Here is a 138,074-nt window from a genome sequence, read left to right on the forward strand (position 1 = left end):
CACAACCACCCTACCACGAGCAAGCTATTGTAATCACTACCCCCATTTTACAGATGAAGAAACTGAGGCATGTAAAGGTTAAGTAACCTGCATGAGGTCGCATTGTCAAGCTTTGACTCCAGGTGCCTCTTAGCCCCTTCCTGACCCTAAAGCAGAGCTCTCATATCTAAAATTTCCTCTGCTTGCCTGCTCAGCTCTTCCCTGCAGCAGGAAGAGAACCATTTCTCCTGATTCTGCCCAGCCTACCAAGTACAACTCAACCTTTATTCGTGTCCTAAGACTTAGAACCCATGGTGGCATCAATAAGATTTTGAAAATCTGATTTCCAGGGGAAGCAGATGGTCAGGAATTGACTATATCTAGATGCAGGATGGGGAGGGAATGAACCACTCACTCGGAGATGTCCCCTTCAGAATCAGGACCTCTGGGTGTGACTGCCTTAGCCAGGCAGGAAGTGCCTCCCTGGGCGTGGCAGGGGTGGCTCAGCACGTCTGACCCTCGGAGAGCTGTGGGGCCAGCTAACCACAGGCAAGTAGAGCTGGAGACCAAGTCCCCTCTGTCCTTTCTTGGAAGAACATGGAAGTCATGTATTAACCCATAGCTTCATCATGGCCTTAGTGGAGACCAGCCAGCTGTCAGGGGTCGTGACCATCAGCCCCCGCTGGGATAAATGGACCTCTGAGTCCTAAAAGGCTAATTAAGACCTCTGACTTCTGTGTTCTTGGTCCCCCGTCACCCATACCTGTGCTGTGATTATTAGAGTATGCCTTTTCTTCCCTCCAAACCCTGGATGAAGGGGTCCACACAGCCCTCCCTCACCCTCCTCGCCACAGACCCCAAGCACTTGTTCATTCTGAAAGTGTCAGTTGCATTTCATGGACTCCTAAGTGGGACCTTTGACTTTTGACCTCTAGAGGACAGAAGGCAGCTTCTACTAGCAACCAGACCCTAGCCTTGCGCGCAGGACTGACATTCTTTATCGATGGACCTCTCCATGCCTTTATTTCTATATCATCTGTAAAATGAGGATCGAGATACTAACACCTACATTGCAAGGATCACATTCGTTAATACAAGTGCTTAGAACAGTGCCTGGCACATGGTCAGCTCTAAATAAGCATTCTCTGCAATTACTCTCATTACCGTAAATATTATCCTAAGTAGCCCCTCCCATGTCACCATTGCAGCCCGGCCTGCATCTCCACCCCTGAGGCTCTGCCTCATTCTTGGGTCTGCTCTATGTCTTTTTGTCCCTCGTCCCTCCTCCTCCTTGCTCCTCTTCCCTCCCTGCCAGTCCCCCACTGCTCCTGCAGTCTTGTGCCGACTAATCATGCTGCTGTCAGTTCAGATTAGAGCCCATTACGTTCCTTCATCTCAGCTTAAAATTTTTGTGGTTTCCCAACTCTGCCTAAAGTTCTCCATGAGGGACAAGGGCTGCCCAGCTGGAGGGTGCTTCAGGAGGAAGAATTCGGGTCTGTGAGTCCCCTGGTGGGTTTTCCTCCTTCCTGCCAATTCGAGAAGAGGCTGGCTGGTGGGGAGTGGGCAAAGGGGAGCAGTTCCTCCTGGACTTCCATCAGGAGCTCAGGCCCCGAGACCAGGGAGTGGGAGGTCTTGGCATCCCAGCATCACTGCCTCCGGGTAGACTCATACTGGTGTCGTGTGACAGCACTGCTCTGGGACCACGTTTTGGTCACTCCATTTGAGAGTTCCCAGGGCTGTGAAATTTTGCAACTGAGAGACTCCTGGCAAAACCACTGTGCTCAGCCCTTGCCCTGGGGTCTATCTCCTTCAGCCGCAGGCATGGCCTCTCTTTGGGATGGCATTGTCCATAGTAACCCTTGGACCTTGTCACAAGCTTCCTTCCAAAGGCCCAAGCTCCAAGGATCTCACTGACCAGGGGGTCCCTCAGGAACCCTGGGCAAGGCTCTCAGGAAGAGACAAAAGCAGGAGCAAGAGGCACGGGCGGGGGTTGGATGCAAGGAAGGAAGGAAGCCAAGAACCACCCGTTTTAATGCTCATGTTCAGTGGGCCTGGCATTGAGCCAGGACTTTGCCCGCCTCATCCTATTTAATTTCCATGACAGCCCCCGAGGTAGGTGCACCTATCACCACTTGACAGTTGAGGAAACTGAGGCACAGAGAAATGAAGGGCCCTTACCTGAGGGCCTTGCCCAAGGCTGGAAAGGGGAAGAGTAGGATTTTGAATTCAGGTTGCAAAGCACCTGATGGGGAGAGACAGGAGGGGGACCCCTGGCAGCCTCAGGGCTCTCTGGCTAGTCCCAGCCTCTAGAAAATTTGGTCCGGACCCTGAAATTCTGTGTCTGGGTCTTCCCTGTCCTGTGACTTGGGTATTACGTGTTGATAATCCTATTTAACCTTTGTGTAGCGCATTCCTGTTTACAAAGCGTCTTCTGTGGCCATTCGTTTTGTGCCTCACCATAGCCCACAGGGCAGGCAGGCGTGCCTTATCATCCCCTTTTGCAGATGAGCAAACTGAGGCTCAGAGAGACGAAGCCTCTTGCCAAGGTCACAGATGGAAGATGTCTTAGCCAGAACCCAAAGCAAGGTCACCAGGGCCCAGCTGTGCAGTGAGGACACCGTACTCTGACCTCTGTGATGGATGGTAGGCGTTCCCCACACCATCTGCAGCGTCCTCAGTTGGGCCAAGAGCTGAGAGGCTTCCAGGGGGTACCCAGCCAGGGGCTCTCATGTGGGCCCCTCAAACCTTCCCCCTTCCAAGGCTATCAGTTCAGCTGGGAGGATGTCAGTTTGTCTGTACAGAACACCAGGGAGAAAATGATCACCGCCATGACATGCCTCCCGTTCCACCCGACCTGACAGCCTTCCAGCCAGAAACATCCCTGCATGTGACCCAGTCTCATCCTCCCACTAGGTCTGGTCCTTCTTTATCCTCTGACCAGAGGACTTCCCTCTGCAGGGGCTTCAGGAACCCTGGAACTTTCTTGGCTCCAGACTAAATGGTCCGTGTTTCTAGTGAATGTTAATGGCAGTCCTTAGATTTTCCAAGTTCCTCCCTTTACTCTTCTTTTCTTTTCTTTCTTTTCTTTTTTTTTTTTTTTAAATGGAGTCTTGCTCTGTCACCCAGCCTGGAGTGCAGTGGTGCGATCTCGGCTCAATGCAACCTCCACCTCCTGGGTTCATGTGATTCTCCTGCCTCAGCTCTGGAGTAGCTGGGATTACAGGCGCATGCCACCACGTCCAGCTAATTTTTGTATATTTAGTAGAGAGGGGGTTTCACCATGTTGGCCAGACTGGTCTCGAACTCCTGACCTCAAGTGATCCACCTGCCTCAGCCTCCCCAAGTGCTGAGATTACAGGCGTGAACCACTGTGCCGGCCTCCTCCCTTTACCCTTGGTGGCTGGAAATGTCACACCCCTGCCTAAAAACCCCAGGTAAGTCCCTCAGCTCTTCCCCACCATCCAGCCCACCTTCCCAGACCCACACCTCCAATGCCCCTCAAGGTACACCACAGCCCCATCCCCTGAGCCGAATCACCTGTCTCTGAATGCCGACTACATGTTCCCTGCTCTGTGCCTTTGTATGTGCCAGTCCTACTGACAATGACTTTCCTGCCTTTGTCCATCCAACTCACTCCTGCTCAGCCTTGAAGACTCAAGCCGTAGAAAATGTCCAAACTCTCCCCTGAATCACTTCCTCTTCTGAGCTTCCACCATCAGACTGTTTTTCCCTTTATGCCTGCACTAGCATTATAGGTGTCTGTCCATCTGTCCATCTCTTTCTCTCCCCACACTGGACTGTGAGCTTTCTATGAGCAAGAAGTGGCTCTCAGCCACCTCGATTCCTGAAAAAATTCTTGCCCTTCTTTCTTTCCTTCCTCCTCTCCTCTCTCCTTCAATAAATATTTAGACAGTCCTGCAAAGTGCCAGGCCAGGTACTGGGGGCTCAGGGATAGACAAAAAAAGACATGGTCCTAGTTTTCATGGATGTTCAATCTAGTGGCTGATGTACATCATCAAATATACATACAATTGATCAGAAGATTCATCACCACTATGTAAGTGTCTGTTGAAGAACTGTAGAGTGCTGGCTTATGCAGCCCAGGACTACCTGATCTTTCTTTTTCTTTCTTTCCCTTTTTTTTTTTTTTTTTTTTGTTGAGGTGGAGTCTCACTCTGTTGCCCAGGCTGAAGTGCAGTGGCGTGATCTTGGCTCAATGCAACCTCTGCCTCCCAGGTTCAAGAATTTTTGTGGCTCAGCCTCCTGAGTAGCTGGGATTATAGGAGCGCACCACCATGCCTGGCTAATTTTTGTATTGTTAGTAGAGTTGACTTTTCACCATGTTGGCCGGAATGTTCTCAAACTTCTGACATCAAGTGATCTACCTGCCTCGGCCTCCCAAAGTGCTAGGATTAGAGACATGAGCCCCCTTGCTTGGCTACCTGAACTTTCTTAAGAAATACCTGGTTCTGAGGAGTAGGTTCCTGTATTTAAATCTTTCACAGCAATCCAGCATCATGTTGGCTGGCCTCTCAGACACTGGCCACTGTAGTTTCAGCTTGAGGTCCTTTATGGACTTCTGATCCTTTTTATCTATCTTTGCTCAAACTCATTTATTCTCATGTGGCCAGTGTAGCTACAGCTTGGGGTCCTTTATGGACCTCAGACCCTTTTTATCTGTTTTTGTCCAGACTCTTTCATTCTCCCAGTCAGGAATTTATGGGGCTCTCTTAGAGCAGTCTAGCCCAGAGCATTTTGGGTGGAGGGTGTCTGCCTATGGGACAGTGTATATGAGCAGAGTAGGGGAGGCCAGGACCCCCTTGACTTGAGTATCTACATGTCACCTGTGGAATCTCCTCACCATGGGGAGATCTAAGAACAGCCATCGAGTTCCAAGTCGAGGTTGGAATCCTGAAAACAACAAACTGGAAGGCCCTGGCTTCTAGAGGCATCTAGAAAGATTTCAAGTGTCGGCAAGAGAAAGAAGCAAAGAGCCCAATTAATTCTCCTGAGCTAGGGCAGAGCCCGGGAAGAGCCAAGGTAGCCAGGGGCTGAGGGTCCCTGGTGGGGCCAGAGAGTGGATGCCATGCTTCAAGTGGGCGTGGAGGTGTCTTGGTGGACATCTTCATCAAGACACAAACAATGATGCTGAGCACGGTGGCGTTAGCACAGCTGGCTCACCCGTGGCTTGGTTTGTAACTCCAGACCAGGATACTCATCCTCTGTTTGCAGCCAGTGAATTCGCCCCCAAGATTTGGAGAATGCCTACTGTGACTGCTTAGGTGCCACCCTGATCACAGCCAACAAACACCCATGAAACACCTCGGACACCCAAAACACTGTTGGGTTGCGATGGTGTAACAAAGTCATCCTGGCCTGGTTCTGAGCTAGTTGCCCTGTTCTTTAATCTCAATACCTTAGGTATAAAGGCCAGTGCTGAAGATGCCGCCGAGTCCTTGATGGACTTGCAGCTTCACGGGACTAACTTCACAGCGGGCAATGTGATTGACTGAGTCCCCTTCCTTCTCTGGGCCTTGGGTTCTTGCTCTGTAATAACAAGGGGGATCAGCCTACCCGACCTTGGGTTTTGCCAGGCCTCGTAAGATTCCAATGTAGGTTTACACAGAAGGTCACTGCGTGATGTGCAGGGGTCATTAAGTCCCCCAAGACAGGTGCCAGGAAACCTACCAATTGGATAATTAGGCTTGCCCCGACCCTTCAGCCCTTGAGGGAGCAGAGGTGGACTCCAGCTGCCCTCCCTATGGGGCGGAAGTGCCGGCACTGCGGGGGTCCCCTGGTGGAATGTGGCTGTGGTGGGTGCTGGGACAGAGGGCTTGGCTGACAGATCTAAGGCTGCCGCCTGCCACCAGGTCTCCACGGGGCCGCCTGCTGGCCCCCCTCCTGTGGAATGACGAGCTCACTCCCCCCACCTGGTGTTTAATCTTTAATGCAGTCCCAGCTGCCCTCGGGCAGGACCCATCAACCCACCCGCTCTGATAAAAGCGATAATTAGCTCTTTTTCAACTTTTCACTTCTCCCCCCTCTACTCTGATGTGTGAGCATTGGGAGGATTCCAGCTAATGGGCCTGCCCACAGCCAATTCCCGGGGCCGTGCAGGCCGGAATGCACGGGGTCATTAGCGGGGCCTCCCGGGCAGGGGCCTGTGCTCCAGACGTGCTCGCCTGCCCGCTCTGGGGCATCCCAGCCACTGGAGAGCCAGCCGGGTCTCGGCAGAGCAGACCTGCCCAGACAGGTCGGATCCCACCTTCCTTGGTAGTGGCCCCTGCCCGCACCGCAGCGGAGACCACAGGAAGGTGGTCTTAGGCCCTTAGAGCGCCCAGCTGAGAGGACACAGGGCCATCCGTTCCCAGGCATCGCCCTGCTCCCAGAGCAGACAGCCCAGCCTGGGTTCAGCCACCGGTCAGTGCAGAGGCTGCTGGCTGGGATCCCCCGCCCCAGCCCCACAAGTGACTTATAATAACTAACTTGTACACGGAGCCTTACGAAGTGCTTCCAGTTCTGATATAGCTGCAGCCCAAGGCTTAACCAGGCAGGCTCAGGAGCTGGGCTGTAGGAGTCAAATCGTAACTTCCCCATTTGTGTTACGAGGATGGAACCTCCCTGTGCCACAGCTCTCTTACCTGTGAGGTGGGGACAGTGGCCGTGGTGCCTACCATAGAGGCTGAAGATTGAGATGATGCAGTGAAGTGCTTGACACGGTGCCTGGCCTGTCTGAGCATTCTGTCCCCACCATTGTCACTATTTGGTTCTCTCAACAGGCCTCTAGATAATTGCTGTTACCCTGTCTTGCAGAGGTTCAGAAAGATTGTGCCTGGGAATTTCCCAGGTTTTATTTTCTTAATGATAATTGACTTGACCAGTCCTCACAGCAATGTTGCATGGCAGGTCCTGTTACTCCCATTTTGCAGAGAAGCAGCTTCCCCATGGCTCCATGCTGGTATATGGTGGGTGCAGAAATATTTTCTGCTACTCCAAGAACCCTGCCTTGGATCCAGGAGATGAGGTGCCTGAGGATCCAGGAGATGAGTCGGGGCAGGGCCTGATCTGAGCTTGAAGGGCAGGAGCCTGGTGCTGGGCAAGGTCTTGAAGGGGAAGCTGGTGGGGGTAGAAGAGTTTCCATCTGGGGATTAAGAAAGACCAAGGCCAGGCCGGGCATGGTGGCTCACGCCTGTAATCCCAGCACTTTGGGAGGCCGAGGAGGACAGATCATGAGGTCAGGAGATCAAGACCATCCTGGCTAACATGGTGAAATCCCGTCTCTACTAAAAAAAAAAAAAAAACAAACCAAAAAAAATTAGCTGGGTCTGGTGGCAGATGCCTGTAATCCCAGCTACCCAGGAGGCTGAGGCAGCAGAATCGCTTGAACCCGGGAGGTGGAGGTTGCAACGAGCCAAGATTGTGCCATCGCACTCCAGCCTGGGTGACAGAGTGAGATTCTGTCTCAAAATTAAAAAAAAAAAAAAAAAGAAAGAAAGAAAGACCAAGGCCAGGCACTGTGTCAGCTCATGCCTGTAATCCCAGAACTTTGGGAGGCTGAGAAAGAATGATCGCTCGAGCCCAGGAGTTTGGGACCAGCCTAGGTGACAGAGTGAGACCCTGTCTCAAACAAACACATTTAAAAAAGACCAGGGTTAGCGCACAGGTCATGAACTGGTCAAGCTCCGTCATGGTCACTCTCAAGGCAAAGCGACAGCTTGGCCATGCCTATTTCCCTCCATTTGCAGCTATGTGCTGCTTTCTAATGACGTCCTTCCCACCACAAGGCAGTCCTTGCCACTCACTGTCCCCTATTCCTCCTGGATTCCAGTGCCCAAGCAAGAGGGGAATGTGTGGGGAGAAAGTCACACAGCATAGGCCTGGGCCCCTGAGGGCATCTAGGGCTGGACACCCCCTACCAGAGTCCAGGCCAAAAGAAGTCCCCAGGTCAACACTATTGGGTCTTACTAGGGCTTTGCAGCTTCAAGTCAAATGCTATAGATGGTGACTCTCCCATAGGTTCCTGAGGGGACTACAGAAGACCCACAAGCTAGTGGATGTGCCCCTGGAGGAGGTCGCTAGATAAACAGAAAGAGAAGAACTTCAGAAGAGAAAGAACCTGCTGCAACTGCTTGAGTACCAGGAATGCTCGCGCAGCTGCTCAGCAGCATGAGGCCGACTCTGGCTTGGCACCTCTTCCTTTCTTTCTGACCAGCTGTGGCCAATGCTTACAGGCTTGAGACCTAGTTTCAGAAGGCAGCCAGCACCTGGAACTGTGGAGCCTCCATCAGTAATGCCCAGGAACACCAGCACCCAGATTTCCCAGGGCTACTAAAGTCTAGGGCCGCTATCTCCAATAGTCATTAACAGGACCATCAACGCCTAGAACCCGAGGCTACTATTAGCCAAGATCACCTTCCCCTGGGGCTGTTGACATCTGGAACCGCTTGGACTGCAGGACATAGGACTTAGAACCCTGGAGAAGCCCACCCAGGGTTGCCATAAACTAGAACTCTAAGTCACCATGAGCCAGTGTTGGGGGCTGTAGAGTCACTGATGTGGAGTCCATCCTTGGACTCACACTGGATTGAGAAGCTTCCTGGGGGGGCAGTGATCATGCTAGATGAATGGCTTTTCTTGTGCAGGCTCTGGGTGCACCTTTTTCTATTTTATTTTTTGTTTTTTATTTTTTATTTTTGTAGAGATGGAGTCTCACCATCATGTTGCCTAGGCTGGTCTCGAATTCCTGGGCTCAAGCAATCCTCCTACCCCAGCTTCCCCAAGTGCTGGGATTGTAGGTATGAGCCACCGTGCTGGCCACCTTTCTTTATTGACTCTGCTCTGTAACAAAATATCATGGAGACTCCTGAACCCCTTGCTTCTTGCCTACCTGGGTCCTGGGTTCTGGCTGTGAACTTTCCAAAGAGGAAACAAGAGGTGTCCTGTGGGTGGGTCCTGCACACCCAGGACCCAGGTGAGGACTGCTCAGGGAGAGAGGGGGTACATGGACTCTAATGTGGTCTCCTCTTTTTCTGGAAAATACACTGGGAAGTAGGCCAAAGGATGTCCTGGAGGAGGCTGTATGAATGTTCTAGAGACAGAGCAGAGCATTACTGGTGGATCACGGGGCCTGGGCCATCCTAATTGCATCCCCTCCATCCCACTCACCTAAGGGCCAACCTTTCTCCACATTTTTCAGCATTGGGCACTACTGTGACCTTGCTGAGATATCCCAAGGAAAATGTGGGAAAGAACTTTTCTCTTTCCACCTCCCACCCTCCCCCAGCCAACAAATAGATGGCCTCAGAGCCTCAAAAACGTGCAGAAAAAGTTACAAACTGTTCACAACTGAAATCTTAGTAACATCAACAAATAAATGTTGTACATTTAAAATAATTCCCGTGGGATACCTTGGCCTGCTACCCCAAGGGTTTCCATTGCCAAGTTCAAGGTTGCCCCAGGAAGGGGGCTGCTCGGCTGTTCTCTGCCCGCCCTGGCTATGGCCTCTTCTTATGAGACCTGGCCTCGTCTCTGGCCTGCCACTATACGTGAGGAGGGCACAGGTAAGACCTGGAGAAGGAAATCAAACTTGGGGATGGAGAAGAGTTAGAGACTAGGGCCAGGAGGAAAGATAGGAAGCAGAGGACGAGGAACGACAGCTGAACAAAAATGAAAGTCACGCTGGTAATTCTTGCCTTGGGAATCCTCGAGTTTCAGGTGGGATCTTTGCCTAATGGAGCCAGATTCAACAGACAGTCAGACAATCGCATATTTCAACAGTAATAATAACCAGTCGTAATAACAGCACCTAGCCCCCCTCATACATTGTAACGCTGGTCCATTGCCGGTGGGAATGTAAATTGGTGTAATGTCTTTGAAAAACAGTTTGGCAGTTCCCTAAAATGTTAAACATAGAGTTACCATATGACCCAGCAATTGCATTCCTAGGTATTTACCCAAGGGAGTTGAAACAAATGTCCATGCAAGAACTTCCACATGAATGTTCACAGCAGCATTATTCATGATAAGGAAAAGGTGGAAACAACCCAAATGTCCATGCACTGGTGAATGGGTAAACAAATCGTGGTATATCCACACAATGGAATACTATTTGACTGTAAAAAGGAATGAAGTACTGACATACGGCTGGGTGCAGTGGCTCACACTTATAATCACAGCACTAAGTAGGCTGAGGGGGGCAAATCACTTGAGCTTAGGAGTTGGAGACCAGCCTGGCCAATGTGGTGAAACCCCCCCCCTACTAAAAATACAAAATAATAATAACAATAATAATAACAATAACAATAATAATTAATAATAATAGCCAGGCATGGTGTCATGTGCCTGTGGTCCCAGATACTTAGGAGGCTGAGGTGGGAGGGTAGCTTGAGCCTGGGGGACAGAGGTTGCAGTGAGCCAATATTATGCCACTGCACTCCAGCCTGGGTGACAGAGTGAGACCTTGTCTCAAAAAAAAAAAGTACTGACATTGACACACAGACAACATAAATGAGCCTTGAGAACATAATGCTAAGTGAAAAAAGCCAGACACAAAACACTACATATTGTGTGATTCCATTTATATGAAATGTCCAGAATAGAAAAATCCATAGACAGAGAAAACAGATTAGTGGTTGCCTAGGACTAAGGGGAGGAGGGAATGAGAGTGATTGCTAATAGGTATGGGTTTTGGGAGGAGGTAATGAAAAATGCTCTGGAATTAGTGGTGATGGCTGCACAACTCTGTGAATATACACTGAGTATGTACAACCCACTGAATTGTATATTTTAATAGGGTGAACTGTATATGAATTGTGTCCTCGTAGAACTGTTATTTAGAATATGCTAGGAAATTGTGTTAGGCAGGTTGATTGCTATTGCATTTCATTCTTACAGTGACCCCACATGGAATTAAGGAGATATATAGTGGCGGTAGTTAAGGGCACAGACTCTCCAGTCAAACTATAGGGGTACAACCTCAGCTCATTCCCTTCTAGTTCAGGGACCTTGGACAAGTCACTCAACCTCCATGAGTCTCAGAGTCCTCATCTGTAGAATGGGCACAAGGATCTGTATCTTATTCACACAGCACAGTGCCTGGGACACAGGGAGTGCACAGGCATCGGTACTGTTAGATGTAGTAGGAATTCAACAGTAGTACGATTTCACCACCTCCTCCCATCCTTTTCTATTTCTTTTTTTTTTTTTTTTTGAGATGGAGTCTTGCTCTGTCACCCAGGCTGGAACGCAGTCACGTGATCTTGGCTCACTGCAGCCTCTGCCTGCCGGGTTCAAGAGATTCTCCTGTCTCAGCCTCCTGAGTAGCTGAGACTACAGGCGTGTATCACCACACCCAGCTAATTTTGTATTTTTAGTAGAGATGAGGTTTCACCATGTTGGCCAGGCTGGTTTCCATCTCCTGACCTCAGGTGATCCACACGCCTTGGCCTCCCAAAGTGCTGGGACTGCCAGTGTGAGGCACGGCGCCTGGCCCTTTTCTATTTCTTGAGGCCCCTGGAAGTACAATCACCCTTAGAGGATGAGGATGGTGAAGAGTAAGGAGAAGGAGCAGCATTTAGGAAAGAGTCTATACCTGCTTCTCGCATTCAACTCACTCCACTGTGTTCGGCAGTACAGTACAAGGTAGGGTGGGGAGACTATAATAGTAGCTAATCTCTATTAGGCACTTTGGCAGCAGATGTACGTGTTTTTTTTTCTTTCCATGTCATCCCAGAAAGGCCTGGAGACACCATTAACTTATTCATTACTGAACACCATCTACAAGCTAAACTCTGTGCTCTGGGCCCTAAAACAAAGTGGGGATCAAGACAGCCAGGGTCTGGTGCTCAGAGGCTTACATTCTAGTGGGGGAGGGGAGGCGGGTAAGAAATAAATACACGAAAAACAATGTATTTCCCAATCAGCTGTAATGCCATGGAAATTAATCAAATAAAGGAGGAAGGACTGTCCTATATAGGCATTAAAGGAAGATTTCTCTGAAAAACTGGCTTCTGAGCTAAGATAGGAGGAAGATATTTGAGGTAGAGGGAACTGAAGTGAAAATAAGCCCAGCACATTTATTTATTTATTTATTTATTTATTTATTTATTTATTTATTTATATTTTAGATGGAGTCTCACTCTGTCGCCCAGGCTGAAATGCAGTGGTGCAATCTCAGCTCACTGCAACCTCTGCCTCCTAGGTTCAAGCGATTCTCCTGTCTCAGCCTCCCAGGTAGCTGGGATTACAGACTTGCACCACCACGCCCGGCTAATTTTTCTGTTTTTAGTAGAGATGGAGTTTCACCATGTTGGCCAGGCTGGTCTTTAACTCCCCACCTCAGGTGATCCGCCTGCCTCAGCCTCCCAAAGCGCTGGGATTACAGGTGTGAGCCACCATGCCCAGCCCAGCACATTTAAAGAACAGCAAGAGAGTCAATGCAGCTGGAGCTGGGGCAACCAGAGAGAGTGACACCAGGTAAGACCCATGAGGGAGCCAGAGCCCTGTTACACAGAGCAAGCAGGTGTGCGTGAGGGACTTGACTTTTGTATTCAGTGTAGTAGGTGGCATAGGAAAGTTCTCCAGGCTTCTAATGGGAAAGAAGCTGAAGAAAACATCAGAATCCCAAGCAATAGGTCTAGTCTGATGTCTCTTCATGCTTAAGGCAATTGAGTCCCTTGCAACAATTTCTTTGGTTTCCCCCACAATGTCAGCTGCTTTGGACTGTCTCTGGGCTAGATGGAGCAAGCCCTTTTTTTTTTTTTTTTGAGACAGAGTCTCATTCTGTTGCCCAGGCTAGAGTGCAATGGTGCAAACTCGGCTCACTGCAACCTCCAACTCCCAGGTTTCAGTGCTTCTCCTTTCCTCAGCCTCCTGAGTAGCTGGGATTACAGGCGCCCGCCACTATGCCCAGCTAATTTTTGTATTTTCAGTAGAGACACGGTTTTGCCATGTTGGCCAGGCTGGTCTTAAACTCCTGACCTCAGGTGATCTGCCCACCTTGGCCTCCCAAAGTGCTAGGATTACAGGTATGAGCCACAGCACCCAGCCGAAAGATCTTTACCATTGGGATTCCTTCTGGTGCCTGGTGTTGACCCAATGAGGTGAGCAGCCTCCTTCCCTCCATGGATGCTGCCCTCCTGAAGCATCTTCCTTCTGGGAAGGCTGGGAGGTGCACATGAGTTTAGGTGTTCTTTTTCCCTTGCTTTAGGTCAAGCCCAGTCTTCAGCTGTAAATTGATTGTGAAGAAATGGAGGCTCATAGATGCCTACTTATGCTAACCTTGTCAGAAATAGATGGGGAATGTCGGTGATGGGGAGGGTAAAATGTGCTGAAACTTACTTTCCCCATAAGATGAGATGTTCAGAGTGATTCAGTTGAAATCTAGATAAAAGAATTGTGTGTGTGTGTGTGTGTGTGCCCGCGTGTGTAAGACAGAGGTAGAGAGACAGAGAGAGAGAGAATGCTATGGCAGGAAGTTTTCACTTAGCCAAGTTTTAACAACAAACAACGAGCAGTTTGTGGCCAAGCAGTCAGTCCAGGGGGAAAAACAAACAGGCAGAGTAGGGGCTTGCCTCGGGGATTGCTGAGAAAGCCAGGAATGAGTTTACCATGCTGCTTCTGGGGTGAGGAAGAAACACAAAACATTTAGATTTTTCACCTGGTTGCTCACAGATACGGTGAGTAGCCAACCCAGTGGTCAGTTTCCCCTTCTTCCTGACAGAGAGAGCCCTGGTTTTGATCAGATACCCATTCTCCCTTGGGGAAGGGATCTCCATCTCCAGCTTCGGGGTAAATCATGACTCACCCAAGCCAGGTGTGGTTATTCCTTTTTCCTTTTCAGAGACTAATTTACACATGGACAATTGATGCAGTGCTAGCCAATGACAGTAGAAGGGAAGTTCTGTCTGGGACTGTAGAAAGTTCTCCTCTCTTAAAAAGGGATTCAAGAAGGGGTCAGGCATGGTGGCTTAAGCCTGTAACCCCAGCACTTTGGGAGGCCAAGGCAGGCGGATCACTTGGGGCCAGGAGTTCAAGACCAGCCTGACCACCATGGTGAAACCCCATCTCTACTAAAAATACAAAATTATCCAGGTATGGTGGTGCATGCCTGTAATCCCAGCTACTTGGGAGGCTAAGGCAGGGGAATTGCTTGAACCCAGGAGGTGGAGGTTGCAGTGAGCCAAGATTGCACTGTTGCACTACAGTCTAGGCAACAAGAGTGAGACTCTGTCTCAAAAAAAAAATGCAAGAAGAAACTCTTCCTTTTATACTTCAGTTATTACAGGATGGTCTGCAGTCACCAGATGTGTGGTAGCCCCTTGGCACCATGAGCTGAACTGGCAGGCACTTGGAGGGTGGGTCAAGCAGAAAAACAGAAAAAATCTGAATTCCCAATGATGCCTTTGAGCCCCTGAATTGACCAATCCAGAGCTTCCCTACCTCTGGCCTTCTTATGTGAAATAAAATTTCCTCCTTATTTCAGGTAGGGCTTCCAGGTACTTGTATCCTGATTGATGCTGTCACTCTCACTGGAAAACAATTGGAAGGTAAGAACCATGGCTCCCACCTCTCTGGATTCCAGTAACCTACACCAAATCTGGCTTATTATGGGTGCTCAACAGGTGGGTGGATGTATGGGTGGGTGGCTTAATGGATGTATGGGTGGGTTCGAGGGTAGATGGATGGATGAATGGGTGGGTGAGTGGATGGGTGGGGTGGTTGGATGGGTGGGTGGATGGATGGATGGGTGGGGTGGATAGATGGATGGGTGGGTAGATGAGTGGATGATGGATAGGTGGGTGGATGTATGGATGAGTGGGTGGGTAGATGGATGAATGGATGGCTGTATGAATGTATGAATGGGTGGTTGGGTAGATAGGTGGGTAGATGGATGAAAGGGTTGGGGGTGTGTGTGGGTGGATGGTGGCTGGCTGGCTAGATAGATGAATGACTGGATGAATGTATGGGTGGGTGGATGGGGGTTAGACAGATGAGTTGGTGGATGGATGGTGAGTGACTGGGTAGATGAATGTATGGGTGGCTAGATGACTGGATGGATGGCTATGTAGGTGGATGTGTAGGGTGGCTGGGTGGCTGGGCAGAAGAATTAGTGGGTAAATGGGTGGATGGGTGGCTGACTAGCTGGATGTATGGGTAGGTGGGAGGGTGGGTAGATGGAAGTATGGTGACTGGATGGGTAGGTGGGTGGATGGATGGGTGGGTGGGTAAATGGGTGGGTGGATGGATGGATAGATCGGTGGATGGATGTGGTGGGTGAATGGCTGGGTGGCTGACTGACTGGATGGATGGATGGATGGGTGGCTGGATGGATGGATGGATTAATGGGTAGCCAGCTGGCTGGATGGATGATGGATGGATGGATGGATGGATGGATGGATGGATGGATGGATGGATGGAATAATGGGTAGCTGGCTGGCTGGATGGATGGATAGGTGGGTGGGAGGATGTGCAGGTGAGTGGGTGGGTATATGGATGAATGAATGTGTGGATGGAGCTCACCATCTCTCATGGCAACCTTATCCCAGCATCTGCTCTTCTAGTTCTCATTGTATTCTCAATTCAGGTTAGAGTGGACTGAAGAGGCATAAAGTTTCAAACTCAGGAGACTTGCATGAAACCGTCGCATGAACACAGGCCTGTTCTTTACTTGGAGATAACAGGAAACTTGCCCAAGAGCCCAAGAAAGGCCTCAGAAACAGTATTCTTCCCTGGGGTTTCCTGCAGAACTCTGCTTCTCCCTTGAAGATGGGGCACTCCCATCTCTTTGGGGCCCCTCCTAGGTCTCCACCTCCCTACACACAAAGCAGGAGTTGTCCATCCCCACTGTAAAGAAACCAGCTGTGGGATCTTTGAGCAGGTCTCCACTTGTTCCAAAGCCTCAGTTTCTACATTGGGTAAAGGGGAATGGCAGTGGCCCTAGTGAGATGACCTTCTTTTTTTTTTTTTTGAGATGGAGTTTCGCTCTGTTGCCCAGGCTGGAGCGCGTGGCTCCGTCTCAGCTCACTGCAACCTCCGCCTCCCAGGTTCAAGCAATTCTCCCTGCCTCAGCCTCTCAAGTAGCTTGGATTAAGGGTGCCCGCCACCACACCTGGCTAATTTTTGTGTTTTTTAAAGTAGAGACAGGGTTTCATCATGTTGGCCAGACTGGTCTCGAACTCCTGACCTCAGGTAATGCACCCGCCTCGGCCTCCCAAAGTGCTGGAATTACAGATGTGAGCCACTGCACCCAGCTGAGATGACCTTCTTAGACGGCCCATGTCACAGAATTTATAGTCCCCTTTCAAGATGATGCTTGGAATAACCCACTTCCAGCAAAAGTGGGCAGCAGCAAGAAGATTTAGTTTCATCCTTCAACTGAGTCATAAGTTGTTCCCTTTTGTACATGTGACACATGAAGAAGAGAGCAAGCCCTGGTGCAGGATGGCACCTGTGGCTATGAAAGAGAAGAAAATCTATGACCCTACTAGGGATTGACCCATGACCTTGACCTTTTGGGCAATGAGCTCCGACAGCTAAGCCATCATCCCTAACAGCCCAGTGCGCATCAGATGGTATAGACTTGCAGCCTGGAACAGCCCCCTGGAAGACAAACAGCCAAGTCACTGATCAGTTGCTTTACCCCTGTACTCTGTGTGTGTGTGTGTGTGTGTGTGTGCGCGCACGTGTGTGTGCCTGTGAGTATGTGCCCGGCCCTGCAGACCAGGGTCCTCAAAGGGACCCGCCCCAGTGTGAAGGAAAGACCCCGCCCAGCAATGACGGAGTGGCCAGGACATCTTTCCACAGCATCTGGGAGGAACAGGCAGGGCCGGATATGGGCTGCCGACCTTCTCCCTTCCTCCTGAAGAGGAAGCTCCTCCTGCGCCACCTTTGTGCTGACCGCTGGGTGGTTACGAATGTGTTCCCTGCCTGTCGTTCTCTTCCTGAGCAGTGAGGAGCAGCTTACTCAGCCCAGCCCAGCCCCCGCTCCCGAGATCCAGTCCACGAAGGAGCTCTGTGTCCTGGCTTCTGACCAGGCTGATGGGTGGGGTGGGAGGCAAGGACCAGAGGCTGAGTCAAGGCCTTCACCCAGCCTCTTCTGGAGCATGGCTTCCTCACCTCTCCCATAAAAAATAGACACAAGGTCCGAAAGGACTTCCCTGAACTAACAGGACAGGGCCTGCAAAAGGCCTGAACCCTGGCCAGCAGACAGGTGATGAGCATGTCTAGGCCGGGAAGGTGGGGAATAAATTTTATTTTAAAAATTAAATTAAATTTTTGTAAGAGACATGATCTTGCTCTATCACCCAGGCTGGACTGCAGTGGTATGATCATAGCTCACTGCAGCCTTCAACTCCTGGAGTCAAGCCATCATCCTCCTGCCTCGGCCTCCCGAGTAGCAGAGACTACAGGTGCATGCCACCATGCCCGGCTAATTTAATTTTATTTAATGTAACACGCCAATACCATGTATCATGTGCCCTTTATAATCATGAACTGATATTATATAAGCCTCATACTAACCCTATGAGAAAGGTGCTCTGATTATGCCTACTTTATATAGGAAGCGGCTGAGGCACAGAGAGGTTAAGCAACTTGCCCAAGATCACCCATCTAGTAAGCAGCAGAGCCCAGATCTGAATTCAGGCTGCAGAGTTGAGGCTTTTACCTAATATGCAGTGCCACCTCCCAGAGGCACAAAAATAAAAGCATTGCTTGAACACCATGTGTGTGCCAGGCACTGTCACAGGGTCCTGCCTGGAGCTCACTAATCAGGTACTCTCAAATACATGACTTCATTTAGTCATCACAAAAAACTCATAAGGAAACTGAAGGTCAGAGTAGTATAAAGTTGTAAAGAATAAGTTGTACAAAGATGCACAGCCAGTCACTGGCCCAATCCAGGTCTCTCTGAAGGCGAGACGAGATGGCTTTCCACTCCACCGGGAGTACGTATCCTAGGAGCAGGTGCCAGTGAAGCAAAGAGGGGCTTAGATCATTCAAGTAGCCTGCCGAGGTCACCAGACAGCAGAGGGCTGAGCCAGGATTCAAACACAGGTCTTTCTGATGCCTCTATGAGCCACTGCCAAGGCTTGGGGCTCTTCTGGGCCCAGCTCTTCCCAGGACTGTAATTTCCCAGGTGGGGCTTCCCTTGGGGAAGAAGTGGAAATGTCATGCTCTGGACCCACCTGGTAAAGAGAGGTTGACTGTTGCAGTGAGTACTCGGGGCATCTGGGGCCAGCTGACCCTTGTGCTTCAGGCATAGGTGTTGGGCTTGGTGGGATGGACTGCTGGTCCTCTGCTCTTATCTGAGCAGCCCCTCTTTCTCTCCAGCCCCAGCTCTTAGCATAAACAAGACTTTGGAGACCCTCAGTGCAATTCAGCTCCCCTAACCTTTTTTTTTTTTTTTAAGAGCTCACACCTGTAGCTCCAGCACTTTGGGAGGCTCAGGCGGGAGGATTGGTTGAACTCAGGAGTTCGATACCAGCCTGGGCAACATAGTGAAACCTCCATCGCTACAAAAAAAAAAAAAAAATTTGGTAGGCATGGTGGAGTCCCAGCTACTCTGGAGGGTGAGGCAGGAGGATCGCTTGAGCCCAGGAGTTCGAGGTTGCAGTGAGCCATGATCGTGACACTGTACTCCAGCTTGGGAGACAGAGTAAGACCCTGTCTTAAAAAAAAAAAAAAAAAAAAGAAGAAGAAGAAGATTGCCTCTCAGAGTGTGTGCGCTATTTTCTGAAAAACAGGAGCAGACAAAAAGGCCCCATCAATTTCTATTTTGCCCTGGGCCCCTTAACCACAACTCCATTTGGGAACGGCGGGTGGAGGAACTCAGTCTCGGCACTGTGGGAGAGCAGGCTGGGGGCAGCTCAGCCTGGGTTACCGACCCCCTAATCCCCCAACAGTGGAATGTGCTTGATTCCAGGAGGCTAAGGTGTGGAGGGTGGGTGAGTTGCAGAGGCTGCTATGGCCCTGCTGTTTGACGCTTCGTGATAGATGAGCCTCCAGTCCTCCTGTCTCTGTGTCCCCCCTCCACCCCCCTCACTCTGTGAGGTCTGGTTTGTGCAAGGAAGCCTGTCAGTGTCGGGACACGTTGGCCCCATGGCCTGCAGCGGGAAGGGGGCCTCTGAGGGATGCCTGCTGTCTGGCCCTCTCCTCAAGAGGGCTCCTCTCACCCTATGCCTCGGGGTCCTGGGCGCTTCCCTTTCAAAGCTGCAAAATGATCGCCATTAATGCAGCTTGTCTCCTGGAGGCGCTGAAAATAGGTTAAGGGAGGAAGGGCCCCTGACTGCCTGGCTTCTGAGAGCCTGCATCGATCTAGCTTATTTGGGGCCGGGTGTGGGAGAGAGAAGGGCACAGGCCTGCTTGGTGGATGTTGAGTGCGGGTTTTGCCCGAGGGGGTGGGAGCTATTAGGACCACCCTGGGGACTGCAGTGAGTTCAGCTGTGGACTTCTGCAGAGATGTAGCTGCCGCCTGGCTGCCAAGGAAAGAACCACATTGAAGCCTGCCATGCTGGCAGCAGGGGAAGACAAGCCACATCCCCAGGGTTAGTACCTGCACCTTCTGGAGAGTCAGTGCCTCCTAGGGGCCTCTGTGCCCCACTCTGGCCCTAACCTGAAAGCCCCATTCACCTCCAACAGAAAGCTCTCCTGGACTGCCCTCATACGCCACTCTGAGATCCACTCTTTGAGTCTGAGGGACCTCAGAGGAGCCCAAATGGAGGAGCTATTCAGTCTGGAAAACTGGGGACCCACTTTGTACATCAGCATGTGCAGGCCCTGGGCTGTCAGGCTGGGAGAGGTGGGTCTGGTGGAAGAGGTACCATCCAAGGCAGCTCTGCCTTCCAGGAGCCTGCAGTCTCACCAGAGGCCAAAGGTTACCATCCAGACCAGATTCATCTGAGCCATAGAAATGTAGCATGAGTCTTACTCTGTCACCCAGGCTGGAGAGCAGCGGCACAAACATGGCTCACTGCAGCCTCCAACTCCTGGGCTCCCAAGTAGCTGGGACCACAGGTATGCACCACCACACCTGGCTAATTTTTAAAATTGTTTTTGTAGAGATGAGGTTTCGCTATGTTGCCCAGGCTGGTCTTAAACTCCTGGGCTCAAGCAATCCTCCTGCCTCAGCCTCTCAAAGTGCTGGGAAGATGCCTATATTTAACATGAGCCATGTATTTAATTTTAACTTTCTAGATGGCATATTTAATGGAAAAAGGAGCAGATGAAATTAATCTTAATATATTTTATTTAATCCAATACAGATGAAAAATACTGTTTCAACATAAAACATAAATATTAAGCATATTAATATTTTACCTTTTTACCTTTTTTCTGTACTGTCTTTGAAAGCCAGTGCATGCTTTACAGTGACATCACATCTCAATTTGCCCTAGCCATGTTTCAAGTACTCAGGAGGTGCATGTGGCTAACAGCTAGCATATTGGATGGTACAGCTCTAGACAATGTGGCTTGGGTCATGGCAACACCACCTTTATTTTTGTTTAACTTTTAAGTTCAGTGGTACATGTGCAGGTTTGTTATATACGTAAACTTGTGTCAGGTATTAAGCCTAGTATTTATTAGTTATTTTTCCTGATCCTCTTCCTCCTCCTCCCACCCAGCACCTTCCTTTCAACAGAAGAAAATTCCAGATGAAATGCACAAGGTACAGTGGGTCTGGAGGCATGGAGAAGCAGGTAGAACTTCCTCCTTGGAGGCTTTCAGTCTAGGCTGGGCTGCTCCTCCTCCTGGCAGGCTGAAGGCAATCTAGCTGAGAGGATGGCTCCTGAGCACTGGTCCCAGGCCTGGGTTTCTGGAATATCTCTGTCTGCAGGGCTCACTTGCTGCTGTGTGTGTCACCCAAGAGGCAGCATAGAGTAGGAAGCTGGGCGCTGGATGGCGGTCAGGACACGTAGGTTCCAGGTGGGCTTTGAATTCTGCACAATCGGGCAGATCACATACCTGCTCTGGGCCTCCATTTCCCTGTGGCAAATGAGCAGGAAGGCAATTACTCAATACCCCCATCTCCCACTCTCCCCTTGAAACCTCAAGGATTCATTGAGTGGAACAGGTCAGTTGGGATGATACACGGTCTCCTGCATGCACAGGGCAAGCCCTGTAGTGATGTAGAATAGAGGACTTCTGGTTTGGCACTCTTTGCCACCTGCCAAAAACAACCTCCGCTTCAGCACTGGCCTGCCACAGCTGGAGTCAATTCATCAACGTTTATTCGGCCCTCCAGTGCGCCAGACCCTCCAAGTGCCACTGCTCTAGTGGCTCTCACGGTGGGGTAAGGCATCTCAACCCCACGTGGAAATGGAGTAATTCCTGAAGACGTCCCCTTAGCCATCACCTGTCTAGCTTGGAGTAGTTGAGCAGATTCATGAAAAGACATACGCACCTCTTTGTCCTCAAGAAGCATATGATCCAACCTGGAGACTGATTACATGTGGAAAGTCAACACTCCAGCAAAGTGAATGCCGAGAACAATCAAGGCAAGGGGGAGGAAAGGCTGCTACAGGCTGAGTGGTCAGGAAGGCTGCTGGAGGAGGAGCTGGGATCTGAGCCAGCTTGGAAGTGAGGACAAATCACTTTAGGGAGCCAGCAAAGGCACAGAGGTGTGAAAACACACAGTGTACGAGAGCACCCAGCATAGAATCCATGACTTGAGCCCATGGTCAGCTCAGGCAGGGCAGGGAAGCAGAGGCTCGAAGTTTGGGAGGTAGAGGTGGGTTGGTCTGGGGAAGGCAGGATTCCAAACTAAGGAAGCAGGAGCAGGGAGCCACTGATGGTTCCTGAGCAGGAGCATGACATGCATATGGCGGTGCCGAGGCAGGTGAATGTGAAGGCAGGATGCTTGGAGCGGAAGGTGGGTGTGGAGGAAACAGTCAGGAGCTCCTGTGATAATCACTGTGACACTAACACTCAAAATGGAAAGCCCTTTCATGCCTCTTCTCATTTAATTCTCTTTCAACTCAGTGAAGTACATAGAATGGGTCGTATTGCTTCCTTCTTAAAGATAAAGAAAATGAGTTTCAGAGGAATTAATTGATTTGTCCAAAGGGACCACCTTGGAGAATCAGACTCAGGCTCTGTGTCTAAAAGTATTGAACTCTTTCTACTATCCCACGTCCTAATGGTCCACGAAAATGGGGTCCCAAAAGGAGATAGAGATAACCAAAGAAGGCTCTCCAGAGGGGTGAAGTACATTCAGAGGAGAGTAGAACTCAGGTGATCCGAGCATCCCTCAGAAGTCTTCACACTTCAATACTGACCTGGTGCATCTGATCCAACTGGTGCTTACGCACCCAAGTTGGAGTCAATGAGGCCTAAATTTAGGTTTCAGCTGGCCACCTGCCTGCTGCGTAGCTTTGGATGCTTTATGTAACCCCGCTAAGTCTCAGTGTTCTCATCTGTAAATTAAGACAGCCGGGCACTGTGGCTCACGCCTGTGGGAGGCCGAGATGGGTGAATCACCTGAGGTCAGGGGTTCAAGACCAGTCTGGCCAACATGGTGAAACCCCGTCTCAACTTAAAAATATAATAATTAGCCGGGCATGGTGGCACACGTCTGTAGTCCCAGCTACTCAGGAGGCTGAGGCAGGAGAATCACTTGAACTGGGAGGAGGAGGTTGCAGTGAGCTGAGATTGCACCACTGGAACTCCAGCCTGGGTGACAGAACGAGACTCCGTCTCAAAGTAAATAAAATAAATAGATATAAATTAAGATACCTTGATGCGAGGAGCGCGTAAGGAATGAATGAGGTCATTATTAGTGCGAGCCCAGAGAGACTGGTCTCTAAGCCAGCCCCTCAAGTCTAAATTAGGCCAACCCCCATCGCTCCATGTGACACACAAGCCTGCTCCACCCCCACGATTGACCAGGAGACCACCACCATCCCCCTGCAGCTTCCCCCAGCCTCACGCCACCCCTGCCTTCCTCAGACCTCCTCTCCCGCCATCCCAAGGATGTGCACACCTACTCCCTGCTCTGCATGGCCCCAAAGAGCAGCAGGTGTAGAACGCATTTCTCTAGTCTGGGCGGGCTTCCTAGAAACGCTGCTGAGCCCTGCCAATGCCTAATGACCATGGGAATCGCTTAGTAAGAGAAAAAGCCAGACCTTTGCCCTGGCCCTGCTCACAGGTGATGGGGTTAATCGGGAATTCTTTCCCTCCTCAGGGCTGCTGGTAGGGGTCCAGCTCCTCGATGACCTGGGGACACATTAGTCAGTGATAAGTGGGGCTTTCCAGCCCCTTTTATCCTGTTTACAATACACTGGTTTTCCTTAGACAAAACCCTCCTCCCCTGCCTTGCTCCTGGCTGTTATGGCTACATGAGACAATTTGCTGATGGACTCTCTAGGGAGGACAACTTCCTTGGAGTCCCCGTCCCACCTCCTGCGGCACCTGGGGCAATATCCCCTCTACCTGGTGGGTCCTGGAGGGGGCCATAGAAGCTTGTTTTTCTCAGCTCATTGCAGCCTCTGAATTCAGAAGTGCCACCCTGTCTGCTCAGCTTTAACCCAAGGGGGTGAAGAAAAATCCAGAGATGACAAGATGATGTTTCCCTGGCTTTGGGGTGGGGGTGACTGGGGTCACTGTTGCTGTCCAGAGTGGAAGCCATCAGAGGTGTCCTATTTATCTGTGTGACTCAGCCCTCTTTGGGTCACAAAGGCCAGATGATCCAGCAGCTACCTGGAGGGTGGTTTATGAAAGCAGCCTGGTCCTAGTCAGCTCTGCCACCAATAAGCTTGGCCAGCTTGGGCAGGTGAGTTAATTTCTCTGAAGTTCAGTGTCCTTGTCTAGAAAACTGGCATAGTGACGCCTGTCCTGCCTCCCATGAGGCAGATGGGAGCACAGAACCAGCCACGGCTGTGCCAGTGCCTAAATGGGAGGCACTGTATTTGGCACTCTGCACTGATTCCAGGTGACAGCTCTTCCACCAAGAATGGGTCCACCGCTGCGGGTGGTTTTTAATTGCCCAAAAGTCGACTTCCAAATAATTCTAGGTTTCTGAAATGCCAAGCAGGTAGGATACTTAGGAGAATGAGTTAATGAAATGGAGTCCATTTCCAGGCACCAGAAGTTTCATAAGCACCTACCTCACACCAGACACTGAGCTGGATGCCGGGGAAATGCGGGGATGCAAGACACATCTTCTGCTCTCGGGCTGGTGAATGGAGAACTGGGACCCCTGTAACGAGTGCTGAGAGGGAGCACCAGTGCTAAGGAAGCATGGGGGAGAAGTTCTAGCCCAGCCTAGGGGTTGGGGCCGTGACCCAAGGAAGGTGAATTCAGAGTGGGACTTGAAGAATGAACAGGAATAGCTTAGGCCTGAGACAGAGGGAAGAGTGTTTGAAGCACAGGGAGCAGTGCATGCAAAGGCCAGAAGACACAAAGGCCTTGTGACGAGAGCCGCAATTATTCTAGTTAGGATGGGGGAAATGACCAGGATGAGGCCAGTATGGAGGGTTCTGTCTGCCAAGATGAGGATATTACTGTGTTCTCTAGACACCAAGGTGCCATCAAAAGGCTTAGCATGGCAAGGCACCAACTGTGTGTTTCATTTTTTACCCTTTTATTTTCATTTATTTTGACAGAGTCTTGCTCTGTCACCCAGACTGGAGTGCAGTGGTACAATCTTGGCTCACTACAGCCTCTGCCTCCCGGGTTCAAGTGATTCTCCTTCCTTAGCCTCCCGAGTAGCTGGGATTACAGGTGCACGCCACCACATCCGGCTAATTTTTGTATTTTTAGTAGAGACAGGGTTTCACCATGTTGGCCAGGCTGGTCACAAACTCCTGACTTTGGGTGATCTGCTTGTCTCAGCCTCCCAAAGTGCTGGGATTACAGGTGTGAGCCACCGCACCCAGCCTACTTTGTGTTTTAGAAAGATCTTTTGGGGAACTTTAAGAGGATGATTGAAAGTGGAGAAGGTGGCTGAAGAATGATGAGGGCATCTCGAGGTGCTCTCATAACTTAGTAGGGGAAGTGGGACATATTCACAGCTGGCACCAACTGTGCAAGGTGGCATGTGAGCATTGGCACAGGTGGGACACACAATAGCGTGGGGGCCAGGAGGAAAAAGAATCCAAAGGTGCGCTGGGAAGGGGAGGGACCAGGCCAGGAGAGTAGAGGGGCCACTAATAAACGTTTGAGAGAAGGGATAATAGAATTATTCTATTTCGGCTGGGCGCGGTGACTCACTCCTGTAATCCCAGCACTTTGGGAGACCAAGGTGAGTGGATCACCTGAGGTCAGGAGTTCGAGACCAGCCTGGCCAACACAGTGAAACCCTGTCTCTACTAAAAATACAAAAATTAGCCAGGTGTGGTGGTGGGCGCCTGTAATCCCAGCTACTCTAGAGGCTAAGGCAGGAGAGAATCGCTTGAACCTGGGAGGTGGAGGTTGCAGTGAGCCGAGATCATGCCACTGCACTCCAGCCTGGGCAACAAGAGTGAAACTCCGTCTCATAAAACAACAACAACAACAAAAATTATTCTATTTCATCTGGTTTAGTTGGCCAGAGAGACACAACAAATTAATACCGTTCCAGAAATAAGAATTAAGTTTCATCAAGTGAGACCAAAAGTTCTCTTCAGAGAGATGTGTTTCAAGTTTGTCTCACCACAAAGGGAACAAACACACTAACTATGACTTGGGTTGCTGAATTCTGGAGCTCTACAACTGTGGGGGCACTTCCTGAAGTTCAGGTAAAGGTGCAAACATGTCATCGCATTGATTTTCCTGAAACACAACTTCATCCCATTACCCGAGGCCAAAAGCCTGTCAGATATTACCCATGGTCACAGGGTGGAGGCAAAACATTCTTCCTGTCTGTGACATGACTGACTCACAATTCTAATTCAATCTTCCTCCACTGCAGAATCTCTCTGTCCTGGTCGGGCATAGTGGCTCAAGCCTGTAATCCCAGCACTTTGGGAGGCCAAGGCAGGTAGATCATTTGAGGTCAGGAGTTTTGAGACCAGCCTGACCAACATGGTGCAACCCTGTCTCTACTAAAAATACAAAAAATTAGCCAGGCATAGTGGTGCATGCCTATAGTCCCACCTACTCAGGAGGCTGAGGCAGGAAAATCTCTTGAACCCAGGAGGCAGAGGTTGCAATGAGCTTAGATCATGCCAGTGCCCTCCAGCCTAGGTGACAGAGTGAGACTCCATCTCAAAAAAAAAAAAAAAAAAAAAAAAAAAAAAGGAAAGAAAAGAAACTCTCTGTCCTAGCCAAGAGGAACCACACAGATTGCCTCCTGGGCCTACCTATACCCTTTCCAACTTTACCTCTCTGCTGCCAGAAATGCCCTGTGCCTGCCTTTCCATACATCCTTGTATTTCAAGGTACAGCTGAAATCACATCTACTCTATAAAGTCTTCCTTTGTCATAATAATTCAAAGGGATCTCTTTCTTTCCTGCATTCTGCAACCCCAAGCTACAGGGCTTCTTATAACCTGGCCTTGAAAATCCCAGAATTTCACTTCTTTCACATTCTATTGGTCCAGGAAGTCATTAAGGCCAGCTCAGGTTTAGAGGGAGTAAAACTAGACTCCACCTCTCAACGGTAGCAGTAGCAAAGAATATGAGATCATCTCTATTTTATTACACAATTTGCCCTAAGACCTAGGCAAGAAGGGTCCCTAGCTCAGGCCCCAGGCCAGATCCTCAGGGGACCCCACACTTTTGAAATATTCTAAGTCCTCTTCAGTGGCTAGGATCATCCCAGTTGGTTTCTCTTCAGAGTACTCTAAGACCCACCTCTTGATCTGTGTGGTTGGCCAAATGCCCTGAGGAGCTTCAGGGCTCATGCCTATGGGGTTGTCCAGGGCAACCTGACAAGTAGATTGCTTCTGCTGACCAGCACAGTATTTATTTTATGGCATTGAATAATACTGGGCCACTAGAATAGTACCGATTTGCTAATTTGGGGTGATTCACATTGGATATATGAGTTCAGAACTCTGGGCTACTAACAGTTCACCACCAATCCTTGAGGTTGAGCCACCTGTGTGGGTCAATGCCCTGGCTCTCACCACATTTATGACCACAGTGCCACCTCTGGTATGACACAATAATGAGAGTGGATGCATCCTTTAACCTGACTACTGGGGTCCCCCACCTCCAGCTGGTACAGGGTGTTCACCCCTCTCCAAGGCTTTGCACCACATGTCAGGCAATCCTCCAGAAGTGGCCATGCCTATCTTCTCCATTCAAGACCATTATGCTGTAATGCCAACCAACTTTTACAGTCAATGTCCTCTCTTGCCTCTGATCAATATAGTGACCTCATGAGATACTGGGTTGGTCTTAAGCTGTTCCAGGTGAGGGCCAGATGTTCCTTACATGAATGGAACTTCTCTTCTTGCTCCACCCATGGGCCCTGAGCCTATCCACCCCTTCCCCTGACAACTGGTTTCAGTGTGTGGAAGGCAGGGGTGCAGTCAACACTGAAAGAGATCACCTTCTAGGAATTCAGGCCTAGAATTAAGCCTAGGATTAAGGCCTAAAGAATTCAGGAGAAGATGTGGTTGGATGATATGTTGTTGTAAACACACATCTAAAACTGACTGGTGAAATTTTATTCACATTTTTCTGCATTCTGTAAGCAAAAATCGCCATTGGTGTCATCACTAAAGAAGCACAGGAACAAACTTTGAGTTATGAAGCCAGTATTTGTAGGTAGAGTGAACAATGGTGCAGCATCATGAGTAACGATGTAACCAGCATTAAATAAATGGCATTATCAATACAACCAGCTGTCTTAGTCTATTTTCTGCTGCCATAATAGAATACCACACACTGGGTAATGTTTAAAGAAAAGAAGTTTATTTGCTCCCAGTTCTGGAGGCTGGTAAGTCCAAGAGCATGGCACCGTCATCTGGTGAAGTTCATCCCATGATGGAAAAGTGAAAGGCAGAAGTTAGTATATGAAACTGACAGACAATGGCAGCCAAACCTGTCCTTTTATCAGGAGTCCACTCCTGTAATAACATCGATCCATTCATGAAGGCTGTGTCCTTGTGACCCAATTGCCTCCCAAAGGCCTTTCAGTACTGCCACAATGGCAGCCAAGTTTCCAATATATGAATTTTTGGGGGACACATTCAAAGCATAAAATTCTCCCCCTGCCCCCACAATTTATGTCCTTCTCACTTGCAAAATGTATTCATTCCATCCCAATAGTACCAAAAGTCTTAATTCAATCCAGCATCAACTCAAAAGCCCGAAGTCTAAAGTCTCATCTAAACCAGATATAGGTGAGACTCAAAGCACGATTCATCCCAAGGCAAATTCCTCCAGCTGTGACCCTGTGAAATCAAAACAAGTTATCTTTTTCCAAAATACAATGGTGGTACAGGCATAGGATAGACATTCCCATTCCAAAAGAGATAACTAGGCAAGAAAAGAAGGGTAACTATTCCCAAGTAAGTCCAAAATCCAATAGGGAAAACAACATTAAGTCTTAAAGCTAGAAAATAATCTCCTCTGATTCATGTCCCACTCCTGGACATGCTGGGAGGCTGGGCCCCCAAAGCTTTGGGCAGTCCCACCTCTACAGCCTTTCTAGGCTCAGTCCATGCAGCAGCTCTGATGGATTGGAGTCTCCTGCCTATAGTTCCCAGGCTGGAGTTGGCTCCAATCCCACATTTCCGTTCAGCATTGCCCTAGTGGGGACTCTCTGCAGTACCAGCTTTAAATAAGTGGCATTAGGAACTGGAGGGGCAGAGAAAGCTACATAGGACAATACAAACAGGTTCTGAAAAGTCATGGCATTGTGAGTAACAATGTTGTTCCCCTTTTCTCATGGTAGCCAGAAACTAGCGAGAAACAGCACATTTGACAATAGCATAAAGAGATAGTTCCTGGATCCAGACAGAAAGTGATGGTGCCTGAACAATGTAAAGAATATTCACATGCACATATTAGACAATAAATAAACACCTGAGTACTTTTCTCTACTAATTTTTCTAATCTTTGTTGTTAAATCACAATTCCTCACGAGTCCATGAATTTTATAACACAGTTTTGTTTGTTTGTTTGTTTGTTTATAAGGTGGTGTCTTACTCATCTTTGTACATCAGCCCTTGCATTGTGTTTGACACACAGTTATCAGCTCAATGAATATATAATGTAGGATGATTTATGGAAGGAGACCAATGGACTAAGTCAAGTGGACTCTGGTGAGCCTGGAAAACAGTTCTAGTAAAATGAAGGAGAGGCTAGAGGGTAAGTCATGCCAAGAGAATGTCAGCAGTATATATCAATTATCCAAGTGGTTTAACCACACACGAAAAAGAAAAAATGGGATATAAGTTAAAAATGCAGTAAGATGGAGAGTGGAGTTTTCTTCCATTTAGAGGAAGGCCTAAATACATGTAAAGGCTTAAGTCTTTAAGAGACTGAGAGGCAGAAGGGAGATCTTCTGAACTTCAATTTCCTTATCTGCCTTATCCACCTCCCAGGGATGCCATGAGACCCAAAGGAAAACAAGACATAGGCATGAAAATTATTTGAGAAATTTTTTAATTTCTATCCTCTGATAGATTTTTCTGATAGCTTCCAACTACCCACAGAATAAAAATCTATAAATAAAAACCCAACACTGACGTTTAAGATTTCCTGGCCAGGCGCAGTGGCTCACGCCTGTAACCGCAGCACTTCGGGAGGCCAAAGTGGGTGAATCATCTGAGGTCAGGAGTTCGAGACCAGCCTGACCAACATGGTGAAACCCTGTCTCTACTAAAAATACAAAAATTAGCTGGGTGTGGTGGTGGGTGCCTGTAATCCTAGCTACTTGGGAGGCTGAGGCAGGAGAATCGCTTGAACCCAGGAGGCGGAGGTTGGAGTGAACCAAGATTGTACCATTGCATTCCAGCCTGGGCAACAGAGCAAGACTCTATCTCAAAAAAAAAAAAAAAGAAAAGAAAAAGAAAAGAAAAAGAGAAAAAAAAATTCCTATGATCTGGTTCTAACCTTTCTTCGAATACTATTATTGCCCCAAACACCCTGAATCCAGCCAGAGGAGATTCATATTCTTTCCTTCTGTTTGCCTTTGCTCAAGCTATCCCCTCAGCCTCAAATGTACTCCTCTTCATCTCTACCAGGCAGATACAATAAACATTTTCACAGCGGTTAGTATATACAAGACACTGTTAAAATTCTCTTGATTCTTGAAGGTCCTATTCATATGCTATTTTGTCCATGAACCCTTCTTGCCCTCCCCAGGGAAATGGTACTTTGGATCAATTGTAGCATGTATTCTACTTGATAATGTAGCTTGAGAGTATGATTAGTCCTCCCAACAGACCATGAGAGATATGGGAGATTTTAGGGCTGTGTCTTGCTTGTGTTCCTATCTCTAGTATCTGTGCATGGTACATTGTAGATGCTCAACGACAGAATAAATGAAAAAAATAATTTCAGGGAAAGAATGTACATGGGTGGATAGTCTCTTGGGACACAAAACTGGGTGGGATCCAGGATCCAGGAAAACAGAAGTATCAACTTGTAAAAAAAAAAAAAAAAAAAAAAAAAAAAAAAAAAAAAAAAAACTCTCCTGCCTTGGGAAAAAGAGCAGATAGGCTTGGAGGATGGAAATGGGATAGCCTATGTGCAGACACAGAAGTGTCCAAATCCCAGTCCCTGCTTAAATACCACCCCTTCATTAAGTCTTTCCTAAATATCCTCCGGGAGACGACCCCCAGTTCAGCTCAATCTCTTTGGAATGTTTGTCTTGATAAATAAATGTTTGTCTTGATAAATAAAATTCATAGAAAGCCATTGGTTTGGACTGAGCTCTGCACTAGGCCCAACAGGCCAAACCAAAATAGTCACTCATGCTAACGTTCCAAGCCACAAAGCCGAAATTAAGCTGTTCATCTGACCTTCAGAGAAATCAGAAGAGAGGGGAAATAGCCATATCCCCATGATAAAGGAAGTCCCTTTGCCTTAACCAATACAAGTAAAATAACTTTGAAACTTGTTGTTTCTGCTTTTTTTCAGTTGTTTCTGCTTTTTTTCAGCCCTTTTCTGTCTATAAAGACAATCTCCTCTGCTCAGCTCATCAGAATACTCATTCCATTTTATAGAATAAGGTGTTGCCCGGTGCTAGAATCGCAAATAGCCAGTTAAGATCTATAACTACATTTCTTGTAATTTTATCTTTTGACAGTATACATATCTTATTTCCTTTCCCAGACCAGAACCTCTCTGAGGGCAGCAGGAACCTGGTTTTCCCTGCTTCATACATGACACATAATAACCACTCATTCATTCAATGTAGGTTTACTGGATGGATAAATAGGAATGGGGGGTAGATAGGCGGGAGAGTGAGTAGACAAATGCGAAACAGGAAAAGCTTGCGCCAGGAAAAACAATGAAGAGCGAAATCTCCAGACCCCCGATTACACGGTTGAAAGCGACGCCAAGTAAGAACCTCCCGTCCTTTCTGCGGCAGGGAAGAGCAGATGTCCGTTGCTCGCCTTCAACTTTGCTCTGAGGACCTCTCGTGAGAATCCCGCGATTGTCCTTCTTAATGCCTGACTCAATCCTGAGGCTAGCCTTTAGCAAACGTCTACACCTCCTTGCCCTTCACGTAAAGCCGAGCCTGTGATTACACTTATCCTTCTGTCGCCGGCCTCATTTCTCCTTCCCCTTCTCTCATCTCGCAACTACCGCTAGTAAGGCGCGCGTGCGGGCAGCCCTGGCCGGTAGGGGAGGGAGGACCCTGCGACCGGAAACCGGAAACCGGAAGGGGGGCTGTGAGGACGTGTTCAGAGGAAGCCAGAGCCGGAGCAGTGGCCGGCCCGGCCGGCGACATGGAGCCGCTGTACCAGCAAACGCACAAGTGAGGGCCGGTTGGGGAGCGGGCAGGGGCTAGACGAGGATAGGCCAGATGAGGCCGGCTTCCGGGGCTGGGGCCTCGGACGTCCGCCAGGGTAGAGGCCGAGTTTTTCCGCCAGGGCACTGCTGGGAATGCCTCCGAAGTGCTTAATCCTTGGCGGGACGCCTAGGTCAGACACAGACAGTGGGTTCAGCCTGGGGCCTGGAGACGTGGGGCCGATGACTCCTGGGGTCTGCAAGTCCGTGACTACCTGCTGGGTAGACTGGGTAAAGGGAAAGTGGCACCCGCAGGTTATAAAACTTTGTCCAGCACTTGTCAACTCGGTGCTCCTGGTTGGTAGAGCTCTAGAGGAGACACGGAGTAGGAGACACGGCCCCTGGCCGTAGGAGTGTACTGTTTAATTGGAGAGTCAAGGCACGTACGGGAAAATATTTTTATTCTTATTCGATTTATACTAAAGACCACGTTTTTATGGTACAAAGAAATTGCTGTCCACGTAGCATTCGCTATTATTACTTGTTAATAGTATTTGGTTACAGGTTATCGCAGAGAAAGTCGAATTTTAATTTAGCTTCTCATGACTTCAGTTCCTTGATAGTGTCCTTTATTCGCATCGTCCTGCACTTTTGGAACTTGCTGAGATACGTAGTTGAATATGGTAATGGGGCCATACTTACCCTATTTTTTGGGGGAGGGGGCAGAATTGTATGATTTTTTACCCTGTTTTGGAGGGACGAAATTTTATGATTTTTATTTTTTATTGTAAAATATACACAACATAAGATTTACTGTTTTAACACTTTTTAATTGTACAATTCAGTGACATTGGGTAGGTACACAACTTACATCACTAAGATCCATTTCCAGAACTTTTTCATCATCCCAGTGTGCCTGTTAATCAGTAGCACCTCGTTTCTTCCTTCCAGAGCACCTAGTAACCTCTGTTTTACTTCTATGAATTTACCTATTCTAGATACTTATAAGTGGAGTCATACAGAATTTGTCCTTTTGTATCAGGCTTATTTCACTTAATGTTTTCAGGGTTCATCTATATTGTAACCTGTTACCAGACTTTCATTCCGTTTTATGGCTGAATAATGTTCCGTTGTATGTATCTACCACATTTTGTTACCCACTCATCTGTTGATGGACACTTGGATGTTTCCACCATTGGGCTGTTGAGAATAATACTGCTATGAACTCTGGTGTAGAAGTGTCTGTTTTAGATCCTCTTGTCAATTTATTGAGGTATATACCTGTCCTATTGAGAACTGTCAAACTTATGCTGTAGTTTTATTGATTAAAACACTTAAACTCACACTCCCAAGGCCTGGAAATGAAATGCCCTGAAGCATTAGGAGTAAGAGGGTGAAGATCCTCTTTCTCTTTCATTTTCTAAGTTTACGGGTTTCTTTTATTTTGATGATGAAGTGTTTCATTTGTGTGGGCGAAAATACAGAACCTACTTTGTAATGACAGAATTTTCTTTTACACGGGGGAGCCCTATTCTCAGATAAACATTATAGGAAGGGACTTAAACTAGTCTGTGAGTAATTTAGAGAAAGAATGAAACGCAATTATGTTCATGTTACTAAGAAAGGGCAGATCTTTCACAATCCCGGGGCACAATGGGCATGGTAGTGCCTTGAAGTTAATCTGTTATGTATAGTCTTATCTAGTTAATTTAGTTAGAAGATGTTGCCAAGAAGGCCATGACCCATTTTATATTCAAGAATAATTTTGTTTAGAGAGTCTTAGACTACCTGTTTTCAGTGCAGCTAATCTCAGAGAAAACTGCATGGCTCAGAAGAGGAATTCTAAGTGGTACCCCAAACAAGGTGTGTGGAGTGTAGATGAACTCTGTAGGCCTCCAACAATGCACCCCTGAACTCTAGCGGCTTGCCAGTTTTTTCTGTTAAGGGCCAGATAGTAAATATTATAGGCTCTGTGGGCTATGCAGTCTCTATAGTGACTACTCTGCTGTTATATTGGGAAAACAACCATAGACAATATATAAACTGATTGATGTACCTGTGTTCCAGTACAGTTTTATTTATCAAAACAAGCAGTGGGCCAGCTTTGCCCCACAACTATTAGGCCCTCTGTTATGACACTCATTAATTCATTAAATATTTATTGAGCACCTACTATGTGCTATGCACCATTCTCAGTGCTGGCAGCACAGCTCTGCCCTTGAGGAGTTTACTTTCTTTTATGCTGCAGTATCTGTCTTTCCTTTCAAGTGGTGAACCAGGAGTGGGAGTTCTGGTTCTAGACCTCCTTGCTTTGTTTTTCCTCATCTGTAGAATAATATTATAGTTTGGGCTGGTTAAACTGTAAGGCTCCTTTCAGTTCCATGATACAGAACTGGTGACTGAATGACTTTCACAGGAAACACGTGGAGTCCAGTGAGCACCAGCAATGAACTTTCGCAACTGCAGAAATTAGCGATTATAGCTGAGTTGACACAACAGTAGCTAAACGTATTAATTTTACTGGAACTTTGAACCCAGTTTGTGGTTATCTCTTACCATGTCCCTGAATACATTGAATACATTGGAATTGGATTGACATTTTAAAGTTACTTGAAAACTCCTGAATCTACCTGAACAGCGAATGAGTGAAAATAAAAGATGAAAAACAGAATAAACATGTTACACTTAAATGTTTACTTTAGGTAAACTTTATAGAGGAGCTAATAGCCAAGCTTCTGTTTTTGAGATCCCAGTGGTTGTAAAGGCGACCACATTTGTCCCGTATGTAGTCCAAGATCAGTCTCCTGTCCTGGATGTTATCATATGTCCAGGAAACAAGAAGCACTACATTTAACAAGCTCCCCAGGTGGTTTTGATGAACAGGTGGGCTTAAGAACTGTTACCTTATCTCAAGACCATTTTTTTTTTTCCTGAGCAGCTGGGCTTAAGAACTATTACCTTATCTCAAGACCATGTTTTTCCTTGATAGATTTTGCCCTTTAATGAGCAAAATGTAAAGGCAAAGTGAGTGAAATGAAAATGACCAGATTGTTGCCATTACTTTTAAGTAAAGTTAACACCAAACTTACATGATGCTGTATAGATTACATAGCGTTTTCACATTCACAGTGGTCAGAGGCAGCCTGGATGTAAAGTGGATGTTATGGGGTGGTGGGGGGTAGTGAGTAGTTTCATGAACTTTTAAAAAGCACTTCTATTAAAAAATTATTCGTAGATCTTCTGTAAACCTTTTTAAAAGACAGCTACAGTGACCCTGGCTTATTTGCTACTATTTCTCTGCTTTGTTATATTATCGCCCAAGCCCACCATGGACCCCATGCTAGAGAGGGCATTCCTTATGGCCATGCTCCCAAGTCTTGCTTGTGTATCACCTGTTTCTTACTGACTTCCAGCGTGTTGTGTTGTCAGAATTCCCAGTTTAGTTTGAGACAGATTTTGCACTTGGCATATTAGTAGTTCCCACCTTGCCATTCATACTTGGCTTTGTTGTTTCACATTTATCTTTTCTTAGCATGAAATGTAGCGACTGGAATTGTGTTATTAGCTACATCTTCTCTAATCGGTTCAAAGCAAATAGAGATTTGATGGGAAAAGTCAGTGGATTATGGGCCTGTACAAAAGTGGTTTGATGAACATCCCTGCCATTTACATCTCCTCAAGGTATCCCAGAAGCTCTCTAGGACACATTCCTCGAAGTGCTGGGTCATAGGATGGACACATGCTGTATTCTACTAGTTATTGTCAGAAAGCATTTAAAGTGTTTTACCAATTTATAATCCTACCAGCTGGGTATGAGAGTTCTAGTTTCCCTATTTCCTTATTAATGCATATGTTCCCAAACTTTAAAATATTTGTCAGTTTGACGGGCTAAAGAAATGTGATCTCATTGCTTTTCATTTGTGTTTTCCTAATTGAGTGTCATTTTGTGTATTGATTGACCATTTGGGTTTTCTTTCCTGTCATTTGCCCTTCTTTTTTTTTTAAAAAAATGCCTTGTTGGACTTTTCCTATTGATTTGTAACAATTCCTTATATATTTTCTGCACATCAATCCTTTGTTATCTGCTGCAGATACCCTCCAGTCTGTGCTGTTCATTTATTTGTTTATTTTGTGGCTTTGGTGTACAGAAGTTTTTTATTTAATGTTGTCAGATGTATCTGTCTTTTTCTTTGTGGTTTGTGGGTTTTGTGGGGGCAGGTAGTTTTTGGATTTTGTCTTATTTAAGAAATCCTTCTGTAACCCAAGGTCATTTATGCATGCCTGTATTTTCTTCAGAAAGTTTGAAAGCTCTGCTTTTTCCAGATAGGTTTTAAGTGAGCTTGAGTTTATTTTTATGTGTTACCCGAGGTGTCCTTTTTCTGTACGGATAACAAACCGAAGCTGTTGGCATTTACTGTAGTCCCTTCTTTCAAAAGCTCCCAAATACATGGGGCTGTGTCTGCGCTCTGTCTTTCCTCTTGGGCCAGCTGTAGGGTTTGCCTTTCCTTGTCCATATGTGCCTGCACTGCCGCCATCTTGTTTCCATTGTTATAGTCATAATGGCTGGTTGGACAAGTCGCTCCTCCCCCTCCTTCTTCAGAGTGGTCTTGGCTATTCTTGGCCTCCCCACTTTTTATTATGTCACTGTTCGTGTTGATAATATTATGAACTTTCAGATTTTTCTATTAAATCAGCATTGAAAATTTACCTCACAGCCTGCGTCAGGACTTCCTTAGAGTCCTAATTCTCCTTTCCATCCCCGTTACCCTCCGGTCCCCTATACCCGTTCCCTTGTTTGCCCTGCTTCAGATGTCGGCTACCTCAGGCTGCATTCCTACATCCACCCCCATACCTCCACACCCCCACATCATCCCGGAATATCCCAGACTTACTTTCCGGAAGCAACGGTCTGGTCTTGGACTCTAGCAGTGATTTCTAGTTGCTTCTCAGGGCCACAGGTCTTGCCTAGGAGCACCCTGGGGAGTCATTTCACAGCTCGCCCAGCTTCTTTTGGTGCCCGAGGTCATGTCTGGAGGCCACAGGGAAGCCCTGGTAAAGACTGGGCACCAGCTGAAGCTGAAGTTGGGTGCTTGGCTGGCACTGGTAAATTTGGAGTCTTGGTTTGCAGTGCTTATGATGGAGACTGGTTGCTGACCTTTCCTCCAGCGTTGGGGATGATGTGAGAGTCCAGCAGGCTCCCTACGTGTGGGCCCTAACTTGGGGAACCTCCACTGTGAGCACCAGGAAGTGGACGGTGGAGCCAGCATAAGCAGTATCCCAAGGACTGATCATGGAGGACCACTAGGAAGGGGGTCCTGAGGATGACCTTGGCCAGGCCCTGGAAAGCCTCCAGAGAGTGTTACCCAGATCCAGGGTACAGTGTTGCATTTCCACATGAGATGGCAGTTCCTTCTTTCCTTGATATTGTCAGGGAAAGATGTTTACCAAACAGGAGGTCCCTATCTTTCAGGGTCTTCCTTTGACTGGTTTCCTCCAGTGAGTCACTTCACCATCCTCTTCCTCTGACCTGATTCTCTTTCAAGCAGCCCACCCTGCTTGTAACCCACATGTCTCGTATGAATTTTTGCATATCAATTTTCTCTATCTTCCTTCACCAAATGATGTCTCCCTTCTTCACAGTGATGCTCAGAACTCTCTCCGTCCACAAAACTTACCTGGTTTCTTTTTCTCAGCCCCGCCCCCTGTCTGCTTGCCTGTGACACCACTGTGCAGAGCTGCCCCTCTTTCTGTTTGTTTATACTTATGTGTATTGCTTTTCTTGTGAATCTTCCCAGGGCTTGTTCATGTCTGTCCAGCCTGTCATTCCTAATTATGTTGTTTCTCAAGGACAAGGATTATATCTCCCTTGCCCTTTGACTCTTCCTAGTACAGGCCAGTGCTTAGCACATTAGGTCATAGAACAGAAAGTAGGATTGGCTGGGTCCAGTTCGAGGTTTATCGCTTGCTGTGTGACCTTGAACAAGTTACATAAGCTTTCTGGGCTTCAGTTTTATTTATAAAATGAGGATGATAATAGTACTTTCCTCATAGGGTTATTGACTTGGCAGAGTCTTTTGGATATGGTAAGCACCCATAATCTGCCTATCAGTGTTATTATTAGTAGTTAAGATATTAGAAACCATGCCAAAACGTGGGACCTAAAGTGCCACATACAAATTTTACAGTTCAGTGATGCTGTCAATTTAAATCAGTTACATGTTGGCATCAGAAACATTGTCTTTTCTGACTGAAGCGCTGTTGATTACTCCTGTCTCACTCATTTCCTCCCTCTTCCTTTGATAGGCAGGTCCACGAGATCCAGTCTCGCATGGGACGCCTGGAGACGGCAGACAAGCAGTCTGTGCAGAGTGAGTAATTAACTGTGGAGACCAGAGTCCTTTCTCTGATGACAGGGTGCTAATGGGCTGGGTTTCCTGACTGCACTCTGCCTCGGGGGCTTAATGATTCAGCGTGGAATGAGTTTTGTTGTTAGGGTGGACAGAAAAACCCTATGGCAAAATCACTGATTTCCCTGAGTGTGCCCTTTGGAATCCCACAAGTCTTATCCCCCATTACCCCTCCACTCAACCTGACATGGCCCTATGGGAATGGAAGCGCTTGCCTCCATCTGTCTTAATCTAATTACCTAGTCCTTAGAGGAATGTACTCCATAAAAATTCAGAGATGTTTAACTGGAATTGGCCATTTCTTCTGAGCTGAGAACTGTGGCTTTTTAGGAGGATTATTCAGAAACGAACAGCAATATTAATTAGTTTAGTTCCCACAGCATGGTTTCTTTTGAGAAGCATGCTGGATATTTGTTTTTTTTCTTTTTTTTTTTTTTTTTTTTTCTCTCTATTCTAAGGAAAGATCTTTTTTCTGAGTCAGTCATACGGACACCACCTGCGGGGGCTGCCTACCCACCCCACTGCTGGGCTCCCTCCGGACCCATTCCTCCTGTTCTCTCTTGTCTCCTTTCACAGCTTCAGAAGCAGCTCTGTTCTTGGTTCTGTGCCCCACCTTGTTCTAATCTCAACTGTCTTTGTTTACTGTGGGCGCAAAGGCCTAGGAAGGGGCATTGTCACTGCTGTCACTTCTTTATGGGGCAAGAAGCAGTCTGGATGCTTTCTTTTGTGCACAGTTTAGCTTTTTTGTTCATTGGACTTTGTTTGCCTTCTCAGCAATCTTGTTACATGATTAGAAATGGAAAGAGGTCATTTTGACTGTCTTATCGAAAGGGATAAGGAAAATGACTGTATTTATCATATCTCTTTACCTCTGTGGATTCTTTCCTGGGCCTTTCCTATTGATATTTGGTCTATTCTGGGGACGTCAACATTGCTCAGCCCACTCATTATTACAGAAAGCCTTAAGGGAGCTCTCCTCTGTATGTTTCACATACTAATCTTCCCCTTCCTTTATGCTTTTTTTTTAATTAAAAAAAAAAAAAACTCATTACTATAGGGAATTCAACTGGCAGTCTTTTTACTAGGTATTTATAATCCACGTCTGAGAAATCCAAAGGAAAAGAGACCTATATCAGAAAATTTAGCTTAAAGTATTTATTTGTACAACCTTTGCATGTTTATTTTCTAAAGGTAGGAAATTTATTTCTACAGATTTACCTTCAGCTTTTTAAAAAAATTGGCATTGTTGTGTCATTAACAACTATATACACGTACTTTTTTCAAAACAACATTTACGGCATAATTTGAATTTTTTCTGTTATTCATTAGTGTATACATTTTTCTCCTTTTGAAATATGTAGTTCTAGTTTATTGGATATTGAAAAAAAAATCTGTAATTTATTCTAATTTAAGTTCACTATCTCTTTTCCGGCAATTATTCTTTTTTCTTTTTTGTACAGTAGTAGAAAACGAAATCCAAGCAAGCATAGACCAGATATTCAGCCGTCTAGAACGTCTGGAGATTTTGTCCAGCAAGGAGCCCCCTAACAAAAGGCAAAATGCCAAACTGTAAGTGCTGACCTCTGACATGGCACTGCTACTCCAGGCCTGGCAAGACAGGCTTTTCTCCTGGGGGGGAGGCGATAGAATATTCTGAAAACCCACGTACATGTTGAAAAACTACGACTATGCAAAGAAAAAGCCCCCCCAAGGGGCACAATTGTATCTGAGTGATGCTCCTCAAAATAAATAGCCTGTGAGGTTTGTGACTCAGAAACCTTGTGACCCCTTTGGTGTCATTTTGAAATTTTGTCTCCAGTTCTTTTTTTCTGACTAGACCCATAGCCACCTGAAGCCTAATGTTGCCATGGAGTTTTGTTCTGCTCTTTGGTTTCTGCTGGGTTCTTCTTGGGTTGAAATGAAAAATCACTTGAATCAGTCCACCCATAATGAAATGCTGATCTAATGTTTGATACTCCACCATGAAATTAAAATGAAACCACCCTCGCCACTCCACCCCCAGTGCCTGTTTCCAAAAGTTTTATGAAACTTTGTGGATGCTTTACCTCAAAGATGCCCTTGGGCTTCTTCCAGGAGAGCGATATAATCCATAGAAGGTCAAGAAGAGGTCAGCGAGCCTGCTTCCTGTCCCCTGTTCCCTGTCATGCATCCAGAATCAGAGAGCAACAGATTCTGAAGTAAAGCTGCCAGAAACTTGTGTGCTACCATCTCGCTTTAACCACACGTTACTTCTTTACTTTCAACATCATTGATCAAAATCAGATCTTGTGGTGGTGGGGTATAGCGTGGGGTGGTGTAGGGAGAAGTAAGGAAATGCCGTCTTTCCTGAATACAAAGCCTGGCCCCCCGAGACTCTGCTGCCCTGAGTTCCTGGAATTTAATCTCTCTCTCCATCAATTCCAGTCGGGTCGACCAGTTAAAGTATGATGTCCAGCACCTGCAGACTGCGCTCAGAAACTTCCAGCATCGGCGCCATGCAAGGGAGCAGCAGGAGAGACAGCGAGAAGAGCTTCTGTCTCGAACCTTCACCACTAATGTAAGCCAGGCCTGCGGTGAGGGTCGGCCTGCATTTGACAGATTGTGGGGGCTGGAGTTCAGATCTCTGAGCGCCATCTGTTTTGGGGGTATCTGAAGAAGACTGGTGATGAGGAAACCAACTGGAAATGACGGGAACTTTGTGCATTGCCACAGAGACTAGACCTGGACAGAGAATCCCTTTTTCTAAGACAAAAACCTGAAGAGGAAGCAGTTAAATTGAAGGGGAATAGGCAGAGGTGAAAATTACCTGGTTGGACTGGTCTGAGACAGAAAGGTGGAAGTTCACATAGTGGAAACGTTTTTCTGATCAGATAGAGACAGATGATTAGAACTTAGGCCATTTGTAGAGAAGGCAGTATTTCAAAGCTGCCTGCGGGCAGTTGCCGTTGTGCCGAGTATGTGTGTGGTTCCAGTGTCAGGTGCATTAAAATGTTTTTGCCCCTAGTCTGAGCAGCAATTTGGAGGAATTTGTTAACGGATGTGTAGGGTTAGACGGACTGCTTGCCTGAGTCTGTCTGAAAATGTGTTGGTGTGCACGTTTGATTTCTCAGAACCCATTGTCCCTGCCCTTTAGTCTTAACCAGATCATTTCCTGCACATGGCTGTAGAACATACTGGCCTTTTCTGTGTCCTGCATAATATATTCCACTAAGTGAAGTGTGCTTTGGCTTTTTGTATTTCGTTTTTTACAGAGGATTATTTTCTAAAGAGACGTTAGCTTTCTAAGCCTGTTGTTAAAATTCACATCATTTCCCGCTTTGTAGATGTTTAACCCTCAATGCTGCATCCTTGCTTTGCAATAAATTTCCCCAAGTGTTTCAGGCTCTGCCAATGTTGTTTTTGCTTCCCCAGACTAAGCAGTCAAGTCACAGTGTTTAACAGTTCAAAAATTTAATGAACTATAAGACACACTAAAAGTTGTTTGGATTTTAGATCGTTAATAGTGTAGTAGTCAGGCCTTTTTTAGACCAGGGATGATCGCTTAGGATTATTTTGTTTTTTGCTAGCCTGGTGTGATGCTGTGCATACAGTCAGTTCTTAATAAACATTGACTTGCCAGATGAAACTTCTTCCTGGTAATTCTACCATCTGGAGCTATAATACATTTTTCTGAGAGATAATGGCCCATCAGCCATACTGTTTTAGATGGGAGGGTAAGAAAGATTTGTATGTAAATGGCATTTCGTAAGTGTTTGTCAAATTACTGAAGAGAAGCCTCTAACTGAGTCTTTCGGGCATTAGCTGCATGCAGAACACTGATTAATTCAGGCACTAGGAGTAAAGCACATGATGAAATTAAAAGACCTGACACCTACCTGTGAGGAGCTCCCGTTAGCAGGGGCAGTTGAAAATGCACATGTACAAAATGATTCCAAATCTGAGCAGCAAAGAAACAGTGGCATAACCTTTTTTTTTTTTCTGACAGTTGAAACTGGGATTTAGGTGGTAAAAACAGCACTAGTAGGACGGGGCACAATGGCACACACCTGTGATCCCAGCACTTTGGGAGACCAAGGCAGCAGATTGTTCAGGAGTTCACCATCCTGGGTGACATGGTGAGACCTTGTCTCTACAGAAAGTATAAAAATTAGCCCGACATGGTGGCATGAGCCTGTGGTACCAGCTACTCGGGAGGCTGAAGTGAGGGGATCACTTAAGCCTGGTAGGTCAAGGCTGCGCTCTATCCTGGGTGACAGAGTGAGACCCTGTCTCAAAAAAAACGTGAAACAAACCCCAGCACTACTTGGCAGGAGAGTTTGTGATTGGCAGAAAAGAGAAGGGAACACTCTCACAACTGGTAAGGACTTGGCTCCTGTCTATAGTCCACTTTCAGTGCAAAAGTAGAGCCACCAGGATGGGTGTTGGTGTTTCTCTCTACAGTATGGGTAACAGGGCAGGCCGTGCGCTCAGTACCCAGATTCCTACCTCCACTGGACTTCTTACCAGCTCTGTGATCTTGGACAAGTTATTCTACCTTTCTGGGCATTTTTTCATCTATAAAATGGGGAGGCCTATGGACAGATTGCTTGAGCGCAGGAGTTCGAGACCAGCCTGAGCAACATGGTGAAACCCCGTCTCTACCAAAAATAAAAAAAAGAAAGAAAAAAACTGGGCATGGTAGCATGCACCTGTGGTCCCACTGCTCAGAAGGCTGAGGTGGGAGAATCACTGAGTCCAGGAGGCTAAGGTTGCAGTGAGCTGAGATCGTGCCACTGCACTCCACCCTGCGTGACAGAGGGAGACCCTGTCTCAAAAAAAAATTAAAAATAAAAAAATATATATATATATAGAAAATGCAGAAGCACAGCCTCCTCTATCCTTAGTTAACCCTCAGTCTACTTGGAGAGGTAAACTATAGATAAAATAGCTAAAGGACACGAACAAACATTTAACATTGCATTAAGGGGAAGCCAAGGAAAGGAACATTTGGAACAAGCTAGGTTAGTGAGTAGTCAGAGAAAGCCTTTAGGAGACACCCAATGAGGTCTTGAAGGAATGGCTTTTCCTAAGAGGAGACAGTGATACAGAGACAAGTATCATTGGAATTAATGTTATTTGTGGAGTGGAACTCATTTGGAGAGTGACAGATCTGAGGAAGTTCCTCTTCTGTGTGGACAGAGGCCACCCCAGGCCTTTGCTTGGCTTTTTCTTATCCGTTAGGGTCCGCTGATTCTTGCACCGCCCCTCTGGCTGTTCTGGCTTGGCCTTGACCAAAAGACAGAGCAGTCAGACCCCAGGAGCTGACAGACAAGCAAAGTTAATCAAGTGCCTGTGTTTCTTTCACAGGACTCTGACACCACCATACCAATGGACGAATCACTGCAGTTTAACTCCTCCCTCCAGAAAGTTCACCACGGCATGGATGACCTCATTTTAGATGGGCACAATATTTTAGATGGACTGAGGACCCAGAGACTGACCTTGAAGGTGGGGTCCCTGCTGGGGGACAGGGAGAAGGCCTCTTGTTTTAGCCTCATCCAATAGTTTAGTAACTGTGTTTATATTTTGATTACGTGTCCTCAAAATTGTGATATTTCGATGACAAGACAGAGCACTTGCGTTTGGGATCCTTTCTGTTGGAGTTGAGTTACTGTGAGCCTGAAAGTACCCAGTTCCTTTGCCAGTGCTTGAAACAAACCATGAAGTGGCCTCTCTTATTATCCAGGTCTTTTCCCATTTACTGAACTTATCATGAAAGTGAGTGCTACTACGAGGGGTCCAATCACAGGCTGAGAAATTGTGTTACAGAATCTACTCTTGGAAGAATGAAGACGTGGCTGTCCTTTGGTACCTCACTTTAAGGTGGCTTTCCCTTAGGACCCCTACTGTGGACTGCCTTATAACTAAAACCTTTTGTATTTCAGTAACTGAATCCCCACCGTGCAGTGTTAGGGCTGCCTGGTTGTTTGCAGTAGATTAGAGCTTTAGAAGCTTCTAGAGCTTCTAAAACCCATGCTGGTGATCCCAGCGACTCTTCACTCCCTAGCCTCAGGTATTCCTAGAAGCCCTGACCAGTTGGCACTGCTGAGACTCCAGCCCCTGGGAGTGGTTTACAGAAACATTACACAGACTCTGATGTCAGTCATGATGTTTCAGCCTCTGCCCTTTTCCTGTATCAACCCTGATGGATAATAGGGCGTGGGTTCTGTGTGTTATCAGGGTGTGGTCCCCTGTGAATGAAGCACTCCCAGCCACTGAGCTGTGAGAAACAGTCACTCGGAAGTGTGAGCTTTATCTTAGTTTTTGTTGGACCATGTTGAGCCTGTCAGCTCCACAGGACTTCAGTGCGTTTCTGAACAGTCCCTGCCATCTCTACGGGGGAGAGGGTCAGGCAAGCTGCAAGTGACACTCGCCTCCTGCTGACAGTTGCAGTGTCTCAGATGGCCTGGAAGGGTGGTCTCCAACAGCCTGCTGGGCGCTCCCCTTTCATGAGAGCCACCTGTGGTGAACTGAACTGATACATGTTGATTAGTCTGCCCTTTCTTTAGAAAACTGCTACTCTCCTTTTCATATCTCAGAAAAACAGTAGAGGCCTTTTAGGACCAAACTCCATGTCACATGATGAAGAGCCAGTGGGGGTTAGAGCTTCCTGTTAAGGCACATGCAGCTTCCCACTGAAGTCTGGCAGCACTGGGGCGTCTGCACACCTCCTGCCACCCACACTGATTCCAGAGGGGAAGCCTGTGAGGTGGCTGGGGGTTGAGACTTCAGGTTTCTAATCACTTTCCTCTGCACACCTGTGGCTACCTGGTGTTTGTCTCTTGATTCCCTTCATCCACTTCCCACCCTATCTCTGTCAGGGATTTTCCACCTACGCCATTCGAAAGGAACATAGGAGAGGGCATGAAGGGGCTAGGCCGAAGCACTCTGAAGACTGGGGCCAATTTCCCACCCTATCTCTGTCAGGGATTTTCCACCTACGCCATTCGAAAGGAACATAGGAGAGGGCATGAAGGGGCTAGGCCGAAGCACTCTGAAGACTGGGGCCAATTTGTGGCTGAAAATGAATACATGTTTTGAAATTTATGGTCCTTTTCAAGTGATTTAGAAGGTTGATCCTTAGTCTCATACGGTGATGAAATAATCTGTGTGTTCAGAGCTAAGCAGGACTTTAGCAAGAGTCTGATTGTATTCTCTCTTGGGAAAAAAATACATTTCTCTGATCTCTGAAGGCAGTGAAGTTTGACTTGTAATTTCTCTGGCTAAGGCTTGTTAATTGCTGTCTGGGCAGAATGTAGATTTTGGATTCCTGTCCATGATGCCTAATGTTGATCTCACTTTCCTTGCTTCTCTCAGTTGCTCATTAATGTGTATTTATTTAAAAAAAAAAAAAAAAGATATGGGGCATGAGGTTAGATGCCATTCATATAAGTTGCAGTGGGTGATGTGTGCTGAGTGACTTGGGGTCTGCCCCGGCATTCACTTATACTTGTTACTTACTAAGAAATTGAATGTGCTTTAAGCTGAAAATTAGAAAGCAGTAGGGAAGGACAGGCTGAATGGTTTGGGTTGTTGGTTTAGGAATAAAATGCCCTTTTGTTTTGGTGGTGGGTGATGCCATTTACAGAAGGGTTTTAGGTCATTGTGTTGGTGTCTTTCTGTCTTTCCCACTTCAGACCCTCTTGTAAATATGGACTTGACCCACCCATTGTACTCAGAAGAAACCTCAAAGATTCTACTCTACAAAGTAAATGGGTTGGTATCAAGGATTATTGGAACTAGAGAGCCGAGGACAAGTTTTTTGATGTTGCCTTCTTTTTTAGTATAAAATATTCTAATTTTAAGTATTTTTGTTGAGATATAATTTACAGACAGTAAGGTGTACAGATCACATTTTTACAGTTCAGTGAATTTGGGCAAATTACAACCTTTGTAACTCACACTCCCATCAAGGCCTGGACCATTTTCATTACCTCTGAAAGATCCCTCAGACCCCTTCCCAGTCAGTTGACCCCTCTGCCCCAGGCAACCACTGTTGTGATTTATTTCACCATAGATGAGGTTTGCTTGTTATTGAGCTTCATATAAAGGTATTCATACTACTATTTTCTGTGTGGCTTCTTCCTCCCAGTTATGTTTCAAGGTTTGTTCACATTGTTACCTATTTAATTCCATGTTGGTAGTCAGGTACTTTTTATTGCAAAGCAGGATTCCATTGGTGTAGGTATACCATAATTTGTTCATTCATCTTGTGATTAATGATACCATTGTTTTCAGTATGTATTTATTTATGTATTTTTTTGAGACAGGGCCTCGCTCTGCCACCCAGGCTGGAGTGCAGTGGTGTGATCTTGGCTTACTGCAGCCTCGAACTCCTGGGCTCAAGTGATTCTGTCACCTTAGCCTCCCAAGTAGCTAGAGCCACAGGTGCATACCACCTTACCTGGGTAACTTAGAAAGCATCTTCACTACATGCCCAGGCTGATCTTGAACTCCTGGCCTCAAGTAATCCTCCTGCCCACCCCTCCCAAAGTGCTGGGGTTACAGGGATGAGTCACTGTGCCTGGCCTGTTTGCAGTTTTTAGATATTCTCCTATGTTTTTTTCTAGAAGCTTTAATTGTGGCTTTAGCTTTTATGTTTAATTCTATGACCCATCTCAAATTAATTTTTATATATGATGTGAATTGAGGTTCAGTTTTTACACACATATCTATAAGAGAGATACATATCTATAAGAGAGATACATATATATAAAATACGTATCTATGATATTATATAGCCAGTCGTTCCAGCACCATTTGTGGAAAAGCCTTTTCTTTCCACTTTGCTTTGCTCTGGTACCTTGATCAGAAATCAGTCGACCACATGAGAGTGGCTCTATTTCTGGCGGATACTGCTTTCTGTGTGTTCTGGCCGTGACCAAGAGAATATCTCTTGGCAGAGCTCCATCTCCTGATGCCGTTCCCCCCCTTGGTAAAGTGACTTGATGTTTGTTTGTTTTTTCTCTTCTCTTCTGCCCCAGGGGACTCAGAAGAAGATCCTTGACATTGCCAACATGCTGGGCTTGTCCAACACAGTGATGCGGCTCATTGAGAAGCGGGCTTTCCAGGACAAGTACTTTATGATTGGCGGGATGCTGCTGACCTGTGTGGTCATGTTCCTCGTGGTGCAGTACCTGACATGAGCCAGCCATACTCAGTGGCTGAACAGCATTCCCACGGCCTGCAGGTGTGTGTGCGTGAAAGAGAGAGGGGGACCCAGAGGCCACCTTTTGAAATGTGTGCCTGTCTGAACTGTGAAGACACTTGGGAGTGATTGTGTTCTAATTTCCAACCTGCTCTGTTTTCTGTGACATCTTGGAGGGGGAGCTAGTGCCACCACCTTACGCAGTGCTTAGGAAATGAAAGAAGTCCCAGGTTTGTCTCTCTCACTCTCGCTGTCACTGGGGGAGGGAAATAATGGCTTTGGTGGCTTTGTTCACACAACTGATGCGTGCCCTGGGAAGGTGTCCACAGTGAGCCCTGCGTGCAGGACTGTCCACACGGTTCACACCTTGTCACCATCTGGCCTTTCTGGCTCCTGATAGGCTGGAGCAAAAGTGAAAAGGAGAGGAAAGAAGCCTCCTTTTCTTACAGCCATTATATTAAATAGTAGGTCTATTCACATGCTCCTGGCCACCTCCCCTGTACTCCAATGACATGTAGATGACTAACTGTCAATACTTGACACCCTTCCCTGGAAGCAGCTACCTAGGGGAAACAAGATGCTGTTGCCGATAACAAGATTTTCCACACTGCAGTTGAGTGTTTCTCCTTTCTGAAGTGAGGCCAGTGTTATTCCCTGGCAGTGTTCAGTCTTGACCCTAGTCACTGATTTTTTCTAGTTGTTAATAGAGTGGTTGGCTTTTAAGGTTCAGAGATTGGGGCTTGGCACCTGTTCCCAGGCCTTGTGGGCCTTTGCCCCTTAGAAAGTAGCTGTAGGCAAAGATTTGTGATTTTCCAGTTACAGTCTCAGCTCTAGTTTTAGTATCTCTAATTCTTTGGTTCCCTTCTCTTCCCTGAAATATATTAGCACCTGCCAGCCAGGCCCCCATTTTACTCAGCCAGTGTGGGCAGATGCCACCGTGGAGACATCTGTAGTGTTTATATCCTTGTAACACTCTTTTCAGGGAGTATGATCTTTTTCCTTCTCTGACCAGCCCTGGATTCAGGCTGTACTAATGCCAGCTGTCTTGTGGAATTTAGTATAAAGCCAGTCTGTCTTGAAGTCCATCTAATGTGATTAATCACTGAAAGTCCCAGAAAGACCTAGTTAGTGTATTTTCTCATTTACCACAGGCCTTGCCAACCCTACCAGCCCTGGGCACAGTAGCTTCATGGCAAGACATAAAATGACACTCAAAATCCTTCAGAACTGGAAACCTGCTCAGTATTAACTCCACCTTTGGTTGTCCTGCCCCACCTGCTATGTTAGTTTCTTGTTGCTTGAACTGTCTTCTGTCTTATTTCCCTTCTTTTCTGTGTTCCTCTTCACCTCCCTTGCTCCCCTTCCTCCCGCTCTGTAGTCATGTTGGTCTTTTCAGGCACGTCTGTGGCATAGCTCCCCTTTGGTAAGTTTTCTTAATTGTCACAGATTAACTGAGGTTCCTGGATGGTGATTTCACACTTTTGGTCGGATGAAATCTCCATTGTTCCTACCCTTCTGGGCCAGAGGGCCATAGGTTTCCAAGGAAGGAGGGATCTGTGACTCCTAAAATGGGTTGGGGCCCTGCCAGAGTTAAAGCAGTGACTGGAGGAGGGTGGACTGAGGTGTTGCGGCATCTTTAGACCTATATCTGTGTAACCCTGGGGATTCACATTGTCATTTCCATTACACCCAGCACCGCTGCGGTGCCAGGGACCTAGCACGGGCCTCTTGGTAATCCATAAAATGGATTCTGAGACTACGACAGCATGGCTGTCCTGTCCCCCAGGCACCCAAGGATCCTGCCAGACAGCACACTTTGGAGGAAGGTCTGCAGGGAGCAGCTGAGCCATTTGTTCTTGAACTCTGGGAGGCAGAAGTCCCCACATCCATCATGCGTGGACCGATAGGACATCTTTTCATGTTGTGCACCAGTGCTTTCCACATTTGACTAGTTGGCTTTGATGAACTCTCATGCTGCACCTTCAGAGCCAGTTCTCTAGTTTGGAATAAAAATTGCAGAGGTGGTTTTTGGGTCTTTACCACCTGGAGCTGGTGGACAGCAGCCAGTGTGTCTAGACATCCAGGAGCGCTGAGACTGCATGTTGTCACATAACCACTTTTCTTCACACATCTGCTTTTGGTGCCTGGTGAAAAATAGACCTTGGCCTAACAATATGACTGTCTCCGCCACCTCAGAATGTAGGGATGGGTCCAGGCTAGTGAAGGAGCACCCTCTAGTGGAGGCGGGGGTGAATTCTTATGTTGAGCTGATGCAAGAATCTCTAGTAGCCAGCCTCTGTGACCTTGTACACGAGTTTGGTGTGCCTATTGTGATTTAAAACAGGTGGGTTATCGAGAGGAACTTGGGATCTCTTTATTACGTGGACATTTACTTCAGGGGGGACCGTTGTAAGAAAAGCCAAACTCCAAGATCAAGTAAGTTAGGTGAGTCTTAAATTTTTTAGAAGATTTCACTGAGGAGTTCTGTCCACCCTTTGCCCTAATGAATTTGAATGGGTTTAATTTGCGAATTTGGATTTAGACCCATTGTTTTTGAAGCACATCAGCTGAATAAAGTTGAGGTTTATTTTACTTAGAAAATCACATTTTGTAACGGAATTTGATACTCATTTTTGTAACTAATGGCCCCCCTTTTTTATGTTTCTAGACCAGAGATTCTCAAACACTACTCCATGGCCAGGGGCTGGGCTGGCTGCTTCAGAAGCAGTGGGGAAACTTTTTAAAATTACATATTCCTGGGGCCTACCCCAGATCTGAATTAGAACCTTTTTTAAGTCTGTAAGGTGATTTTACTTATTATTATTATTTTTTGAGACCGAGTCTCGCTTGTTGCCCAGGCTGGAGTGCAGTGGTGCAATCTTGGCTCGGTGCAACCTCTGCCTCCCGGATTCAAGTGATCCTCGTGCCTCAGCCTCCTGAGTAGCTAGAACTGCAAGTGTGCGCCACCATGCCTGGCTAATTGGTGTGTGTGTGTGTGTATTTTTAGTAGAGACGGGGTTTTACTGTGTTTACCAGATTGGTCTTAAACTCCTGGCCTCGAGTGATCTGCCCGCTTCGACCTCCCAGAGTTCTGAGGTTACAGGTATTAGCCACTGTACCCGGCCTCTAAGGTGATTCTGATGTGTGTCTTTTGGAACCACTGTCTCCTAGACGGAAAGCTTCTGTCTTAAGATGATCACATTTGAAAAAACACGCTGAACTGGCTCAGCGTACACTGTGTAAAGAGCAAAACTTGTCAAGTCCAAAATAAATTCTTATTGTTTATATCCTACCTTAATCCAAAAAGATTTGAGGAGACTTTGAGGAAATAACTGGAACAATGAGATACAAAGAAGTGAGGCACAAGAACAAATCAAGTCGGTGTAGAATGTCAACACCAGGAAAAGGAACTCAGACATTCTAATGCCCTAAGAAATGTTCTGGGGAACCCCTAATTTGACTACTGTCTCAGCGTGGGGGCGGGGGTGACATTTGCTCAAGGGAAAGCCCAGGCGCTTCATAAACGGCTTACCTGTAGGCCTTACCGGAAGTCAGACGGGGTTTTTCCTGGCTCCATCCCTGCCAATCTGAAACCCTCTCACTCCAGATGTGCTCCATCATTTATCCTCATTGTGCAGACAAGGGCTGAACTGTGGTTACTCTCTGAAGGCCTCACAGGGAGTCCTGGAGGAGCTGGTCCCTCATCTAGCTTGGAACCGCAGGCCCACTTAACCTCCCACACTTCCTGTGGGGTGCTCTGCTGGGGTCTGAGAGCTGTGCAGGGGACCGAGACGGTGCAGCCTGCTGGCAGGAAGTATAGAGCTATAAGGTGTTTGGTGCAGACCTTTCAGATGGTATAGGGCAAGTTCCCTGTTGGGAAATAATTTCCTAACTGGAAGGGGAGGGAATCTGAAGTAAAGCTGTCCTCAGGCCTTGCCCCTAGGGGGCGGCATAGCCCTATCTGTGGCTGGTGGGCCTTGAACACACTGCCTTAGGCCTGCTGTACTTAGAAGCTGAGAAAGGAAAGTGTCACTCCTTCCCCATTTTCTGTGTCCTTTTCATTTCATATGGAAAGCACATGGGAGAGGAGTGTTCAGGGGTGCTGGGTCCCCAAGTGCCATTGCTAAATTGCCCACCATGGAGCCTCTGTGAACCATCCCTCCCTGCCTCATCCTCATGTCCCTCTAGCACAGGGTTCCCAACCTTGGGTCTGCATTGGAATTCCCTCGGGAGCTTTAAAAACCCACGTGTGGGTCTTCATTCACCCTCGTATTGGCCTGGAGTGCAGCTGGGTCATTGGGAGTTGCCCAAGGCGATTGTAATGCCCAGGGGTGGGGAACTGATGGCTCTAATACAAGAAAATCAACCCAAAGCTAGGCCATCCCCCATGCACTGTCCTCTGGTCACACCTCGAGAACCACCTTCAGAGACCAACTCAAAGCTAGGCCGTCCCCCACGCACTTCCCTCTGGCCACACCGCGGGAACCACTTTCAGAGACCAACTAGGGGTAGGGATGGAAGCCTCATTCTCCCTCTGAATCAGGAAGGCGCCAGATCCCTTGTGGCCATTGGGTGCCCCTCAATAACTGACACCTATCTGCTGAGTAAAGCACCTTGATGTGACAGGCCAGCCCTTTGCTGCCCGTGCAGTGCAGCCCCCAGCCCTCCCTACCACACCTGCCTGGTGCTCCGTCCTCCCTGGACTGCTTGGTCTTCTCAGAACATGCCACACTTTTAGTACAGCTGCACCTTTGCATAAGATGTTTCCTCTGAGATGTGCCACAGACACCCCCACAATCCCATGTCACCTCCAAGAAGCCTGCCCCTCCCCTCCAAACAACCTCTCATACTGCACACTTCCTGGGGAATGGGAGTTGCTCCTCGCCGCAGGGGCCTTTGTGCATCCCGGGCACATAGTAGGCGCAGGCTCCATCAGAGCACTTGAGCCCAGCCTGTGCAGGGCCAGCAAAGCTGTTGCAACGAGGCCAAGAGGAAGTTAGAAGGTTCAAGGTCACTGATGCCACGAGCCATGTGCTCACATGCCCTCAACAACAGCAATGACTATAGTGAAAGAGGAGAGGCATGGGGCCCCGTGAGGGAAACTGTGTCATTCAGGACTGGGGAGAGAAGCAGAGTAACCAACTTGTCTGGGTTTTAAAGCTGAAAGTCCTGAATCCTGGTGATCCCCTCAGTCTGATGGTCACCCTAGATAAGCTAGAGGCTAGGACAGGCGTGACTAATGCAGGGCACCCAGGAAGGGGGCCTCTCGGAGGCTGACTCCTGGCTTAGCAATTCCATTAGTGTGGTTCCACCAGCCCCTCCTTCCTGGCATCTGTGACATGGTGGCTCCTGGAGAGCTGGCAGAGGCTGGGCCAGGCCCAGGAGGGAAGTCTTCTAACCTCCTCAGCAGACAGTGACTGACAGTACAAGAGGGGACATTCATCTTTATTCCGTCTTCCAGAGCCCTGGCATGTGCCCAGTCCCAACATTAGCTGTTTCAGGGCGGAGGGAAGGAGTTGGAGACAAGCAGTCCTCCGCAGTGGTTACAGCAGCCAGAGGCTGCGATAAGAGTGTTGAGCCCAGGATGCAGAGCCTGGCTTCGAGTCCCAGCCCTGCTGGCAGCAACCATGGGCCACGCACCTCTCAGCCTCAGCTTTCTAGTCTTAGAACAGGGGTAACACCTGTCCCATGTCCCTTCATAGGGTGGACACGAGGCCCTAATCACCTAGTGCTTTTGGCAGATTCCAGAGGTCTGAAGCAGCGACCCTCAGCCTGGGCTGCTTCCTGGAGTCCCCTAGAGAGTTTAGAAGTCCTGATTCTGGGCCTTGCTCCCCAGAGATGCCGAGCTACCTGGTCTACACTGGGGCCTGGGCTTCAGAATTTTTAATTTTTAACTTTCTTTTTTTTCCTTCCCTCCTCCCTCCCTCCCTCCCTCCCTCCCTCCTTCCTTCCTTCCTTCCTTCCTTCCTTTCCCTCCCTCCCTCCTTCCTTCCTTCTTTCTCTCCCTCCCTCCTTCCTTCCTTCTTTCTCTCCCTCCCTCCTTCCTTCCTTCTTTCCCTCCCTCCCTCCTTCTTTCCTCCTTCCTTCCTCCCTTCCTTCCTTCCTTCCTTCCTCCCTCCCTCCCTCCCTGCCTCCCCCCCTTTTTATTTTTTTTGGAGACAGAATCTTGTTCTGTTGCCCAGGCTGGAGTGCAATGGTGCACTCGGCTCACTGCAACCTCCTGGGTTCAAGCAATTCTCCTGTTTCAGCCTCCGGAGTAGTTGAGATGACAGGTGACTGCCACCATGCCCGGCTAATTTTTGTGTTAGTAGAAACGGGGTTTCTCCATGTTGGGCAGGCTGGTCTCGAACTCCTGACTTCAGGTGATCCACCCACCTTGGCCTCCCAAAGTGCTGGGATTACTGGCATGAGCCATCGTGGCCGGCCATAATTTTTGACTTTCTAAGGAGTCTCCTGTGAGGTTGAGGTTGAGAACTACGGCTGTCAGTGTGTAAATGGGGTCTTATTCCTGTTCAGCTGGAAAGACAAGATCTACTCGTGAAACAGCTGAGGTTGAGGGTGATAGTTTAGGGCGGCCATTGCGGTGGGGGCAGTAACCGGGAAGAGCTTTCTGTGAGAGGGCGAGGTGATGGGTGTGCGAAGGAGAGGAGACGTTGTGGGAGCTGTCGAGGGACAGGAGCAGCCTGGGGGAGGGAGGAAGTTCTAACCAGCCCTGGCTGCTGTGGGCGCTGAGGCCTGATGTGCTGTCTTCTGCGAGGCATCCTCCGTGCACCGTGCTCCGTGCTGCAGCTGGGAAACTCTTGCTGCTCAGAGGCCTGAGTTCATGCTGCTGAGATGCTACTGAGAGCTGGAGAAGCTGTCAGGCTGCTGTGGGGGTGGACAAGCCCTACTGTCCTAGGAAGACCTGCCCATGATCTTTTGAGGTGCAACGTAGTGTGATGGGGTTGGTGGGATAGTGTTTGAGATGGGGATAGCGGACATGGCTTAGAATCTGACTTTCCTGTTTATTAGCAACCTAACCTTGGGCTTAATCACCCCAGCCTCAGTTTCCTGTCTGTATTCAGCTCGAAACAGAGTTGAATCTTTGCTGGCTGGTAACTCATCAGAGAGGAACAGGCATGGGCTGTGCAGAAGGGAAGCAGTTCTCCTCCCTTCTTTCCAGCCCGAACAACAGGATCCACATTCTTTCAGCCAAGACCACTTGGCGCTGCTCACCTCCTGGCAACTTCTGGCCTCCTCTGAAAGTTTCTTGTGCCCCAGGCCTGTGGACTGAGGTAAGAGCTCAGGGAGTGGGGACCTCTGTAGGAGGGGAGAATAATCATAGCTGCCCCCAAGGACCTCACCAGGTCGTTGTGAATGTCACGAGGTAAAACCCTGGAGATAAACCCCTGATTGCTGCCGGGGTGCTGTCCAAATTATTGTTGCTATATGCATAGAGTGGGTATAAATTCAGTGTCCATGGTGATTTATTCTAGGAAACCATTTCTTTTTTTCCCCCTGTGGCAAAGGGCAGCCTCTCTTACCTCAATCCAGGGGCCCTGGGAGACCCTTGGAAGGCGGGGTCTCCGGGGCTGAATTGCAGAACAGCAGCTGTGGCCACCTCCTTAGGCCACCTGGGAATCGATTCTCTGTCGTCACTCACTTGGAGGGAACCACATTTAAATTAAAAATGTAGGAGGCCTGGGATAGTCCCTTTGTGGAAAAAAAAAAAAAAATAGCTCAAGCTCAGTATTGCACCCCTCAAAAAGAAAAAGGCAATTTAATAATTATGAGAGGCCGGGCATGGTGGCTCCCACCTTTAACCCCAGCACTTTGGGAGACCAAAGTGAGTGGATTGTTTAGGCCAGGAGTTCGAGACCAGCCTGGCCAACATGGCGAAAGCCCGTCTCGACTACATATACAAAAACTAGCCAGGCGTGGTGGTGCGCGCCTGTAGTCCCGGCTGCTTGGGAGACTGAGACACAAGAATTGCTTGAACCCAGGGGGCAGAGGTTGCAGTGAGTGGAGATCGTGCCACTGTACTCCAGCCTGGGTGACAAAATGAGACTTCGTTTCAATTTAAAAAAAAAACATTATGAGATGTCACCAGGCAGCAGTCAAGTGCGAAGCAAGTGAGGTAGATGTCAGAGGGTGGAGAGCCCCCCCAGCAGTGAGAGGAGGCTGCCTGGAGGGTGCAACTGACCACTGCCCCTGGGGAAGGTGGGACAGGGGCCAGGTTCACAGGGGAGCAGTGTGAGCTTAGTTCTCAGCAGGCGGGGTTTGGAGTGGATTGTGGAAAGAGTAGGAACATATTAGGGTGAAGCTGGAGGTGGGTGTGGAGGAAGGCCAGGGGACCCTGACATGAATGCAGATGCAGGAACCCTCAGCTGTCTCTGAAACCAGGAGGGCTGGGGAAGGACCTTGTGCATGTCCTAGATCCTGTGACCTCAGGAGTTACTGCTCAGGAAGCAGGACAGCCTCCTTTTTGGGGTATGCGTGCAGGACAGGGGTTGTGGTGGGCTGTGGGTTGTTAGTCTGTCTCCCAGGAGCACCTGGCAACCTGAACGCCCCCTGCTCCCTCCCTACCCTGCCCCAGATCTGGTGAAACCACCAACCAGCGGGGCAGGGCAGAGGCTGTCACTGCCACACGCCTTCAGAGCTCCCCACAACTTATGTTCATGCTGCTGAGATACAGATGAGAGCTGGAGAAGCTGTCAGGCTGCTATGGGTGTGGTCAAGCCCCACTGTCCTGGGAAGACCTGGACATGATCTTTTGAGGTGCAGTGTAATGTGATGGGGGTGGTGGGATGGTGTTTGAGATGGGGATGGCAGACATGACTTAGAATCCTGACTTTGCCATTTATTAGCAGCCTGACCTTGGGCTAATCAACCAAACCTCAGCGTCCTGTCTGTATAGGGAGAATAATAACAACTACCTCAAGTGGTAGCAGAAGTGCCTGTATTTGAGAGCTTGTCCGTCACTAGAAGTTGTTTTGTTTTGTTTTGTTTTGTTTTGTTTTGTTTTGTTTTGTTTTTGAGATGGAGTTTCACTCTGGTTGCCCAGGCTGGAGTGCAATGGCGCGATCTCGGCTCACTGTAACCTCCGCCTCCCAAGTTCAAGCACTTCTCCTGCCTCAGCCTGCTGTGTAGCTGGGATTACAGGATTGTGCCACCACGCCTGGCTAATTTTTTGCATTTTTAATAGAGACAGGGTTTCACCATGTTGGCCAGGCTGGTCTCAAACTCCTGACCTCAGGTGATCCACCCGCCTCAGCCTCCCAAAGTGCTGGGATTACAGGCGTGAGCCACTGCGCCCGACCTAGAAGTGATTTTTGTCAGGAGACAGAAGACCTTTAGTGACTGAAGTCAAGCAGGTGGAGTGTGAAGATCAGCTCTGCCCCTTAGCTGTGGGACCCCAAGCAAGCCACCTCACCCCTCCACACCTCTGTTCTGTCACCTTTTACAGGTCAATAATGCCCATCTCACAGGGCAGCTGTGACCAGTGCATACTGCACAGACATAGAAAGGTGGTAACTGAGGTTTTGTTGTGGTTGTTCATTAGCATTGCTTAGGACCCAGGTCTGATCCCTTCATTCAGCTGGTGTGATTGTGAGTCAAGGATCTGATATCCCCAAAGAAAGGACTGCAAGTATTTGCCAGTTAGAGTTTATTTGTTACAAGATACGATATCGCACATGTATTCCTGTGTTTGGCATCAGAAGACCTGAACTCAAATCTCCAGTTCATTACCTATTAGGACTTGCTCACTCCCTGTTTCTCTCCCAGCCTCGGTGTCCTCGTAGGGGAAATGGGAATGCTAATAATGGCCTACTTCACAGAACTGTGGTGAAGACAAAACCAATCAAGCACGTGGATCAGTGAGGAAGCGCAGGGCTGCAAGTGCCAGAAATCCCAGAATCTTGCTGCTAGGATTGGATACTGATCTAAGGAGCTTAATCAGTAAGAACTTGTGGATGCAGGGCAGCCTGCAGAGCTGGTTGATTTAGGGCTTGGTGACATCATCAAGGCTGGGCTTGGGACTGCCTGGGTTCCCTGAGAGGAGTGGAACCATGGTGGGAGGATGTAGCAAAGATGAGGATGATGATTGACAGGTCAGTCTGGAATTGTTGCCTGCTAAAGTTCATTCATCCGTTCTTTCGATAGCTAGAAACTGGGCACCCACCAGGTACCAGTCACAGGGCTGGGCTTTGGAGAACAGACATGACCCACCTGCATTGTGATCCACTGCTGTTTGATAAATCACCACAAAACATGGGGGCTGACGGCAGTAGCTCTCAGTTGCTATGCCTCACAGCTTCTGAGCATAAGAACTGGGGACCAGGCATGACTGGGATAGCTGTCTCTGCTCAGTGATGTCTGGGGCCTCAGATGGAAGATTCGAAGGCTGGGAGGAGAATCATCTGAAAGTTCACTGATGTGGCTGGCACACATTGTCGCTGAGCCCTGGGCTGGGACTATCCTCTGGAACACCTGCACACGGCTTCTCCATGGGGCCAGGGCTTCCTCAGGTCATGGTGGCTGAGTTCCAAGGGTGAGTATCCCAAGGGAGAGAGCAGGTGGAATCTGTGCGCTTTCTGTGATCAAGCCTCGGAAATCACAGGGCCTCTGTTTTGCCATACTTCTTTGTTGTGATCACAAGCCACATGGTCACAAGTCCCCAGCTGCCTCTCAGTGGGAAGAATGTCGGTCACATTCTAAGAAGAGCAGGTGGGATGGAATCGACACAGGGGGTGGCCATCTTTGGAAAGTGCAGTCTGCCACACTCCCCTTGAATGATGCTCATGTCTAGCTGGGAAGGCATACATGAGCATTCAGCAATACAGTGCACAAACCGTCACATAGGTACAGGGTGCTTAGGGCCATGGCAGAAGTAGTATCTACTTACCCTGGGACCCTGGAGGAGGCTTTTGATCTGAATCTCAGATGAGTCAGACTGGAGCCGGTGGAGCCTGGGAGGAAGGTCTCAGCAGAGGGAGTCATCTAGCAAAGGGGTGTGCTCTTGGAAGGGCAGGAGGATTCTGTGGCTGGAGCTCAGGCTTCAGGTTCAGTGTGGAGGAGGGAAGAAAGGGTGCAGGGGTAAGCTGGGGCTAGACGCGGGGTGCCTAAGAGCAGACTCATTACTCCCTGCTCTCCTCCAGTCCCTGGCCCTCTGCACACAGTAGGCACTTCATATTGATTGAAATTGGAGTGAGCAGTGTGTGTTGAAGAGGAAACCAAATCCCAAACAGAGACCGTGGTACCTCCTGGAGGCAGCATGGGATAAAGACAGGGAGAACCTACTTTCTTATCATAGGAACTTGAGATTCTCTTTATCAGTTATTGCCTTTCCAGTATTTTTCAATGTCTCTGCAAGAGTTCACCGGGGCTAAGAGCAGCCCCTGAGTCACTTCTTGTTCCTATCCCTCACCCCTAGCTGGATTCTTGGGTCTTCTTCCCTCCATACTGGTTCCCAGAGAGTGTGGACTCTCTGCCTCTTGTAGGTAAGGAGGCAGCTGGCTGAGGAGGTGGCAGGGGCACGTGAAAGGGCCAGGAGGGTGAGGATGGAGAGGAGGGGAGGGAAAAGAAGGAGATGGAGGGGGAGAAGATGAAATTGCTAAGTGCCGGAGCCAAAAACCCATAGTGCAAATTGCTTTTTCCTTCACACTTGTCCCAGGGAAAGGCTCAATTAAAATAGCACCTATTGGAAGTGGAAGGGCAATTGAACCAGGCAGCTTATTAGGCCCGTCTCCAAGAGCATTCAGGGGCAGCCATGAGCTTCGGGAACTTCCACCATGTTAACTTAGCGGGGAAGATGACCCCGAGCAGCAAGGGCCGACGGGATGGGGCTGCCCCACCGTCTTGCCTGCCCGGGGCCCTGCTCAGTGGCCTGAGAGGGCGGGACTGGTCTGTGTGGGGCACTCTTCTGTGGTGGGGTAGTTCGGTGGGCTGAGACGTGGGGCTGATGAGATGCAAAACCGTCCAGTTCCAAGTCCCAGAACAGAGAAAAAGCGGGACCAGAAGTGGTCTTGGGGACCATCAAGCGAGACTTTCTGGGGGAGAATGACTTGCCAAGGGTGACCCAGTCAGTTGGTGATGAGAGATCTGGAGTCAGAGGGGGAAGTCACCGACTCCCAATCCAGTGCTGCTGCCCAGGGACAGTCTCACCATGCCACAGTGTCCTAAACTAGCCTGTGGCCCTCGCCCCAAATACATGCCCATGGCCTGTCACTGTACCAGGTTCATGCCAGGCACAGCTATTTCAGGGTGGCAGGAGCCATGCCAAAGGCTTTTCTGGCTTGAGGGCATCTCTCCACACCCCTCAGTTATTGACACAAACTGGCACACACACTGCCAGACTATGCTGTCCCTAGGAGGAGGCAGACAGAGGTGGACACAGCCCACAGGCTTGGCTGGAACGGCGGGTTCCAGAGCTACCCGCTGGCCGCCCACAGTGAAGTCTGGTAGGGGTGGCACTCTCCCCACGGGTTACCCATTGGACCAGAGCTCATTCACCCAGAGCCTGTTTCCATGACAACAGCAAGCTCCTTACCCATCAATTTCATCCTTAAAGATTCCCACCCCAGCTGTCTGAGCCTGGGCTCATCGCCCAGCTGCCGCACCAGCCCACGTCTCCAGATCACAGGTTTAGCAGTGACTTGTCAAACTGCCAGAGAGAGCCTCCTGGGAGGTGCCTGGTAACTGGCATAGCCCTTGAAAACCACCATATAATCACCTGCTAATTGGATTAGGAACTTGTTCCCAGGGACTTTCTTTTGCCCCCATGTTGAGGCCACCCTACTCCATTCTTCTAGAACTTAGCATTGGAGAGCTTCCCCGTTCCCCTCTGCGCAACCTCCCAGGCCAGGGTAATGCTGACTTCCCCGAAGTCAGATACTGACACAAGGGGAAAAGGAAACCTCCAGTTTTCTGGGGCCCAGGAACACTCAGAGAGGAAAAACTCCCCAGGGTGGGAGAACACAAAGGGCCCCCTCTTCCCCACCTCTGCCCGCCAGCCCTGCTCTCAGCCTTGCAAGAAAATCTGGCTTTTCCCTTGGGGCTTTTGCCTCCCTGCTTCTCCCCACTAGAGATCACCTCCCTCACAGCCCAGCTCCATGTTCACCCCCACCAGGAAGTCTTCCTTTCTAAACCGTTTTTCTCTGCATCCTGTCAGAGTGGCTATATTTGGTTCCTGCAATATAACTTCGTATATATTGCATCAGGGAGAGGGGGAGATTCCTGAAGCTGGTTTTTTAAAAATTTTTTCTGAAGCTATTTTTTTGGTGCATTTTCTTTCTATTCCAGAAAATTCTTATAGTGGGTGGATGTCATTTATCTACTCAGCATCTCATCTTTGGACTACAAATCCTTATCCCCTTCTGCTGGTACCATTGTCTCTCCTTCCTGTGGAAAACCTGTGCCACGGGACTCAGTGGGGGCTGCCTTCTACAGCAGGGTCAGCACCTGAAGCAGGCCTGGTCCATGCAGGACTGGGTCAGCAGCCCACAGTGGTCAGTTCAGGGTGACCACATGACTGTGCGGAGAACCAATCAGAATCTTCCCTGGAATTCCCATAGACACTGCTGGTTTCCTAACCAACATCCATTCCTCCCCTGTTCTCACTAGCTACACGCCACTTTTGTTGATCTAGCAAGAAGTCCAGTTGAAGATATTTGTGCCTCTAGACTTTCTTACAGGTAGGGGTCATGTCACCCAGTTCTTTTCAATAAGATATGGGCAGAAGTTGCTGGGAGAGACTTCTGGGAAAGGGTTTCAAAAGGAACATGGCTCCTTTAGTCCAATCTTAACTGATGGCTGAGATGGAGACAACCTTTTATTCCAGCCATGTGAGAGAGACCACCTGAGAATAAAGTGATCCAAGAAGAAAGCAAAACACACACACACACACACACACACACACACACACAGAGAGAGAGAGAGAGAGAGAGAGAGATGGCAATATCAGTTAATTGGATTGAGCCATGCCTGAAGCCTCAGAACTTCCCAATTTGGAAAGCCAATCAATAAATCCTTTTCCTACTTAAGCTGGTTTGCACTGCGTCTCCATCTCTTTCAGTGGAAGACCCCTCCGTGCAAACCTCCACAAGACCAAACCCATGTTTTTCCCTGCCTCTGTTCTCCCCTCCCAAGCTACCCCACATAAGATGCTAGATGCAAAGCTCGCATCTTATATTCATTCAAACGACTCTGAGCCCCCCCACCCCAGTTCTTATCTCAACGAGTCAAATAAAGGCTTGAAAAGACTTGACATCTGAACTAGACTCATTAAGGAAAAACTCATTAATTCCCTGTGGAGATCTGAGGCCAAGCACACCTCATCTGAGGCCAAGATCTGAAGCAGTGCATGGCTTGGAATCCCGTCTCCTCTTCACCAAGCCTTTCCTTCTGCACTCACCTCCTCCAGGAAGCCTTCCAAACCAGATCTTAACTCCAACATCCTAACTACCTTGTGAACACTCACTTTTGTTAACAGTTTGATTCAGCAGTACTTGGACTCCACGAGTATTTGAGCATAGTTGTGTGTGTCTCATCTCTCTCACCCCACCCCACCCTACCAGCTGACTCTCCCGAACTCTCTAGAGCAAGAGCTGTGTCTCCATCAGACTAGCAACTTCCTGAGGGCGAGGACTCTAATCTCTTATCCCATTGGGATCCAGATGCTTTCCCCTCACATCAGACTGGGAACGGAAAATCTTTCCATGCCCCATGGAGCTTCCTTGGCAAGACAGGAAGATACGGAGTCTGAACCCCGTAGAGATGGAGAGTGGGAGGAAGAAGGTAGCTGGAAACAGTTAGCAGGAGGGTCCATCTTAACCTTCAGGGAAAAACTGATTCACAGCACATAAGGCTAGTTCTGGATCAGAATCTGTTATTCAACAGCACTTGTAAGGGTTTAACTCAGATCCTGTCCCCTCTGGTGTAGAAATCCCTCCCTGCCTAAGGCCAGGATTCTGCCTTGCCAGCATTTTTTTTTTTTTTTTTTTTTAGACGGAGTTTCACTCTTGTTGCCCAGGCTGGAGTGCAATACTGCCATCTTAGCTCACTGCAACCTCCGCCTCCCGGGTTCAAGCGATTCTCCTGCCTCAGGCTCCTGAGTAGCTGGGATTACAGGTGTATACTACCATGCCTGGCTAATTTTTTTTGTGTGTGTTATTTTTTTAGTAAAGACAGAGTTTCTGTGTCACCTCAGGTGATCCACCTGCCTCGGCTTCCCAAAGTGCTGGGATTACAGGCGTAAGCCACTGCACCAAGCCCGTGCCAGTGTTTTTTGTTTCTCTTGTCCCTTGACTGTTGTGTAATGATGAATCCCTTTCTTGGGAAGCTTGTCAAATGCAAGTAGACGCTGAGGGGGTGGCCATGTGTCTACTGTCTCATAGCTCCTGTTGGATGGGAGTAGCCGGTGTGGCTGCCAGTGCTGGCGGGAGAGGATACCACCATCTGCTCTCTTCAGCATGCTGCCCTGCCTTTGAGTCCCCTCACTCCCGCCCCAAGACTAAATCCTTGAAAGAGCAGCTCCACAGTGAGCATGTGGCAAGGAAGGATGCTAATGGAGGGAAGAAAGTGATGAATCCCCAAAAGAGTCAGGGAAAGCCACGCAGGAAGGAAAAATAGATGCATAAAGGTGGCAGGGACGAGCTGGGCGAGGCTGCCCGCTGACAGCTGAATCAAAACTCCAGAGAGCTGGGCACGGTGGCTCACACTTGTAGTCCCAGCACTTTGGGAGGCCCAGGCGGGTGGATCGCGTGAACCCAGGAGTTCAAGACCATCCTGGGTGACATGGTGAAGTCCCGTCTCTACAAAAGATACAAAAATTAGTCGGGCACAGTGGCATGTGCCTGTAATCTCAGCTACTTTGGAGGCTGAGGTGGGAGGACTGCTTGAGCCCAGGAGGTGGAGGTTGCAGTGAGCTGAGTTTACATCACTGCACACCAGCCTGGGCAACAGAGTGAGACCCTACCTCAAAAAGAAAACAAAAAAAGAAACCCAGGCTGGGCACGGTGGCTCACGCCGACAATCCAGCATTTTAGGAAGCTGAGACAGGTGGATCACTTGAGGTCAGGAGTTTGAGACCAGCCTGGCCAACATGGTGAAACCCCATCTTTACTAAAAATACAAAAACTAGCCAGGTGTGGTGGTGGGTGCCTGTAGTCCCAGCTAGACAGTAGGCTGAGGCAGGAGAATGGCTTGAACCTGGGAGGCAGAGGTTGCAGTGTGCTGAGATTGTGCCACTGCACTCCAGCCTGGGCAACAGAGCGAGACTCCATCTCAAACAAACAAAACCCAGATAGCAGAAAGCCCAGGTGAGGAGAAGGGGAGAGGCAGAGAGGACATAGAGGAAAATTTGTTTGGTAGAGAGAAGGGAATTGATGGAAGCCCTTGGATGCAGTTTGAACCTGTATTTTGTAGAAGAAGCCATGGGGAAATGGGCCAGATCTCGGACAGGAGAGAGACATGATGCAATCAGTGCTAACGATCCAGACATCTCCATGGAGGAGGATAAGCACCCAGGGAAATGGAGGCAAGGTGCTCACCCAGGATGCTGCAGCAGGGATCAGTGTGCCTAGCACGGCGATGGAAGTGGAAGGGAGTCGGAGATCTGACTGAGCAACTCCTAACTTTTGAGAGTTGGTGGCTCATTCCCACCAAAGAGCTCATGTCTGCTGCTTTGGGTCCTTGCTGCCAAATGTCACTGGCCTGGGGTCACCTCACCCATCACCCATGGAGAGTGGCTCTCCTCTCCCTGTTTGTGCAGGACTTTCTTTCCATTGGCAGCGACTGGCCAGGGGGCCTCAGAGTAGCTGGGAATGGGGAGCAGACTGCCAAGAAGGTTTGGTCGGGCGAACCAACTTGGAGGGCAGGGGAAAGAAGTGGAGCCGTCAACCTTCGCATTTTACAGGCATCCAAATCACACACCAAATAAGGAGAAAGATGGGACACATTTGCACAATAATTCAAGACAGGATCTCCATGGCAACAATTACCCAAAAACTCACTCCTGACAGTTGCAACAGCGGGAGCTAGCAAAGAAGACTGGGGGTGGGAAACGTGTGTGGGGGCTCAGAGAATGGTTTCCTTTTATTCTCAAACTGAAGGAAGTGCTGATGGCAGGAAACAAGGTGTCTCACAGCCTGACTAAGCCAAGAGCCATTGGAAGCAGGATCTGGAAGAAGCCTGAGAGATGTCTGTGTGAGCTCCTTTTGAGCTGCGTAGAGGTCTGGGTGTGGGACACCACAGTAAGATGTGCCAGTGGGATGTGCCAGCTCAGGGGAGCTGACACATGACATAGGTTAGGAGAACGGAGCTCTAGCCTACTCTGCTCCCCTCCCAGACTTGCTGTGTGGCCCCTCAGTTTCCTCTACAGTGAAATGTACAACCTACCTCCAAGAACTATTACAAGGCTGAGTGAATGCATGAGATGAGAAATGCTTTTACCAAAGTCACTGCCAATGCAAAGATAAGAGGTTTCAGGGCAGCCATGAAGAGTGGCCTGAGAAAAGTAGCTGCATGCAAGGCTGTTCTTACCAGGCAGAGGAGTCTCCTGGGGGTGAGAGTCAGTACAAAGACTGTGGTGGGAACCTAGAGTGTGGCAGCAATACTGATGAGATGGTGGGAAGGTGGGAGGTGGGGTTTAGTGGCAGAAGCGTCACCTGTGTCCTACCACCAGACAGATGAACAGACTGTCAGCTCAGAGCAGGTAGTAGAGTGTGTAACTTCCAATTTACAAAGATTTTTAAAGACGTTTGGCTCAAAAAGGAAAAGCATTCTGCTTTCTTTTTGGAGTAACATAAATCCAACCCCCTTCCCACCCACATCCTTTTCAGTGTGTTTCTTTTTGTCTGGTAGTCCTCAAAAGCCATTGGCTATTTTTCAGATCCTAGAGCTTGGATTGCCTTAAACCTCTCGAGAAAGGAGAGCTTTTTCATCTTTCTTTTGGGAACTAAGACTATCTCTAGAGCAAAGAAAAAGGTTCTTCTTGGTTTCAGTTGCATTTGGAAGCCCAGGTTTTTGGGGAAAAAACCATTCTCAAGAGCATATTACTATTATAAATGTTTAGCCATGTGATTTTTCCTCAAGAAGGCAACCAAAACTTTTCATACCAACTCCCATGGATAGCAGTCCCCTTAAGCTGAATTATGGTGGGAAAGGATTAAGGTAGGACATTTCTTGAGCACCTTTTTCCTATTCTGGGATCTCTCTTTTGCCATCCCACTCTCCACTACAAAACTTTTCCCTTCCCTTTCGTCTCACTAACCATGGAAAATCCTCCCATCCTTAGGGGTCCTCAGAAGCCATTCTTCCCACCGCTGGAGCTGACTTTCTTCCCTTTCCTTCTGGACTGAGCAGGAAAACTGATTCAGGAGAGAGCCCATCTAAAGGAATTCAGACTGGGCCCTGAGACAGGACATCATGGGGCAGACTTTGGAGTGGCCACAATAGTCCAGGTCTCGTCCTCAGCAGTAGAGTCCAGAAACTCGGTTGGGCCAGGACATCCAAAAGTTGTCAGCTTCTCAGGACTGATTCAGGCTAACCAAATTCACTGATGGGAAACCAGAATGCCGTTTCCTGAATAATATGTCTACCAAAAGACTGGTATCCAAAATATATAAACAGCTCCCAAAGCTCAATAATAAAAAAACAAACAGCCCACCTTTAAAAAAGCAAAAGATACTTTACTAAAGAAGATATACAGATGGCACTTAAGAACATGAAAAGATGCTCAACATCATCATTCAATAGGAAAAGACAAATTAGACACACAATGAGGTGCGACTACACATTTGCTAGGAAGGCACACATACATACAAACAAACCAAACACAAAATCTGACAATATCAAGTGCTGATGAGGACATAGAGCACCTAGAATGCTCACACATTGCTGGTGGAAATGCAAAATGAAAAACAGTTTGGCAGTGTCTTATAGAGTTAAGCATGTGCTTTCTATATGGCCCAGCAATCTCACTTCTAGGTATTTACCCAAGTGAAATGAAAACTTTTGTTCACACACACATAAAAAAAAACTCTGCAAATACTTGTTGATTACATAAAAACTGTGCAAATCCAAAAACATGATATTTCTAAAATGGAGATAAGGGAGTGGGGCATAGTTGGAATTCCAAAAATAAAATATAGGCCAGGTGTGGTGGCTCACACCTCTAATCCCAGCATTTTGGGAGGCCGAGGTGGGCAGATCATGAAGTCAGGAGTTCAAGACCAGCTTGGCCAACATGGTGAAACGCCGTCTCTACTAAAAATACACAAAAAAATTATCCGGGCATGATGACATGAGCCTATAATCCCAGCTATGTGGGAGGCTGAGCCTGGAGAATCATTTGAACCCAGGAGGCAGAGGTTGCAGTGAGCCGAGATCATGCCACTGCACTCCAACCTGGGCGACAGAGCAAGACTCCATCTCAAAAAAAAAAAAAGAAAAAAAGAAAAAGTATTGATCAGTGTAGTAGTTGATTTTCAAAGATACCCCCAATGAACCATGCCTCCCAGTATTCATGCCCTTGTGTAGTCTCCTCACACATCAAATCTGGACTGGCCCTGTGATTCATTTTAATAAACAGGATGTGGAAGAGGAGAAAGTATGCTGATTCTGGGCCAATTATTGAGGTCTGGAAACTGATTTTGCACTTTTGGGAAGAAACCTGCCATACATCAAGTATGGCTGTGCTGCTGTCTAGACTGTGTGGAGAAGCCACATGGAGGAAATGCCGTGAGATGATAAGGAGAAGAAAGAGGTCCAACCATCTCAGCAGAGCCCAGCATTCCAGCTGTCCCTGCCAAGGTGCCAGATACTCTAGCCAGCCAGGTCCTTGAAGACTGCAGTTCCTGCCAGTATCACATGCAGCAGGACTGTGCAGTGGAGCCCAGTCAACCTGCAGGATCATGAGAGATAATGAAGTGGCTTCCATAAAACCAGAAATTTCTGGGAGTAGTTATGCAGTTATAGATAACTGAAAGAATCTCTTTCAATGTGTGCTAGACCCTCTGCTTACTCATCATTTTCATCAATGATGTGATTTAATCCTTTCAAACATACTTAGAGGTATGTGTAACTAACTTGCGTTTTACAAATGAAGAAACAGGCTTGGAAAGAATGCCACATGGCTAATAAAGAATAGAAGCAGGGCTTGAATCAAGGGCTTCTTGATTAGGGACTTAACACTCTCAACCACTGCATTATGTGACCAAGTGGGAGAGCTGAGGGATGAAAAACACAAGACATTTCACAATAAATCATGATGTCTGTATGAGCTCCCTTTAAGATTTCTCTTCCTTGTCTGTCTTCATCCTGTGCTACTGAGCAGGAAAGTGGATTCTATAAAGATGATCAGTTAAGTAGGCAGATGATGGCCAGGCACGGTGGCTCATGCCTATAATCGCACTTTGGGAGGCTGAGGTGGGTGGATCACTTGAGGTCAAGAGTTCAAGACCAGCCTGGCCAAAAGGTAAAATCCTGTCTCTACTAAGAATATAAAAATTAGCTGGGTGTGGTGGCGGGTGTCTGTGATCCCAGCTACTTGGGAGGCTGAGGCCCAAGAATTGCTTGAACCTGGAAGGTAGAGGTTGCAGTGAGCCAAGATCACACCATGCACTCCAGCCTGGGTGACAGAGTGAGACTCGGTCTCAAAAAAAAAAAAAAATTAGGCAGATGATATAGTTGGAGACTTTATTATAGTTTGGACACACTTCATAACAAGCACTAATCATCCTCAGTGTTCAGTTGTCACTTAAGAAAATGTAAATGCTACATCTGCTCACTCCCTGTCTTTTCTTCCAGACAAAGGACACATATTCTTGACAAGGGAGTATGCCTTGTTCCCTACCCACAGTCACCACTGGAGAAGCTTGAGTTTTGGAGAGGTGGGGACTGGCTGAATCTCTTTTTTTTCTTTTTCTTTTTCTCCTTTTTTTTTTTTTTTTTTTTTTTTTTTTTAAGAGAATAGCATCTTGGTCTGTTGCCCAGGCTGGAGTGCAATGGCACAGTAACAGCTCACTACAGCCTCGAACTCCTGGGCTCGAGCAATCCTCCTGCCTCAGCCTCCCAAGTAGCTGAGACTACAGGTGCGTGCCATCACACCTGTCTAATTGACTTATTTTTTGTCGAGGGTCTCACTTTGTTGCTCAGGCTGATCTCAAACTCCTGACCTGAAGCAATTCTCCCACTTCAGCTTCCCAAAGTGCTGGGATTACAAGTGTGGCTGAGTCGGTATGGACTCTCCTTTCCCCATATCTGAGGCAAGCTCCCAGGACTCTTCTGGGACAATCAGGTGTTAAGGACCATCTTAGTCCCTACTTCAGTTTCACAGATGAGAAAACTGAAGTCCACAGAGGAGGTGTGGCTTCATCAAAAACCCACTGAGAACAAGTGTCAGAATCAGGCTAGGACACATTGGATTCTTCCTCCAGGGCTCTCTGACCTCCAAGGCCCTTTGAAATCTCCTCTCCAGCTGCAAACAGATTTCTAGACTTCTTCTTCGTCTTTTTTTTTTTTTTGAGACGGAGTCTCGCTCTGTCGCCCAAGCTGCAGTGCAGTGGTGCAATTTGCTCACTGCAAGCTCCGCCTCCTGGGTTCACGCCATTCTCCTGCCTCAGCCTCCTGAGTAGCTGGGACTACAGGCACCCACCACAGCACCTGGCTAATTTTTTGTATTTTTAATAGAGACGGGGTTTCACCATGGTCTCGATCTCCTGACCTTGTGATCTGCCCGCCTCGGCCTCCCAAAATTCTGGGATTACAGGCATGAGCCACCATGCCTGGCCGATTTCTAGACTTCTTACGGAGGTGATCTGAGATGAGCAGCCTCTAAGAGCAACCGGGACCTGTGGAGAACAGAACAAGGCCTAGGAGCGCAACAGCCAAGTGTTCAGCACCACGGACAGCTTTGCTGGCCTATGGCTGGGGAGGCGAGAGGTGGGGAGGCTGCTTGTCCAGCAAGACAGAGTGTCATGGGAGAGAGAAAAAAAACATGAGAAAGATCTCAGAGACCATCTAGTCCAGCCTCCTCGATTTGCATGGGAAGAGACCCAGGACAAGAGAGAAGTGACTTGTCCAAGGTCACACAGCAAGTCAGTAGAGAGCCAGAGATGGGAGCTGACAGCCTACTTCCTCACACCTCTTCCAGGCCCTCAGATACCTGGTATCCATGACTTATTAGTGGCACAGCCAGACCTTGATTAAGGGCTCCAGAATTAAAATCACCTGTCCTTGGAAATGACAAGAAAAGAAAAAAGGAGAAATCATAGAAACGGAAAGAGCACCCGGCCCTGATGGGAAGGTCTGTGATTTAGCCTCTAACTGCAAGGCTTTGACAGGAGTTTCCTACTTTCCAAGGTGATGTGGCCTTTCAGAAACAATTTAGTTACCATGGCAACCTCATTCCAGGTTTCATCTCCATGGCAATTCACTGGAGTTTTTCACCCTCCAGTAAGTACATGTGTGATGGCCCATAAGTGTATCCCAGAAACATTAATATAAAGTCACATTTTTAGAAATGGAGTATCTCATTATCCAAGTCTGTAGTCAGGGGACTAACAAAGCATGTTCTAGGGTGGGCAGGGACCAGGGCATAGTGGAGGGATGTCTCTGGGGGCAGCTCTGCTTTCTCATTGCAACTGCAAACCTGTCCCAATCTTTACAGCTAGTGCATCTCAACCTCCCATGGGCACAAATGATTTCTCCTTTTATGCGTCCTCCCTGGTGCCCTGCTCATGACAAAGCTTGAGTGTTGCCTGTGCTGACAAGAAGTGCTAGGACAAGGAGAGAGAAGGCTGGTCCTTCTGACTATGACTTCTGTGGTACCCCGGGGGTGCCCCTCCTGCTTCCCTGTCCACTGTGCCCCAGAGTGGGGCACCCTGGAGAAGTTCCCAGCTTTTGTGTTGGACCTTGCTTGTCTGATGTGTGCACTGTGGGCATCCCCCTCAACGTGATCTAATCTGCCATCCAGTTTCCAGGAAATCCTCATGGTTTCTGGCCCACCCAGGGCACCCCTTCTGTTTTCCAGCAATGCTATGCCTTCTCTTTGTTCTTTGTTCTTTTTTTTCTGAGACACAGTCTCACTTTGTCACCCAGCCTGGAGTGCAGTGGTGTGATCATGGCGCACTGCAGCCTCGACCTCCTGGGCTCAATTGATCCTCCCACCTTAGCCTCCTGAGTACCTGGAACTACAGGCACACAACACCATGCCCAGCTAATGTTTGCAATTTTTTGTAGAGGCGGGATCTCACTATGTTGCCCAGGCTGGTCTTGAACTCCTGGGCTCAAGTGATCCTCCCACCTTGGCCTCCCAAAGTGCTGGGATCACAGATGTGATCCACTGCCTCTGGCTGCTATGGCTTTTCTTTAATATGTCTTGCTGTTTATAATGATGCAGAGCTGGAGTATTTAGCCCACCATCTTGATCTAATCCTCTCTTTCTTTCTCTACTTTTAGTGTCTATAAATAACCATCTACTAATCTACTTATGTCTAACAATGGATCATTTCTCTCCTCCTCATCTGCTTCATCATCATCACCAGTAGCAGTAGTACTATTTCATGATTGAAGGATCACCACAGAGTAAGAAGTGCTCACAAAAATGTTCCATCAGCTTCTCAAATAATGAGACAGAAAAATCAAGGCATGACTTCATTTTAAAAATGTAGTTGAAAGTATGAAACGTACTAGCTATGTACCTTCCCCCCCAAAAAAAACCCATGGTTTTTGAGACAGGGTCTTGCTGTGTTGCCCAGGCTTCAGTGCAGTGGCACGATCATGGCCCATTGTGTGACCTCTTCACACCTCTTAAAGGCCCTCAGATACTTGGTCCTTATGACTTACTTAGCGGCACAGGCTTGACCTGCTGGGCTTAAGCAATCCTCCCATCTCAGCCTCCAGGGTAGCTGGAACTACAGGTGCCCCCACCACACCCGACTCATTTTTTTGCAGAGACGAGGTCTCACCATGTTGCCCAGAATGGACCTGAACTCCTGAGCTCAAGAGATCCTCTTGCATCAGCCTCCCAAAATGCTGAGATTATAGGTATGAACCACCACGCCTGACCTCCAAATACCTTTTGAACTCAGGCTTGGATTTGAACTCTGGTTCTGTCAATTATTAGCTGTGGTTTCAGATCAGTGACCTAAGCAATTTGAGCCTTGTTTCATTAAGTGGAGATGACAATAGCATCTGCCTTGCAGGAATTATTTGATGTGGCCGATGAGAAAAATCAGAATTATGAAAAGTGCTTCACACCATTCCTGGCATGTGAAGAGCCCTCTCTAAATGGCCATTATGCTTATTAGCACCTTGAAGGGAAATTGTTTTCATGACATTTTGTTTGAATCTGGCTAGAGAAAGCGCTCACCCTCCTTCTTGTGTTTTGCTTATTTGATTAAATGTCTTTGATTTCTGTGATATGTGAAGTCTCTTGAAAGCAGGGCTGTTTGTTCAACAAAGGTTTGTGGCCTTCCCACAGTGAATAGTGCTGGGTGCTGTGGGAAATACAAACACAGGGAAGAGAGTTCTGGTCCTCAGGGGAAGTGTAGTGGGGAAGACGGACATGAGAACCTAACCATAACAGGATGCAGAGCTACATGCACCATGCACTGCGGTCATGTTATCTGCTGGTTTGGAGTGTGAGCTCATAGACACCAGTCTGCCTGGGTTTGGATCCCAGCTCTGCCACTATTGGCTGCACAACCTCAAACAAGTCTCTTAACCTTGCTGGGCTTCTGTTTCCTCAAATGTAAAGTAAAAATGGTAACAGGAGAGTTACATGAACAGAGTCTAACACATAGAAGGGCTCCATCAACATTAGCTGTCATTACAAACATGTATGAAGATTGTGTGGAGGGGATACATGAGAAGCGATTATAATTCTGTTTCATGGGTGAGGTTGTACTTGAGCTTGATCTTGGAGGATAAGTAGTTCTCAAAGGGCAGAAGAGAAGAAGAGAGGCATTTGGGGGAAGCAGAGCATCAGGAACAGAGGCATGGAGTATGAACTCTGCAGTGTTCTCTGGGTACATCATGGGGGCTGGATCACAGACGCATGGAAATACTGGAAATGGGCTGGTGCAGAGGTTTTAGGACAGCCCCTAGGAGGTCTTGAAAACTGGCTCAAGCAGTCAGACAGTTCTGTAGACAACAAGCTACTGGAGAGAAGCAAGATGGTGCCACCTGTGTTCTGGGCAAATCACCTTGGTGGCAGTGAAGGAGGGCTAAGGAAAGGGGAGGCTAGGGGGCCCAGAGACCATTTGGGGGCTATAGCACAACCCAGGCAAAAACGTCAAGAGCTTAAGCAGGGAGATGGCCACGAGGGAGAGCCACCGTGAACATGCCAGGCTTGGTGAAGGAGTGGACAGTCAGACAGGGTTTCCTGCTAGGTGGCTGTGAAGATGACAGTGGCGATGCTCTTACAGAATCAGGGCCCTGGGAAGAGGACCAGCCTGGGATGGGGGCCTTCTTCAGGTTGGGGCATACGGCATGGCCCAGTGCAGACTTTTGTATGTGCCTCACTGCTGTTCCTTCTCTTCAGCTCCAACAAGCCCCATAGAGCACCCTGCACCAGTCAGGTGCTCAGTGAATACTCTGAGTAAGGAACCATGGGGAAGAAGGTGTCCAGAGACCTCCCTGCTCCAACTTCCTCCATTCCAGACCCAGCCTCTTCCTCTCCCTCCCCACTGTGGACACCCCTGAACATGTCCTCCTGTTTCTGAATCATTAGGGAAAAAGTGTCCCCAACTCTATCTCTCAGCACTGCCTCCTTTCTCTGCCCCAACTCAATGAATGTGTGACTCATTCCCACACTTGCATCCTAAAGCCCTGCCTGGGGTGTCCGTCCATGCGGGGACCGCTGGAGCAGAGACTGTCACCGTCATAACACCCGTCACCAGTCGCCCAGCACCTACCACGGGAAAAGCATTGTGCCAAGCTCATCAACCACCGTCAGATCCTCTCGACAAACCCAGAGGGTGGGCTTTCCGATTCCCGTTTTACATATGGGAAGAGTGTGACTCAGAGAACTTAGTCAGCTTGCTCTTGCACACACAGCTGGTTCTGTGTAATCATACAGTTCAAACAGGTCCCCTGCCCTCTGCCTGCCCGCCCCCCCCCCCCCCACCAGCACCTCCACAGTGGCCACGCGGATCTTCAGGACACAAGCAGAAAGCAGGGGCTACCTGAGACTGGAACATCAGGGCATCACTTGGGATTAGTACCACCTACAGTCATTGAATGCAGAAAGGCCTTCTAATCCCAGGACCTGTTCAGAACCCCAAGGATTCTGATGTAATTGGTCTGGGGTGCAACCCCAACAGCAGGACTTTTGAAAGCTCCTCCAGGTAATTCTCATGAGGTTGAAAAATGATTGTTCTAATGGGTCCCGCCCTGAAAGTATCCCTGCCGACACCTGCCCCTCGCCACAGTCACTGCGGACCTGCTCTGCTGCTTCAGTACTGAGCTTCTCATGCTGGATGCAGCCGGGCCATGGCACAGGTCCTCACAGCCACCGGCCTCCCAGGGGAAGTGGAAGCCGTCTCGCTCTGGCTGTCCTCCTCTCTGGCTCCCTTTTCTGACTCCAGATACTTCTCTCCATCCACCTTCCCAGGTTTCCAGAGTCGTCTTATGGTCCAAAGCTCCCCCTACCCCACAAGGGGATACTCTAGCTGCCCTTCTGGAGAGGACTGAAGACCCCAAGTTGACTCCCTGATCCTTGTGCCCCCTGGGAGGCCACTGAGAGCTGGGCAGGAGGTGTCAGCAGGAGGGAGGGTGGTGGGCCAGGTGGCAGAGTTGCTAGAAAGGAGGAAGCCTTCAAATGCTGGTTCCCTCACCTCCTCCCACTGGGCTGTTTCCCCTGTTTCACAGTGAAAGAGCTGCACAGGAGCCCAGCCCCACCCTGCAGAGGCGCCAGAGCTGCTTTCCTGTGCCCGGAGACCCTAAACATCCATGGAACGATCAGGCTTCCCTGCTCTGGGCTGGGACCAGCCTCTGTCCTGATGGCCAGAAGCTCCGATGAGCAGGTGTAGACAGCAGACAGTTTCCTTATTCAGCAATAAGGACAATGTGCTTGGTGGATAAATGCCTTAAACACGGAAGAGTTCACGAGAAAAAAATAATGAAAGAGGCTTGGCAAATAACTTCAAACCAGTGAGATGGGTCCCCCTCTGTGGGGACTCACAGGCCTGGCCTGAAGATTTGAGTGTATAGAAGGCATGAGGTCCCCCGACTCTCCCATTGCAAGGGAGGTGCTTGTTACCTTTCATGATCCCCTTGCTCTCTCTCTGGTGCCCACTTTCTCACTCTGCATCCCTCAACACCCACCTCTGCCCCAGCCGCCCTGGTGATGGGTTGGGGAACAAAAAGCACAGGTCGTGCAGGCAGACACCGGGGAGCAAATCTCCTGGCTCTAGCTGGCTACAACTAACCTCTCTGCACTTCCGTTTTCTCATCTGTAAAATGATGATCATCCCCAGCATAGAGCGGTGCTGGAGGATTAAGTAATGAGATAATATCTGTAAAGCACTGTGCTTGGTGATGGAGATCAGTAAATGTGGTTCCATCCCACGGCTGTCCTGCCTTATCTACCCCATCACCTCAGAACAGGTACAGCTTCCATCCTAAAGCGTTAAGATGCTTCCTGCAAAAAGATCTCAAGAAAGGCTGGGCGCGGTGGCTCACACCTGTAATCCCAGCACTTTGGGAGGCCGAGGTGGGCGGATCACCTGAGGTCAGGAGTTCAAGACCAGCCTGGCCACAATGGTGAAACCCTGTCTCTACTAAAAGTGTAAAAATTAGTGGGGCATGGTGGCGGACACCTGTTATCCCAGCTACTTGTGAGGCTGAAGTAGGAGAACTGCTTGAACCTGGGAGGCACAGGTTGCAGCAAGCCGAGATTGTGCCACTGCACTCCAGCCCAGGTGACACAGTGAGACCCCGTCTCAAAAAAAAAAAAAAAAAAAAAAATCTCAAGACAGCAGAGGAGAGAAGCTGCGACATGAGGACTCCAGCCACAATCAATCATCAGCTGTGCTTTTGCATCAAAGCCTGTCTGCGAGGCAGGGGTGCGCACTGGAGCCGCTCCACTCACCTGGACAGGGGCTCAGAGACCTGGAAACAGCATTATGCCCCATAATAGGGGATCAGAGAAATAAAGTGTGATGTTGGCATAAAAGAGAACAGGGTACAAGCCTGTGAAGGATGGCGCATGTGGATATTAGGTACTGACATGAACCTTTGTCATCATACACTGATAAGTGAAAAAACAGCATCACAGTATATGTTCAAAACAGCGTATATGCTAGAATAACATTTTCTGGAGAAAATCTCAAACCTAATTCTATCGATCCCCCAAAATATGAAAGGCTACATGCCAAAGGATTAATAGTGATTCCTTCTAGGTTGCAGGAATGTGGCTACTTTTTGCCACCATTTTTCTTTTTTTTGTTGTTGCTATAAATGTTAATTACTTGTATCATCACTTTAAAAAACAGGCCGGGCATGGTGGCTCATGCCTGTAATCCCAGCACTTACAGTGGATCATCTGAGGTCAGGAGTTTGAGAGCAGCCTGGCCAACATGGTGAAAACCCATCTCTACTAACATATAAAAATTAGCCAGGCGTGGTGGGCACCTGTAATCTCAGCTACTTGGGAGGCTGAGGCAGGAGAATCACTTGAACCTGGGAGGCAGAGGATGCGGTGAGCCGAGATTGCACCATCGCACTCCAGCCTGGGCAACAAGAGTAAATCTCCATCTCAACAACAACAAAAAAAAGAGCCAGGCATAGTGACTCACGTCTGTAGTCCCAGCTACTAGGGAGGCTGAGGTGAGCTGAGATTGCGCTACTGCACTCCAGCCTGGGCAACAGAGCGAGACTCCTTCTTAAAATAAATAAATAAATAAATTCAAAAGGAAAAATATAATAAGGACACCCTCCATGGCTTCTGCAGTCTCTTCTGAGCTGACAGTCAAGGTCCTGGCATGGCCTGGCTCTCCTCCAGTGCTGGGTTGGGGGCTCTGTGGCTCAGCACCCCACCCACGCCTGGCCTAACCACATCCTTTGCTGACCTTGAACCCCACACAGATCCTAGAAAAGCTGCATGGCTCCATGAATCCATGGATGTACATGTTGGAGCTTTCATGCCCTTTCTCACCTAAACTTTCCAACCACCTAGAGAGCTCAGCTAGAGTACCTCACTTTACAGACGAAGAAACAGGCCTTGGGAGGTGAAGCGACTTTCTCTGATGACTGGGAAGTGTGGAGGAAGTCCTGCATCCAGGCCTGCCTGAACCAAAGACTTGTCTCTTACGCCCCAAACTCTGCGACTCTGTGCACACCTCACCAGGCCCCCACTCACCCATCTAACCTGTTTTTGTTCTGTGCATGTTGTTGTTCTGTGTGCTGGGTCACACCTGTTGGGCGCCTTTCCCTCCCTGGTGAGGGTGAAGCTTTAGGAAGTAGAGAGAAAGGCAGGGCACAGGGCCTGGCTGTGAGGAAGGGTCACACTTACAGCCAGACCTGGGGCTGGTGGGGTAAGCAGAGGGCACAGGGCACATGGGGGAGAGGAGAGAACTTCCCAAGACAGGGAAGTGTCTCAACCATAATCACCCTCAGTGTTGCTGCTTCCCTGCTTTATGTTCCTATAGAGACACCCGGAGGGGACAGCCTGCTGTGGTGGGCCCGGGTTGTATGCTGATAGAACCCTGGGGCTGGGATGGGGCAGGAGGCGAGACCCTGGCTTCCTGCTTTCTTCTCCCGCCACCCGCTTCTTCCTCCTCTCTTCCCTTCTCCCCCCATCCCATCTTCTGCCTGCTCTCCTTTCATATTCTTCCTCTTTCCTCCTCTTCTCCTGTTCCTCTCCCTTCTTCCTTCCCTTCCAGTCCAGCCATAATGGGAAGAAGTCCCTGCAAGGAGCTCTGGCTCTTGGCCAAGATGGAAGGAGAACCTGGGACAGGAAAGGATCCCAGCAAAGGGTTGTACACTGGCCCCGCCTAGCGCTTGCTGAACCTTAGCTTTGGAGCACAAGGTGGAATCCAGGTCTGTCAGCCTCCCACAGTCTGGCCCAGCTCAGCAGGGAAGCAGCAGTCTGCACAATGTGACTGCTGGTGACGGATGTTGGCCTCTGCCCATCTGGCTGCATCGCTGTCAACATGCAGGTTCCATGTCCTGGGCTTCTGCCTAGGCACTGCCCTGCAAAGTGAGCCCCAGGAGAAACCCGGGTTTACAGATGGTCTATAACCCCAAACCCCGTACCCCACTGGCTGACGCTGGCTACCCAAACAGAAATAATTGAGGCACAGAGGATGGCAGAACTAAATCTCTCGTGTGGACGGTTGTCTCTGCAGCCATGTTATTAGCATCTTGAGGGCAGAGCCTGAGTTGCTTTCACCTCTGCAACCTCCTTAGCACCCAGCACTAGGAAAGTGACATAGGACACACTTAAAAAATACCAGCACTGACATGCAAACCTAGGTCTTGCACGTCAAGTTTATTAGGTGTGTAAAACTTCTTGTAGTGTTCGCTCTAACTTAGCCAGGTGGGAAAGTGTCAAATAAAAAGGACTTCGGTGGGATTTCCAAGTAGCATCCCTTGAATCTGCACTCAAGGGATGCTACTCGGAAATCCCACCGAAGTCCTTTTTATTAAATATGTGCGCATGCGTGCAACACACATGTGTACGTGTATACCTTTCCCCCAAAACTGGAATGTCAGACGAGGGCCATTTCTGCTGTACCCACTGCCTCTGCCACTCATTAGTTGATTGTGATCTGGAGCCCATTACCTAACCACACAACCAGATGACCACCTTATATGAGAGCTGGCTTGCTCAGTCTGCCACCGCTTTTTTCTTTTTGTGTATGTGTGTGTGTGTACAGATGGGGTCCCATTGTGTTGCCAAGGCTTCAAGTGATCCTCCCGCCTTAGCCTCCCAAATTATTGGGAATGCAGATATGAGTCACCACACCCAGCCTCTGTTGCTTCGTTGTTGAAAATTGTTGAGATCTTGGCCGGGCGGGGTGGCTCACGCCTGTAATCCCAGCACTTTGGGAGGCCGAGACGGGCGGATCGCGAGGTCAGGAGATTGAGACCATGCTGGCTAACATGGTGAAACCCCATCTCTACTAAAAAATACAAAAAAAAAAAAAAAAATTGTTGAGATCTAGCGTTCCCCATGGGTTAAACTCTCCTTATCCACGGACTGGAGTGCACCTGTCATGGGATCTCAAGTCTAAGTAATAAAGCTACGACTGCAAGGGTGAGTAGGCGCTGCCTCAGAGCATCCCCCAATGCTGCCATCTCAGAGGCTAGGACACATGCCCTGTCTGCGGAGCCAGGGTTTGCTGTCCTGGACACCCCGTGTATCTGCTGTGACCTTTACTGACAGGAAAGAATCTTGCTTTCTTGACACGAATCTGCACTCAAGACATGCTACTCAGAAATCCCACTTAAGTCCTTTTTATTAAACGTGTGCGCATGCGTGCAACATATGTGTATGCGTATACATTTCCCCCAAAACTGGAATGCTGGATGAGGGCCATTTCTGCTGTACCCACCACCTTGTACGCTCAGTTCTTTCCCTCTGAAGCCACCCCCAATGCTCAAGGCTTCTTTCCATCTACTACTGAGTTGGGGTCTGGGGAGGGTGACCTCCAGCAGCCACAGCTGTGCACCCCTCTGTGTGAACTTGGCTTAGACAAGCAAGTGGGAAAGTAAGTGGATGTGGTGACATAAGCCCTCCCTACTTCCCCCGTTCTAAGGGACATCTTGCTAGTGAAGGCACAGCTGACCCCAGAAGTACTGTCCCCGACTCAGAGGACAGAATGTGGAGGGTTTGACCTAGACCCTGAGACACATGGAACCAGCTACCTGGGGAGCAAAGTAAGTGCCAGGGGTTCTGGGACTGCAGGCCAGGGCCAGACTCTAGGTCTGCCACCCCTTGCTCCCCCAGTGCCTGGCACAGTGCGTAGCCCACAGGAGATTCACAATAGACACTGGTGGAATGAATGAGCTTGGACAAGATCAGTAAACAGAACCTTAATTTCCTCTCCTCTAAACAGGAAATTAGAGGAGCATCTGCTCCTCTTACCAATGTGTTGTGGGGAGCAAAGGAGGTCAGCTCAAGTGAAACTGATTTGAATCCCAGCTCTGCCCCTTTCTAGTTGCACTACCTCAGGCAACTGCAACCTCTTGCAGCCTCAGTTTCCTCATCTGTACAATGGGACCAGTTGCAAAACCTTCATGGGGGTGGAAGCTCAGTGTTTGGCATATTAGGCATTCGCTACTATTTTCATCATGCTTATGAAAGTACTTTGAAAATTGCAAATGCTTTTCAAATATGAATTGCCATTTTCTTTTTTCTTTTTTTTTTTTTTTGTCCAGGGAATCCATTTCAGAGAACCAAATGTACTTTAGGGAAAGTTTATATGATCAACAAAACTAACAATAATCCTCATTGTCCTTATTGAGCGTCTATTGAATGCCAGGCATTATGCTGGCTTCTTAAAACACATCACGTCGTGGAAGCTATGGGTCCCCTATTGCTCCTATTTTGTAGGTGAGGAAAATGAGGCACAGAGAGGTTGAGCTACTTCCCCAAAGTTACAGAGCTAGGAAGCAGGGCAGCCAGGATTTTGAAGACCAGGATCCCAGGCCTTCTCTCTTGTGAACCCAAGGGCCTCTGAGATTTACCGGTGCATCCTGGGAAAAGCTCTCAATGGACAGCAGTTGTGGGTGAGTGGGGCTTTCTAGAACCAGGCCCCTTCTTTATCCTCCACTCGGATGGCTCAGGATTCTGCTCTGTCTGGCTCTGCCCCGAGCACTGTTCCTCATTCACTCTTACCTTATGTAAGAGTTCCCGCCCCCCACCCCAAGGATTATATAAGGCAGCCCAGTAAACACCCTGCAGGCCTTAGGACTCCTGGGGAGAACTAAGATGGTCTACAAATGTGACCTCTCACCCTCACCCCTTCTCAGGACCCCACTCTTGCTGGCTGTTTTCCTCCTGAGGCACGAGCCTGCCTGTGCCTGTGAGTGTAACTGCATGTGTGAGCATACACTCACGCCATGTGCCCACGTGTGCAGACTGGTACACCACAGGGGAGCCAAACACACGTTAGTACACACCCATCTTCACTTCTTTTTTTTTAACAGTGGGAAAATCCTGCAAAGTGTCCCCACTAAGGCTTTCCTTTTCAGCAAATTCAGAACCGTTAACCTTGCTTTGTCAAGGAACGAAGGAAGGAAGGAAGGAAGGAAGGAAGGAAGGAAGGAAGGAAGGGAGGGAGGGAAAGAAGAAGGAAGGAGAGAGAGAAAGAGAGAGAAAGAAAGAGAAAGAGGAAAGAAAGAAAGGTAAAGAAAGAAAGAAGAAAAGAAAGAAGGAAGGAAGGAAGAGGGAGGGAGGGAGGAAGGGGAAAAGAAAAGAAAGAAAAAAATGATAAAAGTTTTTTTTTTTTTTTTTTTGAGATGGAGTCTCGCTCTGTCACCCAGGCTGGAGCACAGTGGCATGATCTCGGCTCACTGCAAGCTCCGCCTCCTGGGTTCACACCATTCTCCTGCCTCAGCCTCCTGAGTAGCTGGGATTACAGGCGCCCGCCACCACGCACGGCTAAGTTTTTGTATTTTTAGTAGAGACAGGGTTTCACAGTGTTAGCCAGGATAGTCTCGATCTCCTGACCTCGTGATCCACCTGCCTTGGCCTCCCAAAGTGTTGGGATTACAGGCGTGAGCCACTACACCTAGCGATAAAGGTTTTTAAAAAAGAAATTTGGCCAGGCGCAGTGGCTCACACCTGTAATATCAGCACTTAGGGAGACAGAGACGAGTGGATCACCTGAGGTCAGGAGTTTGACACCAGCCTGGCCAACATGGCGAAACCCAGTCTCTACTAAAAGTAATTAAAAATAAATTAGCCAGGCATGGTGGTGCAAGCCCGTAATCCTAGCTGCTCAGGAGGCTGAGGCAGGAGAATCGCTTGAATCTGGGAGGCAGGGGTTTCAGTGAGCTGAGATTGTGCCACTGCACTCCAGCCTGGGCAACAGAGCAAGACTCTGTCTCAAAAAAAAAAAAAAAAAAAAAAATTAACTCTTGACTCACTGTCTTCTCACTCCAGTCACATTTAGTAGCAGACCCATTTTATTAGAGGAGAATTCTCGTAATATTTGCTCTAACTTGGCCCGGTGGAAAAGTGTCTAAGCCTGTGTTCTTTCTGAAACCATTTTCTGGTCATTCAGGGTTTTACGTGAATGCCTGTAGCTGTCTGAGCTGCATTCCTCAAGCCACTGGGGGCAGCCCAGGCTCCAGATAACTGTACCACCTCACACGATGAAGCCACTTATCTAGGTTGCCTGAGTCAGTGAAGGCTGCTGTCCCCAGATCAGGCTGGACTTCCTGCAAGTCACACCAAACCATCAACAGAACATTCTCTGCATTCGGGGTTTTGCCCCCAGAGACACTTTACAAGGAATCTCAGCTCCTGGCCTCACTGGCCTAGCCTGGCCCGAATTCTCCCAGGTCTGAGATTTGGTCCCAGGGTCCAGGGACAGGGCACATCCTGATCATGATGATTCTGACTGCACAGGAGCACTTGGGAGCCAGGACGACTCTGGATCCTTCATAGCCAGGGACCATCTGTGCCTTCGAGATACTCCCCCACCCCACCTGTGCCAAGCCTCTCCCTAATTAAACTAGTGCCAAAGACACGAGATGGCATTCCCTTTGCTTCTCTTAGCTAAAACCAGCTAAGACTTCAGTCACCTTCGTCCTTGTTATTCTTCACTCCCACCCACAGCAAAAGAGAGAAGAAAGGGAGAAATCCAGAGTCTCTCCCCGAATCTTCCAAGAACCGCTTGAGTGGGGCTGGCACTAGGACAAAGGATGGTAGGGGATACATAGGCCAGAAAGCCCAGCCTTCTCTCCTCCGGTGTCCCCAGGTCCCCCTGTCCCCCACTTCCAGAGAGCAGAGCTGTCCTCTCCCTGTCCGCCAGGGAGTAGTCAATTCTTGCTGCTCCACACTGCTGCAAGGGAAGTTAGCACCTGCAGGAGGCGTGGGTTTCTGGGCAGCTGGGGCATCCTGTAATGGGAGGCTCCAAGTCCCCTGCAGGCAACTGCGCTTGGAGGCCATTTTCTCCATTTTATAATAAACATTCTGGGACTTCCCCACCACAAAGCTGCCAACCCCCACCCCTACAGGATGCAACAAGGGGGTTTCTTCCGTCTACTCACCTGCCCGCTATAAGGGTAGGGACAAAGCAAGCACTTAGAAGGGGCTTTTGGCCTTATAATTAAACTTTTAATTAAATCTAGTTTTTCTCCTTTGCCAAATTGAGTTTTCCTTGTTCACGTTTTCTCCGTTTTGGACTCAGCTGACTGATTTTGTTTCATCTCATAGAAGACTCATATATCCAGTGATTTAATTAATCTCACCAGCTGTCTGGCTGTCCCACAGGACCTGCCTTCTCCGCTGTTGGCCTTAGAAAACGATTCCCTTTCCCTTTCCTCGCTCTGGCCTCGGCGTGGAGCCCCAGGATCCCCTGACCTGCGCTGTGGGCTCCCCAGTCAGGCGTCCACGCAGGGACTAGATATCTCCCAAGGGGCTCAAAGGGTCCGCCAGGAGGGTACATGCCCTCGGCCCCGCAACACACACACACCCCACAGGCGCGGGGGGAAGCTGCCTGAAGCCCTACGGCTGCAGTTTTATTACAAGATTTCTTTCCAAACGCAAAATCAGGCCAACAAGCTTAGCGACTCTGACGCTTCACATCTTCACCCACTCTCCCCGCACCCTGCTCCGAAACCACCCGTACCAACAACGTACACACAAAACTCCCACGCGAGCGACCGCAGTCCCAAATTGCATCCCCACACCCACTCCCACCCTGCCCCGAACGTCTTAAAAAACAAACAACAACAACAACAACAACAACAACAAAAACTGGTAAGAACCCTCATCCCCCACTCTCCCACCCCGCCACGCTGCAGCCCACACAGGACGGAGCCAGGCGTCCAAGTCCCTTCCTGCGCCCCCGCCGAGAGTCTCGCCGCGTCCCCGCCCTGGCGCCCCAGGCACGTAGCTGCCCGCCCGGAGGCAGCGCAGAGCGCAGAGAGCCGGGCGAGGGTCCGGGTCTCCGGGGTCCTTCTTGCAGCAGCGCTGGCGAGGGCGGACCCAGATGACGCTCAGTACAGCCCCAGGATGGCGGCACCCACGTCCTTGGAGGGCCGGCGCTCCTGCACCAGAAAGTTGATCATGCTCTCGGACTTGATGAGCAGGTTGCAGCCCAGGAAGAAGACGCCGAAGACCACGGTAAGCGACAGCACGCAGAGCACGGCGATCTGCGCCACCCGTGACACCCACAGGCTGCGCTCGTCGGGCGCCAGCCCCGCGGGGACTCCATCGCTGGCGGCCAGCGGTGCGCCCCCGGGACAGCAGCCCAGCCACGTGCCCAGCCCGTGGGTGCGGTTCCCCAGGGCGGCCCCGGCGCCGCCGCCCACGCCGCCCACCTCCTCCAAGCCGCTGTGGTTCAGGAAGGTCGCATTCATCGCGGCGCGGCGCCGGGGGTCTCGGCGCGCAGTCCCGGGTGCACTGGGCTGCTCGCCCACGTCCGCGCTCTCAGGGACACTCGGGGCTCCTCCGATCCGCTCGTGCAGTGCGGGGAGGGGACGAAAGCGGGAGGCTCCCTGCGCGCTCTCGGGCCGCCTACTCCTGCGCACCGGGCGGGAAGCGGCTGCCCGGAGGAGCGAGCAACAGGCGGCGCAGGAGCTGGAGCCGGAGAACCTAGTGTGCGTCGCGGTCGCCAGCTGGGTTCCTCGCACGCCCGGCCGCCCCTCCCCTAGCGACGGCCCGGCCCCGCCCCGCCGGTCCCTGCAACATCTCCGAGGGGCGGGAATCCCGCCGCGGGCGCAGCCTTCCCGGAGTCCCGATGCCGGAGGGGGTCCGGAGATCGGGCAGCCTCTGTCCTCTGGCCGGCGAAACTCCACCCCCTCCTGATACCCGCTGTCCGTTCTTGTCTAGAAAATCTCTCCAAGGTGCCCATTCCAGGATTTGATACCCTTAGCAGTGAAGTTATTACGGAAGTCTGCCCTGACTCTCTTGGCTTATTATTTAAACCCTTGTAAGCCTTGCTAGACATCAGAGGAGTCGCCGGGACTCCTGGCGCTGCCCACCCCACTGGCCCCGGGTCTCCTGGGCGGTCCTGCCTCCCAGCTTTCCCAGGGTGAAAGCTGTCGCAGCGAGGCGGGCTCTCTGCCTCCTTCCCTACACCCCCCCAACTTGGTCCCATTTAACTTTTTTTTTTTTTTAATTAAAAAATAAATTACTGGGGTTTTTTTCCTTTCCTTTTTACACAAACATAGTCATTGTAGACTAGTTAGAAAACATGAATTACCAAAATTACTCTAAAACCTTATAATCCTGCTTCCTAGAGAGTGTCGATGTTATCACCTGGGTATAAATTCCTCCCAGACTTTTTCTATTTGTGCCTCTCTCTAGATAACAGATACAGGGATGCACTGTTCCTGCTTACTGCCTCCTAACCTTTCCTCACTTAACAGTGTAACTTTCCATAGCGATGGTCGTCTACAACTATGGCTCTGAATTGCCTTGGAGGGTTTATTAAAACCCAGATTGCTTCCACCTCCTGCACCCCACTCCCCGCACTCCAACCACCAACCCCAGGAGTTTCTGAATCAGATGTGGAAGGGGCCCCAGAATGTGCATTTCTAACAGTTCCCACGTGATGCACAAACTACTGATCTACAACATCATTTTTAGTGAAGGAATGGCATTTTAAGGTATGGACTACACAATTTATTTAACCAAGCTTCCTGTTGGATGTCTGAGTTCTTTCCTTCTTCCTCTTTCTCCCTTTCCTTCTCCCTTTCCTTCTGTCCTTCCTCCCTTCCTTCCTTCCTTCTTTCTTTTCTTTTCTTTATTTCTTTTCTTTTTCTTTCATCAGAAACAATATTACCGTAAGGAGCCTTGTAACAAAGTATTTGTGCCAGAACTGATTTTTATTTAGATGACATTTAGAAAAATGGTACCTGTAGAATCAAAAAGTACTTCCTACTAAATTGCTCTCCAGAAATATACTAGTGTACAATCATGCTCTGTGGCGAAAGGGGGCTCCCCACTTCCGACATCGTTATCATTATTTTAAGTCTTTGCCTGAGTAGGGAAGGGGCAGGGGTGGTTTCCCACCCATATGTTAATTTGTATGCTTTGATTGTTGCAGGAGAGTAAGGACAACACTTTGTTATTGCAATAATGCAGGCAAAAGACGCTGCCTGGAGACCTGAATTCCGGTAGTGGCAGCGAAGTGGGAGACAAGGGGGTGGAAACGGCTTGGCAAACTGGAGTGAAGGGATTCAGGATGCCCCCACACACAGGCATCACAGAGCCTCTGCTCCCTGTTATGGTTTGAATATGTCTCCCCAAGTTTATCTGTTGGAAACTTGATCCCCAATGTGGAGGTGTTGGGAGGTGGGGCGGGCGTGATGCTGCCATTGTTTGGGTCAGGGGGCACCACCCTCATGAATAGATTAGTGCCATTGTCTCAGGAGTGGGTTCTTTATAAAAGGATGAGTTCCACCCCTCATTCTCTTTGTCTCTCTTCTCTTTCTGGCATGTGATGTCTTCTGCCATGTTATAATGCAGAAAGAAGGCCCTCACCAGATGCTGGTCACTTGATCTTGGACTTCCCAGTCCCTAGACTGTGAGAAATTAATTTCTATTTATAAATTGCCCTCTTTATAACAAGCATCCTGTTATAGCAGCACAAAGCAGACTAAGACACCCATACCCATCCTGATACTCATTATTTGTGTGTATATCCTGGTAAGTCATTAAAATTATTATTTTATTATTATTATTTTTTTTTTTGAGACAGGATCTCACTCTGTTGCCCAGGCTGGAGTGCAGTGGCACGATCACAACTCACTTTAGCCCCGATCACCTGGCTCAAGTGATCCCCTTACCTCAACTTTCTGCGTAGCTGAGCCCACAGGCATGTGCCACCATAATTTTTTATTTTATTTTTTGTTGAGACAGGGTCTCACTATGTTGCCCAGGATGGTCTCGGACTCCTGGGTTCAGATGATCTACCACCTCAGTCTCCCAAAGTGTTGGGATTACAGGTGTAAGCCACTGTGCCTGGCAAAATTATCACTTTAAAGATGAAGAAACTGAGGCACACACAGACACTCCAGACTGGGGAACAACCTGGCTCAGGCTCCTCAGTCCTGGGAAAGCTGGCCTGGCGCAAAGGCACGCAGTTTTCTGAGCAAGACTCTCCCTGCCCTGATCACCCCTCAAAGCCAGGACAGAACAGGGAGTGAGCAGGTGTCTGGCCTGAACATTCTGTCCTCTGCTTTGGCCCAGTTGGATTTCTGTAGAGAAATGTTCAGTTATATCCTTTGTCTGAAACCAGTCCCTGGCTTTTGCTATACCCTGGACTTGGAGTCCGTACCTTGATTGCATCCAGATGAAGTCAGACTGCCTGATGTAAAGGAAAGGGGTGGGCTGAGTGAGGATGCAGAATGGGGGCCTGCCCACTCCAGCGAGTTGTGAAGAGGCTGGCATGGTGGCTGACCTCTCCTTTATTAAGTACCTATTACATGTCCAGTGCATTAAATATATTACCTCCCTGAATTCTCACACCAGCCTTTGGGTTCTGCCGAACTGTCCCCTTGACATGAGGAAACAGCAGCACTGAGTGTTTAACTGACTTACTCAAGATCACGCAGCTAGTTAAGTATCAGAGCCAGAATTTCAGCCCAGATCTGTCCTGTTCCAAAGCCACGCTCTTCATTATCCCCGTGCCCCTCTCTTCCATCATCCCTGGGGGAGGTACTGGGGAGGGACAAAGACGTCTTTGACCTGGGAGCAGGAAGGGAGAGAGAGACCTTGGGCTTGTGGACATAAACAAAGACCACCCAAATGACAGCAAGCAAAGGTTATTTATTCAGAGCCTGCTACAGTAAGGGAGCCAGCCACTGTCACTTGCTTTTCGTGGAGACTCAAAGGCAGGCAGAGGGAGAAGGCTTTATAGTGGAAAAGGGGAAGGCTTCAGGTACGTCCTGTTGGTGGTGCAGGAAAGTTACAGTTGGGCTCATTAGAAGAGGGGCACCCTAAGTAATTGGTTAGGGGAGCATATTTGGCTTTCTCCAGTTTGTCCTGAATTGGAAGTGGGGACAAAATTAGGGAAGCTGTCAGTTACCATCAAGTCCTGGCCATTTGGGGCTGATTGCTGCAGGGGTTGTTCTTTGGCTTCCCGGGCTGTTGCTGTAGGTTTTGGGGCAGAGTTCTATTTTCATATGTGGTCTGGCCATTGTCCATTTGCATATTTGGTCTCCCAGACCCATCCACGTCAGGAGCAGGACCCCACCTGGCCTGGACCCAGCTAACCACTCCTCCTTCTGTGGTTTCTGTCTGCCCTTTCTTCTTCTTCTTTTTGTTTTTGTTTTTTGTTTTTTGAGATGGAGTCTCACTCTGTCGCCCAGGCTGGAGTGCAGTGGCATGATCTCTGCTCACTTCAGCCTCCAGTTCTCAGGTTCAAGTGATTCTCCTGCCTCAGCCTCCCGAGTAGCTGGGATTACAGGCATCCACCACCACGCCTGGCTAATTTTTGTATTTTTAGTAGACACGGGGTTTCACCGTGTTGGCCAGCTGGTCTCGAACTCCTGACCTCAGGTGATCCTCCCACCCCGGCCTCCCAAAGTGTTGGGATTACAGGCGTGAGCCACTGCGCCCGGCCCTGTCTGCCCTTTCTTGAGCCTCTGGTCCCAGCAAGTTTGGTTGTAGTTTGATGTGTATTAACTCTTAATTCTTATAATAACCTTGAAAGGTAAGTGTATTTGTTATTTATTGCTGCATCACAAATATCTCAAATGGAGCAAACATTTATGATCTCACATGGTTTCTGAGGGTCAGGAACCTAGAAGCAGCTTAGGTGGGTGGCTCTGGCTCATGGTCTCTCATGAGATTGCCGTCAGGGCGTTGGCCAGGACTGCAGTCATGTAAAAGCCTGAGTAGGGAGGGGCCATTGGCTTCCAAGGTGACCCCTTACATGGCTGTTGGGAGGCCTCTGTTCCTCATTGGCTATCGGCAGGGGCATCCTCTGTTCCTCGCCATTGGACCTCTCCATGGGGCTGCTTGAGTGTCCTCATGACATGGCGGCTGGCTTGCCTCAGAGTCACTCTTGAAGAATGTGCTAGAAGGTGAGGACCTGGATAGAAGGGAGAGGGACAGAAGAGTAAGGTTACAGAGTGAAACCTGTCGGCTCTCATTGTTATTTAATCTTCACAGCAAGACTTGTAGAAAGAAACAAGTCGACAGATGAGAAAACAGAGGCCTGGAAAGGAGAAGAATTTTGTCCCAGGTCACGGAGCTGGTAATAGCACAGCTAGGATTTAAATCCTTAGTTACCTTACAACTAAGCTGAAACTCTTTCCAGCACTTCCGTATGTGTATGTGTTGGGGGTGGGGGTGGGGGTGGGGCTGCTTCATTGTTGGGGAGAGACTCCCCTGAGCCTGGGCTTAGAGGGGCTCAGGAGCCTAAGGGTGAGTCTGTCAACTGACTGCCTCCCCCTGCTCTAGAGAAAAGGAAGCCAGTGCCTCTGGGCCCAGCCACCACCCACACGGGACTATTTTTACCCTCCACCTCAGGGACAAGTCTGCATTTCCCAGCTCTGGAAGGGCCATCTGGGCAGTCCGGCTGCCCCAGGAAGAGCTGCCACCCGGAGCTTTATGCTCTGCTGTCTCTGCAGCTGTTTCTAGATGAACCTTTAGCCCTCTGGCATGCCTGAGCCATCCAGAGTCAGTAAGAAGTCCCCCTCCTCCAGATCTCAAGGTTAATAAAAGCTCCTAATTAGTATCACTTGCTGGATGGACCCGCCAGAAGGAAAATGCTTAAATCTGCAGAGATTTTAAATTGTTCACATTTGTCAACAAGTGTTCTTCGTATGAGCCATTTTAATGAAGAGGTAAGAATGATTTGATTTGCATGTTCAACTGTAAACCACCCAGATGCCTTCAGAAAAATGTAAATAGATGACCACTGTACGACAGTGTACTTCAGGGAGGCCCAAGAGCCTTTGGACATCATTTATTTTCTGAATTGGTTTTAAACAAACCCCCAGGACCCTGTTTACACTCTTCATTTGTTTGGCACACTCTTCCTGGAACAGGCAAAGGTTGCCTTCTGCCCGTTTGCCCAGTTCCTGTCCAAATGATCTCACGTTTCAAATTGGCAGAGGGAAAGTTAATTATGTTTTACTGCATCTGGTACGGAATTAAAATAAACATGGATTGTCCTGTTCAGCCTTTGACCCCTAAGAGACTTCGAGGTTGGCCCCTGCTCAGTTTACCTACAGAGGTTGAAGGCAGAGGGGAGTACCTAGGCAGTTCAGGCCAACCATGCCTGTAATCCCAGCACTTTGGGAGGCTGAGGCGGGTGGATCAAAAGGTCAGGAGTTTGAGACCAGCCTGACCAACATTGTGAAATCCTGTCTCTACTAAAAATACAAAAATTAGCTGGGCGTGGTGGTGCACGCCTTGTAATCCCAGCTACTCAGGAGGCTGAGGCAAGAGAATTGCTTGAACCTGGGAGGCGGAGGTTGCAGTGAGCTGAGATCGCACCACTGCACTCCAGCCTGGGAGACAATGCAAGACTCCATCAAAAAAAAAAAAAAGAAAAAAGAAAATTTAAAGAAATGCCTTGCAGGTTGGGTGTCTACGCAGTAGCAGAAAGGGAACAGTGCCTGGGTAAGTTCTATACAGTGGAGAGTGAGACAGGTATCCCAGGTGACATGGAGCTCACAACCCAACAGAATATCTGGATTTTGGACATCTATGATCTACTTCTGCCTCTGCTCCTAATTGGCTATGTGACATTGGACAAGACAACCATCCTTTCTGGGCTTCCATTGGCTCATCCATTAACTATGGGAGCCGAATCAGAACACCTTCAAAAAAGCTGTATTTACAAAAACAGGTAGTAGGCCAGATGGGCCCTTGTCTGTCTTCTTCCCCTCTATGCTTCTTGTGAGCTTGAAGACAGTGAGGAGCCGAAGGTCTGTGCCTTGTCTACCCCAAAAGTACTGCCTGGGCCTCTGGTATCCCATCTGTAAAATGAGAAAGTTGGTCAATACCAATGTTCTCCAAAGTGTGCTCTTTGGATAAATAGTTCTGTGAGGTCTGCAACAGAAGAGACATTGACCTAAACAGGTTTCATTGCTGTAGGATTTCTCAGGACCTTTAGTATGTGGATGTACATTGTGAATTTCCCCAGGGGTGGGGTGAGGGGGGATGTGGGATTCAGCATTTGTCAATGGAATCCTTTTTTGCCAACCCCGACTAATATTTTGTGACACTATGTACCATTTAGCACAGTTTGGGAAATGCCCTGAAGCTTCCCCCAGCCTCAGTTTCCTTCCCTATAGACCAGGGATGATGATGGTAACTGCCTCCTAGAATTGTTGGGAAGGTTAAACAAGGTACTGCCTGGAAACAGGCCTGGCGCAGTGCCTGGCACAGAGTAAGTGCTCAATAAATGCTAGCAGCTATTATTTATAATAAGGCCCTTCCTTTACAGCTCTGACATTCTGCGCTTCCCACTGTAGGGTGTAATTAAGCTCTAAAGCATCTGGCTGCCCGAGTAAAAAGAAGAAGCCTGGAGGAAGGAAAAAGGAAGAGAAAGCTCCTTCTGGGTTGCCCATTTGTTCACAAGCCTCACTGCCAGCCGTCACAACAAGGGAATGTAGCAAGATGCCAACTCCTAATGACGGAGCTTGGGTGGGTTGGTGGTTCCCTGTTTAGCTTAGACACTGTGGGGACTATCTGAGACTGCAAAAAGTGAGAGGTAAAACCAGTGCTGCTTATGGTCAATCAGTGAGACCTAACTGCATCCTATGTGGGTCTTCCTTTTCCCTCTGTCCTGGACACAGTGATCCTGGCCACTTTCACATATGTGTGACCTGCTGGGGGGAACAGTGACAAGGAGAGCTGAGTCAGAGAAGGTAAGTGGGATAGATCAGACTGGAAGGGCAGGAAGGGCAGTCCCACAGAGGAATAGCAGCTCCAGTGACTCAGAGGCTGGAGGAGTGCATAACTGTAGTTGCAGGCCAGGCGTGGTGGCTCACACCTGTAATCGCAGCACTTTGGGAGGCCAAGGTGGGCAGATCATTTGAGGTCAGGAGTTCAAGACCAGCCTGGCCAACACGGTGGCCTGTCTCTACTAAAAATACAAAAATGAGCTGAGCATGGTGGTGCACACCTGTAATCCCAGCTACTCGGGAGGCTGAGGAAGGAAAATCGCTTGAATTCGGGAGGCAGAGATTGCAGTCAGCCAATATGGTGCCACTGCACTCCAGCCTGGGCAACAGAGTGAGACTCTGTCTCAAAAATAACAATAATAATAATAATAACTGTAGTTGCAGGGGAACAGGCATGGGGAGGCGGTGAGGAAGAGCATCAGAAGAGATGGCTAAAGAGGCACGTGGGTGCCAGGACGCTCAGGACTTCATCCAAAACACAGAGGAGACATATGATCAGCCTGGCATTTACATCTCCCCAGATTAAAAATAAAGCAACTCTTTTTTTGCACAAAACAATTGACAATAGATTTTACAATAAGAAATAAAATTGTATTTTTTGAAAAAGAAAGGAAGATGGTGAACACTCTTACAACCGTATGGAGGACAGAGTGGACTGGCTCTAGGAGGCCGGTTTGGGGGCTACTGCAATAGACAAGGCAAAAGGCACTGACGAGCGACCCCACTCTAAGTATACACCCAAAGAACTGAAAACTGGCACTCCAGCAAATACACACACGTGCATGTTCATAGCAGCACTATTCACAACAGCCAAAAGGTGGAAACAGCCCAGATATTTATCACTGGACGAAGGGATAAGCAAGATGTGGTTTATCCATACAATGGAATATTATTCATAGAAAAGAGTGAAGTACATATGCATGCTATAAATCTTATAGCATGTACTTACACATACTTTAATAATGTGGATGAACTTCAGAAACGTTACGTTAAGGCCAGGTGCGGTGGTTCATGCCTGTAATCCCAGCACTTTGGGAGGCCGAGGCAGGCAGATCACCTGAGGTCATGAGTGTGGGACCAGCCTGGCCAACACAGTGAAACTGTGTCTCTACTAAAAATACAAACATTAGCCAGGTATGGTGGCACACGCCTATAGTCCCAGCTACTCGGGAGGCTGAGGTAGGACAATTGCTTGAACTTGGGAGGTGGAGGTTGCAGTGAGCTGAGATCGCATCACTGCACTCCAGCCTGGGCAACTAGAGCAAGACTGTCTCAAAAAACAAACAAGCAAGCAAACACATTATGTTAAGTGCAAGAAGCCAGACTCAAAAAATAACATTATTTCATTTGTATGAAATACCCAGAAAAGGTAAATCCGAAGAGAGAGAACTGAGATTGGTGGTTGCTGGGGCTGGGGAGAGAGGTGAGTGGGGTACAACTGCTGGACAGGTACAAGGTTTCTTTTTGGAGTGCTGAAATGTTTTGGAAGTGGTGATGGTCCGACATTGTGAATGCACAAATTGCCAAAATTGCCAATACATTGTTCACTTTCAAACAGTTAATTTTATGTTATGTGTATTTCACCTCAATTTTTTAAAAAGGCAATGATGACCATGAACAAAGGCAGGGAAAGAGTAGAAAGGGGTAGGGGATTCTGGAGCCTGTGGACCTGAGGAATGGTTCCAGATTTCTGGCCTTCACTGGGAGTGAACAAGTGAGCGGAGTAGTCGGGCCAGGGTGGAGTTGAGGGGCTCAGGGTTGAACATGATGAGTCTGAGGTGACCATGGGATGTGCATGTGACAGTGTCAGGCAGACAGTTGGAAGCACGGTTGGAGAACTTAGAAGAGGGACCCTGGGGCTGGAGATAAAGGTTTAGAAGTCATCAGCTTGTTCACCCATTCACTGAACATGCACTGAGCATCCGCTGTGTGCCAGGTCCAGCTAAGTGCTGGGAAATCGCGGCGAAAGCCAGTCCCTGCCTTCAAGGAGCTCAGTCTGGTGAGGAAGACAAGTAGACAAACTAGAGGATAAGCTGTGAGAAGGTGCGAATAGAGGAAGACATAGCATGTGGTGGGTGCCCAGAGGGGACACTGTGGCCGCAGGTCAACAGAACACCGGAAATGAGTGCTGCACTCTGTCCCTGAGCAGTTTCACAATGCCAGCCGCTCCTCGAGCATGGGCAATCATTTCCAGACTCTGCCAGCATAGCCAAGGACTCTATGCAGATACTGCGAGGTGGAGGACTTTTGAGCAGGCATGCTAGTCAGATGCCTTCCCGGTGAAGGACAGGACATGTTGTAAGGACTCCTGTCACCTGCTTCAGGGTCTGTGAAGAAGGCAGGAAATAGAAACACATTCAGGTCAGGACAAGTGCTGGGGACTACCCCCTTCGAACAGATCCCACGGGTGGTGGGGAGGGGGAGACACAAGCATAAGGCAGGTTGGCTCTGGCTGAGTTGTGCTCAGAATTGTGAAGACACCTGGCCCCTGGGGAAGCAGGTGTTTATTGTTTTGTCTGCTCTAAACATCACCTGCTTTCTTTTGAGGAATTGTTCTTCCCCATCCCAACCAGTTAAGGTGGAACCTGCCAATTCCCCTGCCCCCCAGATATAAGGGGACGCATGATCGAGGCTGGGCCAGTCTTAGTACTCTTCTGCCTGACCTCGATGATTAGCTCAGGGACAGGGATGTGACCCACGACAGGCTGGTTGGTGGCCACCAATGCCCCTGACCCCAGGTATCACACTCTTGTACCGTCACCCCCACAGTGATGCTGGGCTGGGCTATGTGATTGGCTTTGGCCAGTGGGACAATTGAAGGCGTAATGTGAGCAGAGGCTTGGTGAGTGCTTGCACAATGGGGCTGGTCCTCCTAAAACACTCACTTCTGGAACCCAGTTGCCGTGCCAAGAAGCCCAAGCTGGCTATTTAGAGAGAGCATGTGAACAGGGCAAGTTCCTAGCTTTTAGCCATCCTCGCCACGGTGCCTGACATTTAGGGAAACTATTTTGGGCACTCCTGTCCCATGAATGACAGAGACCAGCAGAGCTCTGGAGCTGAGCCCAAAACCCCACAGAATCATGAGAAATAATTAAATGGTTATTGTTAAGCCATTCCGTTTTGGGGTTGTTTTTACACCATAAGGAACAATTAAAAGATAAGCCAAAATGGGCCAATCTGAAAACTTCCCTGAGAATTTCTACATGGAGCTGGTGGAAAAGAGCTCTATTGTGTCCAGTGACAAGGCTATAGGGACGCAGGCCTATTATATTCCTCTCCACAGTGGAAAGATAGAGAAAACCTACCTGCGACAGAAATGGTGAAGTCCCAGACATAGAAGAGTCAAAACAATAGTGAAAGAAAGCCCCAGCATTTAGAACCCTGAACCCTCCTGTAGTTTGGTGTCATAAGCTATTAAATTAAATCCCCCTTTATGGCTTCAGCTACCTCAAGATAACTTTTTATCAGTTACACAAAAGGTCCTATGTAATTCACCTGATAACATGTCGTAAAGACCTTTGCCACCGTCCTTAAGTCAAGAATAAAGTGATCATACTATTGATGTTGTTGAAAGCTTTGTTGAGCATGTACAATGTGAGAATATTGAAGGATCTCCCCCCGGTTGTTGTAAGGGGTAAGACAAGGGAAGGACATCGTTCACACCACACCAGGAACCAGTGTCCAGGGTATTCACCTGTCAAGACCAGCTGGATGCAGGCAGGTGTTCACACTCATTTCAGTATTAGAAACACGTTTATTTCTCTCTTTCTGTAGGACAAGTCTTTTTTTTTTTTTTTAAGATAGAGTCTTGTTATGTTGCACAGGCTGGAGTGCAGTGGCACAATCTCGGCTCACTGCAACCTCCACCTCCTAGATTCAAGCAATTCTTGTGCCTCAGCCTCCCAAGAAGCTGAGATTACAGGCATGCGCCACCACACCCAACTAATTTTCATATATTTAGTACAGACAGGGTTTCACCATGTTGGCCAGGCTGATCTTGAACTCATGGCCTCAAGCAATCCTCCCGCTTCGGCCTCCCAAAGTACTGGGATTACAGGTGTGAGCCACTGCACCTGGCCACAAACTGCTTTTAAAAGGTTCAGGCCCTTTGCTCCAGCAATTCCACTCCAGGAATTTATCCTATTGCAATGATTTTCAAATTGTGTTCCCGGTGGAACCCTGGGGTTCTACAGAGGTGCTTTGCTAGTTCTGCAAAACTTTGATTTGAATGTCACTGGTGCTGAGGCTGATTTAAAACTATAGTTGTCATCTTCTGAGATGTCATCTTGAGATGACATCTAACTGGTCTAGAAGACCCCTAACTGGATTTCTAAATACTGCATATTTGAATTTAAAAAATATTTTTATATGACTTCTTACCTGTTGCTTATATGAGTCTTATTAAGTTTCATTTGAAGACGGGTCCTACTTCTAAAAAGAAACCGTATAGGCCAGGCGCGGTGGTGCACACCTGTAATCCCAGCACTTTGGGAGGCTGAGGTGGGTGGATCACCTGAGGTCAGGAGTTCGAGACCAGCCTGGCCAACATGGTGAAACCTCGTCTCTATTAAAAATACAAAAAAGTTAGCCAGGTGTGGTGGTGCATGCCTGTCATCCCAGCTACTCAGGAGGCTGAGGCAGGAGAATCGCTTGAACTGAGGAAGCAGATGTTGCAGTGAGCTGAGATTGCGCCATTGCACTCCGGCTTGGGCAACAAGAGTGAAACTCCATCTCAATAAAATAAAATAAAATAATAAAATAAAATAAAATAAAATAAATAAAATAAATAAATAAAAAAAAACAGTATAAAACCACTGTCACAAGAAAAAGATCATTTCATCCTAGAAGATTTAGCTTCATGAAGATGTACTACACAGTGTTTACACAGAGTTGGTTCAGTGAACCATGGCTCACAGGCTAGATCTGGCCACCACCTGTTTTTCTAAATAACATCTGATTGAAACACAGCCATGTGCATTCATGTTTGCATTGTCTGTGGCTGATTTTTTGCCATAACGGCAGAATTCAGTAGTTGTAACAGAGAACTTGTGACCTGCAAAGGCCAAAACAAATGCCAGCTAGCTCTTTACAGAAAAACGTTTGCTAATTCCTGGTTTATAATGATATAAAAATTGGAACCAACCAAAATGTCCAAGAAAAGTGGATTGATCAAATTACAACCCATCCCTTCAGCAAACGGAATGCAAGGCCCTTGTTGAAAAATAATGCTGGCTGGGTGTGGTGGCTCATGCCTGTAATCCCAGCACTTTGGGAGGCTGAGGTGAGTGGATCACCGGAAGTCAGGGCTTCGAGACCAGCCTGGCCAACATGGCAAAACTCCATCTCTACTAAAAAAAAAAAAAAAAAAAAAAATACAAAACTTAGCCGGGTGTGGTGGTATCTGTAATCCCAGCTACTTGGGAAGCTGAGGCAGGAGAATCACTTGAACCCGGAAGGTGGAGGTTGCAATGAGCCGAGACTGCGCCACTGCACTCCAGCCTGGGCAACAGCGCAAGACTCCATCTTGGAAAAAAAAAAAAAATGTGTAGTTCAGCAGCGCTTAGGTTTGGCTGCATACTGAAACTATCTGGGGAGTTTTAAAAATTCCAAAGCTCAGGCCACCCCAGATGAATTAAATTTGACTCTAGGGGTGGAACCCAGGCATTGCTATTTTTAAAGCTTCTCCAGGGGTTCTAATGCAGGACCACTGTTGTAGAAGAATATTTAATGAGGCCAGGTGCGATGGCTCACGCCTATTATCCCAGCACTTTGGGAGGGCAAGGTGGGAGGATCACCTGAGGTCAGGAGTTTGAGACCAGCCTGGCCAACATGGTAAAACCTCGTCTATACTAAAATACAAAAATTAGCCAGGTGTGGTAGTGTGCACCTGTAATCCCAGCTACTTGGGAGGCTGAGGCAGGAGAATTGCTTGAACCTGGGAGACAGAGGTTGCAGTGAGCCGAAATTGTGCCATTGCACTCTAGCCTAGGCGACAAGAGTGAAATTTCATCTCAGAAAAAAAAAAAAAGAATACTTAATGACACACAAAGATGGCCACTACATATTATTAAGTGAAGATAAAGAAGATTTTCTAACAATGTGTAGCATGTGACTCCTTTCTGGTAAGTTTCTACACACACATGCAAACACATCACGTGTATGAAAATATATGCCGAAACATTGACAGTGGCCATCTCTGTAGGCTGGGACTAGGAGAGATTTTGATTTTTTTTTTGCTTATCTGTATTTTTTTAGATGTTCTACAATGAATTTATAAAATATACTTATGATAACAGAATGACTTCTTATCTGTTGCTTATATGAGTCTTATTAAGTTTCATTCGAAGAAGGGTCCTACTTCTAAAAAGAAGCAGTATACACACCTGTAATCCCAGCACTTTGGGAGTCCGAGGTGGGTGGATCACCTGAGGTCAGGAGTTCATATAATAGGTGCAAAAAATAAAGTTGTCAATAGCTTAAAAAGCCATGTACTTTTTGTTTTAGGCAAAACTACAAAGAGGAGCATCTAATCAAACAACACATCCCTGGATGACTCCTGTAGGCAGCATGCCTTCAGGCCTGCACCCAACAGAGGCAGATCCCAGGCCCATGGGGACACCAGGTTTTCCTTGGTAAGGAAGTCAGGCACTGCAGCCTCCAAGCCTCAGGCTCCTCACCTGTTAAAAAGGGATCAGTCTGCCTGCCCCCAGGATTTAAAGCAGGCATGCATGGTGTCTGGCACATAATAGGTGCTCAAGAAAGGTTGTTTATTTCTCCATAAGCAGCTTTAGTGTCACAGCCTGCAGCCAGTCAGCTTCTTGGTGTTCTTTTCAAAGGAAGATTGGCTTTGCCAAAGCTGGGCCTGCCCAAGTGCATCCACAGCCACTGGTCTCTGACGCTGTCCACCTCGGCTTGGAATATCTGTTGCTCTTGGAATTTTTCTGTGTTCCCTAGAAGGACTGTGACCTCTCATCAACACAACCTGTATCCCCTATCCCCAGAATGGGTTCCATGTGCGTAAAGGAAGGGAGGGCTTTAAGTCTTCCTAGGGCTGCTCACTTTGAATAAAAACAATAGTGGCTGCCACGTATCAGGAGCCCCTACATGTGCCTGGCTGACATCCTCTATCTCTCAGCCCCAACTCTGCAGGAGTATGATAGTGTTCCCATTTCCCAGATGAGACTCAGAGAGATGAAGGAACTCCTTGAAGGTCACACCGCTGGTCCATGGCAGGTGCCACACTGCCTTCTTAGCTATCTTGGTTCCATCTTCTACTTCAAAAGACAGACATTCCCCAGCGGATTCTAATGTGCAGCCGGGTTTGAGAAGCATTGTTATGAAAGGACTGATTCTCAACATTGACTATACTGTGGAGTCACCTGCACCGATTTACAAAAATGCTGGTGGGGCCGGGTGCGGCGGCTCATGCCTGTAATCCCAGCACTCTGGGAGGCCGAGGCAGGTGGATCACCTGAGGTCAGGAGTTCGAGACCAGCCTGGCCAACATAGTGAAACCCCGTATCTACTAAAAATAAAAAAATTAGCTGGGTGTGGTGGGGGGTGCCTGTAATCCCAGCTACTCAGGAGGCTGAGGCAGAAGAATCGCTTGAACCCGGGAGATGAAGGTTGCAGTGAGCTGAGATCATGCCATTACACTCCAGCCTGGGCAACAACAGTGAAACTCCATCGCAAAAAAAAAAAATGCTGGTGGGGGCTGGGGGCTGAAGAGTGGGGAGGGTGGAAAGAGGACAGGAAGAAGGGGATGGGGGAGGCTTCTGAAGTTCTGGATAGTGTTCTATTTCTTGATCTGGATGCTAGCTACTTGGGTGTGTTTATTTTGTGAAAATCATTGAGCTGTACTTTTATGATTTATGTACTTTCCTATATGGATGCTATTATATAGTAATATTTTAAGTAAAGAAAAAAAGAAGCTATCATCAGCCACATCACTGCCTCCTAGGAAAAGGCAGTCCGTGGCCTTGACCCGTATTTTGAGGATGCTTTTCTCAGCATTAAGCAGTTGTTGGCCTCTGAGTCTGCGCCTGTCCCTGACAATGAGCAGACTAACCCTACTTTCTTGCCACTGAGGCTTCTTCCTGGGTTAATGCTGGGTTAGCTACAAAAAAAAAAAAAAAAAAAAAAAAAAGCCAGGTGCACTGGCTCATTGCCGTCCGTAATCCCAGGACTTTGGGAGGCCAAGGTGGGTGGATTGCTTGAGTCCAAGAGTTTGAGACCTGCCTGGGCAACATGGCGAAACCACGTCTCTACTAAAAATACAAAAAATTAGCCAGGCATGGTGGTGTGCGCCTGTAGTTCCAGTTACTGGGGAGGCTGAGGTGGGAAAACTGCTTGATCCTGGGAGGTAGAGGTTGCAGTGAGCAGAGATCAAGCCACTGCCCTCCAGTCTGGGCGACAGAGTGAGACTGTTCCCCCACTCCCCCAAACAATACCCACGGTTGTTCTGGTCGCAGGTACTCAGACAACCAGGCACTGTGGTGAAGCTGCACGGCCCCTCCCTCCCACAGTGGGAGTCCTATGACCCCATCCCGCCTAAGCCCCAGGACCTAGGGCAGCAGGGGTGTAAACGGCTTCAGTCGAGCATCCTTGGCAGAACTGTGAGTTCCCTGGGTGACTTCTGCCGTGTGTCATAATTTGAGTCACTACAGGTACCTTCTCTTGTTCTTCAGCTACAGGTCCTGATTTTTAGCTAGGCTCATGAATATGTGAAAGGAAAACATTTCCAGCCCTCCTTTGCAGCTAGGCATGGCCATATGACTCAGTTCTGGCCAAAAGAATGTAAATAAAACAGTCTGTGCAATTCTGGGAATTGCTGTAAAAAAAAGGAGAGTACTCTTCTCCTTCCCATACTCCTTCCTGATACCTAGAATATAGCATGGAAAGGCCGAGCTCCAGCCGCCATATTGTACCATGGGGTAGAAGTCATGTTTGTGGTTAGCAGAGCAGTAAGACAGGAGCCTAGGTCCCTTCTCCCTTTGCATCATGGAGCACCCTGTTGGCTCTGGAATGATTCCCTCAGGACAGCTAAACATGAGAGAGAAACTGAGCTTCGAACTTGTTTGAGCCAATGATATTTGAGGGTTTTCATTCTTCTCAACCCAACTGAATCCTACCTGATAAAGTAGGATTTGCTCCTTGGGCCTGAGTTCCTGCCTTGGTCACCTGCCCAGTGTGAGGAGGAGGGGCCTGGCCTGCTCCATCCTACAACTGGAGTTCTACCCTTGGCCCAGCTCAATGGCTGGCCCCTGCTACCTGCTGGAACCCCGTCCATGCTGCCTCCCCACCCAGCAGGATCCTGTTCCTCGGCTGGTCCCTTGCCAGGGTGGATGGCAGGCCTCCCACTCTGCTTGCTTTCCTGGATTGGGTTCTGCTGCTGGCCTCTCACTCCCTGCTTCCCACTTATCCCTGTGCCCTTGGCTCCTGCCCTGGGCCTGCCAGGGTGGCTTCTTTCTGGATACCCCACTGCCTCCAGTATCTTCCCCAGGAGCAGCCTGTTCCTGACATAAAGAAACAACGGCTCCTTCATTCATTGACTCATTTCAACAGATATTTACCAAGCATCTGTTATCAGCATTGAGAATACCACAGGAAATAAGATCAGGTCAAATGGTGGGCCTACTGCAAGTGCTTACAAGTACAGGCTTTAGAGTGAGAACATCAGGCCCAGCCAGCCAAGACACTGAAACCCATCACAAGGACTTTTCAGGAGTTTCCTTTAAGGATATGCCCATGACCTGGGTTATGTGTGCAAGCCTTGATGAGTCACTACACCTCCCAGTCCTCAGTCGCCCCATCTGCACATGGCGAGGCTGAACTGCATGCTCTTGGTGACTCTGCACAGGTCTGACCTCCTGTGAAGGGAGGAAAGGGCCCAGGGGCTCCTAGGCCTGGTTTTGCCCCACATGGGCTGCTGCCTGATTTAGGGCCTTAAGACAACCACTTTATTATTAATTTCTTTAGAGAGAGGGTCCCACTCTGTTGCCTAGGCTGGAGTGTAATGGTGTGACCATAGGCCATGGCAGCCTCAAACTCCTGACCTCAAGCAAGCCTCTCACTCAGGCCTCCCAAAGCCCTGGGATGACAGGCATAAGCCACCACATCCAGCCCTCGCTTCTTAATTATTTATTATGATGTTATCGGTTGACTGGGGCCAGCCAATTCTGCTGGTAACAGTTCCTTCAGCCCCTCTGACCTCTGGCCTGACATGGAAGTGGGGATAATCCACGTACCCAGAATCCTCCCAGTATTGATGAGATAAGACTCCAGGTAATGGAATAGTTAATGAGAAGGAGTTTCTCTTTAGAAGTAATCCAGCTAATATGAAGACAGGATGATAGAATTAGAATATTACCATTTCTGGGCCAAACACAGTGGCTCATGCCAGTAATCCTAGCACTTTGGGAGGCCGAGGCCGTCTGATTGCTTGAGCTCAGGAGTTTGAGACCAGCCTGGGCAACATGGTGAAACCCTGTCTGTACTAAAAATACGAAACATTAGCCAGGTGTGGTGGCACATGTCTGTAGTCTCAGCTACTCAGGTGGCTGAGGCACGAGAATCACTTGAACCCAGGAGGCGGAGGTTGCAGTGAGTCAAGATCCTGCCACTTCACTCCAGCCTAAGTGATAGAGTGAGACTCTGTCTCCCCACCCCACCAAAAAAAAAAAAAAAAAAAAAAAGAATATCACCATTTCTAACCCCCAGTGAAGTAACTGGTCTAGACATTGAATGTCAATAGCTATTAATGTCACAAAAAGGAAGTCGCTAGACATTCTGTGCCTTCTGTGGAAGAACATAATACCTACTAAGAACAAGTCTTGCCAAAAACTCAAAATCTTCATCTGCTCAGGCCTCTAGATTCAACTATCCACTTATAGGAAATACAGAAGACAGAGAAACATGTATAAATGACATCATGGATTTGCAGTAATCAAAATCCAGATCATGGGTGATATCTGCAGGATGCATGATAGGGCTTATTCAAGAATAAAAGAAGGCTGGGTGCGGTGGCTCATGCCTGTAATCCCAGCACTTTGGAAGGCCTAGGCAGGTGGATCATTTGAGGTTAGAAGTTTGAGACCAGCCTGGCCCAGATGGTGAAACCCCATCTCTATGAAAAATACAAAAATTAGCCAGGCATGGTGGCAGGTGCCTGTAATCCCAGCTACTCAGGAGGCTGAGGCAGGAGAATTGCTTGAACCTGGGAGGTAGAGGTTGTAGCGAGCTGAGATCGCACCACTGCACTCCAGCCTGGGCAACAAGAGCGAAACTCCATCTGAAAAAAAAAAAAAAAAAAAAAAAAAAAAAAAAGAATAAAGGGAAAAAGAGAAAGATGAAAGAGGAATCATGGATTAAAAGATTTAAGAGACATCAACGAATCATATTGTGTGCATCTTGTTTGGATCTTGATTTAATCAAAATGTTAGAAAATGCTTTCTGACATAAAACAGTTGGAAATTTGAACACTTACTGAATATATAATGGTATTAAAGATTAATTGCCTTAAGAAACACAGAGAGAGATAACGTGTGACCAACACTTGATAAAGAAGAACCCAGCAGCAAAATCTTTCATTAGAGAAGGCTACGGGGTATGCTGGGAGTCCTAACCCCAGCTAGCGTACTATGTATCTGGTCTTGGCTGAGTCCCTTTCCCTGCCTAGACCTTGCTTTTCCCATTTATGAAGTGAAGGAGGGGACCCAAGGGGCGCGTTTAAGTCTGGCCTTCTTTTTTTTTTTTTTTTTTTGAGACGGAATCTCACTCTGTCGCCCATGCTGGAGTGCGGTGGCGCCATCTCGGCTCACTGCAAGCTCCACCTCGCTCCACCTCCCGGGTTCACGCCATTCTCCTGCCTCAGCCTCCTGAGTAGCTGGGACTACAGGCGCCCGCCACCGTGCCCGGCTAATTTTTTTGTATTTTTAGTAGAGATGCGGTTTCACCGTGGTCTCCATCTCCTGACCTTGTGATCTGCCCGCCTCGGCCTCCCAAAGTGCTCCCAAAGTGCTGGGATTACAGGCGTGAGCCACCACGCCCGGCCACAACTCTGGCCTTCTTTTGCTTTGTCTTGTCACGGGCAGCCATGGAGCCTTTAACTCGGGGCCTGTGTCAACACCACCATGCATCCACAAGAGTATACAATGGGCAGAACAGTGCTTGATGGGCACAAACCCAGAGCTGCTGGCTTCTGCAGAACCCAGAACAGGAAGGGTCACCTCCCTGAGGCACCTGGCCTGGAGAATCAGCTGCATAATCCCAGGTAGGCCGGGTCAAATCTAGGGGGAAGGAGAAACCGCTGGAGGACTTCCTCCCACAAACCGTGGGCACGTGTTGTCTGCTCACCAGGATGCTTCGACCTTGTTCTGATGCCTGGGGGCTTCTGGTGAGTTTCCTGGGCCTCCATCCTGGTCTGGTCACCTTCTCAGGACTCCAGTTGAGTTGGGCTGCGTGTGACAGACCCCCGTGAGTGCAAATGAACAATGTCACTGGATTGCTGCATCATTGACCCCTCAATTCCATGTTGCTGGCCCCTGCCCTTCAGATACTGTCATCATGGAAGTATCATCCTTAGCATGGAAACTCACACACTGTAAATGCTTCACGTAAAGTGGTGAAGGGGTGGAGAGGGAACCTCCCTCCCAGACCATCACAGATGCTTAACATTCTCTTGAAGCCTGACGAGCTTTCTCCAGAAAGCTGAACTACAGTACTCACCATCTGCTGCCAACACCAATGAGTTTAACACATGAACTAAATAATGGAGAAGGACACTTCCATTTAAGTGGGTACTATAGAGCCGTAGTGAGGCCCACACGTTAGTGTCAAATCTGGATGCAAATCCTTGCACTGCCTCCTACCAGCTCTGTGACTTTGGGCGTTCTTAACCTCTCTGCAGCTTATTTAAGAATGCTGTGAAGATGAGATGATTCCCTTCATACAGTGTTTGGCATCGTGCCTCACCCACCAGAAGGGTTCAATGTGTGTCCACAATTGCTTTTTTTCTTTGAGACAGGGTGTCACTCTCACACCCAGGCTGTGGTGCAATCATAGCTTACTGCAGCCTCAAACTCCCAGGCTCAAGGGATCCTCCTGCCTAAACTTCCCATGTAGCTGGGGCTACAGGCACACGCCATCATGCCTGGCTAATTTTTGTAACTTTTTTGTAGGGACAGGGTCTTGCCATGTTGTCCAGGCTGGTCTTGATCTCCTGGGCTCAAGTGATCTGCCCACCTTGGCCTCCCAAAATGTTGGGATTACAGGCATGAGCTACCACGCCAGACCCATTAGGCGTTTCGTAACCTCTCTGCATTTAGTCTCTTAACCACTCTTATTTAGTAGGAGTGCTGTCAGCCGGGAACCGTGGCTCATGCCTGTAATCCCAGCACTTTGGGAGGCTGAGGCAGGAAGATCACTTGAGGTCAGGAGTTTGAAACCAGCCTGGCCAACATAGTGAAACCCTATCTCTACTAAAAATACAAAAATTAGCTGGGTGTGGTGGTTTTTACCTGTAATCCCAGCTACTCAGGAGGCTGAGGCAGGAGAGAATCGCTTGAACCTGGGAGGTGGAGGTTACGGTGAGCTGAGATCACACCACTGCACTCTAGCCTGGGCAACAGAGCGAGACTTTGTCTCAAAATAGAATAGAATAGAATAGCATAGCATAGCATAGCATAGCATAGCATAGCATAGCATAGCATAGGAGTGCTGTGAAGATGAGATGACTCCCTGCATAGAGTGTTCAGCATCATGCCTCACACACTGAGGTGGCTCAATGTATGTTCACAATTGCTTGTTTTTTGCTTTTTTTTTTTTTGTTTTTTTTTGAGACAGAGTCCTGCTCTGTTACCCAGGCTGGAGTGCAGTGGTGGGATCTCGGCTCACTGCAGCCTCCGCCTCCTGGGTTTCAGTGATTCTCCTGCCTCAGCTTCCTGAGTAGCTGGGGTTACAGGTGCACGCCACCACGCTCAGCTAATTTTTGTATTTTTAGTAGAGATGGGGTTTCGCCCTGTTGGTCAGGCTGGTCTTGAACTCCTGAGCTCAAGTGATCTGCCCATCTCGGCCTCCCAAAGTGCTGGATCACAGGCCAGAGCCACTGTGCCTGGCCCACGATTACTTTTTTGGGGGAAGCTTCCATTGCAGCACCCATGGGCGCTCCACTGTCACGTCCCCTACCCCTCAATTGAACCTTCTCTCCTTTCCCTCTCTCCTATAAAAATGACCCTTTGGTACATCATTTTCTCACTGACATGCAGCATCTGATGATACAACTTTGACCTGCTTTATAATCATGGGTTTCAGGCAAGGTGGGAGGCCTTCCAAAGTCACCTTGGGAATCATAACTCTTTGGTGCCATCTGCAATCCTCCATATCAGCCCTGCAGATAACAGACAGGGCTCTATGGCTGCTGCCTCACTGGAGTAGGACATTCTTTTAAAAAGATCTGGGAGCACTTTGGGAGGTTGAGGCAGGTGGATCATGAGGTCAGGAGTTTGAGACCAGCCAGACCAACGTGGTGAAACCCCATCTCTACTAAAAATACAAAAATTAGCTGGGCATGGTGGCGGGCGCCTGTCATCCCAGTTACTTGGGAGACTGAGACAGAAGAACCGCTTGAACCTGGGAGGCGGAGGTTGCAGTGAGCCGAGATGGTGCCACAGAACTCCAGTCTGGGCGACCTTTCTGTACTCCCGGTGTGGGGGGACCAACAAGGCGTAATCAGGAGCCAGAGACCAAGGCCCAAGTCTCAGTTCTGAGTATTATGGGATATTAACGCCCACCTCCCAGGATAGGGAGCACAGAGCTGGAAATTCTAAGTATTAAAGCCCTGAAACGCCCACTTCCTGTACATGAGTCGCTGCTGTCCTCTAGTGGCCACTGAATAAATTGCACAGCCCGCTGGCTTGAAAAAGGGAAAGTGGGAGATGCTTTTCTCCACTTCTGAATCTACCTGATGCTGGGGTTCTCAACCATACTCCACTCATGACTTCCTTTTCATAAAATATATTTTGTATAATTACAGTAATTTTTGAACGCTTTAGACAGATTTATTGAGGTACTGACATATAATAAACTGCCTATATAGAGATTACAATTTTATAATACCTGACCCTTAGTATACAGCTGAAATCATTATCACAATCAAGATAGTGAAGAAAGCCATCCTCCCAAAAAATTCCCTTGTTGCCCCTTGGTGATCCTGCTTCCTGCCCTTTCTACTTCCCCCTCACCCCCAAGCAACTACTGATCTGCTTTCTTTCTCTTTTCTTTTCTTTTTTTTTCTTTTTTTTTTTTTTTTTTTGAGATGGAGTCTGGCTCTGTAGTTTTTGTGGGTACATAGTAAGTGTATGTATTTCTGGAATACCTGAGATGTTTTCATACAGGAATGAATCACATCATGGAAAATGGGGTCTCCAGTCCCTCAAGCATTTATCCTTTGTGTTACAAGCAATCCAGTTATACACTCTTAATTATTTTTATTTTTATTTTTTATTTTGTTTTTTGAGACAGTGTTTCACTCTTGTTTCCCAGGCTGGAGTGCAATGGCGCTATCTTGGCTCACTACAACCTCCGCCTCCTGGGTTCAAGCATTTCTCCTGCCTCAGCCTCCCAAGTAGTTGAGATTACAGGCATGCGCCACCAGGCCCAGCTAATTTTGTATTTTTAGTAGAGACAGGGTTTCACCAGGTTGGTCAGGCTGGTCTTGAACTTCTGACCTCAGGTGACCCACCTGCCTCAGCCTTCCAAAGTGCTGGGATTACAGGCATGAGCCACTGCGCCTGGCCATTAGTTATTTTTAAATATACAATTAAATTACGATTGACTATAGCCAGCCTATTGTGCTCTCTAACACTAGGTCTTATTCATTCTTTTTTTTTTGTACCCATTAACCATCCCCGCCTCCCCTCATTACTTTTTATTGCTGAGTGCTATTCCACAGTATGAATGTACCACAATTTGTTATTCATTCAGAATGATAGTAATTTTAAAAAATCAATATAATGCCCTAACTAGAATATACAACAGAAACTAACTCAAAGGCGAGTTCTGTATAAAGGCTCAAGGAAGCTGGGAGTGATGGTTCACAACTGTAATCCCAGCACCAAAGCAGGTGGATCACTTGAGGCCAGGCGTTCGAGACCAGCCTGGGCAACAGAGCCCCCTGATCCCCCAACTTCTACGAATATTTTTAAAAATTAGCCAGGCTTGGTGGTGCAGGTCTGTAGTCCCAGCTACTCAGGAGGCTGAGGCAGGTAGATCACTTAAGGCTGGAAATTTAAGGCTTCAGTGAGTTGTGATCGTGCCACTGCACTCCAGCCTGGACAATACAGGCTCAAAAAACAAAAAAAAAAAGCTCAGCAATGACCACCCTGACCACTCTGGAACATACAGATACAGTCAGGCACCTGTATACTATACATGTACTAGCTACAAATACAGCCAGGCAGAGGTGGGCCAGATGGGCTCATCAGCTACTAGCACCATTGTCCCGGACATCCCACAACAGGGGGTCAGGGCTGGGCCTTGAGCCCAGGTTTGTTTGGCTCTGAAGCCCAGTGGCTGGCCATTCCGTGCAGGAAGGTACAGTGCTCTGTGGCCCAATGCATGGGGACTGGTGTTGAGCAGAGAAGATGGACACAGGCAGATTTTAGCTGGATGGAAGTATGTGTTTCTCACAGGGCTGACCATTGCGGTGGCATGTTCTTTTTTTAATTACGTGGATGGCGTGTTTGGGCTGGCTCACCCTGGGATTTCTCCCGTCCAGCTGTTACCCAGACTCATTCATTAAGGTCCATATTTGCCTTTTAAAAGGTATGTTTGTACTTCACTCCCTTTGCATTTCACAGTGACCCAATCCAGGGGCTTTTCCCTGGCACTTCCCACTGCACAGACCCATGCTCCTTCCTTGCCCGCTGCCCTCAGGGGCCAGCAGCAGGGGTTGACACTTCACAGTCCCACTAGGGGCCTCCCTCAGGGCAGAATATAATTTTATGGAAGAAAGTGTTTAGCAATGCTTTCTTGAGACACTCTCGTTCTGTCACCCAGGCTGGGGAGTGCAGTGGTGCAATCATAGCTCACTGCAGCCTTGACCTGTGTTCAAGTGATCCTCCCACCTCAGCCTCCCAGGTAGCTAGAACTGTAGACACACACCACTATGCCCTGCTAATTTACTTTATTTTATTTTTTGTAGAGACGGCGTCTCACTATGTTGCCCAGGCTGGTCTTGAACTCCTGTGCTCAAGCAATCCTCTCGCCTCAACTTCTTGAAGTGTTGGGATTATAGGTGTGAGTCACTGCGCCTGGCCCATAGCAATGCTTTTGAGACAGCAAGAATTTAAAACCTGCTACCATAAGATAATCAGTCATATTTACCTTCTGGGGTAATTTACCTACTGTGTTATTATTAAAGGAGTCTGTTGGTTGGTGGTAACCCCTTGGCTTCAGAGTGGCCTGTCCTTGCAAGGAAACTTTGAAGAATTTAGTCCAACATTAGTGTTACAGAGAAGGACCCAAGGTCCATAGTAAGTGGAATGTAATACACAAGTTCTCCAGTCATTTCCTCACTCAGTTCTTAACATCTCCTCCCAACAGTTTCCCCTGGATCCAATTAAATGTGTAAGTCACGCTTTTATTCTTAAGCTTTGCTTCTTCCTGTTTTCCTTGGAAATGTTTTCCTTCTGCTCCTTATAACGTTTTGGGTTGAATGCTCAGTTCATTTATTTTGTTTTATTTATTGGATTTTTGGGTTTTGTTTTTAGTCCCATTTCCTCTCCGGTGTCGCTCACAGTGCAGGCAACTTTGTGCAGTGGAAACAGTGCAGTCTTTGGAGGCTGAAAGTGTTTTGTTTTGACTCTTGGTTCAGCTTCCCAGGGGCAACTGTTAAGTCTCAGTTTTTTCGTGTGTAAAAGGAAGGCAGTGATAGCCCCTCTGCAGTGCTTTTGGAGGGTTAAGTGGGATCGTGGTATGTAAGGAACATTGCGCAGTGCCTGATACATGGCAAATGCTCGTCGGATACCTGTGTCTCCTGATCGTTTCCCACCTCCACGTTCACAACGCCCACCTAGCTCATAAAACAAGCAAAACCCCATGGTTTCTTTCCTGGGTTGTTTATGTTAGTGCTTCTTGCTTGTAATGTCACAGTGCCTGAGCTGAGAGATAAGTGGCCAGGAATGAGACGGGGACATAGCATAGAATAGCTATTAAAATGGGGGATTCTGGAGTCTCTCTGCTTCTTTCTGTCCCAGGCTTCTCCACAGACCAGCTGGATTAAGAAAATAGCATCGAAGCCTCAGGATCCTGCTCTTTTGTTTTATTGGAACAAAAGCAGTTAAGACAATGAATTTACTTCTAAGTATAGTTTTGGTTAACTTGTAGACACTTTGATATGTAATGCTGTCTTTTTCATTGTTTTAGAAACCTGCTATTTAAACTTTTAAAATTTAATTTATTTTTTGAGACAAGATCTTGCTCTGTTGCCCAGACTGGAGTGCAGTGTCCCAAACACGATTCACTGCTGCCTCAACCTCCTGGGCTCAAGCAATCCTACTGCCTCAGCCTCCCAAAACGCTGGGATTAAAGGCGTGAGCCACCGCGTCCCACTGAAACCTGCTATTCTAGATCTGAATTTGTCTTTGACGTAAGAACTTTTGGGGATATGTGTGGGTTTTTTTTAAACTAAAGAAATTGTGGGATTTTAATTGTAGTCAGAATAGGGAGCCTCTATAATTTCTTCTTGGAAAGCTTGAGGTATTATTTGTAACACAGTTTACATCAATTTGTATAAATATTCCTGAACGATTTGAGAAGGCATACGTTCTGTGGAGTAAAGACAAGCCTGATAATAAAGCCAAAAATTCAGTCTTATTAATTATATGATTTGAAATATGTCTAAGTGGTGACGGTCTTTTTGTGTGTTGTTTTGGAACAGGGTACACCTGTCAGCTCTGCGGACCCACCTTTTGTCGTCTCTGGGGTCTTTGTCCAGAATATCTGTCATTCAACTTCAGAGCTCCAATCTTTGTTGTCCCTGGCCATCCTTCTCTGGTTTACTGTTTCACACCTTTCTCCTCTGCCTTCTCGAGGAATGTCTCAGGTGTGCGACTCAGCCTTGATTGATTTCATTTTTGTCACTGGATTTCAGTTCCTTGGAAATTCTTTTATCATTGCTGTCAGAATTTCAGCAGACTGTATCATTTTTGTTTTTTTCTTATATTTTATTCAGCATTCAAAACAGACATTTCCTTAAAATTTCATCTGTAGGCTGGGCGCTGTGGCTCACGCCTGTAATCCCAGCACTTTGAGAGGCCGCAATGGGCAGATCACAAGGTCAGGAGTTTGAGACCAGCCTGGCCAACATGGTGAAACCCTGTCTCTACTAAAAATATAAAAATTAGCCAGGTGTGGTGGCAGGCACCTGTAATCCCAGCTACTCGGGAGCCTGGCAGAATTGCTTGAACCCGGGAGAAGGAGGTTGCGGTGAGCCAAGACTGCGCCATTGCACTCCACCTCTGGGCCACAGAGCAAGACTCCATCACGGGGAAAAAAAAAAAAATTTCCTCTGTTTTCTACAACAGTTTACTTACAGAAGCATATTTTCCCAGTCCTGTCCTTAGAGCTGACAAGAGGAGCCCCTGACTGGGCCCTGCAATTTAGAGAACTCTACATACAAAAAAAAAAAATTAATTAATTAAGGACTACAGGGCCGGGTGCGGTGGCTCATGTCTGTAATCCTAGCACTTTGGGAGGCCAAAGTGGGCAGATCACCTGAGGTCAGGAGTTCGAGACCAGCCTGGCCAACATGCCGTCTCCACTAAAAATACAAAAATTAGCCAGGTGTGGTGGTGCACACCTGTAATCCCAGCTACTCGGGAGGCTGAGGCATGAGAATCGTTTGAACCCGGGAGGCAGAGGTTGCAGTGAGTAGAGATCGCACCACTGTACTCCAGTCTGGGTGACAGAGCAAGACTCTGTCATAAATAAATAAATAAATAAATAAATAAATAAATAAATAAAGGCCGACAGGATGCCTCTGCTAGTCTGGATCTGGTGCCTGGCATTGGCGCAGCACCAGCTAACTCTATGCATCCTCTCTTGACTGACAATGTTCAGGCCCCAGAGATATGCTTCTTCACATCTTATCCTCTGTCTATGGGAAAAATAACTACATCTAAAGGTTGAATGGGGCCTCTGTTAGGCATTATTTTGAAAGTACAGAGAAGCTGTGGGCAGAAAAGGACTTAGATAAAAGACAAGTTAACATGTCTACCAGATCTTTCCCCTCAGATAGTGTGAATACAACCGATTCAAACACGATGAAGTACCATTTCCGAATAGTGCTGAGGATACCATTTCTTCTCGTTTTTGTGCTCCTATTCATGGTTCCAGAGATTCTCAAGAGTTAGCACAGTATTTCCCTCAATTGCACAAAAGCTGAGGAAAAGTTTGCAATATTAACCCTTTTCCCATTTAGGAAAAAAAAGGGCAGCTCACTGCCAGAGCTCATTTAATTTTTTTTTTTTTTTTTTTTGAGACGGAGTCTCGCTCTGCCGCCTAGCATGGAGTGCAGTGGCCGGATCTCGGCTCACTACAAGCTCCACCTCCCGGGTTCACGCCATTCTCCTACCTCAGCCTCCCGAGTAGCCGGGACTACAGGCGCCCGCCACCGCGCCCAGCTAGTTTTTTGTATTTTTTTTTAGTAGAGACGGAGTTTCAGCGTGTTAGCCAGGATGGTCTCGATCTCCTGACCTCGTGATCCGCCCGTCTCAGCCTCCCAAAATGCTGGGATTACAGGCTTGAGCCACCACGCCCGGCGAGCTCATTTAATTTTACAGAAACATGCTCTTTGAGGCTGAAGCAAATCTGACTGATTTTCCTTTTTTTTTTTTTCTTTCTCTTTTCTTTTCTTTCGACAGAGTCTTGCTCTGTGGCCCAAGCTGGAGTGCAGAGGTGTGATCTCGGCTCATCCCAACCTCTGCCTCCTGGGTTCAAGCAATTCTCCTGCCTCAGCCTCCCGAGTAGCTGGGATTACAGGTGTCTCCTACCACGCCCAGCAAATTTTGGTATTTTTTAGTAGAGGCGGGGTTTCACCATGTTGGCCAGACTGGTCTGGAACTCTGACCTCAGGTGACCCACCTGCCACTGCCTCGCAAACTGCTGGGATTGCAGGCGTGAGCCACCGTGCCTGGCCGCAAATCTGAATGATTTTCAGTTTGAAAATAAAATATAAAAAATGTTATTGGAATTATTTCTAAACAGAACTAACATCAGAATCAGCTGAATCATCAGAATAGTCTATTCTGGAAAAATCAGATTCATCAAATGAATCTTTGGCCAACAACTGTTTGAGAATGATGTTAGTATCACGCGTAGGAATGCTACATTTTCTAGGATTTGATATTTTCAGCCTTGGACAATTACTGTATTTTGTAAATGGAAATCCTGCTACTAAAAACACAGTGCTATAAACAGAATAATCTCTTTTGTTTCCAAAGTGGATATACTAGAGTGATGTGAAAATAATAATAAAGCGAGATATTTTGTGGCAAAGTTATCTTGGGGAAAACGTCTCAGCTGCAGATGCCACCAGTGAGTCTTCTCTGGGCAAACGAGGAAAGGATTAAATAAATCACATTACACATTACTCTTAAATTTGTATCTATGTCTAGCCCTCAGACAAACCGTGATGCTTATTCTTTGCATTGGCAATGAGGTGGTCATTGAATGCTAGAATTATGAATTTTAATTTCATAAAATTTAATTAAGTTTTCAAAAATCAAAATAAAATGGATTTATTTCAATCATTTTGATGTAAAAATTTGATTAATTCTTTTTTTTTTTTTTTTTTTCTTGAGACGGAGTCTCACTCTTTCGTCCAGGCTGGAGTGTAGTGGCATGATCTCGGCTCACTGCAAGCTCTGCCTCCTAGGTTCATGCCATTCTCCTGCCTCAGCCTCCTGAGTTACTGGGACTAGAGGTGCCCACCACCACGCGCGGCTAATTTTTTGTATTTTTAGTAGAGACGGGGCTTCACCGTGTTAGCCAGGATGTCTTGATCTCCTGACCTCGTGATTCACCTGCCTCGGCCTCCCAAAGTGCTGGGATTACAGGCATAAGCCACCGTGCCCGGCCCAAATTTGATTAACTCTAATTTGTATGTTGCATTTTTGTGTAATAAATACTTTTCTTTTTCTTTTTTTTCTTTTTTTCTTTTTTTTTTTTTTTGAGATGGAGTCTCGCTCTGTCACACAGGCTGGAGTGCAGTGGCACGATCTCGGCTCGCTGCAACCTCCACCTCCTGGGTTCAAGCGATTCTTCTGCCTTAGCCTCCCAAGTAGCTGAGACTACAGGCACACCACCATGCCTGACTAATTTTGTTTTTGTATTTTTAGTAGAGATGGGGTTTCACCACATTGGCCAGGCGGGTCTCGAACTCCTGACCTCGTGATCTGCCTGCTTTGGCCTCCCAAAGTGCTGGGATTACAGGCGTGAGCCACTGCGCCCAGCAATAGATACTTTTCAATATTTGAAAAGAATATTGTTTGAGAAAATATTTCTGACAAAATTAAATTTTTTACATAAACATATTTTTGATTAAAATATTAAGATATTTGTACTTTCAACATGATTGTTTTAATCCTTACATGTATTTTTAAATCTTGACAATAATAACATAATTGATTTTGCTGAAAGGAAGATAAGAAAAATAAATTTCATGGAATAGTTTCGGTAATTTATAAATTATACCTATCTTTATTTTATTACTCATTTCAATATTAAGAATTGCTTGAACCTGGGAGGCAGAGGCTGCAGTGAACTGCGATCACATCACTGCACTCCAGCTGGGGAAACAGAGCGAGATTCCGTCTCAAATAAAGAAAAAAAAAAAAAAAAGCAAAGAAATTTTATGATCTTTGACATTTTGCTAACTTTCTGTCATCTACAAATCATAGCTTCATACACATTTAAAAATTTTATCCTTCTAAAGGAATATTTGTCAGGGGTTGAGGCTAGAACATACTTTATTTAACACTCTGTTAATTTAATGTATAAATTGCAAATATTTAGACAGATGGCCTGTGGCATCCATCTGTCCCCTTGCCCTGAGCTGCACATCCAGACTTGACTCATGGGCCCCAGCTTGGGTTTTCCAGTTCTTTGAATGGATAGGAATCTACCCAGGGCTCATGTTTGTCACAGCTGGGGGGCCGGGGGCGGAGGGTCCCTCTGGTCCCCCTGTGAATGCTGCAGGCACCATCTTCTCTCAGATTTTAAGCTGCAGAGACCAAATTTCCAGCATGTGGTCTTGAGCTGTGGAAACCTCGCCTCCTGCCCAGGACTCTCACTCTACAGAGATGAGTTCATTCAGGTCCCCGAAGCCCCTGTAGAGTTTTGGCCATAAATGGTTCCTCGTAAAGTGGTGCCCCCAGGATGTTCAGCCTCCCCCCGGCCCCTGCAGGCCTCCTATCCCAGGGTGCCATGTGCTGCTGCCCTGCTGGGAAGAGATGTCCGGAGGGCACGGGGCAGCACTGCCGCTTAGAAGCCCCTCGTACTTTCTTTCTGTCAGATCCTGCCGCCCTGTTTCAGAGGGAAGAGTGGGTTGTCAGTAACAAACTGTTTTCTCCCTTGCCCCTTTTTCGCTACAGTTGGTAGAAATTTCTCCCAGACTTCCTTGGTGACTAGTGGTGTTGGGATGTTGTGGCCTTCACAGGGAGGGGACAGGTTGTCAGGTCACCGTTTCACAGATGGTTGACCGATGCTGACTGTAATTGGTAGGTCTCTTCTGGCTGCAAGTGACAGAAACCCAACTCAAATTTGTCCTGCAAGTAGGGACATTTATTGCATCTCAGACTTGAAGGAAGGGGAAGGGTGTGTTTGGGTCCCAGAAGCCAGATACAAAATGCCATGTTTTATGTAACTCCATGTATATGAAATGTCCAGAATAGGCAAATCCATAGAGACAGAAAGTAGATTAGTGGTTGCCAGGGATTGGGAGGAGCGGGGTGGGCAGTAACTACTAAATGGGGTTTTGTTTTAGATTGGTGAAAATATTCTAAAATTGAGTGAGGTGGTAGTTGCACAACTCTGCAAATATACTAAAAAACCATTGAATTGTATACTTTAGTAGAATTAATTGTATGATACATGAATTATATCTCAATAAAGCTGTTACCAAAAAATATTGTTCAAGATCTGGCCAGGCAATGCCCCTTTGAGCTAGCTCTTGTGTCCATTTGACATGCCCCAATCCATACTTCGAGCACTTTTTAAATTTCTGGTACAACAAGAATCCAGACTTATCTCGTAACCCTTTCCTGCTACAGCCTGGGAATCAGCCATATTCCCTAGAGTTGTGGTTCCTTGTTGTGTGGAATGTGAACCAAGATCTGGCCATTATTTCATTTAATCATCACATCTTGTTTTCTGCTTTTAGAAACCAAAAGAATGTCTCATTGTGGGCTGCTACCATCATATGCAGGAAGTTTTAGAATGAAAAAGATTCTGAATTGATCCTTGCTAACTTTATTTCAGAAAGTGGTAAAATAGCTGTGGAGTATAGACCCAGTGAAGAGATTGTAGATGTCGGATGGGAAGAAGAACTACACGGTTTAATTCAAGTATGTGGAGATAAAAACTCAGGAGTAACAGGGCTGGGCGCTGTGGCTCACACCTGTAATGCCAGTGCTTTGGGAGGCTGAGGCAGGCGGATCACCTGAGGTTGGGAGTTCAAGACCAGCCTGACCAACATGGAGAAATGGTGGTGCATACATCCCAGCTACTCAGGAGGCTGAGGCAGGAGAATTGCTTGAACCTGGGGGCAGAGGTTGCAGTGAGCCGAAATCACACCCTTGCACTCCAGCCTGGGCAACAAGAGTGAAACTCCATCTCAAAAAACAAACAGGCCAGGCGTGGTGGCTCATGCCTGTAATCCCAGCACTTTGGGAGGCTGAGGCGGGCAGATCATGAGGTCAGGAGTTCAAGACCAGCCTGGCCAACATGGTGAAACTGCATCTCTACTAAAAATACAAAAATTAACTGGGTGTGGTGGTGGGCACCTGTAATCCCAGCTACTTGGGAAGCTGAGGCAGGAAAATCGCTTGAACCTGGGAGGTGGAGGTGGCAGTGAACCGAGATCATGCCACTGCACTCCAGCCTGGGCGACAGAGGAAGACTCGAGAAAAGAAAAGAAAAACAACTCAAGGGTCAGATAACATAGCCAGTGTAATCATAATTCAAAACAAGCAGCAGAATTTGGAGGATAATTTGTTTCATTCTCAGGACAATGTGAAACTCCGAAACTGCTTTTTGAGTGCAGGGTATTTCTGGGGCTTTTCCTAAAGTCTTGACCCTTGGCTCTGACCCCTTATTTGGAGTTTGGAGACAGAACTGAGGATTGTGTTACTACAGCTGTGGACACAGGAGAGGGGTTAGTCTCCCCCGGCCCCAGGAGTAAGGGAAGCTGGGCTGCTTGAACACAGGCCTTTTTAGAACTCCCTTCAAACAGAATCCCAGAGATGTGGGGAGAATGTAAGTGGCCTTAAGACTGATTGTGCTACAGCTTTCGAAAACTGTAATGCCTTTCAAATATGGCTTATTAGTTGGATCTCAATATCTCAATATCTCCCATATACCTTGGGTGGAATATTTTGCTGAAGATTTTTCTGTCAATCATTTACAATCATGTGCTGCAAAATGAAGTTTCAGTCAACAATAGACCACATATATGATGGTGGTTCTATAAGAGTATAATGGAGCTGTTCCTATACAGGTATACCATTTTTATCTCCTTTTTTTTTTTTTTTTTTTTGAGGTGGAGTCACTCTGTTGCCCAAGCTGGAGTGAGTGCAGTGGTGCGATCTCAGCTCATTGCAACCTCCACCTCCCAGGTTCAAGTGATTCTCCTACCTCAGCCTCCTGAGTTGGGATTATAGGCACGCACCACCACACTCAGCTAATTTTTGTATTTTTAGTAGAGACTGTTTTTTGCCATGCTGGCCAGGCTGGTCTCAAACTCCTGACCTCAGGTGATCCACCCACCTAGGCATCCCAAAGTGCTGGGATTACAGGCATAAGCCACTGCACCCGGGCCCCATTTTTATCTTTTATACAGTATTTTAACTATACCTTTTCCAGGTTTACATACACAAATACATCCTTCCAGACTTTTTCCCATTTGCCTACATACATATTTACATAAAGCAAAATAGATTTGCTGTGTGGTTGTAAAAATTTTTTCTTTACATAAATGGTAACATCTTGCAACTTGATTCTTTGACTTCATGACATGCCTTAGATTTCTTTCCTTCCCAGTACTCAGAGGGACACCCCATTCATTTAAACTCCTGCATCATCCATAGTCTGGATTCATCGTAGTTTATTTAATTATTCCCCCATTGATGAATGTTTAGTTTAGTTTTCTTGTTACATACATTGCTGCAATGAAATCCCTGTACCTGCTTCTTTGTGAACATGGGCAAGTATTCCTGTAGAATAGATATCTAGAAATGGAATTGTTGGGGTGAAGACTATGTAGATATAAAATTTTAATTGCCCTTAAAAATGTTGTCCCAACTTGCTCTGTTGTCAGCAGAAGATGACAGCATTCATATCCCCACACCTTTCACCACTGGGTATTCTCCAACTTTTTGTTGAAGTTATGGATGAATAAAAGGGAGTCCATCTAAATTTGAATTTTTCTGATTACTCATGAATTTAATTAAATATCTTTATATGTTTATAGAGCACTTGTGTTTCTTCTATGAGTTTTCTGGCCTTTGTTCATTTTCCGGAATCAACTCTTAACCACTTAGAGCCTCATCACTGAGATTGGGAGAGGGACAGGCTGCTGTAACTGGCATTTTTCACTACAGTTTGTGTATCATATCATTAGTTCAACGTATATAGACAAGTCATGCATGAGTTCTAAATTAAAAATAAAACACGTGCTAGGCACAGTGACTCACGCCTGTAATCCCAGCACCTTGGGAGGCCAAGGTGGGCGGATCACCTGAGGTCAGGAGTTTGAGACCAGCCTGGCCAACAGGGCGAAACCCCGTCTCTACTAAAAATACAAAACTTAGCCAGGCGTGGTGGTGAGTGCCTGTAATCCCATCTACTTGGGAAGCTGAGGCAGGAGAATTGCTTTATTTTTTCAGATGGAATTTTGTTCTTGTTGCCCAGGATGGAGTGCAATGGCGCGATCTTGGCTTACTGCAACCTCCTCCTCCCAGGTTCAGGCGATTCTCCTGCCTCAGCTTCCCGGGTAGCTGGAATTACAGGTGCGCACCATCACGCCCAGCTAATTTTTATATTTTTAGTACAGACAGGGTTTCACCATGTTGGCCAGGCTGGTCTCAAACTCATGACCTCAGGTGATTCACCTGTCTTGGCTTTCCAGAGTGCTGGGATTACAGGCGTGAGCCACCACGCCAGGCCAGAACTACATTTTAAAAACAAGAAAATTATTACAAAGGTCAGGATAGTGGTTACCTATTAGGGTTAGAGAGAGGGATATGATGGGAAGGGGCATGCTGGGGCTTCTGGGATGCTAGCAATGATCTTTTGTAACAATGTTTACATGGGTATCTGCTTTATAATTATTAAACTGAATATTTGGCCAGGTGAGGTGGCTCATGTCTGCAATGACAACACTTTGGGAGGCAGAGACAGGAGGATCACTTGAGCCAGGAGTTTGAGACCAGTCTGGGAACAAAGTGAGACCCTGTCTCAGAAATTAAATTAAATTAAATATAAAGAACATTGATGTCCTGTGCACTTTATGCACATTGTAGTTCTCATATTTTTTTTTAATGGGGGAAAAAGGTTGAATGGCTTCACTTGCAGCCCTGACATGGTTCCATGTGGGGCTTTCATAATAAGGTTTAGAGAAAGAGGAGGAAATGGACGTTCTGCTGATCTTGGTGCCACCCAGAGGTGGATTCTGAAAGAGATTTTGTGATCTAGAGAGGAGGCACGAAATACGCAGTTTGGTGAAAAGAGTGGGTAGCAGTGTGCTTGTGTGTGTGTGTGTGTGTGGTGGTGGTGGTGGTGGTGGTGATGGTGGAGAGAGATGGACACAAAAAGGAAAATGTAAGAAAAGGTTTGAATGAAAGCAGAGCAGATACCACCGTCTTCAAATGACCATGATCCAGCTTTCCCCCACATGCAGGACATAGTCCTGTGCGGCAAATAGTTGTACTTTGCATTTTAATCTAGAAATAACTTTTTCATTTTCCAGAATTCTGAATGAAAATTATTTGACTGAATTACATAAGGATTCATTTGAAGGCCTGCTATCCCTCCAGTATTTGTAAGTTAGTTAATCACATTTATGAGTTTTTAGTCAAATTATCTGTAAAATGAATAAGGGATTCAAATTAGATAATCTCTAAGATTTCTTCCAGCAACAAAATTCTGCAATTCTGTAAGTTTGTGTAGGGTCTCAGCCCATCTCTAGCATTAGCTACATCCTATGCATTTTCAGTTTTTAAATTATCGAGATGCAATACAGACAGAAAAAAATTTCATATAGTAATAAGATCTGAGCAGTGACTGACACCCATATTGAACCTTGTTTTATAAGTGTTCACACACCATCTTCTTCTATTCAGTCTACAATCAATAAATCAAATCTAATCTATGGTCTATTTTTAAATAGTCCATTAAGAATGGTTTCTGCATTTTTAAAAGACTGTGAAAGAAAAAGAAAAGAAACAAAGAGAAATATGTGACAGAGATCACATGTGGCCCAAAAAGTCTAAAATATTTACTGTCTGACCTTCACAAAAAAAGATTTGAAAAAGTTGGTTTAGTAGGACGAAAAGAATTAAAGTTAACTTCAGATTGTTGCCTAAAGGAGAAGAAAATATAGACCACCTACATTCATTTGAACATCATTAATCCAGAGTTTTTTGGTAATTTAATTGGAATTAAATTAACATTTAAATATTAAAAATCAGCTGAATTATGTAAATAATATTATCAAGAATATTGAGCTACCAAGAGAATAGACTGGTATTAAGGATTTCAGTTCATGAATTGTTATATGAAAACAGATGTTTAAAATGATGGTTAAGTGGTAGAGCTAGAAATGATTACACTCAGAAGCATACCAGAAATGCTCCTGACTTTTCACTAATTTAATCTCCTCAGCCCTGTTACCAAGAAAGGGATACCTGCATAGTATTTCTGTCTGTTTAGAGTCAAGAAGATACTATGTTCATTGCTATGGAAGCTTGATTCTTATCCTTTGTTCATAGAGGTGTGTATGTCATTAATCCTTATTAAGCTCATCAGCGATGCTCTTTTGCAAACAGATTCTTTCAAATGTAGAAGGCTTAAGGAAAGTGGGTGTAAAGACCCTCAAGTGGATGCCAAAGTGCTACAGAGGCCATGAAGTAATAAAACTACATTTCCTTTAAAATAGTCATTTTCCTTCTACTCACTCCCTCAGCTATTCATTTATTTTACAAATATTTGAGTTTGCTTTATTTCCACGTGTCAGTTTTAAATATGGTGGGCAATGCGGATGAGAAGACCTAGTCCATGCTTGCAAGGAGTTTATGCTCAGAAGAAATGGGATAAAAAATAACTACATTAAAAGGAAGAAATGGATGTGGGCACTAGGAGGGATACATTGTTTCTGCAGCATAGGAGGGATAAATTATTTCTGGAGCACAGAAGAGGAGAAAATGCCTTCAATCTGGACCCAGGAAGATGTTACTAGAACAATGCCATTTGAATTGGACTTTGAAGGGCCATCGTGTAACATTGGACAGACATCTTGGGGACAATATTCTAAACTTGCAAAAGGAAAATGGGAGAAGGGCAAAGCGCAGGAAAGTGTTCGAGGAATGCCATCAGTACCTGTAGAGTACAAGGAGGGAGAGTAGGAAATTGGAGCCAGATCTTCTAGGGCTTTGAATGCCCAGCTGAGGAGCCATCATGGGGAACCGTGTTACCGCAGCAGTGCTGTAGATAGATCTGCATCACAATCACTGAGAGGGCGCGTTTAGAACTCAGTTCCGGACTCCGCCCTCGTGGTTACTGATTCAGTTGGTCTAGAGTGGGACCAAGAATTTGCATCTTCAATAATTTCCCAGGAAATGCTGGTCTTTGCAAACCACTTGTGGAGAGTTTATCTGATGACTGTGTGCAGGATAGTTTAGGAAGGGAGAGACTAGAGATGGAGACATCAGCCAGACAGCGTTACACCATCCAGGTAAAGAGGGAGGGACCAGTCCCATCACTGTATAACTGAAGAAATTGCTTTCATGAAATATTAAAGCAATATAAAACCAAAAATGAATTTCTATTAATATGATAGAAATTGATTCTACTAATATGATTTGAATTAGTTCAAAGTTATATATTAGGTAAAGGGGTAACTTTCTTTCAAATGATGTGAAAGGATTTTTTTTTTTTTTGAGACGGAGTCTTTGCTCTGTCACCCAGGCTGGAGTGCAGCTGTGCAATCTCGGCTCACTGCAAGCTCCGACTCCTGGGTTCATGCCATTCTCCTGCCTCAGCCTCCTCAGCAGCTGGAACTATAGGCGCCCGCCATCACGCTCGGCTAATTTTTTGTATCTTTTAGTAGAGACGGGATTTCACCATGTTAGCCAGGTTGGTCTTGATCTCCTGACCTCAGGATCCTCCCACCTCGGCCTCCCAAAGTGCTGGGATTACAGGCATGAGCCACCGCACCCAGCCCGACTATTTTTTCTAATATTAGAAATTATACATAGAGATAAAAACTTTGAGCTCATAATCTAGGATTTGATGAAACTACAAAAGGGCATCTAATCAAGTCTACTGCTCTCAGGAAAAATTCATTCCAAAGTTTGTTAAGTTGTATATTTATTAAAACCATGAATGTGAGACTCTAGGAGAGGTATGGGCAGAGTTAGGGGCTCTGGAAAGTTCAAATCCAAGCCCAAACCTTTAGAGTTGAGATGAAAAATGTGTATTCAATATTATTCTACACTACTGCTATTATTCATACTAACTGACATTTAATAACTAACCAAGGCGATATTTTCCTTTTGCTTTTTCTAGAGATTTATCCTGCAATAAAATACAGTCTATTGAAAGACGTACATTTGAACCACTACCATTTTTGCAGTTTACGTAAGTTACACATATGACTTTATTAAATTTGGAATTTTTATAAAAATTATAAACCTCTTTGCTATTCATTTTGAAATATGATTGAAGTTTTACCAGTAGAAAGCTACTAAAATTATAGAGCAAATCCTTTTTGTCTCTAGCAAGGATTCTTGTGAGAATTATTACACACATCATAGTGAATCATCAGAGAGCAGTGGTTCTCAGCTGGTGTGATTTTCTACTCAGGTGGCATTTGGTAATGTCCGGAGACAGTTTTGGTTGACAAAACTGTGGGTGTGCTCCTGGCATCTGGTGGGCAAAGGCCAGAGATGCTGCTCAACATCCTCCAAGGTATAGGACAAACCCCCATGGCAGAGAGTTATAGAGTCCAAAATGTCGATGGTACTGAAGTTGTGAAATCCTGTTCTAGAGAAATAAAGATCACTTCACACAGGTATTTACTGAGCATTCACTGTTTTGTAGCTAATGCACCACATGTGCAATGTTAAAGTATAAATCATAAGCCAGTATCTTCCACAGTGAGATTTCCTTAGTGCATGCAGGAAGGATTGAGGTTATGTTCCATCTTATATAAATTAGAATCATGGAAAATGATAAATGTTCTGAAATAATATTTTTTTCTTTGGCTTGTGTCTTTTTTTTGTAGAAATCTTGGTTGCAATTTACTCACAGAACTGAGCTTTGGAACATTTCAGGCCTGGCACGGAATGCAGTTTTTATACAAGTTGTAAGTGAAATAGAAGATAAATACATGTAAACAACTATTTATGCATAAAAACTCATACAATTATTGGTTAGCTGGGTATAAGTCTATTATGAACTTTGAAAAGTTTGTCTTAAGATCCATTCATTTTTCTCAAATGGGGAAACTAAGGTACAAAGAGGCCAAGAGACGTACATAGCTTATATATGACCTGCTCTGCTTCTCCTAGTTCTGACCTACGGCATGGTCAAGAAAAGGCATCAAAGAAGTGACTCTCAAATTAGCCTTGTTGCTGGGCGGGGTGGCTCAGGCCTGTAATCCCAGAGCTTTGGGAGCCGAGGCGGGCGGATCACCTGAGGTCAGGAATTCAACACCAGCCTGGCCAACATAGTGAATCCCCATCCCTACTAAAAATACAAAAAAATTAGCTGGGCATAGTGGTGCAGCTTTTTGCTCCCTGGAGGACTTTGTGTAAGCTTCCTTCCTTGCAGCTAAATGTTGCAGACATTTAAGCAGTTAGAAACTCTGCATATGAGCGGGAATCAAAGTTAGATCCAAAGTGTAGGGCCAGGTGTGGTGGCTCACACCTATAATCCCAGTACCTTGGGAGGCCGAGGTGGGAGGATCACTTGAGGTCAGGAGTTTGAGACCAGCCTGGCCAACATGGTGAAACCCCATCTCTACTAAAAATACAAAAATTAGCAGGTCTTGGTGGCAGGCGCCTGTGATCCCAGCTATCGGGAGGCTGAGGCACGAGAATGACTTGAACCTGGGAGGTGGACTGCACTCCAACCTCCCCACCAGGCTGGTCTCGAACTCCTGTGACCTCAGGTGATCCGCCCACCTCAGCCTCCCAAAGTGCTGGGGTTACAGGTGTGAGCCACCATGCCTGGCCAAGATCATGTTTATGTTAAGCTATCGTGCAAAAAAAATTTTGTAAAGAAAATACATCACTGTATCTGAATTCCATATACTTTCATGACTACTCTTCCACCATAAGTGCAAAAGTTCTATGATTTCTCTGTAGAACATACCCAGCAAATCAGAGTGGGTATATTCAATGGCCTGAAGGGGACTTTAGACTCAAGGTGAAGATTCTCCTCGACATCTGACTTTAGAAAAGACTTTCCACCTCTCTTGTGGTTCAGAAATCTAGTTTCACACAGTTCATTTTGAGGTAGAGGGAGGCATTCAGGTTGTGTCTGAACTAGAGCAGCAGTTTCTGCAGATGCTCCTCTCTGTCCTCATTAATTTGCTGATGCCTAACTTAGGAAAAGGACACTGAGGGTCTGTTTCTCTTTTGCCCTCACACCAGAGAACAGGCTCATTAGGTCCCTCCACCAACAGGTTTAGGGAGCATCAATACAAATGGCTTAAACTCACCACCTTTACTAAGCACTTTATAACACTGGGAGTCCCTCATAAGAATCTGGTGGCCAGGAGCGGTGGCTCATGCCTGTAATTCCAGCACTTTGGAAGGCTGAGGTGGGTGGATCACCTGAGGTCAGGGGTTCAAGACCAGCCTGACCAACATGGTGAAACCCTGTCTCTACTAAAAATACAAAAATTAGCTGTGCATGGTGGCAGGTACTTGTAATTCTAGTTACTCAGGAGGCTGAGGCAGGAGAATCACTTGAAACCAGGAGGCAGAGGTTGCAGTAGCCGAGATCGCACTATTGCACTGCAGCCTGGGCGACAGAGTGAGACTCTGTCTCAAAGCGTCACCACCATCATCATCACCACCTAGCCAGCTTCACTACAATCATGTAGGAAACGCCAGGAAAACACTGGAATCACGGTTGATAAAAATTAATGAATTCACTCAAAAACATTCACTGAGTGCCATGTCCGTTTGTGCCAGGTACTCTACTAAGCGCCGGGGGTAAAAACTCCATCTCAAAGACACACCAAGATGGGGACTTTGTCCCCAAGGGACTTTCATTCCTCAAGGAGGAAGCGGATGCGGATGGGAAAACATACAGAGAGCCATGTGGGGATCTGTACAGCAGGGTGACCAGGAGAGGACAAAGCAGGAATGGGTGGTGGGTAAGAAAGACTTGAGGAGACACTAACTTGCTTATCTCCAGTTTGTGTTCATCTTAACAGAAAAGGGCATTTGCTTCATGGTGATGAAAAAATCAGAGCCAGCTGATACTGGAAATTAATACTCATTTCATATAAACAGAATAGAGCTGAGCCCTTCAAACTAAGTCACAGTTACTTTCAGAGATTGGCACAAGGGTCTCCACACACCAAGTGTGTTAGGGGCTGGGCTCCTTTGTTTGGGTCAAATCTTTCTGGTAAACAAAGCTACACTGCAGAGTCATGTTTGGTACATGTGACCTATAGGCCCATTGCATTTCTTTCCAAAGGCAAGTTGCCAAGGGAAGGTGCCAGTAATTTTATGACACCATTTTGTGGTGTTTGTAAGTTGAAACAATATATTTCCTGGCATTACCTAAGTTTGTAAAAAACAAACAACAAAAAGAGGCCCCAGCTGTGGTTGCTGGATGATGAATTGAATAGAGCCTAAGCTTCAGGGCTTCTCACTTGCACAGGCCCTTCCAAGGTCCTGGGAGGGCCCCTGGAAATTTTTGTATTCATACTTTTTTTTAAATGTTTTTACTGGATAAGGTTCAGGCCCCACAAAATCCTGAAATCATCCCTGGGTTCCAATAGTTACAGCATAGTAAATCTCTTGAATAAAGCCTCTATGTTATTGACAAATACTGACTGGCCAGGTTAGCAGTGTGATAGGGTCAGTCCATTTGGAATCTGAAATCCATCTCAAAGACAAACCAAGAGCTTATTAGTGGACTTAACTGGGTTCTGCTGGCCCAAGCGCAGTAAAGCCAAACACCCATATCGAGGTTTTGCATTGGGGAAAGGAGGACATTTATTTGCAGGGAATCCAAGCAAGAAGGACCAGGCAGCTAACTATCAAAGTCCCCCTGTGAACGGGGGCAGTAATCTTATCTCTTACAGATGAAATGATGGATGAAATGGTTTATGGAAAAGCAGCAATGGTTGATAATCCTAAATGTTAAGTAAGTTTATATTTTTTCCCCGACTTTAAAGTGCTTCTTCATTCCCATACACAGGTCCAGACTGATGGCTTATTTTTAAAAATTCTCTTAGTCACTTCATTGGTTCTAACAATAATTTTAGAAACTGGATGACTTTGCAGTGTAGAAAGGCTATACTTTATTCCGATAGAGCACACTCACATATTGGCTTGTCTGTGGCGCATCAATATCATGCCAAGAATGTAAGCCCTAAGAGAGAATAAGAGCAAAATCCAGGCTTTATCCCTATTGCATTATTTATCCCACTATTAGAATATTAGTGAGGTAGGTGTGGCCACCCTGTGATGGCAAATTGAGCTTCGTTCACAAACATGCCTTGTTGTGCCCCCCAGTCTAGTGACATCAGCTTCCTTTACACAGCGGTAGATGCACAGAAGTGTGCGCAGTTGAGGGTATTGTCATCATGCTTTGGTATGTATTGGAACCCTGGCAGCTGCTTCTCGGATTCAGAGAGGCGTAAACATTAAAGATGAAAAGAACAACTGGGGTCTGTCCTTAGGGTGATTTAGGGTGGCTGTTTAAATTTGTAATGGTTGAAAAGTCTTGAGATTGTCACACGTAGCAACTCTTATACTTTTCTTCTCAGCTGCAGCTTATTCTTCTCACCTGTGTAACAAGCTGTCTTCTCTTCTCACAGAAGCTTAGCATTTCTTCCTCTGCCCCATAGCAGTTTTTCAGTACTTACATTTACTAGGTCCTGTTTAGGTTGTAGGCACCTAAGTACTTATACAAGTGAGATAACATGTCCAAAGTTCTTAGAACAGTGCTTGCCATATGGTAAATGCTCCATACGTGTTACCTCCTATGATATCTCACTTTCATTTTTCCAACAACTCTTGCGATGCGGTTGTTATTATCATTTCTATTTTGCAGATGAGGAAGTTGAAACTCAGAGACGCTAGGTGATTTGCTTAGGTTCACATGGCTAATAAGTGGCAGAACCACTTACAGGCTTTGCAGGTAATTTTCGATGCAGCTCTTAGTTCCCCTGTAATAGGAGCTGAATGATGACAGTTTGGCTTTGTGTGCATTGTATCTTACTTTCGAACTTGAATAGGACTTTTAGAGCAGTGAGCTCCGTTTCCCTCTGAGAATCCCATGCTTCCGGAGCTCCTGGCTGTACCAGCTCTGGGCATCCCCAGGGTTCATGCTCACTGGTCAGTGCTGGTGTGACATGATGTCTGAGCACCGGCACTGTGTCCAGCGCACTGCTAGGCACTATACACATGCTCTTTCATTGCTTCCTCAAACTGCCTTGTGCTGTAAATGCTACCCAGAAAGGCTCATGTTCATTACTCAAGTCACTTCACCAGAAAGTGACAGAGCCAGAATTCCAACCCAGGTCTGCAGATTCCAGGTCCGTTGCTTCTCCTGTTGTTCCTCATTGCCAGGGAGTCTTCTTCAAGGTTATTCTCAGGACTTTGATTAAGATATAGGCTCACAGCTCGGCATGGTGGCTCATGCCTGTAATCCCAGCACTTTGGGAGGCTGAGGTGGGTGGATCACTTGAGCTCAGGAGTTCGAGACCAGCCTGGCCAACATGGTGAAACCCCGTCTCTACTAAAAATACAAAAACTAACTGGGCATGGGGATGGGCAACTATAATCCCAGCTACTCTGAAGGCTGAGGCAGGAGAATCACTTGAACCCAGGAGGTGAATGTTGCAGTGAGCCAAGATCACACCACTGCACTCCAGCCTGGGCAACAGAGTAAGACTTCATCTCAAAAAAAAAAAAAAAAAAAAAAAGAAAGAAAGAAAGAAAAAAGAAAAAAATATAGGCTCACCATTTCAGATTCTCTAGACTTTGCCTCTGAGAAAGGGTTTACGTGATGCAGTTCGAGGTCTTGTATTGACCAGCTTGGTGTGGGGACATGTGTTTTCATGACTCATGAACCTATGTAGATGAGTAAAGAGGTTACTTTCTCCCCAAGTACATCACACATATTGGATGAGGGTCTAGGTCATCTGCTTATTTCTTTGACTACCTTCCTCCATGGAACCAGTTTTCCCTGACTGCCTTGGGATTCTAGAATAGATCATTTTGGAGTTTGTCTTTTAAATTTGTTTTCATGGCCACTTTGGACATTTTTTCAGCTAAAACTGTTAGGATTTCAGTACATTTAAGACAGTGATGACATGCTTCAGTTCTTTCATCTCTGTCTCCTCAGTTAATAGAAAGGAAATGTAGCCCATCTGTCTGGACCTGAACAGAAGAATTTGGAGAAAAAAAAAACAGGCAAGAAATGTTCTCTTATTTTGTGAGCTACCTTTATTCTGTCCCATTGTTCTACAGCAAAAGGCTTGTACAAAAATATTTCAGCTTTCCTCATCTAATAAGGCATATTTTAAAAAATTATTTAGAGCAATACTTCTTAAACTTTGACCAACCTTTAAGTATGTTGATTTTCTCTACTGTTTTCCTATTCTCTATTTCACTTATTTCTTCTCTAATATTTATTATTTCCTTTCTTTGGGTTCAGGTTGCTGAGAGCTTTTTTCCCCTAGTTTCTTCCAGTGGAAGTTTAGCTGCTTGACTTGAGATTTTTTAAATATTTGTGTGCTGAGTGCAGTGGCTCATGCCTGTAATCCTAGCACTTTGGGAGGCTGCGGTGGGAGGATTACTTGAGCCCAGGAGTTCAAGGCCAGGTGGGGCAACATACTGAGACCTCATCTCTACAAAAAAATTTAAAAATTAGCTGTGCATGGTGGCACACACCTGTAGTCACAGCTACTCAGGTGGCTAAGGCAGGAGGATCTCCTGAGCCCGGGAGGTTGGGGCTGCAGTGTGCCATGATTTTGCCACTGCACTCCAGCCTGGGAAAGACAGTGAAACCCTGTCTTGGAAAATGAAAAATAAAAAAACAAAATGTTTGTGGCCAGATGCAATGGTGCGTACCTATAATCCCAGTACTTTGGGAGACCAAGGAAGGAGGATTGCTTGAGGCCAGGAGTTGGAGACCAGCCTGGGGAAGATAGTGAGACCCCATCTCTAGAAATTTTTTTACAGTTAGTCGAGTATGTTGGTGCACACTTGTGGTCTCAGCCACGTCTTAATTATATAAGGTTGTAGTTCAGATTAATACCAACTTTGTTTCAATAGTATATAAAAACTTTGCTTCTCTAAGGCTCCACTCTCACCCCCTCCTTTATCCTGTTATTGTCACACATTACATCATTATACACTTTATGTTCATCAACTAGATTTATAATTATTGCAAGTTTATAACTATTGCATGCAACTAGATTTATAATTATTGCAATTATTTATAATTATGCAAGTATCTTTTTTTCTTATTATTTTTTCTTTCTTTGGGGACAGAGTCTCGCTCTGTTGCCCAGGCTGGAAGTGCAGTGGCACAATCTTGACCCACTGCAACCTCTGCCTCCCAGGTTCAAGCGATTCTAGTGCCTCAGCCTCCTGAGTAGCTGGGACTGCAGGCATGTAACATCACACCCAGCTAATTTTTGTATTTTTAGTAGAGACAGGGTTTCACTATGTTTGCCAGGCTGGTCTCAAACTCCTGACCTCAAGTGATCCTCCAGCCTCAGCCTCCCAAAGTGCTGGGATTACAGGCTGAGCCACTGCGCCCAGCCAGTGCTTTTTATTTATTGGTGCAGATTCACGTTAGTATTTATTTATTTATTTATTTATTTATTTGAGATGGAGCCTCGATCTGTCGCCCAAGCTGGAGTGCAGTGGCGTGATCTCAGCTTACTGCAATCTCAGCCTCCCGGGTTCAAGTGATTCTCTTGCCTCAGCTTCCCGAGTAGCTGGCGCCTGCCACCACACTCAGCTAATTTTTGTATTTTTAGTAGAGATGGGGTTTCGCCGTGTTAGCCAGGATGGTCTCTATCTCCTGACCTCATGATCTGCCTGCCTCAGCCTCCCAAAGTGCTGGGATTACAGGTGTGAGCCACCGTGCCCAGACTTTGGTTAAATTTCTAGAGTTCTGAAAAAGTTTATTCTGGTCAATTTTTTTTTGTGTGTGTGTGCCATTTTTTTTGGTTGCTGTTGCTTTTATGATGGGATGAATTTCTTGATGTCTTTATTCCACCATTTTCACTGATGTCATTTACAACATGGTTTTAAATCTCTAAAGGCTCACCAGGCACATGCCTGTATTCCCAGATACTCAGGAGGCAAAGGAAGAAGGATCCTTTGAGTCCAGGAATTCCGGGCTGTAGCATGCTATGCCGATTGGGTGTCCTCACTAAGTTCAGCATCAGTATGGTGACCTCCCGGGAACAGGAGACCACCGGGTTGCCTAAAAAGGGGTGTACCAGCCCCGTTCGGGAATGGAGCAGGTCGGAACTCCCATGCTGATCACTAGTGGGATCGTGCCTGTGAATAGCCACTGCTCTCCAGCCTGGCCAACACAGTGAGTGAGAATGTGTCCCTTAAAAAAAAAAGTCTAATTGCCCATAGACTAATTAACTATTTAATCATGGGAAATGATTAGGGGAAAGACATAAAATCTTTTTTTGCTCTATCACCCAGGCTGGAGTGCAGTGGCTTGATCTCGGCTCACTGCAACCTCCGCCTCCTGGGTTCAAGCAATTCTCCTGCCTCAGCCTCCTGAACAGTTGGAACTACAGGCAAGCGTGGCTGTGAACTGCTAATGAGAAACTGTAATTCTCACAGAGGCCCTCCCAGAGGAGAAGAAGGTTGAAAGGCATTTCTGTATTTAGTCTTCTCAAAATTAAGGCTGGGCCCAGTGGCTCTCACCAGCACTTTGGGAGGTCAAAGCAGGCAGATCACTTGAGATCAGGAGTTCAAGACCAGCCTGGCCAACATGGTGAAACGCCCATCTCTACTAAAAACACAAAAATTAGCCAGGCGTGGTGGTGCGTGCCTACCGTCCCAGATATTTGGGAGACTGAGGAAGGAGGATTACTTGAGCTTGGGAAGTGGAGGTTGCAGTGAGCCAAGATCACGCCACTGTACTCCAGCCTGGTCAATGGAGCGAGACCCTGTTTTGGTGGGGAGGGGAGAGGAGAAAGGAAAGAAATAAAATAGAGAGAAAGAAGGAAGGGGGAGGGAAGGAAGGAAGGAAAAAGAGAAAGAAAGAGAAAGAATGAAGAACGAAAATAAAAATTTTTTAAAAAGTAAGGTTAAAGTAAACCCTTTTTCTTCATACAGATTGAACACATGAGTTCAAATCACAGCTTTGCTGCTTAATAGCTGGGTGACCTAGGACAAGTTATATAACCTCTCTGTGCCTCAGTTTCCTCATTTAAAAATAGGGCAATAATAATGTCTACCACATAAGGTTATCGTGAGGATTACATGTGAAATGCTGAATCCCAAATACCTGGCAACCCAGTAGATACTCACCGTAATAATTATTATCTGTATAATTTCTGCAGAAGTACAGTGATGATTCTTTGGTTAACCTAAAGGCAGATTTTCTATTTCTTCCTGTTTCTTTTCTTTTTCTTGTTCACTTTAAAGAATTGAACAGAAAATCAATTCCAGCATTTTGGAATAATAATTTGCATCAAAATCAATGTATTCATTTTATTGACATGTAAACAAAATGTCATTTGTTTATTCAATAAACATTTGTTAAATGCCTAATACATTTCAGACATCATGCCAGGCACAGGGATGACAGGGCATGGTGGTGGGCACCTGTAATCCCAGCTACTGGGGAGGCTGAGGCAGGAGAATTGCTTGAACCCGGGAGGTGGAGATTGCGGTAAGCCGAGACTGCGCCACTGCACTCCAGCCTGGGTGACAGAGTGAGACTCCGTATCAAAAAAAAAAAAAAAAAAAAAAAAAAAAATTGTGGTCTGTGCCCTCAAGGAGCTCATAGTCCGGGAGACTGACAAGTGGCAGGTGATTACATGCAATGTAAGAAAGGCTGTGATGTCATACAAGAAGAAAGTGGGAGTATGGTTTTGACCAGTTCCTCCTATTAGATTTATTCCTTTTTCTTTGGCTATAAAGCCATATTTTTTTAAACTGTGCAAATTAAACCATAAATTTAAAAAACTTTATAAAGATAAAAGACAAGCAGCCAGCTGCAATGGCTCACGCCTGTAATCCTAACAGTTTGGGAGGCTGAGGCAGGTAGATCACCTGAGGTCAGGAGTTCAAAACCAGCCTGGCCAACATAGTGAAACCCCGTCTCTATTAAAAATACAAAAATTAACTGGGCGTGGTGGTGGGCGCCTGTAATCCCAGCTACTCGGAAGGCTGAGGCAGGACAGGAGAATCGCTTGAACCTGGGAGGTGGAGGTTGCAGTGACCTGAGATTGAGTCATTGCACTCCAGCCTGGGCAACAAGAACGAGACTCCATCTCAAACAAACAAACAAACAAACAAACAAACAAATAATAAATAAAAAAATGAACAACTTGAATTGTGATGAGCAACTTGAATTATGGAGGATGCTAGAAATAGTGTTTGCTACACAGTCAGGACTTCCTACCAACATAGTCACTTGTAGGGTTTTTGACCTGAAAAGTTCTGTGGCATATTTTTTCTTTGCTATCCACTTTTTTTCCCTGGTAGTTCTTCCCCTTGTTCTCTCCTCTACTTTATCTTCTAGAGACCTGGGTAGTTCCCAGAGGAATAGCGCTTTACGGAGTCTAATGGTGATTGATTAGATAAAAACAGAAAACACCTTTTTCTTTTTTACCTACAAGTTCCATAGCAAAAAATGAATATAAACTTTTCGTGCAGTTTCACACACTGAAAATGCAGGTTATTTGAATTCCATTCCATTTTTCAGAATTCTCAATCACAATCCTCTCACCACTGTTGAAGATCCGTATCTCTTTAAATTGCCAGCATTAAAATATCTGTAAGTACTATAGTACTCTCATGAGTCATGAGATGATTTATGCTTTTTAAATTTTTATCAAAGCTTAAGTATTTTGCATTTAGGCTAAAATGTCATAATTTAAATTTTAACTGGGTTATTGAAAAAAGTTATTGGCAAAGAAAAAAATTAAAGAGGATGTATAATTGTCAAGACAGCAAAGGAAGAGAACAGTGTTGAAGAACCCATATAGATTTAGAACATGTAGACACATGGAGAAATATTATTTAACCAAGAAAACAAAGGGGAAAAGGTGTTCATTATTTTAAAAATGAACAAAAGAGTAAATACGATGGTGAATGCAATATGAAAATGAGAAGATAATGGTAAAAAAAAAAAGATGTAAGTTCTGCTCTTGAATATCATTAATTTGATGACGCAAATCAACTTAAATTTCTTTAATAAGAGCTCCCTGGAATTCTACAGCAAATAAACTCTTGAGCTGGCTTGTTTTATAGAGAAGCCAAAATTGAAGTAATCACATGTCCTTGAAATATCTTTTTAAGTACAGAATTTTTTACTGGGTTCATATCATGAGTGTTTTGGCTTTCTTCTTCAGAGACATGAGAACAACGCAAGTCCCACTTACAACACTTAAGAACATTCTCACGATGACTGTTGAACTGGAAAAACTGTAAGTTATTCTCTTCTTAGATTTATTTTCACTTAGTTGGTTCTTTAGGTTTGTTTTATTATTTTCTTAAGTCAGGTTTATTGAGATGTAATTTTCATATACTAACATTCACCCTTTTTAAGTGTACAGTTTGATGAGTCTGACAAATGTATAGTTACATAACCACCACCACATTCCCAATATAAAGTATTTCTGATGCCTCAAAAAGGCCCCTCGTGTCCCTTTGCAGTCAGTCCCCTCCTCCCACCATCAGCCCCTGTTAACTATTAATCTGATTTCTGTTCCTATACTTTTTACTTTTGCCTTTTCCAGAATGTCTTATAAATGAACTCATATAGCATGTGTTTGGCTTCTTTCACATAGCTTTTTTTTTTTTTTTTTTGAGACATAGAGTCTTACTCTGTCACCCAGGCTGCAGGGCAGCGGCATGACCTAGACTCACTGCAACCTCCGCCTCCCAGGTTCAAGCGATTCCTGCCTCAGCCTCCCGAGTAGCTGGGATTACAGGCGCATGCCACCACTCCTGGCTAATTTTTGTATTTTTAGTAGAGACTAGATTTCACAATGTTGGCCAGGCTGGTTTTGAACTCCTGATCCGCCCGCCTCGGCCTCCCAAAGTGCTAGGATTACAGATGTGATCCACCTCGCCTGGCCTCACTCAGCATAAGTTTTTTTGAGATACGCTACCATCCATGTTGTTGCACCTATTACAACAGCTGGCCCTCCATATCTGCAGGTTCCTCATCCATGGATTCAATTAACCATGGATGGAGAATATTTGGAAAAAAATAAAATATATAAAACAACAATAAAAACAGTAGAAAATTTAAAATACAGTATAATTATTTACATACCATTTACCCTGTATTAGGTATTTAAAGTATACCTGAGGCTATACACAAACATTGTCATTTCATATAAAAGACTTCAGCTGTGGACTTTGGTATCTGCAGGGGTTCCTGGAGCCAATCCCCTGCAGACAACAAGGGACAGCTGTTCACTCCTTTTTATTGCTGAGTAGTGTTCCAGTTGTGTGGAAACCCCATCTCTACTAAAAATATGCAAATTAGCCAGGTATGATGGCCCATGCCTGTAATCCCAGCTACTCTGGAGGCTGAGGCACAAGAAGTGCTTGAACCTGGGAGGTGGAGGTTGCAGTGACCCGAGATTGCACCACTGCACTCCAGCCTGGGCGACAGAGCGAGACTCTGTCTCAAAAAAAAAAGTAAAAAATAAAACTGTTTTCTGAAGAGCAGAAGTTTTTAATTTTGATCAGCTTTAAATAAGCAATTTTTTCTTAAATGGCTTGTGATATTTCGTTTCTTACCTAAGAAATCTTTAAGAACCTGTTGTCTAATCCAATGTCAAAAAGATTTTCTCCTCTGTCTTCTCCCAGAAATTGTATATGTTTAGGTCTATGATCCATTTTGAGTTAATTTGCAAATATGATGTGAGGTATCTTTTTTTTTTCAATTTAATTTTAATTTTTAATTTTTTTGTAGAAACGAGGTCTCACTATGTTGCCCAGGCTGGTCTCAAACTCCTGGTCTCAAGTGATCCTCCTGCCTCACCCTCCCAGAGTGCTGAGATTACAGGCACGAAGCACTGCGCCTGGCCTTCTCTGCAGGATATATATATATATATATATATATATATATATATATGTCAGCCAGGTGTGGTGGCACACGCCTGTAGTCCCAGCTACTAGGGAACCTGAGTCAGGAGGATCACTTGAACCCAGGAGGTGGAGGTTGCAGTGAGCCAAGATAGCACCACTGCACTCCAGCCTGGGTGACAGAGCAATACCATGTCTTAAAAAAAAAAAAAAAAAAGGTCCTGCAGGGCCCCATTGTGAGTTTGTTACACAATTTCCTGCCACTTAAATGGTGCCACCACCCCACCATATGGCAAGCTAAATAGAAACTCCGTTATGCTAAGGCTCCTTGAGGGCATTATAGAAGATTAGCATGGAAAGGGCCCTTCATTTCGCACTCTGCTCCATTCATTTTTGTCAGGTCACTTTCTTATCTTGACCACATTGTCAGATCTGTTTTACTGCTCTAGCCTCACTTCCCTCAGCCTCCTGCAGCATCTTCCCTGTCAGCTAGATCCCTTCCTCTCTGGATGAAGTCCTCTTCATCGACCAGCTTTCTCACTTGGTTCTCTAAGACAGTGAGGATCTGTCTGCTTTTTTCTTGACCATTAGTGGATAGGAAAAAGCTCTCATTCTCTGTAACGATTTGTCACCGAGGCCATAAAGACATTGAACTAACTCCCTTATGGGAGTTCATTATTGGAAGTCTTCAGGAGTTTACACATTGATATACAAAGTAAGTAGGCCAGTGCATTTGAGTCTTGGCTCATGTGTAATGATCTTTAATGCATATTGAAAAATTATTCTCAAGTAAGGATAACATACACCTCAGGTCATTTACAGTCTCAAAGGTTTGTCAATATACTTTAAAACAATCCTGGGAACAGTTCTAGATTGAAGGAGACTAAAGAATCATGCAGTAAGTGCAATGTCTGATGTTTGACTGGATTCTGAATTTGTTTAGGCCATGTTATGACTGGGACATTGTGAAAATGTGTATATGGGCTACATAGTAGACAATGATAATATTAAGTTCCATTGGGTGATGATAGTATTCTGGTTATGTAGGAGAATGCCTTGGTTCTTAGGGGCTGCACACTGAAGTGTTTAATGGTGAAGGGTCATTATGTCTGCAACTGACTCTCACATGGCTTGTCCAGAACATGTATTAGATACACACACGGAAAGCAAATGTGGCAAAGCATAACAATTGTTGATTCTAGCTGCAAGTTATACAGGTGTTCATTAGACCATTTGAAAATGCTTTCTAGCCACCCTAAGGCTTAAAGGAAAAAAATAAACCCTTTAAAATAAAAAGTTGGGGGCAGAAAAAGAGTAACAAAACCTTTGGACTTGTGCCTGTAATCCCAGCACTTTGGGAGGCCAAAGAGAGAGGGTTGCTTGAGCTCAGGAGTTCGAGATCAGGCTGGAGTATATGGTGAAACCCCATCTCTACAAAATATACAAACATTAGCCAGGCGTGGTGGCACACACCTGTAGTTCTAGCTACTCAGGAGGCTGAGGTGGGAGGATCACTTGGGCACAGGAGGCAGGGGCTGCAGTGAGCCGAGATTGCACCGCTGCACTCAGCCTGTGTAACAGAGCGAGACCCGGCCTCAAAACAAACAAAAGAACCACCTTTGTGTCAGAGTTAAGGTTGCTGTATAATAAAATGCTGGGGTACGGTTCTGGGTCCATTCCACATGAAGATCAGAGGCTTCCACTGGACCCAAAGGAATAATACTAGTCACTTGTGATTATTCCTCTATAAGGTTTGAAAGATGTATCAGGCCAACTTAATGGATGCAGTTTTAATCTAAAACTCTATACATTGTACCCCCAACTCATAGGCTTCATGTATCCATGAAACACTCTTCTGTCTCCACAGTCTTAATGTGGCCCTAATAAAGCCACCCTCTTGGAGGACTCAGAAGAGGCCCCCCACAATCACTGCAACATAATAATTATAGTAGTTAACTGCTATTGAGCACTCACTGTGTGCCAGGCATTTTTCAGGTATTGATTCATTTAATCCTCAAAACTCATTCGAGGTAAGTACTATTATAATGACAAGGTCGAGGAACAGAGATTAAGCAATTTGCCCAAATTCACATTATTAGCGGAGCTGGGATTTAAGCCTAGTCTGGCTGTGGAATCTGTATTCTTAATGACCATGCTATACTCCCTGAGATTAACCTTTTACTCCAGTTACAGGGATTGTCTTTATCTCTCTGAATCTACCCCCAATAAGCCATAACAATAAATTAATCAATTGTCTTGGTTATCTCTTCTGCCCAAATTTACATTTTGAAAAAAATTTAAACATACCAGAAAGATGAAAAGAATAGTATAGAATCCAATTGAAGATCAGGCACTGCATGTCATGTCTTCATTTCCTTTAATCTAAAACATTCCTCTACTTTCTTTGATCTTTCATGACATTGGCATTTTTTAAGAGTCAAAGATAGTTGTCTTGTAAATGTCCCACAATCTGGATTTGTCAGTTTCCTCATTTTTGGGAAAAATACTGCATAGGTAATGTATCCTTCCTGCCTCGTAACCGCAGATTGCCTGTAATACTAAATTTGATGACTTGATTAAGGTGATCTTCCAGATCTCTCCATTGTAATTATTTTGCTGGCTGTAGTGGCTCACACTTGTAAT

The 138,074-nt window shown here is 47.0% G+C and overlaps 2 protein-coding genes and 1 long non-coding RNA gene across 20 annotated transcripts; 1 reads left to right on the plus strand and 2 right to left on the minus strand.

Annotated features, from left to right (window-relative positions):
- Nucleotides 1-20,439: 20,439 nt before the first annotated feature.
- On the minus strand, nt 20,440-23,593 carry LOC140708782 (uncharacterized). Its single transcript, XR_012088985.1, has 3 exons — nt 22,711-23,593; nt 22,254-22,391; nt 20,440-20,961 (listed from the first exon to the last, which is right to left on the minus strand). It is a non-coding gene; the product is annotated as an uncharacterized lncRNA (long non-coding RNA).
- An 8,144-nt stretch (nt 23,594-31,737) lies between these two features.
- GOSR2 (golgi SNAP receptor complex member 2) lies at nt 31,738-80,767 on the plus strand. 18 transcript variants are annotated; one of them, XR_012088884.1, is made up of 8 exons: nt 31,738-31,837; nt 38,113-38,177; nt 39,677-39,785; nt 40,641-40,773; nt 43,563-43,703; nt 47,240-47,445; nt 73,214-73,733; nt 74,257-80,767. XR_012088884.1 is itself a non-coding variant. In XM_073005181.1 (7 exons), the coding sequence occupies exons 1-6, from the start codon at nt 31,809-31,811 to the stop codon at nt 47,399-47,401; spliced, it is 639 nt and encodes a 212-aa protein (XP_072861282.1). In that variant the 5' UTR covers nt 31,738-31,808; the 3' UTR covers nt 47,402-47,445; nt 74,257-80,767. The 18 variants fall into 18 exon arrangements, 17 of the variants coding, with proteins under 17 accessions (XP_072861282.1, XP_072861279.1, XP_008010415.1 ...); XM_073005181.1 differs by lacking the exon at nt 73,214-73,733; XM_073005178.1 differs by lacking the exons at nt 73,214-73,733; nt 74,257-80,767 and adding an exon at nt 71,338-71,805.
- Nucleotides 80,768-82,330: 1,563 nt separating this feature from the next.
- RPRML (reprimo like) lies at nt 82,331-84,207 on the minus strand. The gene has a single exon (XM_008012222.3). It carries the CDS (start codon nt 83,923-83,925, stop codon nt 83,563-83,565), a length of 363 nt encoding a protein of 120 aa, XP_008010413.1. The 5' UTR covers nt 83,926-84,207; the 3' UTR covers nt 82,331-83,562.
- Between the last annotated feature and the right edge of the window lie 53,867 nt (nt 84,208-138,074).

This window comes from Chlorocebus sabaeus, chromosome 16, assembly GCF_047675955.1.
Source record: "Chlorocebus sabaeus isolate Y175 chromosome 16, mChlSab1.0.hap1, whole genome shotgun sequence".
Lineage (NCBI taxonomy): Eukaryota > Metazoa > Chordata > Mammalia > Primates > Cercopithecidae > Chlorocebus > Chlorocebus sabaeus.

Bases quoted from the DNA above. Each gene is read 5' to 3' on its own strand.
- GOSR2 (XM_073005186.1), top strand. From the start codon at position 31,809: ATGGAGCCGCTGTACCAGCAAACGCACAA. The intron at 39,786-40,640 runs GTAAGTGCTGAC...CATCAATTCCAG, and splicing joins AAAAGGCAAAATGCCAAACT to TCGGGTCGACCAGTTAAAGT. The intron at 40,774-43,562 runs GTAAGCCAGGCC...TTTCTTTCACAG, and splicing joins CTCGAACCTTCACCACTAAT to GACTCTGACACCACCATACC.
- RPRML (XM_008012222.3), bottom strand. From the start codon at position 83,925: ATGAATGCGACCTTCCTGAACCACAGCGGCTTGGAGGAGGTGGGCGGC.